General features: G+C 37.8%; 14 protein-coding genes and 1 long non-coding RNA gene across 33 annotated transcripts; 10 read left to right on the top strand and 5 right to left on the bottom strand.

The window, feature by feature from the left end:
• Positions 1–7,042: 7,042 nt before the first annotated feature.
• LOC105836566 (tyrosine-protein kinase Dnt) lies at positions 7,043–30,498 on the top strand. The gene is made up of 8 exons (XM_012680674.3): positions 7,043–7,702; positions 23,928–24,055; positions 26,918–27,324; positions 27,404–27,589; positions 27,803–27,941; positions 28,161–28,453; positions 28,870–29,029; positions 29,277–30,498. The coding sequence occupies exons 1-8, from the start codon at positions 7,603–7,605 to the stop codon at positions 29,523–29,525; spliced, it is 1,662 nt and encodes a 553-aa protein (XP_012536128.1). The 5' UTR covers positions 7,043–7,602; the 3' UTR covers positions 29,526–30,498.
• Positions 30,499–30,651: 153 nt separating this feature from the next.
• LOC105836564 lies at positions 30,652–34,714 on the top strand. Of its 2 annotated transcripts, XM_036290178.1 has the most exons (4): positions 30,652–33,090; positions 33,209–33,462; positions 33,572–33,889; positions 34,403–34,714. In XM_036290178.1, exons 2-4 carry the CDS (start codon positions 33,226–33,228, stop codon positions 34,598–34,600), a joined length of 753 nt encoding a protein of 250 aa, XP_036146071.1. In that variant the 5' UTR covers positions 30,652–33,090; positions 33,209–33,225; the 3' UTR covers positions 34,601–34,714. The 2 variants fall into 2 exon arrangements, with proteins under 2 accessions (XP_036146071.1, XP_012536126.1); XM_012680672.3 differs by having other exon boundaries at positions 30,652–33,462.
• LOC105836563 (nuclear pore complex protein DDB_G0274915) lies at positions 34,656–40,441 on the bottom strand. 2 transcript variants are annotated; one of them, XM_012680670.3, is made up of 5 exons: positions 40,189–40,440; positions 36,665–37,588; positions 36,006–36,132; positions 35,535–35,676; positions 34,656–35,377 (listed from the first exon to the last, which is right to left on the bottom strand). In XM_012680670.3, the coding sequence occupies exons 1-5, from the start codon at positions 40,277–40,279 to the stop codon at positions 35,189–35,191; spliced, it is 1,473 nt and encodes a 490-aa protein (XP_012536124.2). In that variant the 5' UTR covers positions 40,280–40,440; the 3' UTR covers positions 34,656–35,188. The 2 variants fall into 2 exon arrangements, with proteins under 2 accessions (XP_012536124.2, XP_012536125.2); XM_012680671.3 differs by having other exon boundaries at positions 35,239–35,441; positions 40,189–40,441.
• A 6,457-nt stretch (positions 40,442–46,898) lies between these two features.
• LOC105836557 lies at positions 46,899–49,431 on the top strand. The gene is made up of 4 exons (XM_012680666.3): positions 46,899–47,066; positions 47,551–47,788; positions 47,857–48,167; positions 48,281–49,431. Exons 1-4 carry the CDS (start codon positions 47,006–47,008, stop codon positions 48,595–48,597), a joined length of 927 nt encoding a protein of 308 aa, XP_012536120.1. The 5' UTR covers positions 46,899–47,005; the 3' UTR covers positions 48,598–49,431.
• Positions 49,432–52,364: 2,933 nt separating this feature from the next.
• On the top strand, positions 52,365–56,719 carry LOC105828453 (cold shock protein 2). Of its 2 annotated transcripts, none has more exons than XM_036289483.1 (6): positions 52,365–52,519; positions 53,374–53,559; positions 54,605–54,883; positions 56,089–56,134; positions 56,399–56,473; positions 56,550–56,719. In XM_036289483.1, the coding sequence occupies exons 1-6, from the start codon at positions 52,405–52,407 to the stop codon at positions 56,560–56,562; spliced, it is 714 nt and encodes a 237-aa protein (XP_036145376.1). In that variant the 5' UTR covers positions 52,365–52,404; the 3' UTR covers positions 56,563–56,719. The 2 variants fall into 2 exon arrangements, with proteins under 2 accessions (XP_036145376.1, XP_036145375.1); XM_036289482.1 differs by having other exon boundaries at positions 54,605–54,988.
• A 7,606-nt stretch (positions 56,720–64,325) lies between these two features.
• On the top strand, positions 64,326–67,984 carry LOC105828454. Of its 2 annotated transcripts, none has more exons than XM_012666781.3 (4): positions 64,326–64,448; positions 65,311–65,444; positions 65,642–65,908; positions 66,788–67,984. In XM_012666781.3, the coding sequence occupies exons 1-4, from the start codon at positions 64,370–64,372 to the stop codon at positions 67,409–67,411; spliced, it is 1,104 nt and encodes a 367-aa protein (XP_012522235.2). In that variant the 5' UTR covers positions 64,326–64,369; the 3' UTR covers positions 67,412–67,984. The 2 variants fall into 2 exon arrangements, with proteins under 2 accessions (XP_012522235.2, XP_012522234.2); XM_012666780.3 differs by having other exon boundaries at positions 64,327–64,448; positions 65,633–65,908.
• Positions 67,444–69,291, bottom strand: LOC114254592. The gene has a single exon (XM_028191167.2). The coding sequence runs from the start codon at positions 68,933–68,935 to the stop codon at positions 68,048–68,050; it is 888 nt and encodes a 295-aa protein (XP_028046968.2). The 5' UTR covers positions 68,936–69,291; the 3' UTR covers positions 67,444–68,047.
• Positions 69,292–70,324: 1,033 nt separating this feature from the next.
• On the top strand, positions 70,325–72,838 carry LOC105833790 (mediator of RNA polymerase II transcription subunit 30). Its single transcript, XM_012675782.3, has 5 exons — positions 70,325–70,638; positions 70,880–71,044; positions 71,837–72,244; positions 72,326–72,582; positions 72,665–72,838. The coding sequence occupies exons 2-5, from the start codon at positions 70,927–70,929 to the stop codon at positions 72,761–72,763; spliced, it is 882 nt and encodes a 293-aa protein (XP_012531236.1). The 5' UTR covers positions 70,325–70,638; positions 70,880–70,926; the 3' UTR covers positions 72,764–72,838.
• On the bottom strand, positions 72,606–73,594 carry LOC105833791 (gem-associated protein 7-like). Its single transcript, XM_012675783.3, has 2 exons — positions 73,375–73,594; positions 72,606–73,089 (listed from the first exon to the last, which is right to left on the bottom strand). The coding sequence occupies exons 1-2, from the start codon at positions 73,499–73,501 to the stop codon at positions 72,857–72,859; spliced, it is 360 nt and encodes a 119-aa protein (XP_012531237.1). The 5' UTR covers positions 73,502–73,594; the 3' UTR covers positions 72,606–72,856.
• An 89-nt stretch (positions 73,595–73,683) lies between these two features.
• LOC105833788 lies at positions 73,684–76,899 on the top strand. The gene is made up of 2 exons (XM_036289618.1): positions 73,684–75,709; positions 76,420–76,899. Exons 1-2 carry the CDS (start codon positions 75,038–75,040, stop codon positions 76,897–76,899), a joined length of 1,152 nt encoding a protein of 383 aa, XP_036145511.1. The 5' UTR covers positions 73,684–75,037.
• A 1,474-nt stretch (positions 76,900–78,373) lies between these two features.
• LOC105833789 (RNA-binding protein 38) lies at positions 78,374–113,718 on the top strand. Of its 5 annotated transcripts, none has more exons than XM_012675776.3 (6): positions 78,374–79,579; positions 91,007–91,417; positions 92,579–92,705; positions 94,901–94,961; positions 109,151–109,551; positions 110,602–113,718. In XM_012675776.3, exons 2-6 carry the CDS (start codon positions 91,139–91,141, stop codon positions 110,760–110,762), a joined length of 1,029 nt encoding a protein of 342 aa, XP_012531230.2. In that variant the 5' UTR covers positions 78,374–79,579; positions 91,007–91,138; the 3' UTR covers positions 110,763–113,718. The 5 variants fall into 5 exon arrangements, with proteins under 5 accessions (XP_012531230.2, XP_012531231.1, XP_012531233.1 ...); XM_012675777.3 differs by lacking the exon at positions 78,374–79,579 and adding an exon at positions 81,227–81,334; XM_012675779.3 differs by lacking the exon at positions 78,374–79,579 and adding an exon at positions 83,338–83,573.
• Positions 112,700–116,826, bottom strand: LOC118646468. The gene is made up of 2 exons (XR_004964042.1): positions 115,638–116,826; positions 112,700–114,237 (listed from the first exon to the last, which is right to left on the bottom strand). It is a non-coding gene; the product is annotated as an uncharacterized LOC118646468 (long non-coding RNA).
• A 736-nt stretch (positions 116,827–117,562) lies between these two features.
• LOC105829543 (solute carrier organic anion transporter family member 74D) lies at positions 117,563–125,487 on the top strand. Of its 2 annotated transcripts, XR_001138509.3 has the most exons (9): positions 117,563–117,719; positions 120,242–120,434; positions 121,797–122,222; positions 122,636–122,883; positions 123,286–123,571; positions 123,797–123,992; positions 124,099–124,706; positions 124,932–125,232; positions 125,324–125,487. XR_001138509.3 is itself a non-coding variant. In XM_012668489.3 (8 exons), the coding sequence occupies exons 2-8, from the start codon at positions 120,254–120,256 to the stop codon at positions 125,120–125,122; spliced, it is 2,136 nt and encodes a 711-aa protein (XP_012523943.1). In that variant the 5' UTR covers positions 117,563–117,719; positions 120,242–120,253; the 3' UTR covers positions 125,123–125,442. The 2 variants fall into 2 exon arrangements, 1 of the variants encoding a protein (XP_012523943.1); XM_012668489.3 differs by having other exon boundaries at positions 124,932–125,442.
• A 4,742-nt stretch (positions 125,488–130,229) lies between these two features.
• LOC105829541 (solute carrier organic anion transporter family member 74D) lies at positions 130,230–135,997 on the top strand. Of its 6 annotated transcripts, none has more exons than XM_012668488.3 (8): positions 130,230–130,350; positions 131,045–131,692; positions 132,144–132,253; positions 132,760–133,202; positions 133,348–134,026; positions 134,183–134,567; positions 134,920–135,021; positions 135,099–135,997. In XM_012668488.3, exons 2-8 carry the CDS (start codon positions 131,359–131,361, stop codon positions 135,218–135,220), a joined length of 2,175 nt encoding a protein of 724 aa, XP_012523942.1. In that variant the 5' UTR covers positions 130,230–130,350; positions 131,045–131,358; the 3' UTR covers positions 135,221–135,997. The 6 variants fall into 6 exon arrangements, with proteins under 6 accessions (XP_012523942.1, XP_012523939.1, XP_012523938.1 ...); XM_012668485.3 differs by lacking the exon at positions 130,230–130,350 and adding an exon at positions 130,379–130,483; XM_012668484.3 differs by lacking the exon at positions 130,230–130,350 and adding an exon at positions 130,381–130,598.
• Positions 135,998–136,024: 27 nt separating this feature from the next.
• Positions 136,025–141,630, bottom strand: LOC105829540 (solute carrier organic anion transporter family member 1A5). Of its 5 annotated transcripts, none has more exons than XM_012668480.3 (10): positions 141,383–141,630; positions 140,672–140,940; positions 140,095–140,304; positions 139,691–139,949; positions 139,416–139,557; positions 138,971–139,262; positions 138,489–138,678; positions 138,107–138,356; positions 137,512–137,935; positions 136,025–137,377 (listed from the first exon to the last, which is right to left on the bottom strand). In XM_012668480.3, exons 2-10 carry the CDS (start codon positions 140,934–140,936, stop codon positions 136,431–136,433), a joined length of 2,979 nt encoding a protein of 992 aa, XP_012523934.1. In that variant the 5' UTR covers positions 140,937–140,940; positions 141,383–141,630; the 3' UTR covers positions 136,025–136,430. The 5 variants fall into 5 exon arrangements, with proteins under 5 accessions (XP_012523934.1, XP_012523933.1, XP_012523935.1 ...); XM_012668479.3 differs by having other exon boundaries at positions 141,398–141,630; XM_012668481.3 differs by having other exon boundaries at positions 141,413–141,630.
• Positions 141,631–141,905: the final 275 nt, after the last annotated feature.

Raw genomic sequence — 141,905 nt, 5'->3', positions numbered from 1 at the left:
AGGATATGTCATCAGGGATGCATTGTGCATCGAGAGAAAGAGGAGTCGCGTGATCCCACGAATTGCCCCGCAAAAAAATATATGAACTTCTCTCTTACTTCTGACGAATGTGCAGGGATCGTATAAATGCTGACATGTATGTGACGTTAACAGAAACATAATAATAACATATTGATTAAACATATTGATTAAACATTTTCTTAAAGTTATATATACATATGTCAAGTGAGTTTCAAAAGTAAGAAAATATTCAATCTGGCAGAGATGCAAGATAAATTTAAAGGTCTATTGGATTATTTTTCAAATTCATACAGAATAAATTCACGCGAAAAAAATAAAATTAAGTAATTAGAAATTATTGATATGAAATAAATTATGCGCGTGTTTAAACAAGTTTAAAATTTGTTCTATAATTTGCCATTTATTTCAAACAAAACAAAAAGTTACATGTACGTGCTTACTACGTACATAAGATGGAAAGAAACTGAATTTTAAAAACATTATTTAACAAGTGCTAAATTTCTTAATCTCCTTTTTAATACTTTCTTTGTTCTTGAAACTTTCTTTGTTCCTTTTCGTTCTTCTCTTGTTTTACTCGCATGAGCCAAAAATTGGCGGATTCTCCCGACCCGAAGACTCGGGTTTCCGTATAATCGTCGCCATCGCTTGTAATAAATTAAAACGTGGTAGAATCTAAATCAAGATCTAGAGGCAAGGAATCTGCTAGCCGAGGGACCCCCTTCCGAATTTATCTCGTCGTTCTTCTGCTCTCGAGAACTTCTTTTACGCCTGAAATGAAGCAAGGAGGATGAGGGGGAGGGGAAGGGGACCGATGAGACGGAGGGCGGGAAGGGGGATGCATGATCGGGCTCACGGCGGCCAAATCTCAGCGTGGGCCCCACGGTACTTGAGGGGCACGGGCAGCGGGTCCCTAATAACAGGGTACACCGAGGCTAAACAAACATACACGCCCCTGGCATCTCTCGCTGAAAGAGTGTACGAGAAACAAATGGGAAAAAAATGCTCTTTCGACACACCGTGCAACAATTTGAGGATGAAGCATATTTGCTTATTTCGCATAATTTAAAGGAAAACAGATACTCTATCGCGCACCTGCCGGTTGCTTCTGACTTCTCGTCTCCGGTTTGAAGACGAGAATTCTCAAAGCGAGGATTCAAGCCAACCATATTTTGTAATACGATTGCATTTATAGTTAAAGTTAAAATAAATATAAACTTTCGGACTACTTAATGAGATTGTGATATACTTTATAATATTAAATTAAGGATTTAAATATTTCAAATTTAGGAAGAGAAGAAATGAGATATTACATAAACATATAATTCTCAAAAAAATATTTTTAAAGGTAAGAAATATTTTTAATAAAGTTAAAATTAATATATTTGGTTATATTTAATAACTTGCTAGGAAAAGATGAGGTATTCAAAGTAGGGCAGTAATTTAAGAATTCAAGTAGTGAAATCCAATTCAAATAGTGAAATCCAATTATGTTAATAACGAATCTTTCATACTTTAATTTGACACTTGTCAAATAATGTTTTTAAAATTACAAATTTATAATTTAAGTAATAGACATTAAGTGAAATAGAAAATGTTCTTTAATGGTTCTTCTTTGATATAAAAATGAAAGAACGTACAGAAGATAATTAAATTCTATTGTGCGATAAAAGGAATGCTCGATTCTGTGTTACATGTAGCTATAAATATTGATGAGTATCTCGATATAATAAGCATTACAATGTATCTTATTGTTGTGTAAGATGCTGACATAAAGGGTAACAATAGAAAAAAAAAAACGAAATTTTATTTAAAAAGAAAATATGCTCGTCTTTTCAAAATATCTCGTATCCTGTCATGACTAATACGGAGATAAAAAAAAAAGAGTGTGTTCTACTTGGTTTCCTTTTTAAGACCGGGAGAAACGAGTTGTTTGCGTTTCACCTCGGGGTGGTCCACGCCGAAGGATCCACATCATACATAGCTGAATTTAATAAGGAACGTTCGGAAGGCAGCCAACCGTCTGTAATTTCATCTAAATAATACATCCCGTATAATTAGTCTAAATAATTACTTATATTTCTTATTAACACTTTACGTTGAGTTACCCGTGTCATCTTAAAATATCACTGTTAAAAAATTGCGTATTTTCGCGTCGGAAAAAATTACTTGGAATATTTTCATAAAGACATACGTTATTAATTAATTAGGCTTTGCTTCATACGACCTGTTTCGTATCGTGAAAGATTTCTTTGTGCTGCATTGGACGGCATCGCATCGGATTATTCATCGTTTTCTTAATTTAGATGGAAATGTGGAACAAGGAGACCGGGCATGGAGGTCGTTTCATTTGTCTTCAGAGCATGTGAAACACCGTAAGGGTAAGGGACGCACGAAACGCGAGAGAACGGAGGTTAAAGAGCCGCGAAGAAGAAGAAATGCGCGCGGAGAAAGAAGTGCGGGGACGACGAGGAGGAAGAAGAAGAAGAAGAAGAAGAAGAAGAAGAAGACGCAGAAGAAGAAGAAGGGGAGGACGAAGGTAGATGAGACAAGAGGCATTCTGGTTTGTGGGCACAGCCGCTGCCTGCAGCCCACAATTATGATAATAGCCCCTGAGTCCCTGAGTCTTGTTAGGCCAACGTGCAGCCCCGGCTCTTTTATCTATATCTTCTTATTTTCAGGCTCTCCGTGCTCTCTCCCCCTTCCCCTCGTACCGGCAGTTTCTTCTACTTTCAACCCTTTGCGTCTTCGCGAGGTCAGATGGGTTCAAGCTGATCGATTCGCCGGCGAAAAACTAAATCCGATACACATCCCATTCTTTCACGAGGGGGCTCGCTGTTCCGCGCACCGTCGATACCCATCGCGAGGCTCCATTTCGAAAGGGTTCGAATAACCTACACGCTTCGTGTCTCCTCCACGAATGCTGCAGTGAATCGAATATCTCTCTTGATGTGCGTCGCATCGTTCAGGCGTCAAGCACCTGAAGTAAGAAATCCCTTCAGCGCCGTATACGTGCTCTTCCCTTGTCGCATTCGTAAATTTTTGCCACTTTGATATCTCGCGGCATCGTAAAATAGGTGGATCGAATAGAAAACGGCGGCGGGGAATTGCCGGCGACTGCTTACGTACGTACATACGTACGCTGCTACTGTTCTGCAAACGTTGTAAAAGGCGGTAGCAAACGGTGTGCGCTTTAATCCATTTTCAGTGCTACCGTCTGGTCTTTTGAGCGCCGCGGAAAGCGTTAATTGGAGGCTGCGCCGCGATCGACGTAAAGAAAGTCTTGTAAAGCGGAAACCGCATGATAATGCACGGAGTTCTCTCTCTCTCTCTCTCTCTCTCTCACTGGCTAGACGGGAACCTTCTTTTGGTATAACCAGTGCATGCGCGCGTGCACTTCATTGACTGCGACGTAAAAGCCGCGGTCCAAAAGTGCGCTACCTCATTTCTACTAAAAGCTGTTCCTTGTGAAGCACATAATCGCGTTCCCTTAATGATGTACTATTATGACGGCCTAGAGAATAAGATTCTCAGAAAAGATGTTCTTGCTAATATCTAAAGATACATTAAAATGGAGTATCATGGGGATTGATTTGATTACCTTCAGCGTAATATCTCGGCAATGAATAAATTCTCTCTCTAAGTAAATTGTCTAATTGCCATCGCAAAAAATGCAGCATAAATACATTGCACTCGAACGTACTCTCTCTCTTTGCCTTAATCAAATACGAAATCATATTTACGACATAAATTGCAGCGTACCTGTATTAAATTAAAAAAATATATAAAAACGGATATATATAGTAAATGTGACCCAAGTCTCGCGATATTTTTCAGAAGCTGCTACTAGGATAAATTTGGATAAAGTTTGGCCGACGACCGTTAGATATACGACTGTTTATACAGATTAGAACCGACAAAGGAGTCCGTTCTCTCTTCTTGACATTGCCTTGATTTAAACGATGCGCCCTGTATTTGCAGTAGATTAAACCACGCTTCGTGCCGCGCACTGTGGTGTCTTGTTTATGATATCAGCTGTACCGCTTTGGAAACCATTGTATATTGTGCTCACGCGCCGACTATAGGCAGATAGATATCTAAACTTTACTTAGACACAGCCACATCAGAATTGTTATAATTTACGTTTTCCTTCTAAGCAATACAATTTAGAACGTAGCATGCTTGTTTAAAAAAAGAAAAAGCGGAAATTTCTCTTATAAAATGGATATTTTCTCGTAAAGGTAATCTCTCTAATTAAAAGTAAGCATAATCATAGCCGTCGTTCAAATTAAAGAAAAATAATTTATAATACTAAGTCACTCTATAATCTGTTTAATGTAAAAAAAAATTAGAGATCATAAAATTTGATTACCGCACAGCTTTGATTTAGTTTTATCCGTTTATTACGTTTACGTGGACCCTCGTACTGATATATTAAAAAAAATTTTTTTTTTTAGTAACGCGTAATTCGTATCGACGTTGTAATATCGAGCGAACGAGCTCTCTACACCGACGATAAAATATTAAACGGTAACTCGTGTAACTGTATAATCGCCGAGATTAAGTTAATAGCCGTACGAGGCTGACGCCGGAACAAAAGGAGAAGATGCACGTAAGGATCTATCGTATACGCGCGAATTTACCCATCGTCGCATATCCGACCGACCACCAATGGTCAGATCGGGCCCGTTAACAGACAGAATCCCATGCTGGCCTGGACCATGCTATACGGTAAGAGAGTAATCATCCGGACTTTTTTCTCTCATTTTCGCCGTGGCAGTTATCTCCTGGTTTTTATACCGCACGAGCTTTTCAATCAACCGCGAATTTGCAAAACGAGTCCTGGCCATCCCCCCTCGCCCCCTCCCCTCCCTCGCTCGCTCGTGCATCGTTCGGTAATAACGGCGTTCAGTAATCAAGCACGTCCTGGTAGACAGGAAGAAGGAGAAGAAGGTGGACTCGTAAAGGCGATCGTGATTCGACGCGGCTACGTGGGCGTTCTCCCTATCCATCGTCGATCTCAAATTATGCAAATGAACGATGGATATTCCAATTGCCGCTGATATTCCTCCGGGATGAAATTCGAGAGCGCCTCGTCTTCCACATTTTGCGCGCTCGCACAGCATACTTTTGTCTTTTAGTGAAATAAGTCACCGATAATGATCGAAAGGGGTAAAAATGTAAGAACGTCGGCAAGTGTGATTGGATACGTAGTTCGGATCGTCAATAATTTGACATGTCGAGCGTACACCGTTCCACAGGCCGGAACGTATGATTTATAGTCCTGATTTCTGCGTAGTAATTTTGCGGGGACAGCAAGATAAAATATATGGAAACACGAGTTCGATTATATTAAATGGAAATTGATCAACAAGATTGGACCATGGAGATTAATCTCTTTCTTCTACGAATAATAAAAATAAAAAGCTATATTAATTGATGCTTCCAGTTGATATATACGTAGTTTTTGACAGAAAAAAAAAAAAATTTAATTTTGCGGTTACGTAATCAACAACATCGACATTCGAAACACTCGAAGCATTGGTACGATTCGGTTTATCTTAAGGAAGATTGAATTCGTATGAAGCAACATGTTGAAAGAATAAAAAAGAGGATAAAAGAAGTTTTCACTTTGTTTTCTTTAGCGATTGGCACCGGTTAATTGGATAGCAAGGTATTATACGCCTCTCGCGGAGGAAAAGAAGAAAACAAAGTGGCCTACCTGGCAGAATGAGGTGCGACTTTCAACTTCAGGTAACGTGACGAAGCCCGTTACCATGAATAAAGGTCCTGAAATTTATTGCTTGCGAGTGTGTTGTTATGCTTACGATTTTCTACGGTTAACAACGTCAATATTACAAGCCGAATGACCTTAAGAGACGTAATGTTGACAGGAGGAACATCAATTGGCCACATTACTTCTCATTTTGACGTATTGTCTTGGAAATGGGACTCCTTTGACATGTGTTTATACATTGAGAGAAGTGTCTAGTATTTGCAGCTATAATTGCATAGTAAAATAATTATAGTTGCAAATATCATTTTTATAGTTATTATTGCTATAATGTTAGTGTAAATAACCATATATGTATAGTTGTGCCAAACAGGGTAAAAATTTTACTATAAACTAAAAAGTTTACTATAAATTATAATAATTTCTACCATACATACATTACAATTATGGCACGTTTAACCATACATATGGTTGTATGAACATATAGCTATAGTAACAATAATATAGTGTTAAGTTAACTATAATTTATATTGTTAATTTAACTATAAAAATATTGTTACGGCCAAAAATAACTATAAATTGTGGTAAATGCAACTATTTTTTGCTCTCAGTGTAATATTTCAAGAATCAGATTTTATTCAGACCGTTTTCACTGAAGGTGAAAATGATCGGAAAAAAAATTAGAAACTTAATTTGAGTAAAAGAAACCTCAGTGAGACGGTTTTCTATTCCGGTCTTGAAGGTCTTTTTACTTACGTGTTTTGCTTCGATATTTAATTCCGCGTGTTGTTTTAGAATTCAGTTTTAACATTCGATCGAAAGATAGAAATCATGTTGATCAATACTTCATCAAAATTCAGAGCACGTTGCACGTGCTCTCACGTAGATTTAAATCGACGATGATTAAAGGTCGACAATTAACAATCGACAAATTACAAAACTGCAGCTGCAGTTAGCAGGTGATAGATGACACGCACGTTCCAAATTATAGTTCTAGGTGGACCCTCTCGCAAAATGACTTCGACTTTTTTTTTCGCTCGCTACTCTGAATTGAGCCACAAGTCGCGGACAACAATGGAAAGGGTTGCGTTTGGCTACCAGGCGACCATGCGATATTGCCGTCGGTGAATTTCAAATTCAATTCCGGTCTCGTTCGAGAGAGCGCGGCTGTTCGATCTTTCCTGGACCCACGGCCAAGCCAACGTTGGGCTCCCTCGTAGGTGGACCTCGGTAAGTCTCGGGCAGACTCGGCCGCACTCGGAGCAGACACAGGCCTGCTCCGACCCCAGACGCGACCCATGGCGATGGTAGCACACAACTGGTTGTGGCTTTCACGAGGCAGGTACGCCGTCGCGCGCTCTCGATGAGTCGTTCCGCTCCGCTCTCGCACCGCATTCCGTGTCGACGCGCCGTCCGGTCGATCCCGTCGTACGACGCCGCGCCTCTCTCACGTCGGAGCCCGTGGGACACCGGGACGCAGAACCTGGAAGCCCCGTCGGGTTTCTCGCCGCGTGTGGGAGTGCCCCTGCGTCGGATGTAAAACGTGCGCGACACCGCCGTGGCTGTGCGCGTACGGAGCGAGCTGTCAAACGCGGGAGCCGGCGCGCGTTTTCGCGCGGAGTTTTCGCAAGCGGCACGCGGGAAAAAAAAAAGAGGAGCACGTCACGTGCACACGCGGCGGAGCGATTCGCCGCCCACCACCCTCGTCGCGATCCGCGGATTTGCATCCGCGCGAAATATGAACGACTCATAACGAGTGTGCTGTGCTCTCGCGTGCGGACGTAAATACGCGTACACGCACTCACACACACACACATACGAGTTACGTCGAACGTCACGTGGCGGCCACGATGCTCTGTCGACTTGTGATACTGCTGTTCGTCGTCGCGCGGCCGGCAGCGAGCTACTTCAATCTCTTCCTCAGCCACGCGGAGGTTCACAAACTGCTGGGTAAGCTAACGTTTTTGCTTCATCTTTCTAAGACTCGTACGGCGAGGGAGAGAGAGAGAGAGAGAGAGTAGGAGCGTACGGTATTCGTTCAGCCGTTTCGCCAGTTATTGTCCTGCTACGCCGTTTAACGAAGACCCATGAATGCAGTGCCTCGATAATGAAGCAATCGTTGTTCTCGCTCTCTCCTTTGTTCCTACGTACGTTTTGATTAAGATAAATTACATTGATTTGTTAGGTGAAAGAGAGAAAGAGAGAGGGAGAAAAAGAGAGAGATTAAAAGATAACATAAGTATGTTTTTATGACATTAATTTTTCTTTCTTCAATTCAATTCGATCCTGAACATATTAGAATCATTTCGAAAAGAACTGTAAGATAAAGTTGCACTCATTAGTTGAACAACTGGCTAATCAGATATTCAAACGTTGTTTTTAACGTTTAGATTTAATTCAAAAAAGTTTAGTGACTGAGATAAGTAGAAGCATCACTGTAGGCAATAAGAGAAATTGCGCTGCGATATGGACATGCATTATTGTATGCAGTTTCCTTCGATGCATAACATTAAACTTCTCTCGTCTCCACGCAAGATAGTAGTATCTAATAAAAGAGCAAAAAGGACAATCGTGCCGCTGTCTGCGCAATAAAATGGAGTTCAATATACTTCAAAGTAATATAGGAATTGATGTCGCTAATAAATTTTCGAAACTTTAATCGCACGCAAGAGTCTACAAAGGGTATATTCATTTCAAAATAGCACTACGGGCATATATATGCGCACAATAAATTGCAATAATATACAAAAAGTCCTTATAAATCTTTTTTTACAGGCTTCTTTAAATATTAGCAGATGAAAGAAAGCAAGCAATTTATAAAGTCTACAAAAATGTTTAAAGATCTTTAAAGAGATTGCTTAATAAAATAAAACTGTTGTTTTTAGACAAAGAGACTGAACAAACTTCTAAAGTGTCGTTTAACAAAAATATAACCAATCGCAAACCAATGAACTATATATTTTATACATTATTATCTTCTTTCAAATATTTATGCATTGCTGCAGTTTATTTTCGAACGTCTAGATTGTTTCTTTTTTACATCCTTTGATTGCTGTTTCGAACACATTGTTTAATGTATCAGCGTACTTTCTTTACGCATCACGTGTCACAATAACGCAACGATTAAAAATACGTTTTATATTTTATAAAAAAGCTGCGAGAAAAACAGTATGTAAATGTTGTATAATCATGTCACCCCGAAGTATCTAATTTTATGGTCTGTGGCGCGATCCCTTCGTATAACGCGGCGTATAAAAAAATAGAGCTTTAAATAAAAATGCAAAAGATATTACATTCGACAAGCATCGACAAGTATCGACTATACCCTAACGAACTACAGAATTACATTTTCGTTGAAGTAGATAATAACATCAATTTCTGCCGAGGTTACGTGTTAATCGTATTCCTTCAACGAGAGCAAAATCTCGCACTTCATTCGTGTGCCTCATTTCTGTGCTGCACAGTAATAACTACGAAACCGGTATAATTTCAAGTATAAATCCGGTTAGGGACGACTTGAGAACAGGAAAATTGGCCGTCACGCATATCTCGTATCGGAATTCCCTTTTAAAGCGATCGTTTTCCACTTTGTGGTTATTCTCAACGTAGCACGCGCAATTATCGGATAGGGACTGTTAACGGCCCTATTATATCGGTAGTGATTTAATTCGAACGGGCAGCGTTGCGGCAAACAAGGCTGTTTGCGATGAAGTAACAGCGGATCCACGTTCCTTTTTTTTTTTAAAGCCCCGCACGTTTGTTATCAGAAATGAAGCAATCATCGAAAATCTATTTCGGATGCGAGAATAAACGCTTAGGGTGCATTGAGTATTGGACTTTAGATAATTGTCAGCTTGTGTTATCGTGCCAAGCTGCAAACTACTACGATAAATAATTGCCATCGTCGTACCCGCGTTTGTTTTGTTAACTACGTACCGTAATTGAAGCATACCGTGCGTCACGAAGCATAATCAACAAATGTCAATAGCGAAACGAGATACACACATTGAAACATTCGCCGCGATATTACGGACTCGTCGTATCAAACATTTGGAATTGCGTTGCGAGAGAATTCGAAGCTATCTATAGCCGCAAGCTATCTAACACCGACCAAGATATTTAAAAGATGAATAGAACCTTTCATTTATCGAGCATCAATCTGCTTTTCTGTTTACCGTCTCGTCTCCGCGAAGAAATTGATTTCACTGAGCTGTGCTAATTCTTCGCGCAATTGTATTTTTATAAATTGAGTTTAAATAGCTTGCTTGTTATCCTTGAAATTTATTTCGCGTTTCTTGAATATATTTTTGTAAAATAATTTGTGAAATAATTGTTCGAATTAAAAAGATTTTTAGAAATAAACGTTGCATTTATATTAACATCCCTTTTATGAGAAAAAAAAAATATTGGAATGTACGCGTAAAGAGTTTTCACGGATGGTTAAAAAACTTGGATTCTGTTTCAAGCCGCACGCACAAGCGAATTTTACACAATGCATTCTAAGAGGATACGTTTACAAAGAATAAATGTCGCACTTCGTTTTCCGCAATGTAATCTTACGTCGCCATCCATCGAGCGCGATAGAGCCATTTTCATTCCCCGATCTGCCCGACTGTTTTTCATTCTCACGCTTTCGATCCTCCTTATCGCCACCGCGCGCTCTCGTCGAATTTCATTCGTAGGCCACGCGTTAGTCAGAAATCGTTGCTCAGCCCGGCGCACACGAATTGTCGCGCCCGGAAACGAATAGGGGCCACTCGTGAGGCGAGTAACGGCGCGGGCTTTCCAATATTTCCTCGATAACTTCCACGACGGAGGGTAATTCGTTTTCGAGCCGTTGGACCGCGAAAAGCATTCGCCTCGTTGCCTCTTATCGTAGGGGTGAGGGGGGGGGAGGGCACGGACGCGGGGATACACACAGAGTGACGCACGAACCCTACGACACCTGAACCCGTTCAGGATAGCCCTCGGGGGGAAGTGCGTTCGCGCGTAGGATTGCACGTTTCGCCTCTCGATTGGCATCTCCAGCGCGTTTCGCACGCGTCGCGTCGGAGTTGTACGATGACGTGCCGACTGCGCCCAGAAACTCATTGTCATCAACAACGGGAATCTCGTCGCGTGCAAGCTGGATGAACGCACTACACACGATTCGAGTTGCAATACACGTACCGTGCTCCATATAGAAGGAACAAAATTTAACGAGCAAAATTTTAAAACTGGTAAACAATAAAAAAAGTCTTGAAAATCTATTATAAAAAAATATATGTAAAGATATCATTGTTAGGAGACGATTGATAATCGTCTTTAAAATGCTTTAATGCGGATTCAGCGATATATCGAGTAAAGCATAACTGCAATATTGCGAGAAAGAGAGAGAGAGAGAGAGAGAGAGAGAGAGAGAGAGAGAGAGAGAGAGAATGACGTAACGGTAATAATGCAAAACGAGCGGTTATGCGGCGAGTTATATTGTTTCCACTTCGATAATTTATTACAACGCGAGGGGCATCAGAGGCGCAATCGTCGAGCGTTTTAAATCACGCAAATGATGCGTTGTAATTAAAGATAAAGATTTATGACTAAAGCCATGAAATTGCGTGGTTGCAATTGGCCACACCGTTTATTGTAGCTCTGTGTATTAGTATCTGTCACAGCAATCTCATTGACCTCATTGCAGCACAAACGTTCGGCCAATAATGCAATATACCACTGTAAAATTAAATGAATTATTAAGATACTGCATTATTAAGATCACGCTGCAGTACTGTAGTTATTATGTATAATTTAAATAATCGTAATCTTTAAAATAGATAACGAAGAAATTTAGTCTTTAATTTTCGACAGTTTCAATTAATTAAAAAAATATTTATCTAACTTTTAGTTGTCAAAACGATAAGAATAATTAAGGGGCTATGCACGATGGCAAATATCTCCGTCGATATCTTTATATTCAAAGAGTTTATAAACTGATACTGGCAGATACGTGTCGAATGTATGAATAGCGAATAGCGTCACTTTGTAGTGACAGCGTTAATAGAATCGGCGAAGGAAACGCGACGCGACGTACCGATTTAATGTAAATAGATATTAATAGACGTTTCAAGCCGGGTGGAGTCGCATTCTTCGAGGCTCACGCGTGGCGGTGTCGGAAACTTGCACAGCCCGCTCGTTTGAGCCAGCGACTCGAAAGCGAAGATACACTCTCGTCAATACATGCGGATCCGACTCTGACAACGTGATAAGTCATTCTACCGGCGTTTTCAATCATGGGGCTCCTCGCTCCGATCAGAATGGGTCCCGTCGAAGTCGAAATGTATGGGTACCCAATTCCTTCTACGAAACACAGCAGTAAATTTCTACGGCTACACATGACTGCGCGAAAGCTACCTCCTCGACCTCGCCCGTCCGCAGGAAACCTCGGACACGGCGCAGCGTGGCATTATAATATACGAGAGGCGTAATAAAATATTATAACGAGGTCCTTGTTAAAGCGACGGCGGCGTGGGGCGCCGTACCGCGCCGCGCCGCGCCACGCCGCGCTTGTAGGACCGGCTCTAGTTTGTTTAGACACCGAATAATCGACAGTCACTCCTCTTCGTTTTGTTCTCTCGCCAGAGTCGCTTGTCTCTTTCTCTCATTCCCTCTTACCGTCTTCCCCTTTCCCCCCCTTTTCCTTTCCTCACCCCTCGATCCCCTCTCGGCTGCCTTTTTTCCATGCCTTCTCCTTTTTCTCGTTTAGTCCCGAGGTACCGAGGTAGAAGGCCAGCCCTCAGATGGACCCCCTGATACCGATTTCAAAACGGCTCTTGGCTTCGCAGTCCATATGGGCCTCGGGATTTCCAAACCCCGTGGAGCAAGGTGGTTTCCAGTTTCCGTGTTCGCTATAGAGTTTCCTGTTTCTTCCGTCCGTTCCTCACGATCGATCGCGGTCGAAGAAATCGATCTCGATCGGTTCCGAACGGTTACCCGCGCATAATCGACGACAAAAAGGAAGAACAACCGTCGGTGGTATTGAATATGAGAGAAGCGGCCAGTCCGCGGTATAAATTCCCGGTTCACGATGGCGGACAATAAATTGCACCGCGAGTGGTAAGCAGGTGGCAAAGACACGGTCTTAAAAATTTGGGACTTATCTGGGAAGCGCGGTGGGGCCCGCACGTACACCACCACCACCACCACCACCACCGTGTCCGTGGGATCGTATAGCGTTAAACTTGGATAAGATAAGTCGGGATTTCACCGGTACCAAGTTACATCCTTCCCTCTCCGATTTCACGCTGCTCAAGGCGCGAAGTAAATTACGTTTAATCGCCGATCGATACTCGCGATCGTGTTACCCGCCGTGTCCGTCGCCGTCATCGCGGGCGTTGGAAGAGGACGGATACTTTCGTTTCTCCATTTATTCCCCGTAAGATACAAATAATCATTTTATTTTACGCCGGCTCTCCGCCTTTTTCGTCGCTGTCGTTTTAATGCGTCGGTCATATTATTTTGTTGCGACATAATTTCGCTTCTCCGGACTCCGGCGACTGACTGTCCGTCCCCGGCTGTTTAATAATCGCCTTGTCGACCATAAATTCAATTCGATATTGCCGTTCTCGTCTTTCCATCGCGTCGTACCTGATTGCCATGTGTATAACGGATACAAATTAATACAGATAATTATTTCCCAACCTTCGAAATGTCCTTTTTTTTTTATAGTACAAGGGTTATCGCTTTTTGAGATCGATTTTAAATATTTCCAGTAATTTTTCAATGCACTATACTGTCAAAAACTTATTCTTGTCTAAAAATATATCATTAACTTATTAGGGTTTAAATTTATTCATTACGCAATGAAGCAGTGTAGTATTTGTTTACGGGATAAATAGCGCGACAAATACATTAAATACACCGATTTGAACGAGCGTCACCCGTCAGAAGGCCGTGTCAAAACACGAAAACAGCGTACAGCTCGGCCCGAGGCGTCTCTCTTCGTTCGTGTGAGTCCGGCTTGGGCTCGACCTTAGCTAGTTAGGGCCTGACAGGCCCATCTTGATGTTACCCGTGGAGCAGGGCCGCTTCAAAGGCCCCGACCGGGGCCCCGTGAAAACGTTTATGCTCGTACAATGGCGTAGAGATTGGTGTGGCCGTGCTCGCCGTCGATGCGTGCCCCGTGATAACGACGTGGCATTAATCGCGAACGAGTCGATGGGGCCACCGTTGAACGGTAGCGATAAATATCACGATGGTCGATGAGGCCCCGCATTCGCCGTTGCTGAGAGACGCGTGGGAGCGAGAACGCGAGACTACAGATTTATAATGATCAATGCGCTGTGCGAAGAGCGAAAAGAGGGATGGTGCAACGACGACGACGACGACGACGACGACCGACGCGCCGGCGATGCATCTATCTACCTATGCTGCGCGAATGACAGAGAGTGATGAGGTACGAGAGAGGGGTAGACAGGAAACGCGCGTGTACGATTTCAGGATGGACCGGGTCCGGGCGGATGCTGCGCCCGTGTCCGCATCAATCTTCGGCTCCTCGTTAAGATCCGCGCCTTAAGTTTTCACTTGTGTGTGTGTGTGTGTGTGCGCGCGCGCGGGCTCGTTCGCTCGTTCGGCGTCGTTCAATGTATGCGTCAGGGCCGCGTCCGTCGTTGTATGAGTGGGACATTTACATGAGACACCGTTGTGGGGTGAAGAAACGGAACCCCCCGTGGATTTTCTCCCGAGGTAGAAAAGAAGCCTGGAGTAAGAGAGAGATGGCAGAATGCCGGGCACTCTTTCTCTCTCTCTCTCTCTCTCTGGCTTTTGTTTGTTTTGGAGCGAAAGAAGAAAATCCTCGGGAAGAAAAAACAACCTGCACATGATTTGCCGATTCTCGATTCTTTGACATTTGTTATCTTTCTCACAAAGACGAGATGCAAGATGTTTAAAGGTGCTTTGACAAGTTGGATTTTATTCCCAAATAATATGTGCGGTCGTATTTTCCTGCGAACCAAAAAATACATGAATTCCGTTCAGAAATTCCGAAAAATCGCCTATAATTTTATTTCTTACTATCATACTTTATTTTAATTAAATTAATCGATTTACGTTTATTCTAAAACTCTTTTAAATTGTGTTTTAATAAATTATTTATCTTAAATCATTTTTCTACAATTTATTACTGTAGATTTTTGAATATATAATAACAAAAGTTGATGTTATCCAAAAGATATATTGCATATGAATATTTATTTCCAACACCACTTTCCAAATTGCAATTCTCGTATAGAGAAGTAGAATACAACTCGTAATCGTGTCAAGTTAGTATTATCAGTCGAATCATCGCATAATGGAATGGACTTTCGTTTGCCCCGAAGGTTTTCAGAGACGTGGGGTGAAACGAGTGCACCCCAATTCGCTGCCCTTAGAGAGAATCTTCTCTCTTGAGAATTATCACGGAAAGCACAAAGGTCCGCATTCGTGCAGGATATTCATCGCGAGAAAACTCTGTTGCTACCGACCCATTTTCTATTTCTCGAAATTAAATAGGATTCTTTGATCATCGTTACGGTGCGCAAAGCTAAAAGTATGCTGGAAATAATTAAAAACGCTGCACTTTTATATCACAATACGTTCGAAAAAAATTGAACGAAATTGCATTATGTATTGCGCATTCCCGCAATTAAAGCTTTCTATATTTAATTCAATATCACGTAATTCCTAAAGAAAGAATTTGCATTATTAAAATTAGGTACTTCTTTCAAGCTGCAAATGTCCAAAAGAAAAACAATAAATTTATTAAAGTTTAGAGTTCAAGAGGTTCGCATGCAAAATTTAATTTTCAACTAATTGAGAGTCGCCACGTTCGTTTCTTTATCTCTAGGTTGTCTATATATTTCGTTCATTGCTCCGTACCGACCAGCAATACCCATCAATTTCTCGCTGTTATCCTTGCGGGGAATCTTTTAATCCTCGTTCACGCGCGAGACCACTGCAGCCTCCATCCAAGCGAGTTCTGAGTGACAGGATCTTAACGAGCATCTGCTCCTCGGAGATGAGTCGCCGTCTCTCTCTCCTGGTCCTCCGTGGAAAACACTCGAAAGATCTGGTGGGTACATGGCCCCATCTCGAGTTCAATATATAAGAACGTGATTCCAGCATTTCGCTCCGTCGTCCTTTCGGACTATTCGTTCGTCCTCTCGCGCATTCGCTCCGGCACTAACGTCACAATCCTGCCGAGAGAAAATATTTTTCTAACGTCTATTCCACGGATCATCGGCCCTTATAGAGGGTGACTCGGCAAGTACGAACGCGAACCTGCTTTCTCGTACCCACAAACAGTTTTTGACAAATGGGTCCCTAAAGCGATAGCCGCTGTCGTTCAGGATCGTGAAAAAAAAAACTTCACAAAATATCTTTATTTTGTAGAAAGAGAAATGGTTTCCTCTTTCGTGTCTCATTTGAAACGACAAGTCTCCATTCAAAGTACGCCGTAGTATAAACATGGTGCACGATCTCGAAGTTCACGTTTACTCTTATCCGAATATCGCATCTTGACGTATACTTTAATAACAGCCGTGCCTGTAAGAGGATTATGATTTAGCGCAAACTGTTATCGGGGTCTCGAAGCTATATTTCGGTATTAACATTTCTTTTTTTTTTTTTCTCATCGAAGTCGCGTTGCGTCAAGCAATCCTCCAGATGACTTATCGTGACCGTCGCGCGTTACAATAAAAATAGACCACGTCGAGCAGCTCGTGCACTACCAGGGGTTTGCATTTCGAGTGTCCTGTCGTGTTCGATGTCATCGTCGTGACAGCAGACGAAATTCGAAGCGTGTTCCACGGACCTTATCGGGCCATCGGCGCCAGGAAGAGGAACATGCCGGTAGGTAAAATTTCGGCGTGCCTGTGGCCTAGGGATGCCATCACATTTGGAGTCCACTCCAGAATTCCCATCGGCTGCCACAGCGGGGGATAGAGAGTTTTTTACATCCATCGTTCTCTCCCTCCATCTTCTTCTCTCTCTCTCTCTTTCGTTTCTTCCTTTTCAAGACTCGCGTAGGAGTTGTCCCCTGACAGACTGCAGTGATAAATCGCGCTTGACAATCGCTCTACGCTGCCAGCGGAGAATCCTGCGGAAAGATTGATTCCTCCGGAGACGTCGCGGAGGGGGGGGGGAATGCTCGCGAAACACGTGTATCATTAGGTCAGTTTTTTTACAACTGTCAAAAACGCTCGTTTTTGATGCGAATTACGAAAAAAGAAAATGGAATATGTTTTAGAAAGTAATTTTGTAATTGTACGAGTAATTTATATCTTTGACTTATACATCACGATTTAAGAATAATATTGAATGTCAATATCATTCTACTTTGAAAAAAGACGTGCTACTGATTTTGTCATCGATTTTCTGCGATGCTGAAAAAAATAAAACGTTAAATAGCGCGCGCAAAGCGTCTATAGTTGTGTAAAATAAAAAATAAATTCAATTTTTTTTCGCTAATTATAGATATTGATTTAGATTTTAATTTAAGTCGCAACTTTTTTTACTTTTTGTGAGCGCAAAATATGTTTCGTATATTTGTATTTAATTTGTAAGACTCAAAATAACTTTTACGATAATAGCACAAATCATATTGCTCATGCAATCGTTCGCGTAATAGAACTTATATCGGAAGATTGTGACTTGAAAAATTAAAATGCAAACAATAAAATCGTATCGAAATGAAAAAAAGGATCTCAGAGAATTGAGAAACGTTTGCTATGTGCAATCAGAAAATGAATCCGAATAATTGTGCAACGTGATGCGGTCGACAATTCGAAGGATTTAAATCCGAAGAAAGCCGTATGAAACGGATCTAAAAGGCTCACGCTCGTTCAACTCAATGTCCTCGCGGATCTGGTCTCTTAACGAGCTTCTTCGATCTCGCGTCGCGCACAAACATGTTAACGGGAGAAAGAGAGAGAAGAGTAGAGGGTGAGTAGAGGAGGCTCGATCCTGCTGTCGTGATAAATCCAGTCGTCGCGTAATCCTCTTCATGTCCGAGTCCTGATTGCCAGCTAGCGCTGCCATATGTCGTAGCGCCGACGACATCTCAATCAACCCACCCATCTGTCAACCCCTGTTTAGTCGTCTCGACGATCGCGGCTGGTGTCCGATAACGATGTACTGTACAGTCGCGTCTCGAGTAATCGCCACAAGGGTGCCCGCTTCGCGAACAATATTATTTTAGCTCCCGATGTGCCAGAATCACGTCCTGACACGACGGACGTTTGCTTTTGGTTCCTGCCTCTCGCTACCATTCTCTCCCCTCTCGACAAATAAACCTAAACCGCAGTCGTTATGCATGATGCATCGCTCGCAGGATCCATTCGGAGTTTATTCCACACCGGGATGCGCTTTGTTCGGGGAATACTTGCCACTTCTGAATGTAACCACAGTAAGAATGGACTCCTGATCATAATGGATGACTCGCGGTTTGATGATAAATAACGTTTACAGAATGTGCATATATCTAAAACGTAAAAAATGTTATACCTCCGTACTTTTGCCATATTTCATATAGGTTATATGTATAAAATAAATACAAAATTGTGACAGACATTAGGATTGTTCTCCTGCAGGATGAATTTTTTTTTCATGCCGTTCAAAAATAATGTCGTAAAATAATAGAGATGTAGATAAATTTGTCATTGTGAAACATTCATGCGCCGTCCCATTTCTCTCACGTTACCTCGTAAATCCGTCGATGTATTACGATTGACGTGGGCCAGATTTCAAAGTAAAGGAATACGGCTGCCCGGCGACTTTTCCCTAATCCTTCCGGGGATCGTAAAGCAACGTTAGAATATCGTGAGGGTCCCTCGAGCGGTTCCAGAAACGGCAGCCTACCTATATGGATCGCTTCAATTTCCCTTTCTCATTCTCTCTCTCTCTCTCTCTTTCTCTCTGCCTATCTTTGCTCCTCTTTAACATTACTCCGGAGTGAATTATAACTGATGTCGCGTGAAGTTACGCCTTCCTGGATTTAACCTACGGCCCGAGGAGAAGAGCTGAGGGAGTAAGAGAAAGCGGATGGAGGAGACAGCAGGGAGCAGGCTGAAAGACAGAGGAGGACTCGACGTTGGCTGAGGAGGTAGGGAGGACAGCAGGAGAGAGAGTGTACAAACGACGCTCAGGGTTGTCCAGGACTTATGGGTTATTCAGGAGACCCCTGTCGGCACAGAGGGAGGGAGGCCGTTCGATATATGCTAAGCAGCCAGCCTCCTGCATTATATATATGCATTCGGCTTGCACGTGGATGAGGGAGCCTCGCGATATGTGGCCGCGAAATGCGTGGTGTGCGTGAGAGGTACCCGCGCGCGAGGATGTGTCAGAATTCATGTGTTTTCGCTGGAATGGATGAGCGCGGCAGGTGATTACTTCAGCATAAAAGTATCAGCAGTCGCACACCCGGATATACATACATACATATAATCCGATGTGGATGGGAATGCAATTTTGCCAGATGTAGCCGGATAATGAAGCGGGAGACTCGCTCTAATAAAAAATTCGATTGACTCGATCGCCGGGACGCTTAATGCGGAAAATCGATATATTTGATGAGGAGATTTATTCCCAAGCCGCGGATAAAAGGATCCGTAATCAGGAGGAAGGGCGTGGCATCTGAGTCACCCCGCGTTACTAGACGCCCACGTCGTCGTTTGCTGCACGGTGGCGAAAGTGAAAAATATCTCGCGCAGCGGCGGCACGTATACGGGGGCAACACGTACGCACTTTCGCCGGTGTGTACATGAAATTTGCGTGTACGCACGACGGCATGGCGCGCACGCATAGCCGGCGCGAGCGCGTTATTAGATCTCTCGGGAGGCGGCGGGCCGAGATATCGGCGGGTATATGCCAGCTGGCGCTGATCTGGTCGTTAACCTCGCTCGCGGATCATTTTTGGAGCACGTTAACACCGGACTTTCCGGAGAAAACCTCAGTCTTCTACGCGCGGGGCGGAATTTGCCGTAAATCACGACGCGCCTTCGCGCTCGTCGCGAAACGTGCGGCCGCAACCGGGATTCGGAATATCGGTGATTTATCGCGCTTTCCGTCACGACGCACGTGACGAATGCAATTCTGCGAGCCGTAATAGAATGGAAATGTCGCGAAACAGGCATTTCTCCGTGCGCGAAACGATACCTCAATCGATACCACAAAGTTAAAAACGAAGACGCGGTGACAAATGCGATTTCAAAAAAATAGCAACGATAATTCCTTTTCGATAGCATCGTCCCTTCGCGTAGAACGTGTCGCGTTTTATTTCGCTTTTACGAATAAATTCCTCTATAATCTCGTTACACTCGGTAGTAGATCTATTCGAGAGATCCTATACGCACAGAGGTACTCTCCATGCGAGCGACCTGTCGCTCATGCTATTGATGCACGAGACGCGACGGCATGGAACGGGAATCGACTGAAAATCGTGCGAGCGGCATTGTGAGTAGGCGTCGCGTGAATCCAATATTTCCTGTTCCTCCGACCTGCGCTGCCTCCATCTGCATTTCTCTCTTCTTCGTTCTCTCTTTCTCTCTTTCTCTTTCTCCCCCTTCAATATCTCGCCCGTCTGCTCCGGGTCTCCGGGCTTTTAAGAACCTCGCCACAGGAGGATCTCGTTATACTCGTACCGGATTTCATATTCGGAAGGTGTTGGGTTTCTGACCCAGAATCTCCCCCTCTCGGTTCTCCCCACCCCCCTTCCCCGGTCGGTGGCAGACCCCGTTAAAGGCAATTCCGCATGGGGCCCGCACTTCGAGGTTCAGCCTTTTATACGACCAGTCTCGAAACTGCGCCCGTCAACTTCATTCAATGCCATATTTTGACAGCAGAGGACACGTCGCACCGCAGAATTTCGCGGTTCGTTTCGCGCCTTCGCGCTACACGCCCTCGCTCGGGATTTATTTTCACATTTGCCTCGTGAACGCGTTCTATATTTACATTTCGAAAATTCTAGTTAAAAAATGTCGGACATATAAAACTTCTACTACTCTTAAATATTATTTTTTCAATGTATATACAAAAAAATCGTGTTACACATTTATTTTCTTTGCCTGATTTTCTAAATAATAAATTCTTTCTTTCTTAGATTTGATTTAGACGTTAATGTTATACATATTCTTGCACATGTTTAAAAAAACACGAGTACAAATGCAATCTGCAAACTACCATTCAATTTTACACATATTATAATAAAGTTTTATTAAGTCGCTGTTACTTCAAAGCATAATTTTCTATAGTCTTTTTGATCTTCACAGCTCGCATGGTCACTCCTGATAATACTTCACTGTTTTAAACGTCTTATTCTCACCCCTGGTATCCGGCTCTATTATTCGGCGACCTCATCAACGTGGCTCAATGCCATATTTTGACAGTGTAGAATACCGTGGCGTGTGAAATTTCTCCGGCTGCACTCGGCGTACCTGGCAGCATATTTTTCTTTTATAGAGCCTATTCGGCTCTTTTAAGAAGAGTAAAAAGTACTCCTTTAGAATTATTGCGTCTCCAGACAGTAGTTGAACGAGTTGGAGAATGCACCGCGGCGCAATGGGCTTCTTCAAATAGTTTGAAGTATTCAGGCTATCGTACTTCCATAAGTTTTGAAATAGCTTTTATTTACTATTTACCCGGTTCGCTTATTTTAATGTTTAATGTTACGAGCTCTTCCCATGTGATTGCGCGCTCGAGCAAGCCCTTGTTAGTTGAAATGATTACACAGATTTGCAATCTGATTAATAATAACCGTTATTAATCAATTCTTTCTTTCAATAGCTATTTTCTTTTGCCTGTTGGTGAAAAAGCCACCCAGGTATTAAGATATAAAGATTCTGTCGTTCCTTCTTCAAAATATACCAAAGAGATTCTAGATCTTTATCTGGTAGGAATGGACCGGCCAAATTCAACGGTGGTTGAAAAATTCTTTCTCCTTCTTATCTGCCATCGTGGCTCGTAAAAGTGGCAATAATTCCGTATTCCGAATCAACGGACACGGCTGACGGTCCGGCGGACGGTGGACGGGATGGTAGGTGCAAGTTGTGTGAAAAAAAGGTGCCTGTAGTTCCGTACAATTCCCTCGTGACAATTGTGCTTGGCAGCAGTTGCAAGGGTCGACGCCTTTACTGAAAGGGCTTTTTTCCTCTTTGAACCTCTCCTTATCCTTCCCCGCCATGGCTCGCACGTCCCTCTCGTCGCTTTCTGGCTCTCGCGCTCGCACGGTAGGCGCAGCAGACTTCAAAGGATCTTTGGTACATTATATGCGGCGACCTGCTTCCACCCGCTTACAAAGTTCCCGCATAATCGCGAGGGGAAGAGTGCCGAAGAGGCCGGCGGCACCCTTCTTGACTAGATAAGAGGCGGCGGCAAGCCGCGGTAACGAGGTCATACTCGGTGCGTCGTCGACGCGACGATGGGGGAGAGACGACGATGACGTGCTAAAGTTATCTTTGATGCCGGAAGGATTACACTTTACCTTCCAACGCGCGAGGAATGGAGTGGACTGCGCCGGATTAACGACCATATAAGACTCCCCGCAGCGAGTATAAGCGCGAGAATTGGATTATCCGGTAGAAACGTACCGAGGCGCAATTAATTATTATATCCGTTAGACCTTTATCCTTGTGAATCGAATCGTATATTATTCGTAAAGCAGCAAATTTCTAAAAGGAAATAACAACAAATGCCTCACGGCTGTTTGCCTATATTCGCCAACATTCGCTATTCAGAGGCATTAGTCGCACCTGCCTCTCTTGGCTTCCTTCTCTATGCCACTGTTGATATTCTCGACAGAGAGATCGATTTTTCGGAGGCAGGTAGTTCAAAACGTAGGATTCGTGAATTTTTCGGAACCAGGAGTAAACTTACTTTTTTCGAGGGGACGCTCGCGCGCGACGGGTCGTTTTTCGTTCGTTTTACGACAATCGGCCAAGACGGCCACCCGCGCGGGACGGAGCGAGAGAGTGGAACCTGGTCGCAAAAACGACCGGTACCGAGGTCGTAGGTATACGATATCTGATGCAGAAAACCGGTAAAGGCCGCGGGGCTACAGAAAGAGGCGAAGCAGGGAGACACCATGCGAGCGAGCCCACATGCAAACCGAAGGCAAAGACACGATCGTGGGGGCAGCGCGGCACATTGTCTTCGGGTGACTTAAAAATCCAACTCGTGCCTCGTTAAGCACGCTATCAGATACAACCGCAAAGGATAGGCCCTCGCTAAGGGAGAACACGATGTGTGCCCATGTCCCGGTCCCTTCCACGGCAGATTATTCTCCTTCTTTACTTCCCGATGCTCCACCTTCACTCGCCCACCTTCGTAACCTTGTAGCTCCTGCACGCCAACCTTCACGTCGGTAGCATAATATGTGTTAAGCGTGGGTCCGAGGTAGGACGGGTGAAAATTTAGCGAAGCGAATGCGCATCACGCGGTAATTTGTTGTTACGTCTGTATAGCAAAGTACGCAGGTGTTAATTTATGTTTAAAGGTAGCTTAGGTAAATATTTCGCTTTATTATATAAATTTTAAGTAGCTTAATATACATTTAATTAAAATTATTTAAATGAAGTTGTATTATATAATATACTCAGTGTAAACAAGTTGATTGAGTAGATTTATTACTTAAACATAAACTTACTATTCTCTCTGTCTTTATTTTTAAATTTTATTTTAAAATGTTTCTACTTTACTTTAATAAAAATTAATTTAAATTCTGCTATTGATAAAAATAATAATTTATACAGCACTCTATATAGCTTTACTTTCGAATATTTGTTAAATTTTCGTGACACTTGAAATATACAAGGAGACATTTTTAATGCTGGAGTCACACGATACGCATTGCTCTTGCAGATTTGTGAGCCAAACGCACGCTATGTTAATTGTAACACGAGTGGAACAGAGTGAGTCATCCACTCTGTATCAGATAATATTTTATGCACGAAGGGGAATAAAACCTACGAACAAATAAATATTCCGCTTCTTTTAAACGTAACAAGTCACGCTATTAATTGGATAAATTTCAAAGATTTACAAATATATTAAACATACTAATTCTTATAAAAAAATAATTTACACGTTTCAATTTATATAAACATGAGAAATTTAATAGAAATATTTTATAGAAATATATTTTTTTTTTAATGAAAGACAAATTTATGTATTTCAGGACTGGATGGAGAATTATTTTATGTGAGGGAAGGTGTTGTAAACGAGTACGCTATGAAGTTCGTCGTTCCTGTGCCAGCGTTGATTCACAAGCTCCATTTCACGTGGGAAAATATCGCCGGTAGACCGGTAAGTTCATATAATAAAATAATACGGACATTAATATTTTAACGCCAACGTATAATTGTACAGATACAGACCGCGTCGTAAAAATATATCACAGTGGTAAAGATATAGTGAAAATTTAAATGAAGATATATAACTATGCAATTGTTGAGCACCGAGTACTTTGAAAGTCCGACCAATTTAATTTGCATTAATTTTACCGGATGACTCTCGTAAAGCAGAAATTTGACTTTAAAACGAGTTAATCCATGGAAATATTTAGAGCAGAAGGCGCCTCCGACTTTCGTCGGAGGGAATCCCGGTGTTGTTAAGGTGTTACGCAAGAACAAGTGCAAAATGATTTTTGAAGAGATATAGAATTTAAAAGCGGATAATACGCGGCTGCGGCGTGGGGACGAGAATTATCCACGCGCAAGATATTTATGCGCACAATATTCTCGGCGGGCGCTTCTATGTCTCTTATTTACGTTCCACTGACTTTTCTTCCATTCCTCTCGCGTCTCTTTGCGCTTCTTCGCCGGGATTAAAGTCGCCCGCGGCTGAGAAATGCTGAAATTGCTCGTTAACGTAGGAATTCGCGTCACCGCACGTAAAACACTTCAGAAGACGACGGATCTCATTTGACGAACCCCCAGCGTTTTTCAGGGTTCAGCGATCACACCGTCCAAGCCCGTTTCGAGACCTTTAGCCGATCTTTATTCGCGTTTCTCCCGCGTCGTTATGGCGCGCCGTACTTATCGGGATTATCGAGGCATATCGTACCTCTCAGTTTTTCAAGTTCTCTCGGCGCGTCGGCAATGGCGTAGTCTTCCCAGTTCGAGAGAACAATTGCGCAACGTTTATGATCTTGGCGCGATGATAAAAATCACGATGCTCGTTTTATCAGAAAACAATTAACAGTCTCGGATTTCTTTCCGCGTTTTAATTAAAAGCCATTGGATCTAAGGTATCGATACTCTCCCTCATTTTCATCGCAAAGACATTAATATTATTAAAAAAATCGCCGTTCGACCTTTTGCCGCGAACAAACAACCAACGGGCGTCCTACCGTGCGAATTAATTTTATGTTACTCTTAATGTAACGACGCGGCAGACGCCGCGTGATAGTTACGACGGTGAGAATCGCGCAGCTGCATATTCATGCGAGATATAAAATCGAAACCAGACCGTCTCTCTCTCTCTCTCTCTCTCTCTCTCTCTCTTTCTCTCGTTCATGAGTCATCGGCGAAGCGACTCGCAAACCACTTCTGCCCGCTGCTCGCCGTCGACATCCGTGGTACATTGACAAAGTGGCGGCGAAAAGTGGGCAGAATGCGGCGGGGTGTCCGATTGACTCGTCGACGACGCGCGGAAAAAAAGGATGGATCCAGGAGCGGGACAAAGTGGTCCATCCACTTCTTCCAGTTGTCTCGGCGGCACAGGAGACAACTGGGGAAGGGAAGAGCGGAGCGGCTGAGGGAGAGGAGATGAGGAAGACTGACGAGCGACGCAAAGACATCCGTCACCTCCGCGGCAAAACCGAGCGGCTTGAATGGCACTTAAACCAGTCTGCCTGTCCGTCAAACCTACGGGAATTGTGTCTCGATAAAGCGGTTTTCGGACGCGCGACGCGTCGTACACGTATCGAATTATCAGGGGAATCCTCCAGCGCATTCAATTTCGCCGATCCTATACGTTCGCTGCGGTGGATATTTGTATAGCGCGGGTAGCAATTTTCCTTCCCTCGCGCATCACGCAACGTCGTTTGTATTGAGGATGAAGCATATGGCGGATTTGAAAATTAACGAGAGACTACGGCTACATTATGCGAGCCGCACGCGGTATATATGGGAATTTTTCCCAAAGTTATATATAAAAATCGACATCCTTTACAAAAGGACAAAGGTAGCCTTAACCGCGCATTTTTTCTTTTTTTTTTCAAATATGTTCCATTCATTGCGATGTCGTTGTCGTATCATCTGTCGTAAGCAATTGCACGGTACATTTATTGTTCAAGAACAGTGCAGATAATCGAGTATATTTTATTTTAATTGTCCGCGGTTATAATTATACGTTATAATTACATATATTCCTTTTACCCCGTTTACATCCTCTCAATTACTATTAAACATTTGTTCTCCTTTATTTTCAAATTTATATTCCAAGAAAGTTACCGGCTGAAAATAAATTGGGATTCCAATTGTCACAAAAAAATCTCATCTCTCGTCTATCTAGTTGCTTAACTGGAAATCCGCTAGTCCATTTGGAAGAAACTGCCTGGCTGGCCACATAGTGCGGCAACCGCGATCCTCGTGGCCGTAAAAGACCGCAGGAGAGCGTTAGACAGCAGTAGCGACAAGCCGGCAAGTTGACGAGGTACTCTCCTCGTGGCCAGCCGGGAACCGATCATCACTGCGAGCTATAGTAATCAGCCGCGAGCTCGCTGCTGTGCTCCTGCATCACCTAGCCCCGCTTCCTCCGACCGGCCTTTCCACCCCACGTCGCCCTCCTCCGTCGCCGTTTTCTTTCTACTCTTGTTCTCTCGCAAGTCCTCTGGACTCGCTTTACTCTCGCTGAGCACAAATTGTCTTCCGAGAATGGTACGTTCGAGATTATAGTTCAACGTTCTTGAGATTATGACGGAGCGGTAGCCGGCTAAACCTCACACCCTTCAAAACATTGTTCCGTCTGTTTTGCGTAGCCTTCGCGAGTTCACATCCGTGCTCGTACGATGCTCGCGAGTGCGCGCCTTTTCTTAAACCTTTCGCGATACAACTTTGTTCATTCGATTATGTTTATCTATTGGCCATAATCTTTTTTAAATTCTTCTGTTCGTCCAAATTTCAAACTTTTCCCAAATTAATGGAATACCTCGGCTTCTTTCAGCTGCCATACACGATGTCCGTGGATATCAGCAATCCTTCGGTGTTAAGCAGTTCGCTGAATGTCTCTCAGTTTGGCGAGATACCCGTCGGTGGTTTGCAAACGTGGGCCTTGTCATTGCATTGCGGACCCTACAATGTAGAAGTCGACCTCGTTCTTCGAATAAACGTCTCGCTATCGAGAAAGAACACCACCAGCTTGGAGTTCAAGCGAAAGAAGATCTGTATGAAGAAAGAGAGTTACACCGAGCCCGAGGAGGTCTTAGTCGCTGCTTCCGACTCCACTTCTGGCGGTCAGATTTTCTACGTAGCGATTGGCTGCGCGTGTGCGTTCATGGCGGCTGTTTTCGTCCTGATTATGGCTTACTATGTGCGCGACAAGAAGACTAGGAGACACCGAGATCCTCTTCAGTAAGCAAAACATCCCGCTAAAGCGAACCGGATAATTGACTGAGTTTTTGAATATGCATAAAAGATTTATGTATTGCAGGGAATCTAGAGGGCTAAGTTCAGCGTGCAGCATGGAAAGAGGCACTGGAGTGGGACCTGCGCAAACTTTTTTGTCACCGGAAACACCTCCACCCACCTCTGCAGCGTCAGGATCGTCTTATAGAAGATTGGATGAACGTCCTAACAGAGAACTTCATGAAAGAATCCAGGAAATCACTGTGCAAAGGTGATAATCGTATTTTCAAACAAAATTAAAACGAAATATCGTATAAAAACTGATTTGCAAATTATACATTTTCACAGATGGTTTATTTACTTAATAAGCGTCATAAAAAATAGATCTTTTTGATTTTTTTAAAATTAATTATTAAAAAAAAATGGCGCAGATATATGTTGAAAATTGCAGAATTGAGTAAAATAATTAATCTCCGCGTTACAGATGCAGGGTGCGTCTCCTCAGTATTGAATTAGAAGGAACATTTGGGCGCGTGTACAGGGGCAGTTATCATGAAGAAGGCGCTCTAACCCCGAAGGACGTACTAGTGAAAACTGCTGCTGAACACGCATCCCAATCACAAGTAGGTTAATTTGAAATGATTCTCAAATTACACTCTTAGGAATAATTAATCATTATAGAAATAAAATAGACATGTATATATATGTATATATTGACTATCTTATTTGTACTGTCTTTATGAAAAGAAAATATAGAATATCTTATTTATTTCAAAGAAATAATATTTTTCTTAAATGTCATCAAAACGATACGTTTAATATAATTTTTTCGTTTTGAAAAGGTGGCCCTGTTACTGCGAGAAGGTTTAGTTCTCTATGGACTCAGTCATCCAGCATTACTTCCGGTCCTCGGTGTTTCCATTGAGGACAGAAGCGCGCCTTTTCTATTGTATCCGCACACGGGCTACAGAAATATGAAGAGATTTTTATTGAGGTGCAAGTTTAGTAACGAAGGACCTCCGAGGGCCCTCACCACGCAAGAAGTTGTCGAAATGGCACTCCAAGCCGCCAAAGGTGCACAGTACCTTCATAGAAAGAGGATCGTTCATAGAGACTTGGCCGCCAGAAATTGCGTGTAAGTAATAACAATAAATCATTATAGGCCTTTCTAAGATAATACGACGTAAATCTCCACTAAAGCGTAAATATCTACTAAACATATCTTACATTACTTTCCCGATGACTTGTTTTTACGCGTTCTATAAATTTTGAGTAGCCTTAAAGCTTTTACTGCTAGATATATCGCTTTCAATATAATCTGGTCAGCTTCAGGTTTTATATGGCTGTACAAAGCTGTACTAAAGTCGTTACGTCTCCTTACCGAATTAATTGCGCGCGTAGACTTAATAACCGGTGTATTACTGTAAGGTTTTAATTGCTGCTATCTATCTGACTTCCATTTAGGGAAAGCGTTTATAACGATGCGGTAATGAAATCGCGTATCACTTCCCGACGATCATCGACTCAAGTTCATCGATTTTTATTTTTCAGGGTGGACGATGATTTGAGAGTACAGATTACAGACAACGCCTTGGCTAGAGATCTGTTCCCACAGGATTATCACTGCCTCGGCGATAACGAAAATCGCCCAATCAAATGGCTAGCGATAGAAAGTTTACTCAATAAGACTTTCACTACAGCCTCCGACGTGGTAAGTAGCGCATAGAAGAGTTAAAACAAAAAAATACTATAGAAAAATAAATATTAAATACAACCTAATTTATCTAATACTTTTTTCCTTGTTTCTTATTTTTTGAATCAAAGTTTTAATTAAAATCTTTATTCTACATTTACTACGGTTCATATAACGATTATGTACATTTTTTAATTATGTAAGACACGTAGAGGATAAATGTTATATCATGTCATTTTTATCACGTTATTTTATCTGGCTGTAGTGGGCGTTCGGCGTTTTATTGTGGGAGCTAACGACGTTGGCGCAACAGCCCTATGGAGAAGTGGATCCATTCGAGATGGCATCTTATCTCCGGGAGGGATACAGGTTGGCGCAACCGATAAACTGTCCAGACGAGCTGTTCGCAGTGATGGCGTATTGCTGGGCGATGTCAGCGGAAGAGAGGCCAACATTTAGTCAATTGATTATTTGTCTACAAGATTTTCACACTCAGTTAACGCGATACGTTTAATTGAGCGTGTTCACTGGCTGTAAGATAGGACTGAACTTTACTATTAAGAGCTTTATCTCCATTAAATTTCTAAAAACATATCGAAATTTTTATATTGAAGTCTCCTATTGAGATTTTAATATAAGAAAGCGTGTATATATTATTCTAGTACTTAGGTCCTCGTATAATGTAAGCGTTTTTATAGCAGTCATGTATGGCTGTAGTAGAGTCTAATAATAACAAGCATACATCACTTTTCTCTTCAAAATTATATAATTAAGAGTAAAATCGGTCAAAATATCGGTCAAAATTTAGGATAGAATCTTACTGTTGTGATTATTTTTGTATAAAACAATTCTAAAATTTCACTTTATTTAAATATATATGTATATTTTATATACATATATATATAAATTATATGTATACTGCGTGTATAGAAATATATATACATATGTAATATATAGTTCTATATTACATGTAGAATATATATTTCTAAAATAGCGATATGTTTTTAAGACATTTTTGTATAATGAATAAGGAGTGCATGTAAGAAATCGCGTGAATTATTCATATTGTAAAAGTTAAGACTGAATTCCTATTGTTGCGCCATGTATTTGGCGTATGTTCAACCTGTGTCATCCATGATTACCAAAACCGGCGAAAGTACGTCATCGTGTCGTACACTGCCAGTCCCATTTTTGGAAACCTGTACTGCCGGTGATGAAACGGAGAATCTGAGCCATGTGATACGCGCTTTGCTTGCCTACGTGAGTGTGTTTCGAGCGTGCCAATATCTATTCTCTTTTCTTTTCCCTTTTGTATTTTTGTACATAATATATTTTAATGCGCATACGCGTTATATCGATGAGTATACGAGTCGCGCTTAGACGAAAGGATCCTGTGTATATATAATTAACGTGTAGCGAGCGAGACTATAATTGTACATACTACAGGCGTTGCGAGTCTAATAAATTTCTATCTATACGATACAGAATGACAGCGTCGTTACTTTTGTGTGCGCCCACCCTCCCTCGTGACTGATTCGTCACTACGAAAACAGCCGTAAACGTCATTCTTTCTAGGACGCAGCACGGTTTTAAGCCATCCATCGGTTATTTCTGGCGAGTACTCCTCCGTGGTGAAAGGAAGGGTGCAAACGCCCCGCGGAAAGAGTTTCTGTTTTCTCGGAAACCGTTCGTCAAAGCCATGTGTCACATCCTAAACGAGTCTTGTGATTCGTATGGCAGCGGTGACGCTGTCGCGTGAGAAAGTTAACGGTCTTCGCTACATTTTTGTTCAGATTGATGATTACTAATATAAACGCATTTTTCTCTTATTTTTATATATATTACATATAATATAATGCATATATATTAAATTTGTATGCTATTAATATAGTTTCTTTAATAATAAGTGAATAAGTTATAGACACACTGAATTATAAAAATATTTTGAATCTATATATAATTTGGCTAACAAATAAAGGTTATTTTTTAATTACATCAAATGTACAAATAAGTAAAAAAATTGACCTACATTATACAGTTTTATCAATACAAAGGCCTTATTGGAATTTTATAGTTTTGCCACATTTTATGAATAATTAAATTCAATTGAATAAATATTTCAAAATTAATTGTAATGTTTAGCGTCATAATTTTATACGTACAGTTAATTTATAGATATGAAAATACAACATATAATAAGTGTAAATTCGATATTTCATAAGTTCTACAATATTAATTGTTTAATTAAAATGAAATTTATTCGCGCTTTATAAATTACATATTGTAATATTTCGTGTTGAGTAAATAATTCCATGAAAATGGCCATTATCGAAGCACACCGACGCGCTACATAATACCTTCGCTACATCAAGCCTCTCTTTCTTAGCTATAAATCGTTTTTATCTGGAATCTATGTTATTTATTTTCGCGTTCTCCGTTCGGCGTTCACGGATAACGACGCTTCGCGAAGCACGTTCCGTGGGAGCATGAACAGCCTTGGACCGTCAGAACATTAATTCGCAGCATATTTACACTGTTAAGATTACACGTCTCCGCGTATACCACCGGTGATTCCCCAATAATCCCGAGCCCGATTAGGCACGCTACATTAGGCACTCCGTTTTCTACGCTCCGTCGAAGGTAAAACGCTGCCTGGCTCGCAGGACTGCGGCCGAGGGTGCTTGGAAAGCCGGAAACTAGTAAAAACACGCGTGAAGAAAAAAGGCATATATTTATACAGTCGGCAGGCAAGCGCGAGGTTTAATTGTGCGAGAACGGCAGCTCAGTTAGATGCGTTTTTTACGATGCAGCCGTGTCGCGCGCGGCGGCCGTTTCCCGTCGAATGTTTCCCGAGAAAACGACGGACAATCTGGCGGAGCTCGGAGAATCGGTATCAAATTGGCGCCAGCGGCGCGTTTCGTTTCCTCAGAAATAGGCAATTCTTCGATCACAGCGGAATACTCCCGGGTCTTAATGAGGATTCTGCGTCATGGCGCGACCGTGATGCCCGAGTCTCGTAATCGCCTGATCTTACGAAGGGGATTTACGTAACGCGATATCCTGCGGTTGTCTGACGGCCCGCCACTGCATAATTGCACCTTTGGCACGAACGATTTAAGCGCGGTCGCGATATTCAGCGGCACGAAGGTTTGGCGCCTGCTATACGGAGTGAATCATTACTCCGTGAGGCACGAAAGGAAAGGATGACATCGTTAGAATTCCCTCTCCCTCTAATTTATTCACTGCACAATTGGTCTCGCGGCGTTTTTAACAAACAATTACATTAAATAGCGGAAGTAAATCTTTTAGCGTCGCGGTAATAAAGGACGCTCTAAAAACAAAGGTGACGGTCGAATGGAGGATCGCCATAGTTTTGTAGGGTTGAAAGGGGCAACGAGGGGTTTTAATGAATCTCAATGAGGCCCTTGCGCTCTTTGTTTGCGCTGGGATTTAGTCAAACGTTGAGGGTGACAGGATTCGAAATTACTTTAGCACTGACGTGCCGGCTGCAACGGGCCATAACGGGGTGCATTTTAAAGCGAACACTTCGCTCATCGTAACAGGCGCAAGATAATGTCATTCAAGGGCATTCATCGTACCCTCCGCGCTCAGCTATTCACAATGAATCATTATTACGGCGAACTTTGTTCAGCACGTAGGTAAATGTACTCTCCAAGAACAGCAGTAGTAAAGGTAATATACATATATTACCCTTCCGTTTCTATTTGTTAATCACGTATTTAAATCATTCGCGCACTTCAGAAATATATTAAAAGAGAAAATAGTAATTATTAATCTTTTTTTTTTTTCAAAAAGATATTCGATTAGCATATATAAATTTATTTGTTAAGATTTTTTACTAATGAATCTTATTTACATGTAATAGTCGTTCATCTATATTAGTACGAGCTTATTTATGGATGTTGCGATATCGATCTCAGGAAGCAATTAAAATCACTGGTCCGAATCCTTTGGGAAAGGTACTTGCTTCTTCGAGTCCATCTTTGTTACGCTTTACGAGTTGGAGGCCATTGCAATTTTCTACAATAATGATTGTCATCACTATATATCCGCTTTGAGTATTTATCCCTTCCTTCAAGTAACATGCACGGTGATACAAGTATTTTATGAAAAATCAGTGTCCCCAGTGTATTCACAAACGAACGATGAAAATGCAAACGAGAATAATTCTCGTAGGTTGCTTCGTGATCGCAATGTTGAATAATTTTGGGACAAGTGTGGAAGTTTCGTCGAAAATCGATTTGGATTCTAACGAAAATGAAGAAACATTAGGCAACTCGACCTTCGTCACAATCGTGAATCCAAAGAAATCTGCAAGTTTACCGGAATCAATCTTGCGTGCGTCTAAACCAGTAACATTCGTCTGGCATCGTGGAAGCGAGCTCGTAAAAGCAAATGAACCGAGAAAAAGAAGGCTCTATTCATCGCAAGTGAGTAACAACGATACGAACGAGACAAATACCGTAAAATTGTATCCATTTTTGATGCATTTACAGCATAAGATAATACAAAATTCAATTAATCATATTTTTTGTATAGGATGATTCAGAAAAGCAACCAAAAATTATCAATAATATTAAAATTGTTGTAAATAGTAACGATAGCATACCAAGTGAAAATTCTTGTGAACATGGTATATGTAATGTATCCGTGTCTTCGAAATCGGACGAAGAAGGAAATATCGTCACCGAAGTACATCTCAGCATTATCACAAAAGCAAAACCGAAGATCGATGATGTTCCGGTGATCAATGGTTTTCGAGGGATCAATGAGGGTTATGATAAGCGACCAATTTTTCATCCGATAAATTCGCCACGTTCAATGCATGCACATTTTCATCGTGATAATACCCCACAGGTGACAAAATTCGTTTGTTTTATTATATTTAATGCATAAAAGTTAATATTAATTAATGATTAAAGCTCACTTTCGATGGCCTATAATTTGCGTACACAGAAAAAAAATGTAATACAGGTAGTAACATGTGATTGCGGGCTGCCAATTAATTACATAAAATACTCAATACAATAATATTTGCTATTAATGCAAGTACAATGTTAATACTGCAATAGCATATATTATTGTATTGTATATCTGTAATTGGCAGCCCGCAATAACATCTCTTATTGAATATATTACTTTTTTTTTCAGTGTACAGATAAAATGTTACTTATAGTTTTATATATCGTATAAAAATATGTGTATATCTTGTATATATGTGTATTTTAATTTCGTAAATAATTAGTTTTATACAACACAAAATTATAAATAAAATTTTATTTTTTTAATAATTTGACATAAATTATTATCACTTAAAGTGAAATTAAAAATTTCTTGTGATATGTCAGTAAAAAGTTTATTTCATAACAGATTCAAACTAAAGGATATAGCGAGCCTTGGTATGGACGAACTTTTCGACGGCCGCAAGTATATTGGAATTATTATGTTGGAGATCATAATAACGTAGGATTTATGGATCAAACGTGGCGACGAGATAGACCCATAGTGGATGATAAGATTGAACCGCCGCTTAGCAAAACCAAACCCAGTGACGATATAAAATTTTAAAATAATTTATTAAATTTTAAAGCTATAGTGATGTAAATATTACTATACGGAATGATATTAAACCATTTTATTAAGAACAATTTAATTGTTACATAATAAAAAAATCATAAAAGCATCAAAAGTTTAATTTATGTATTACATAGAAGATACAACGACATTAATACACGTATTGAAGTAAGTAAATATAATTAAATGCAGAATAGTCGTCAGGTGTTTACTCGATATTGCTCGAGTAGAACATGACACTAGCGGAAGACAGCTTATTAAAATTTTGAAACATGTATCGCAAGCGATTTCTGCTTGCAAACAAATAAAAAATTCAAATTATTAACAATTATAGAAACAATTGTATAAAAGTCATAATTTTAATTTTATAGAAAGAACCTATTATAATTCTAAGAAACTTGAGTATTTATGAGATATAATCTTAAGGAAATATTTGAGCCTAAGTTTTGAGAATGATGTCAATCTTTCTTTTTAAAATTATAAAACTTTATCATATGATTATATATAGCACAAATAATTAATTAATGATTATAATAGGCACAATATTGAGGATGCAATTTAATTATTATAATATTAAATTAATTAATCGTGCACGGTGCGGAAAGAAATTTTTCCATTATCATTAACACCGGTAATAGACGACTTATGATTAATTGGTCTGCCATCCGGACCGGTAATGCTGGAAGAACTCGAGCCAGCAAATACTCCGTAGCTATTACCCGATGGCGGAGGCAGTTCATCAGCAAATCTGGATTCTATTCCTGGAGCAGCCTATGACGGAGAGATCGCCATATATAGATCGCCATAATAAAGACTATAGAAAGAAGCCTGGCATCTGATTGTGTGCAAAATGAAGCATATTAACTGGACAATTTCTGTATTGCCTTTTTTGTGCGATAACTCAGCAAAAAAAAAACGTAAAACTTACGGGACTGATTTGACCACTTTGGAAACCACCGTATGGACCTAAGCCAATGTTGGCAGTCGAATACTGCGGTACACCACCACCATAATTTCCGCCACCATACTTAGCAGCTTCGCTGGCCAAACGATTATGGAAGTCCATGTTACTGTATGTACAATACAATTATCTATTTACAATACACTGTAAAAATCTATATAAATAATAGTTTACAATTATATTGAAAAAAAAATAATTAAAGATATTGAATGCAAATGTTTCTCCTTGGTCTGCACGTTGAAAAATCATGGACAATTCTTAATTTTAATTATGTAACAAAATTGTAAAAAAGCTCTCTGATGTGTTGAAACTAGACTGAAAACAGGCAAATGATTTTATAAATATAATTTCAAGAAAATTTCATTTCCGGTCAAATTAACTTCATGCTCTGAAACGTAAAAAAGAGTCATTTTCAACTTCTATTACTCGAACACTTACGCTTGATGCTGCGCCTCGATCTGCGCCTGAATTTGTTTGATCATGTCAAAAGTGGGATCATTAAAAGGATTATTAGGAAACTGTCCTGGGTAAAAGAATCCGGGTCCTGGATTATTGTACAACGGATCTGCGAAAAATAGAGAATACGGTAAGATTCAAATAATGACATGTCGCGTAAAAATTACACACATGCATATACATACATGCGATTACATTTAACTATAAGTGTACATAAACTGTCTAAGTATAAGTACATCTAAATAAATAAATAAATAAATATCTAAATACACATACAAATAAATAAATATTTAAATAAATGTATATAAATGTACAAATGTACGCGCATTTAAATAAATAAATAAATAAACGTCGGAAACATTATCGTAACATTAGTCGCTTTGCATAAAATACAAATTCGACAGAGTATCATGCATTTTTAAAAGAACATCAGCACAGCATCTTCAAACAAAATTTGAGATACGTAATTCTGATGTCTCTTCTTTGCCTTTGATATCCAATTAGCTTCGTTTTTTTTTTGTCGATCTTTTACAAACACCAAGAAATGTCCAAACCACAGCATGCAACCCCAAGTCATTCATTATCCTTCAAAATCTTGAATATCAGCCTTTGTCCTCCGAATTTTGGGTGCATGCTCGTACCTCCGCCGAAATTGTATCCAATTTGGTTTGGTGAGCTATCCTTGTTTGGTGAATTATCCTTATTCGGTGAGTTATCTTGAAATCCTCCTCGACTTCCTAAAGACGGTGATCCCATCGGTGATGCCACCGTAGGATATAATTCTGTCGGTGACATCGTGGGATATGACGCTGTCGGTGACATCGTGGGATATGACCCTGTCGGTGACATGGTGGGATATGACCCTATCGGCGACATCGTAGGATATGATCCCATTGGATATCCCATTGACGGATATCCAAAACTTCCAGCGGACGCGCCTGCAGACGCATATCCTGGCCCATTGTTTGTACCCGTCCATGCATAATTCGGATTGTAACTTGGTATAGAATTGAAGCCAGGAGCAAAATAGGGATCAAAGTTTGGATAACCAAAGTTGGGATAACCGAATCCGGGAGCGCCAAAGAATGGTCCGGGAGTTGGCGCTTTATCGTTAGATGGTTCAGGTTTCTTTGTGGGATCTTCGGATTTAGGTTCATCGGGATTCGAACGTGACTGAATGTTCGGTTTCTCAGACGTCGGTGTCGTACTTTCTGGAGTTGTGCTAGGTGTAGGTGTCGTAGATGAAGTTGTTGGGGTAGTTACGGAAGTGGAAGTCGGAGTAGTCGTGGGAGACGTCGCCTCCGTGGTAGTAGTGGATGCAGTGGTTGATTCAGTGGACGGGATAGTTGTAGGTGTGGTTGATGATGGTGTAGTTGATGATGTGGTTGTGGAATCTGTTGTCGAGGAGGTCGTAGGATCTGTTGTCGAAGAGGTCGTAGGATCTGTCGTAGTTGTTTGACTGGTAGTAGATTTGGTGGTACTCTCACCATTCGAATCATCGATTTCTCGCCTCAACCTGGACACCGTAGCAAACCTGACCGATGGTCTGTCGTGTTGTCCTCCATCTTCGAGAAGAAACGAAAACAGAAGAGCAATTTTTTTATCGATTGTTGACTACTTGAGATAAAACTCATATGGTTGATGATTCTCGGCTATTAATTGAAACATTTGAAACAGCATTGTTAGTTGCAACATGTTTTGTGTAATATTTTAAATTCCATCACCAGAGACACGTAATAATATCGAAATGTTACTAATAACAATCATATAATTATAATAAGAATAACAATGCTTATAACAGATAATAGATTACATTTAATAAATGTTATTGATCATAATATTGCACAAATAATAATGTTTAATAAAAATAATGTGATGCTTAGATAAAATATTGTATAACATGTAATGTTTTATAAAGACATTAACATTCATGGAAAACATTTAAAAATCATTGATATAAAATATACGACAATTAAATTCCAATTTTAAATCAGAATCTTAAGCTACTTATAATATTTTAATCATCTATTAAATTATAAAATATTTAAATATAATTATTAAAACTTTTAACTTACCTTTTTGTTATTTAGTTATTTTATTATTACACTCACAGAAAAGATTTCTGGATCTAATGCTATTACTTTTCAATCTATCATAGATTCTATCAAAATAGAATCAGTATAGCGCCAATCATATCAAATAAAAAATATTTTATTCTTAAATGGAAAGTTCTTAAATCTAGAATAAAACTTTTGCTGCTATCTTATTAATTTTCTTAGATTGATTTAGCAAATTTGTGACAATCTTATGATATTCTAGATTTAAGAATAGACCGACCTGGAAGTAGAAATTTCTGATTTAATCTTAATCTTGTTTTATTTTTGTACTACACAAGGTTGTAATAAGATGAAATATGTCAAGAATATTTTTGTCTTGGTATTAGAAATTCTTTCTGAGAGGGTACAAATACACGTATATTATATAAATTTCCATTTTCTATTAGAAAATAGGTTTCACTTATAAATTTTTTCTATTTAAACAAAAGTAAGCATCTTGATAATTCAATTTTTCTTAGCGCCGTATATTTTATATATTTATCAATGCGACAGAAATAATCGTGTCATGTACGAGAGATTGTGAGAAGATATTGAAAAGAAAGTATCTTCTCATGGGTCAAGGTGAAGAACGAAATGAGGTCACGGTCTACGGGCGTCAAATTATCTTCATTTGGCTAGCAGTTGTGTGAGCAGTTACGCATGTGTTTATGCGCGTAGACGAGCATGCTGCATGGTTACACATGCGAACATCAATCTTGATTATCAAGATTAACATCGTTCACGTTTTAATCGCAATGATTTAATGATGCGTATATAACACTAATATAATAATTAATGCAGTAATCCTTTATACTTTTAGATACTCCATTATCACGGAGTAATTGGCATAATAATTTTGTCAATTACATGACACAAAATTACACAAAACACACATTGCATATTAGTATTTTGTTTCTGTAAATTATCATAAATTTATATTAAAACATTACAATTATTATGTGAATAAAACATGGAGAATGACATACACAAAGCGAATATATTCAATTTTTAATAAAAGCAAGTAATTGTGAATTAAATCTTATATTTTTTAAATAAACGATTAATATAATTGGATAACTAATTTGTTGGAAAAGAAAAAGAAACTAATTATATTTCAAATATATGCAAATCAATACAAATTATATTTTTCACAAACTATTTTAAATCATAAATTATCACAAATTATTACAAATAACTGAAAAAAGTTGATCTAATAATAAACCGTTGGAATATCGTTAAAAAGATTTTTGGCGAATATTAACAATTGTTTATAGCAAAAGAATTAATGTCATAAAAGATTGTCATCTCGCGCCGTTTGTATCTCTTCTACAATCGTACAATTTCTGAATGTTTACGTGTAGAAGGAGAATGCTAGTAGCTTGATAGCTACTAGACATCCTCCTCGGTGTTGATTAATATCAAGAAATCATTTATATATCCAGTATGTTATCGAATTCGTCGTGGAATTTTGCTGCGTTTGCTATCTCGCAATTATCCTGAAATTCCCGCGCACCGTCAGCTATTTCTACTTAAATGCACGACGTTGTTGTTATATAACTTAACATTGGCTTCAATTTTTAACCTTGATGTGTGCAGCAAAATGCAATTTCTTTCGAATAAATTTTATTTGGCTAACAATTTACATTGTAATAAAACTAGCTCGAATTCATTTACACATTGCGTCACACATCAATTGTACAAAACACTAAAAAGATTATCTGATAAAAAAAATATTAATGGGAGAAAAACAAAGTATCATTATGCAGTTTATGATTTCTTTTTAACTGCAATGAATATATTGCTTCTTAGTAATTTATATTTCCATCTCATTATAATAAATGTTAGTTTGCAGCTAATATTTATAAAACAATTAAAAAGATATTTTTACATAAAAATACTTCAATGCTGAAATTGTATATTTTGACACTTAATTGTGAGTTTTAATTGCGGAAAATAATTAATATTAAAATATTTCGGGTGTTTGAATGTATAGTATTATGTTAGTAAACAAGTAGAAAACTAAATTCATTCACGAATGGAAAAAATTGCAACTCTATCGCTGTACTTACTTCCGTAAGGATAACCAAAGGCGGTTCGGGCCTCCGTAAAGGATCCCAAGACAGCAACAAAAGCAACCAACGCAAAGATCCTAATATCCATCTTTCTGTTTGTATCAATCAATTGACGGACGCAAATCAACGCGGAAAAACCGAGAAATAATGATTTATATATTATTACTTGTTATTTAGATATCACCACTTTATCGCGTAAAGACCGAATGATCCTGATGTTGTCGCAGTCTGCGAAAGAATGACTGACTCAGCTGATGCCACGATCATCTTATATAGCATTCACTCGTATCGGCATTTTATTACTTTTTAACACTTCCTTGCGATAGTACGTTTGTGAAAATTTAAAAAGAAATTGCAATGTCACTGATAAGTATCGCGTGCGTTATTACCCAGACGTGTTTCCAAAAACTAACATTATCTACATTAGTTCCATGTATTACAATTTCATTCGTTATTATTTTGGTTCGCAAATAAAATTATTTATTAATTTTATCGTTATTAAATCAAATATAATTACACAAACATTAATAATTCTAAAATACTGAAATACATTGTTTTGTGTTCTCGATGTAGATTTGACCATTAAATGGATTACTGAAACTTATTTATAAAAAATAAAAGATTTTTCTCGTCTTGTAGCTTATATAATTATTTGTACAAAATTGTAAAGTATCATAAAATATGTACATACTCTTCTTAAATAAGATAATATTTTTTAATAATATGGTGAAATTTTAAATTACAAGTATATTTAACAAATAAAATGAATTAATAATATTTATATTTCTTTGTTTCTATGATTATTCTGCACTTCTTCAATTTATTCGGTTTACTGTAAAATCTACTGTGAATTTTTGTCTTAATAAAATAAAATCACTCAGAGATCTAAACAGTGATCTTACTCTAAGTTATATTTCAATTCTTGTTATACGGTTTTTATTTGGAAAAACACACAAGTTCAGTTCTTCTATAACTACCGCGATAACCCTAAGATAATAAGAGGAGATAAATGAAAGCATTTTCTTTTAGTTATCGATATCTAATTACAAGATACATTCAATATCAAAATGTTACATTAAATATCGAGATTGTAAAAAAATTTTCCATATGTGAAGACAAAGCATTAATTATATACCTAGTTTTTTATTCTTGTAAACTTCTAATAAGCACTTACATTTGTGAGACTCAAGTTATTGCCTCTATGTACAAAACATGACAAAGAATTAAAGAAACATTATTTTTCTCTGTACTGTTCAATTGATATATGTATGTAAATGTATATATTTATTTCAGCATTATATAGAATACACCAAAATACATGTTTGTTTCTTAATACTTATAAATTATTTAATCAAAAATAAAATTTATTTGTCTATAATTTGATTTTTCATAATTTCTTGGTTTTCATCTGTTCCAACAATTTTTTAAACATGTGCAACATGTTCCGCGACATAATATCTATCCCGGAAAGGTTTTAATTTCTAATTATGTACATATATCTCGGACGCTATTAATACTAATCAAAATTAATAATTAATATGTTTTTCAATTTATTCCTTAGTACTTATGATTGAAAGAAATCACAATAGATAGTATCGAGAGTTAGACATTAAGCATTGCTGCTTAAAATATCTCTAGTATGTATCTCTTTGAGATATAAGAATATTTCTCCGTGACCTATCATATTCTCTGTTTAATCTGATTACAAATAACTTTAACTTCCTTTAATTGCGAAATCCAACACCGTATACACATTTATCGACATCAATCATCATTTTTCTAGTGGTCGATATTTCACCCAGTATCTTCATTAATGCGACAATTTGCGCGTAATTGTTTATAAATAATAATAGCCTGTCACTGGGATGATCGTGGCCGGTTTCCACATCCTGTTAGATTGATAATCGATCCAGGATAATCGCCATTAATCCATCGTTCTCTCTGGCCCCTTTAAAACCCGCGCCCGAAGCTCGAACGTGTATTTTCCAATCAATCGATCAGAGTAATCCTACAAACGATTGATTATTGGCTAGCAGCTAACAAATTAGTACCCTCTCAGCTGCATTCGTGGAACTTCTATCCGCAATAATGTTTCATTCAAACGAATTATGATAAGCATGAGTAAAATGTCTTAACGTGATGCACCGCCTTTTTACCCACGGTATTGTTGCTCGTTTAGTCACGGCGCTACGTGACTCAGGTGCACGTATTTTTTAAACGAGTGATAAAAATATTCCATTCGGCTGTATTTGGGAAGATGATACAATGGAGAAATGTATTACACGTCATTTTTTGGCATGTTCTCTACATCATGATACTTCTGAGTTAACTTCTATTGTCTTTATAAATATAAAAAAATTTGTCAATTTAATTCTTACATATATCACAATATCAAGAGAAAATATTTATTTTATTTAATAGAAAAAATGTATATAAATGTTATAACTAATTACAGTACTCTTTTAAAAAATAAAGAACAAAATTGTCGAATCATATGAACAGAATACTAAAGAATCGACGTTAATGTTAATATAACGACAAACCAATATTATATTCGTTACGGGAAAGTGCATTTTTGTTTATATAATTGCATTGATGTATAGAAAGATTCATTGCGCAAATTTTTTCTATTTATTTTTTAATAAATGTAAAAATGTTAATTCTTCAATAAAAAATATGGTATCTGTATTGTGCAATTTTTATTTAATTGATTTTGTAAACGTTTGATAGTACTTCAAAAGTACAACTTCAAACAAAATTAAGTTTATCTTAAATAAATATTAAAAACTAACTGTTCTATCTTCGAATAAACCTTGTAGTAATTTATCCATTAGGGGTCTAATAAAATTAGATAAATTAATGAAGTTCTCAATAATAAAAACCAAGATGTCCAAAAATCTTTTGCAGTCTCAATCACTTGTAGTCTTGCTACGTAAACATTTTTCTTTTTCGAATAATAAAATGACGCGGTTGTTCGGGAAATACCCATTGCGGAACTTGATTGCCTTCTACGCAATAATCTGACAGCCGCTTTGCTCCTTCTTGACCGTCCCATTGTTTTTAAAAGTAAGATATCACGCTTTAACCAAAGCAAGTCTTAATCGCTATGGCTAAATGCGCATTTATATGACGATTGATTTTAATTTCTTCATAGTAAAATTTATGCCAAAATTATATGGTATATACAAAAAACTTTACAATTTTTATCTAATTAAACACTATCTTTTAATTAAAAGATATCAATGTATTTATTTATTTTCTAAACAAATCATAAAAAATTCCTAATCAATTATGACACAAGTTGAATAATCTGCACTTACAAATTATTAAAAAAAATTATTTAAAAAAAAGAAAAACGTCTTATATCAATTCGTAATGGATACTAAAATATAGGAAGTTATTAATAAAGAGTATATAAAAATACAGTAGACTTTTATCAATGACTTCCGTTAACTGTAATCCCCCCTCCCAAAAAAACAAGTTAAGAAATGCGCAATTCCATGATACAACTTTGCCTTTAATATTCACGTTTCAGGTTCACTGTCAAAACGAAGCATTTTTAATCTTGTTTAATCGTCTGACTCGGCAGATGTTACATGTAGCCTTCTAGACTTTATGACTTGTTAGGCATTATTAATGACTAAAAGATGCGACATTCCTTCTTTTAAAGACTCTTGACCTGAGCGTATTAAGTAATTAAGACAATGCTTGGTATTTAAATAAATATAACGCGTAACTGTTCCTTCGGATACAATCAATTACGAACAATCGATCTAAAAAACAAATTCGCATGTAATGCAATCGCGTGAAGACGCCAAAGAATTGAAATGCATTACGCTTCTTTTTCCTGGATATTTGCCAATGGCGATTCAGCGGCAGATAGTCACAAAAAGTGTGATTTTTGTTATGCGAAATGTTTCGTAACAGATTCATTATATACTTCTCACAAACAATATTATACGCATCACAAGGCGCGTTTATCTGCGGTACAGCACATAGATAAATATTGTACACTTGGTTTCCCATGTTTTTAGGAATCTTTTAAAAATTGAGATTCTTACAAGGGTTTAAGATTTCAGATAAAAGCACTTTTTGAACCATTAGTACAAAACACATCGTTTCTTTGTCAAATATTGACGTTACAATATTTTGTGTACATACATAAAAATAACGAGACCACTAGACTAAGTAATCTGTAACTGATATACATATATCTATACTAGCTTGATAATCATGAAGTTCACATTTTCGAGACCTTATATAAGCTGAGAGTACCTGAGAAAAATCAGTAAAATCTGTCTTGCTTATGTGCTTGCCTTTACTTACTTGTGGTTCAAAAAGTCTATCAAAAGAAATCATGAAGTATCTTGTACTATTGGTAATATTCACCATCGCTCAGTATCAAGGAGTAACAGGTATATAGTCTATATATTGTATTTTGTACTTTTATTATTAAATCAACTTTGTATAAGTTTTTTAAAATTCTTTTTTTCAAAACTATATTATAAAAAATATGCATGGCCAAATAATTACCTACTGTTCTGAAATAATAAAATAATTTGAAAATTACATAAGTGTTCAAAATGTATATTCATAGAATACTTGTTATAACATTGTAAACAGAACATAGAATGTATATGCATTTTTGATAAACTGCAAATGAAGAGAATGACGATAGATAAGTCATAATTAATTCTCGTAATTTATATTAACAAATACAAGTGTTTGTAACATATATATATATTTCCATTTTTATTTGCAAAAAAAAAATAAAAATTAATATAAATATAAATCGTAATGTATAGGTCTTCCTCAACGTTATTATGGCTACATTAGAAGAGGCAGCGTGACAGAAAAGGTTAGCAAAGAATTTCAGGAATTAGTCAAATGCTTAAATAATACGAAAGACGAAAATTTGCCAAAACGCGACGTTCCTCCTTTACGTCTTATTACAACCCCACGTGAATCTGCAGGAAAAACAATCAAAGAAATACAAGATTTAAGTGAAGGTTTCAACAATATGGCACACAGATTCGGAAACCTTTTAAAAGAACATTTCGATAGAATAATTAAAAAAATAGAAACTATTGTCAACGGTAAGTTTTTAAAGTATATACGCATTCCTATACAATAAAAATATATACACATTCATTATATGATAGAACACGTGATAATTAAACATTTATTTTATTGTAGATGTAAAAGATCTTTTTAATAAAAAAGACAAGGAGCAATTGCCCAATCAGGACAATACATTAAACAATAAAACAGAGATAAATGAATCTCAAACAACTTCAACACCGAACGAATCCTTAAGCAATCAGCAACCTACGCCAGTTAAAATTGACGACACGGAAGAAAAGGTCGATAACAAAGATTCATTGGCACCTGAAAATAATGATACGCAAGGTGTATCTCAAACGGTTTCTACACTGGACGAATCGACAGTCGATCAACAATCGCCAGTAAAAAATGACGACAACAAAGATAAGTCCAAAGATTCATTGACACCTGAGAATACTGCATCAAGCAACAATGCACAAAAAGATTCATCTTAACCAGCTTAAGTATCTGGATGAATCAGTAACCTATGCCATTTGAAAATAACGAAGGAGAAAAGTTTCTTAATGATATATGTCAAATTCACTAAATCTCAATTTAAAGAATAAGTTTATATTTAACGTGTAATCTTGTATTAATAAAATAATTCATACAATCATTATATTCATTTAGTTTTAATTTAATTAATTATATCCTGTAATGTCAATAATTCCATCAGTCTAATAGATACTTAATAAATTTTATTACGCATAAAATACAGGTAAACAAATGTTTATTAATGCATAATTAATATATATAATCAAAATATGTAACGTTAAAGATAATTTATGTTAAAAGATTTTATTTGATTTTGTGCTGTTATAGGTGATTTTAATAATTTATGTTAAAAGATTTTCGTTGAGTTTACGCTATTAAAATACGCTTATACCAAATAATGTATTCTTTTAATGAATAAATATTGTATGACTCACACTTGTAACATTATAAACACAACGTAGAATACACATGCATTTTTTGATAAGCCATAGAAGAAGAGGATGCTGTCAGATAAATGATCAATTATGCAAATGAATATAAATAATTCTTGTGATTTATACGATCATACTGATATGTAAATCAGAATAGTAATATATCCTCTAATATTTCGCGAGAAACGCAGGAATACCTTTATGATTAATCATTAATTCTTTCCTTTGTATTAAAAATATAAATAAGATGTGCGTAATATCAATTGTTTATGATATATTAAATGTTATTTATAATATAAATCTTACTAAAATTATAACAATCACTGTCCTACAAATGTATAATAGTGATATTATAGAAATCGCATATGCTTTCTTAACAAATTCCTTAAATTGTATTTTTATTATTTATTTTACTAAAGTTTAATAAGGACATGAACAATTATATTTATATTCTCTTTTTCAAAGAAATATATTCTCTTTTTCGAAGAAAATTAACATTAACATAAATATGTATCGTAATGTAGGTTTTTCACTTCCTAATAAAGTCAAAATGCAAAACAAAATATGTGTACAATAAATAATTCAAAAAATTTACTGGTTATTGGTATCTGTTGGCCACTGAGAATTATAATTCTGTATCGGGATTCGCGTCACCGCACAACAATTCATCTAAGGTGAATTGCTCAAATGAACGCGTCCTGCATCTTAATAATGTATCTAAGGTCGTGCGTGGTTATTAAAAAAGGGTAGGACGATAGCACGACCAAGTCAGAACGTATTCAGACATGGCGAGGAGCATTGGCAGCATTCTTTTACTAACGTTCGCACTGTCGTTTGTACGGGCAGGTGAGAGAAATATTTCTGGGAAGATGAAATCTGTCAGTGCACGTAAATATCGAAAATACCGATAAGAAAGCATTTTTGTGATAAGTGCGAGTATGTTACATCGAGAGTGCCTCTGAAAATATTTTTTTTATTTGTCGTGATATAACGATCGTTTTTATATTCATGGAATTTTTTAAACCTTTATGTCTCGAATAAGTGATAGTGGTGTTACCAAATTTCAAATTTTCTTTTCAGAATTCTTAAAAACAGAAAAGTTATTAATATCATCATTATTTTGTAATACCAGTTTAATATTCACAAATTTAAAATAAAACGCGCATTGGTAATGTTTACTGTAAAGGTGTTACGATCTAAAGATTTATGAGAATTTTGTACGTGTGTTTGACTTCAATTTGAATTTTCACGTAACTGATGCAAGTATAAAATTTAGTAAAATATAAGAATGGATATATGTGTTTAAAAACAAACGCTTTTCATTGAACAGACGAATACGAGCAACGATGGAACACGCCACCACAACTAACACCCGAATCAGTCATCAAGATGTTAGATAATAAGGAACCACAGACACGTCTCCTCTCTCTTATCCCCGTCACGGCGACTGTCAGTTTAAACGCAGGGAATAATAATGCGCACTCTGTCAGCCTGGGTGCGAATCTCGATGGTATTAGCCTTTCGGAAAGTAACAGTTACAATCATCCTACGGGGTACGGGATTGATGGGTGTGTATGAGACAATGTGCTTCAATTTAAAATTCGTTTGGCGTATATAAAAGGCAGTTGTTTTTCAGTTCTTCCGTTTCCGCAAGCAAATCGACGACTGTTTCTGCGGGATTATCAGGAATTTCTAGCGCAGCCGCGGGAGCTTATAGCAAAGGTAATAATGTCAAGACCGAAAGCCATTCGTTTAGCTTTGGTCAAGCAACTGCCGCTTCTTTCGGAGCGATCGAAAGTGGACAAGCAATTACCGGCGCTGCATCTTCCGCTGGTACCTCGCAATCCTCTACAACTGGTAGACAATTTTCACAAGCTGCGGCCGTTAATGCACGACATCCCTGTTGGCCGACATGGAGGAACGTTGATCCAAGCAATGGCTTCAGTGGCGAGTGCAATTATCAAATATACATTTAATTTTCTACCCTCCAAATTTATTAAGAAATTGTTTAAGGTTTATCGTATCAAAATGACGAGCGAAGGTTAAAATTATCATTTTAGATCAGCGTTTCAATCGACCAACAGTGACTATTACAAAACCGTGCGATGAAACACGGCCGACATTGAATATCTATGCACCTGGCACATCCAGACACGAACAAAAACCAACAATTCACATCTATAAATGGCAACCGAATCATAGGGTTTCCCGACCAGATTTTTTTATTGAACATCGGCTACGCGATTCTAAGAACAATCGAAATCATGGGTCGACGAGTCTTCAAATTGAAAGTAAAGATTCCAAACGAGAATATTCTGATAGAGATTTGATCTCTGATCTCGCGGAAACTGTCGGTGAACTGTTTGACATTGTATAATGACTTAAAGATAAAAATCGCATTACGTTTTCCTGTTATTGTTAAATTAAATTATCTGGTGTTCATTTTTTTTAATGTACATGGTATTATTGCTTGTAAAATGAATAAAAATAATTAAAATTTACGTAAATAATTCCGCAGTAGATTAAATTTAGATGTATTATTAAGTTTCAATAATTATAGATTAATCGTCCCTATAGGTCAAGATTCATATAATCTTAAACTCATCGCGACATCTTTGAAATAAGCAAACGGTCTAAATAACTTAGGGAATAAGCAAAGTCTGTCTTATCGACAATTTTTACCAATCATTTTTAGCAATAATATCAGCAGACGGTACGTGAGTTAGAATGAGAAGTGAATTAGATATAATAATATTAATTATTCAAATTGGTTTTTCTTTGTCATTTCAACAAAAAAATTAATATTCTTTCGAATAAGTCTTAAGTAAAAAAATAATTGTGATTATAATATATTACAAAAACTTTTCTAACTAGCAAGGATTTGTAACATTTATATTCAAGAAAGTCTTTAAATGCATAAGCTTTTTAAATAATAAATAAAAAAATATTTCTTATTTATTTCTCCAATTGTTCATTAATTAAGATAATTTTATGTTTAAGTTAACTTTTTGATAAATTACAATGACGTAGTAGCTGTTTCTTTACTCATATACGTCATCAAAATGAAGATATTATCAATTAATCATATACAGATATTAAAAATAGCTTACTTTTCCATTAATTCGATTTCTCGGAAATTTTGCGCGAAGAAAAAACGTTGTAATGCATGTAGATAGAAAGATTTGTAATAAATAAAAAACAAATCAAAGTAGAGTTTTATGTATCAGATAAATGTCCATTCATTAATCTAATTCATTGTCTAGTATCATACTATTGTCTATAAAAATTATGAATTAATTAATGGATCTGAAACAAATAGATCAAAGCTATCGGTGAAAGTAACATCAAATCTGGCATTTGTAAAGTCTGAAATACTCGCTGATGGGATTCAAGGTCTCAGCACTGACTCACCGATCGTCTCAGTTAGACTCATAAAAAGCTATGGTAAAAATAATTATCATAAAACCGGTCGAACATTATCCGCGAGAAATTCGATTATTTGTACTCTATAATTAACGAAGAGCGAACTAACATTTGTTAAGGGGCGTAAGGTTGAAGCTATCGCACATCAATAGATTCTTATTAAATAATTTATACCGATTAATAACACTGTAGCTTAATGCCAGACATAAAGATCACGTAATGACCGATAATTAATATCTTTCTTTCAAATTCACATAAGTTAGCAATAAACGACCGACTCGAATAACTAATTTGCTAACAGTAAAGAAAATCCCCGCGATATTTTAATTAATTTTTTTTAATCGTACAATAGTTATGCATAACTCGTTTACAGATTATTCTCGTGATTTGAACCGATATCTCGCTGACTAATTTACTAATTTATCGTGTAAAAAAGTTCTAATGTGAAAATCAGATAATTAACGTTACATATAGTAAGTTTTTGTTACTATTTTTTAATTTTTTCGGTGCAATCTTGTTTTCGAGATTCTTATGTTTTTATACGTATATCGTAAGCAACAATTATGTGGATTTACATATTTGCGATGTTGCATATGACTGCAACCTATGTCACATAAATCGTAGCTATAAATTAATGGTAATGATGACACATATGTTAGCGCTGTATTTCTTTTTTAGATTTAGAAATAGAATATATCGCATTATTAGACTATTGCGAAATAGTCTGTTAATTAATGGATCCTTCTTAGAATCGGCGTCTTCCTTCAAAGGGATTTTCGTCGCGACTCTCAATCATCATCGCGATTATAACTTCTAAATCTGATTTACCTTGATCTCAGCCAAGGCTAAACGAACTCCGCATTCTTTTGCAGTCAACAGGAAAGTGATTTGTGTTGTCGGCAGCTGATGCGGTTTTAGTTACGCACAATTCGAACAAACCGTATATAAAACACATAAAGATTGTTCTTAGTAACGATACACGTAAGTACAATTATGGACCATCCCAGAAAATCAAATCTGCAGCTATTGCATTTCTTAGAAAATCTAATTAATTCCGCTTGCAAATGAGTGATGACGTGAGTAGAAAGTATTAAAAATATATTCTAATTGACGTGCTGCAACACTCATATGACGTATGAAAACAGCAATAAAGTATTAAAATTAAGATTAACATTGTCTTAATCTTAACAAATTAAGAATAACCGCCCGTAACTTATTATCGTTGTTAAAAAACATCATTGTAAATTGCAAAAAAATGCGAGATTTAAGCCTTATAAAAAGTATGTATTAGAATAAATTTTTTGCTGTTCAATCTCGAAAAAATACGATGTTAGTTGCATGTCATTACATCACGCACCTGCTTAAGGTACTTGGAAACTTGTATCGCGTATTTTTATAAACAAGTTGATCCGTTCGTGATGGATGATAGGAATATGCGAAAATTTACACATAAGCAAAATTGACACGCAATAACACGATTGCAACGGGTTTAACCGCAACGAAGCAAACAGGAAATATTAACTGGATGGTTTGCAAATGTAATTTGATCGTTATTCTAACTACAGTGCTAATCACTATAAATAAATATTTTGTGTTAAATTAAAATAAAATAAAAACATAAAAATATATAAAATATAAGTTGATAGAAGTTAAATTGTCACTTCAAAATTAACGCAGCAATAGTTTTTTAGTTAAAGACGACTTAAAATTATAACGTTAGAAAAGATTATGAATTAATTTTTAAGTAAGACGTCACAGACACACATAAATTTCATTTCGTCATTTTTTTGTAACAAAATGTAAATTTACTGAGTACCGAGAAAAAAATGTTACAACGCTAATTATGAAAAAAATATGCTCGAGTTGGGAAATCCTAGCACAAACGTCATTCAATGTTTAATGTATGGGAACTATTTAATTACAATAATAGCTTGATGCCAGGGAAATCATTCCGCTATTAGTCGGGTACATGACGTTGCTACGATTACTGATGACTACGTACGTTAAAATATATGCAGTGAATAACCTAATGTGATAATAATGTGAACAAAAATCAATAATTAAAGAGTGTTACTAGATTAATAATGAGTTAACGAATAAATGAAAATGTCTATTCTGCATAAAACTCCGTTTAAAAAAGGTAATTACCAATTGATGCAAGTTCTCAGTAGTCATTTATCAATACGTCTTAGTAGCTCTTTGACGACAAGATTATTATTCTCATCATTTTAATTTTTGCGTTTAATTTTTTAATATTTCACATACCAGTTATTTTGGCTGTATTAACATTTCAATTATTTTTATAGTAACAATTCTGTTATTACAATATATCAAAAAGAAGAATTTTGTTTAATACATTTTCTTAACATTATCTGTCTCTCCTGTGACATAATCAACGAATGAAAAACCACAAGATATAATTATTCGCGCAGAGAAATTACAACAATACAGGTCATATATTAATTTATCGACTTTATTATCTCCTTTCGGTTTCTTTCTAAGTTCGTTTTAATAACGTTCTCATTGATTCACACGATTGCATCCTTATTTCGGAGAAAAGTGTCTCAGAACGCGCGCGCGTGCACACGCGCATTACGGGGGACTCCCTCGGAAAATCCAAAAATCCAGCATCGGCCGCTCGGCGCGGTGCGGCGCGTATCGCGTGAAGGAAAGCGGTGGAGGTGGCACGTTACATAATTACATCAGGATCAAATGCGTGTCGGATAGATGACTATAAAAGCGGCGAGATTAAAGAATTGGCATGCAGTGCATCCTGAGGATATCGAATCCCGTCACTATGGCAGCTCGCGCTCTTAGCCTAGTGCTTCTGTTTACATTTGCCACGGTCATCTTCGGATTACCGACTATTTTGCCAGGTGAGAGAACAGATTGCAATTATATTTGATAAAAATCTCTTCGTGCATAACGTACGTTCTATTTCCTCGGCATATGGTATTCTCTAAATTGTAGTGTATTATCATCTCTGATTTGCAATGATATACTTATAGCTGTGATAATTAGTGAGCATTCACTGTATTTTACTGATTTTTACTTCAAAATTCATGTATAATTACTGAAAGATCAATGTATTAATTTTACTGATTGACAAGAAAAGTATACCAGTGTATTTTCAATGATTATAATTTGAAGAGTATATTTGAATCGTTTAATTTATTTAAATTTTTCAATATTCATATTTTAATAATAGTTAAGCAAATTTAATAGGCATTCAATTTAATGTATTAACTTTAATTGTAATAATTTTTATAATATAAAATAATATTATTAAAGCTACAAAGAATAATAACGTAAACTTTTTCATTGAGTGACATTAATGTTTTAATAATTTTTCACGCAAATTTGTAGAATTATATTTCTGCGTTCTTTATATAGGTAATAATAATTTTATATACATTTAAAATATAATCTAAGTATTTTATTTTATCTTTATTACTTAATCTGTGTTATTGATATATTGCGCTGTATTTCATTTATCATAAATTTAAATGTTTCTTTAGAGAATTTGAAAAGCAATGAGCTTTGTAATCTATTCATATGCAGCAGGCGAGATCATGTTCGTCTTCGAGAATAATAATGATGTCAGGATGTTTGCGTTGGCACACAAATCTAATCGCCGATTTAAAATTCTTTTTACGTCAATTCATGTCATTCAATAGAAGTTTCCTATTTCTCTTCACGTAAATATCAATTGATTTTTTTTTGCGACCAGAATCAGGTGTAAATACTCACGAAGAACATACATTGTCGACCGAATTACAACCGCCACCCTTAGGACAAGAGGAACATCATGCTACAGTTTATATAATTAATCTGTATGCTGTAAAAAATGGTAGCAGCAACGCATCAGAGGAAATGTTCCAAAATGAGGTTGTAGATACGATTCCTGAGATATTGGGTGAGTGTGAATCAATAAAATATATGATGTCTCATACCTTATTATCTTTTGATAAATTCCACTTGACATTAATTATTTGTAAAATGATAAGGGCGAACAGAGTCGAAAGAATTCTTAGAAGAAATTTGAATAAAAAAAATGTATCGTGAACCAATCGTGAACCGCCGTCGACGTTGCTTCACTTCGAAGACTTTACGGGAACTAACACTTCGTGATAATCTGTAAACATTCGAAGGTTATGGATACATATTTATGGCTACATATGTGTGATAAGTTAATAATTATTGTTGAATTGTTTAAAGTATTGTTATAAAAACATGAAGCATATATAAGTAAAAAATTTATATAGGACATCTTCAGCAAAAAAATATATTCAGAGAGATTTATTTGAGAAAGTAATTGTAATTTGTGGTTATTTTTTTTAATTTTTACAAAAAGTTCGATATTTATATAAAACATTAAAAACTCCTATAAATTTTTACTTTTAATAAATATTTTTACATTCATAGAAATTTTTTCCGCCAGGAATCAATCGCATATATTGAAATTAAATTTACTGCAATTGATTATTTTTATTGAAATTTATCTTCAATTGATCGAAGGCTACTAAATGATGCAATACGTAATATTATTTGTTTCCTTGCCACTTAAATACATGATCAATACAATATGAAACTCGATGGTAGCCAAACAAGATAAACACAGTTTTCAGAGACAGCGGAGTAAAATTTTATGAACTGATCTTTAAGTATTCTTTAGCGTAAAAGAAAAATTTACAAGGAGCACGATAAAACTTAAGAAAACTTTTATATTTAATTATGACCAACCATTAATTTTTCGCCAAAATCAAGTAAAAATTGTTTTTCATATATATTTTACTGTACTAAATTAGAAATTTTAGTGATTTTTTTTAATTGATCCATTTATTTGAAATTGTCCATAACAAATAGTAATTTTCCTCATACATTTACATTACAAAACACGTTTGCACTAGAGTTATAGTCTCGAGCACGGTAATTTTTCTAGAATTTTTCTTTCCGTGTAGAACCGCTGGTCTCTGTTCTCCTAGTAGTAGAAGACGATGAAAACGAAGAGTTAGAAAAGCATCCACCCGTCGACCTCGACGAATTTGCGGAGGGATTGGAAGGCCAAGGTTTCAAGGTCGACAAGATCGATCTCAACAGCAAGGCGAAAGTGCTTAAGATGAAATTGGAAAAGGCAAAGGCCCAGAGTATGATAGACTCGGCTTTGAAGGGTGATGAAAATAGATACCGTCAAAAGAGAACCATCTGTTTTAAATGCGGAGGAGGAGGAGGTGGTTGGGGTGGGTATTCGAAAAAGGGTAAACATTACCCAAGTGGTGGCGGAGGGTATCCTAGCGGGGGTTATTGCTCCACCTGTGGAGGTTATTATCCTAGTGGTGGCGGAGGTAAGTTATGATTCTAACTGCAAAGAAGTAGGTACAACTAATCGATAAATACTTATCAACTTAGCATTAAAGCATGCCCCGAAACCGTATATTACTTTTTTACTATACACTTTGCCGATCCTTTTTGGACCAATTTTGTCTGATCTAAAATTAATAGTTTTAAATAAAAATATCCTTCCACTCTATGATTAAAATAACACAAATAATTCTAGATAAAGACTTTTGAAAAACTAAGTTTTAAGAAATAAATAGCAAAAATCATATATATTTTCATACATCATATGTACTTAATATAATTATTACATTTTTTAATTTTAACTTAACAAAAAATTCTTTCCAAATTTTAACATCTAGATATTCTAAATCAATCAAGATAGATGTATATACATAATTAAAATAATTATCAATTAATAATTAATAGGATTTCAAAACAATATATATCAAAATTATTGTTTAATGTACCTATATTAGGATATAATTATACCTACTTTATATATCAGTAATAATAGTTATTCAGGGTTCGCTTTAAAATATTGCATTAACTGTTTCAAAAGTGAATAGCTTACTATGCAGGTTTCTAAAAATTGAAACGCAAACCATTTGACCAAATCAACTTCAACCATTTTTTTAACTATGACAACCTGTTGTATAGCTTCTTCAATTTTTGCATTATCTTAAATAAAAAATTAATTATTAAATAAATTATTAATTACATACTCGTGCTTTATGCTTCAAAGGAGTTTGTTTAAAAATAATGCTTAGACATTAATAAAAATTAAAAACTTACATATTCTTATTTTTACTAAATTATAATATTAAGTAAAACCCTTATGCATATAAGAAAAGCAATTATAATTAAGATAATAATAACAGAGTAATAATCGATAACAGAAATTTTTTGCTCGCTTAGCTTTCTCCAGCTGAAATTTGCTCATAATAATACTAATAATTATAACTTCTAAAGGATTATGTTCTCTAATTATATATTAATACATTGCTGCCGCTGATCTCCATTATAATCGCGCCTAACAGGGGCAGGCTTTGTCTAGGGTATCTGACAGCAGTACTATAGTATAATAATACGCGTGTACTTATTACAGGACACAGGCCTCATTATGGAGGTGGCGGCGGTTGCCCTCGTTGCGGGTATTTATACTAATTTCTTTTTTAATTAGTCGCATATATAAAACCACATACTTAGAATCGTTCAATAATAATTTTAATAAATATAATTTTAATAAATTGTATTTTTAAGTAACTAAATTTTCAATAGCTAAAATTATTAATATTTTTTAATTAAAAAAAAAAGATTTCTTTAAATATCTTGTCTTATCAACCAGTCAATACTTGTATGTTATATATATACTACAGACCCGTCAGTTCTTTATTAAAATAATTTTGTTACTTTAGGGGTGGTGGATACGGAGGCGGTGGAGGTTCGTGGTCTCATTCCCAGGCGTCTGCCTCTTCTTCTTCTGGAAGCTGGTAAGTGTTTTACCAAAGATTTGTTTCATTATTGATAGTTTGCGTTTGCATCGATTAACATAATTTTCTTTTTCAGGGGAAAGAAATAAGCGGAGTACATATAATCATGTAAATCAAGTAAATGTATTGCCATTAAAGATTTATCCTGCCTTTATGTTTAATACACAAACATACAGTACAAAAAAAAAAGCGTGAATTCTTCAAGTACTATAAATCATCATAAATAAAAACTTTGTATTAACACAATGTTCGAAAATGGCCTTAAAATATTTTAACGTAAGAACATTTTCCCTTTCCATTCGTTTTGTACAACAGACACTTGTACTGCTGCACGGTGGCCGCGAATAAATAACAAAAACAGGTTTGGCTTTAACAAAAATGACGATTCACTGCGTTATTCGGACGTAAACGACTTCGTAGAAATAATTACGAGGTTCGTGATTAGTTTTTCATGGAGCTTCAGCGGAAGAAAACGCTGCGTGTTAACGAGACGTATTGCGTCTGCACTCCTCGCGTGGCTTTAATAGTCCATTAATTTCTACGCTTCTCGATAAAGCTACACTCATGATAATAAGACGATCCATCATCACTATTATCCTTTTTTTTTTTTTTTCGTTAACTCGCAAATATGTGAAATCGGAAAATTTTCCCGGAGAAGACCTTCATGTCCGGAAGAACGTTGATTTTTTTTCCCACAATTATGCAATTACATTTTTTTAACGTGGCCACGCCAGAGCCTCGAAGATATCTACGAGTAATTATCTTTTGAGTGAAATCAGAATCAAACCTGTAGAGGGGAAGCGTAAGTGCACGTAATACGTGTAAGACACGTGCGGAGGAGACTATAATTCGACGACAGGCGATAAAGTTCATCATCCCGGCGTCTCGTGAAGCGTAATGCATGCTCGAATCCGTTCCGCATCATATCACGTGGTACCCGTTCCGCATTATCAAACCGTTGTAATTCACGTGGTACCCGCAACCGGCGGCGCCATAATCTCAAGCGCTTCGGCGGTCTTTCCTCTCGCGTATAGCGTTCCGCGATCGGCGTCATAAGTATCTCACGCGCGTTTCTATGGGTGGGATTTAAACGCCGCGCGGCCGCGCGCACAACCAGACTCTCTATAAATACAACCGGGTACGAGAGCGACGGCACCGCAGCATCCGCGAGAATGATTTCAGCGATGCGCCGGCCGACTGTCCATAACTGCGGAGTGGCAACAGTAATTACGGCGCGAGTTGGATGAACGTAACGGTAAATTTCTTCCAATTCTTCTCTTCCGGGCAGGGAGAAAGGGAATAACCCGGCGTGGAACGAATTACTCACCGAAACGCGAAGCCTGATCGGGACACCGTCCGGGTGTCTACTCGAACGAGCATCGTATTCATCTCGCGATTCTCGCGCAGCGTCCGCCACGCTCGCACCTTCGTGCCCGACGGCATCCCTTCGGCAACCTTATCGGCACGATCAGCTGCTAAAAAACAAGAATATCGCGTCCAGAGCGCGAGGAGAGCGAAGGAACGTAATTCACTTCGTGCCGACCAAAGTGGCCTATTCGCTGGTCATTTACTATATGCGTCAGCAACTAGTTTTTTTTCCTGTTAATTTCACGGTCGTAACTACAACAATTACGGATTACGTCTTAAATTTCTTTAGAATTTCCTTTACCCACATCTCAATTATGATCAGCTCCAGTACTCGCGGTCTATCATTAAAATTAAGATCAAGAGATTCATCGCAAGAAAGATTTGACAGAGGGCAAAAAATAAAACGCGAAAATTAAGTAAAAAAAGAGAGAGAGAGAGAGAAATAAAGTAGAACAAAAGTAAAAATTATTTGTAATGTAATATGTGCAATTACACACGCATTTGTAAATTAAAAATTGATTATTTCGAAACTTCATATAATTAGAAGAAAAGTGTGATTTTCGTGTGACACAGACTGAATTTATACGGAAGGAGCGTCGAATTTTTTTTGTAAGACTCTCACGAGTTTGCAAACCTAATGTTTCCTCGAAAGTTCCGGGCAATAATAACTACGGACGGTTTTGTAAGAGCGACGGGATGCAACGGCCTGGAGAAAATGTGGGTCTGCGGGTCGTCAAATGCCCATTGACTCCGATCGATCGCGCCATCATAGGCAAGGACTCTTCTTCTACAATTCGCGCGTATTTTCTGGTCGTTGACCGTCGTCGGCCGGCGAACTCCGTGGTGCCCGCGACCGCGAGCCGCTCTACCACCAGGAAAAACTGGGCGAACCAGGGACAGATCGTAAAAACTTACACGAGCGAAGTAATTGTACGTTCGGCGGTCTTCCTTGACTTCTCTCTCGGGACACTCCGAAAGTGCCGGAAATTCGCAGGTGCGCGCCACTTTTAACATTCATCTTATTTTGTTAAAGTGTACATGTTGCATTCAAATAATGGCAGATGAACATTTTAGCTGTGCAGTACGTAATTATATTTCTAACACGTAACGTTAGCAATTCGTGCCTTGTCCTGTTTATGCAGATGAAAAAATTGAATAAAAAATGTTAGTACATCATAACTTTGTTTCTATATATTTTCATCGTTGCTTTCTTCGCGGTCTGTCGATTTATTATTTATTTGCTAACATTCAAATATCACATTTATTTTGTGAGATCATATGCTATAAACATTTTGAGTAACAAATATGGATTTTTAGTAATATTTACTAAAATTTAAATACATGTGTTTTTTAAAGTAGCATATAGTAAATTTGTTAACTAGATCTGTATAATAAAATGAGAATAAAGTTTGTATTAACAATTCATGCATCTTCAGATCGTTTCTATCCGTTATTAAAAGCCAAAGAATCATTAAATTATTATCATTAAAAATAATCATGACAGATTAATGATAGTCCCTACCCATAAGTCAATATATCAGCTAATCCTACGAGATTGATAAGCAAGTTTTATTCTAGCTAAAACCGGATTCGTACGACTAAAACTAATTAACGGTTTCTACAACGTATCATGTCAACGAACGACAAGGTATTAAACGGTAGGAAATAAAAAGGGTATAGATCATCAAGATTATAATCGAACTGTCGTCTAAAGATGCAGTGATAAAATAATCGTGAAATAACGTTTCCGCGAATCGAGTCGCAAATCATACGCGCAGGAATGCTGGCCTCATACGGGCAATACGTTTCACAAAGATATTGTAAATGAGGTATTTGCCCACAAGATTAGTTTAGTTTTTACATCATTCAACACACGGGCTCCAGAGTCGGAGAGCAAACACGCTCGGCCGTTTGAAACATTAATCAATGTCCGCTGTAGCACGCGACCTAATCATCTAATCCGCTACTTCATTATTTCACTTTTTATGACAGCATATATCAGCGCTATCGGTAAATTAATGACATTAGATTACGCCGGCAGGTGAAAATGGGCTCACATTCTAGACACATCCGCTGCCAGATGCGAGAGTAAGACGTCTAATCTTGTACGAAATGAGAGGTATCGTGTAATCGCTATTAACCTTTGCGCACGTGCGTTGAATTATGCTTGATACGCTCCGTCAGATCTCACTATGTATAATATCGAGTTTAATTTTACAGGCTCATCCTGTCGATTATATTTCAAGATCTAAAGATATTCAAAGGTAGACCCCGTGCAAAAAGCAGGTTTTTACTTCATGCGTCATCGTTGAAACAAGTATTTATTTACTTTTAATTAATCAATAAATCCGCGTTTACTCATTAGAGCCAAATTGCAATTTCTCAATATTTATTAAATGACCTGTAAATTTAATTATAGTGATTGAATATTGATAGCACAGTATGCAGTTGTATTAGGATGTAGTTTTGTTTTAATGCAACTTGAGACACGTCTACATAAAATATAAGATATGCGTGTCAAATGGCGTATACTTCACGAGAGTATTTCTCAGATTCATAAGCGTGATCACCTGTTGGCATCCGTCTAGTATCGGCAATAATCGTAATAACGATAAGATAGCGATTGAACAGGATGAAATATTATCGTTGGGCGTGGAGTTTCCGCACCTCGTTTTCCATGTCTCAATGCTGCACGACTCAAGATCGCCGGCGATTAGAGTACACGGCCAGGATTTAATTTAATCCTCCGGGTGTCTCGAGGGATCGTAAAGGGAACCGGTTGCACACGACTGGAATTTGCATAGGAAAGCGAGCCCGCGGCGCCGCGGTGCAACGCACGAGCGACGCCGAGCGTTTTCCTTTTTCACGTGTTCGCGTCGCGACAGACAGCGTTTTTCCTTTTTTTTCTTTTTTTTTTTTTGGTTTATTCGCGATTCGACAGACATCGCGAGACTCGCGCCGCGTAACATTTTCTTCTCCGGCAGCGAAACTCCGCGTCTAAACGGGAATTCCGTGCTAACTGACTTGGCATGCAATATAACCGCGTATTCGCGCGCTACTTTATTAGAAGGATCGAGGCCAGCGCGATTTTTTGAAGATAGACGCATCCACGGGAAAGCGAAAGAGCGGAAGCTCTCTCTCAGCGGGAACGTAATCGGGCGTATCGAAACTCGTATATCAGACAATACGAGATCTGGCGGACTTGGGGCACATAGAACCGGCGACCTTCGTCGATAATCCCATGATGGCCTAGATTGCAATAGAGCCATCCTGCTTGCGATTGATCTAGTCGCGTTCCACGTTCGACATAACACGCATGACTCGCATGAGGATCACGGGCTGGCACAGGGCGCGACGAGAGACTAGCAATTATTTATAAGTCGCTGCAACAACGCGTCGTGAATTAATCCCGAGGTGCAATTGCGTTTTAATCTTGGCACGCTTCTAACCATCGACGCGCTCTTTCCCCCAGCCGGTTGCAGCATCAATATTTTCATAAAACCGTTTGCTACGTACTTATTCTTACAGGAGGCCTACCTGCTGTTTTATTATTATAATCGCACGATACCTCTATACGATTCAACAGGTTTAGTCTGTAATGATGTGTAATAGGCGTGTTTTTATCGGCCGTTTATTCATAATTGTATATCTCTCGTGGCTAAGTGATACTAATGTCAAGTTCTCTCTCGAGAATTGTGTTGTAATACCGTGCACATTAAGATTCTAAAATCCAGAATCAAAAACCCCGTATGCTATTTCATTAAACGAGATCACGCACGCACGCACGTATCTGGCGAGAGATACACGTATACATGTGCACATGTCTATATTCGTTAGTTATCTTCCCTTGCTCGATTCAATCAAGCGGAAAAGGGGCGACGATTAACTGTGATACACTATGATTGAGCAACTATTACATACGAAATGAAAAGTGACATAGTTCGATTTTTTTTCCCCCATTATATTGCGCCCTGTCTTAAAAATTTTATATTGTACTATGTACATTTTATATTGTAATGTGTTTAGATAAAAATTTAATAGCGTGTCAAACAATCTTTGAGTGAGTCAGGAACTCCCAGTTGCAAATTAATTTATACGGATGTTGCGGCTAATGCTCACTTCGATCTAGTGGAAGAGCGGGTATAACTTGTTACCAGAGGCGACTCGTTTCACGAGCCTATCAAGGTAGACCAGTAGAAATGGCATAAAATGGAAAGTGACGTAATTTTAAATCTCCCTTGGGTGCTGTCACGCGAGCAAGCGAAGATGATAGCTGACTCTCGCACCTGTCATCACATCTGCAAAAGAAACGCATTGATGCGACGAACGCGCGAGACTGAGGGTCGAATAGTGATCCTGACCTTTCCCTCCCCCAAGATACATCAATATTACCAAGGTCTATTCGCATCATGATAAGATGGTAAAAAAGAGCGAGACAGAAAAAAAAATAAAAATCCTCTCATCTTCTTATAGGATATAATTATCTATAGAAAATTAGTTATTATCATAAAGCATAATTAAAGAATTATTTCATTATAACTACACCTTTCAAATAAAAAAAAAACATTTTTTATTTCAAATACAAATTTACCAGATTGATGGCAAAAGCAATATATTTGCTGTTAGATTTTTTGTAAAAAAAATCTTCCAAAAAATTTATTCACTTGTTTAGACCTTACTAAATTTATGATCGTAATATATTTTTTAAATTTTCAAAATATTTTTATAGCAAAAATAAGAAACTGTGCGATTTGATATTTTCACTTCGTATTGGAATTATGCTGCGGGGAAAATATGCAGTTAAGATTCCTAGCTTATAATAATATAAATAGCGGATCGTATTTCATATTAATTCCTTCGCGTACTGGTGTTATTATCTGAGTTATGCTCTTCCCAATAACGCATTTACACGGCAATGATTATATTCTCGTTTGAACTCGCGAACAATCATAGACAGATCTGAAATTTGCGGCTATAAAATTAAGTATTACCATTTACTTATTTATAATTTATTATTATAGAGATCCTTCTTTCATTGTAAAAAAATAACTTACACCTCAAAATATAATTCGCATCCAAATATTGCGTGCTTATTAATAAGCTTGTTTACATTTATGCTTAATTAAACAATTTTTTAAGACAAGATCAACAGGCAACATACCTGTATATATCAAGATATGTGTAAAATATAAATTGACTTTTATGAAATGCTTCTCACAACGACAAAAGTATATAGGAGAAAACGTTTCGGTAATAAAAAAAAATGCGAAAATTTAAATGTCAAAGTATCGCATTTACTATAAAAAATAGATAATATTGTCGTATTACGAAACGGAGCTGCGGTATCGATGTAGCATATTTATAATATTTTAGGGGATAAAGTTTAGTGAGAAAACGACGCTACAGTTAACGGTTATCTTGCCAAGTTGGCATGCTTGTAAATGTGAGCTTTAACAGTCTGAATTCTATCAAGACGAGTAAAGATTCACGGCATTTAATAGCAACACCTTGGTCAACATCGTCTACCATCGTTGCCACGGTCGTAATTCAGAGGACGTTCATTATTGCAAGGCGATTCTATCAAAACGCTTGCATTATCATTGCGAGAAGAAAAGGAAATCTGTCATCTGTCCGATGCCGTTTGTGTCGGTATTTTTTACAAGTCAGAGATTCGTCGTCAAGAATGGATGTTTGAGATAAAAAAATTTTGTCTACATTCAAAAGATGCAAATTTTTATATATGCGTTACGGTGAAGTAAATTGCTGGGTCATATAATAATTAAACAGATAATAATTAAACGTATGAGATATGCAAAACGGAAAAATGGCACATGCTACATGTTTCTACCAGTAAATTTACTATGTAGATAACTATCAGTGATTTATCGGATTTTATTGTACGTCGATCAACGGTCCTTCAATCTTTAAAATACATTGATCGATTGCATAATATCAATTAAGAAAAACTCAAAGCTTTAGATTTACGCACATTATGCATTAGGTTAAAAAGTGATTGTATTATAATTTATATAATATAAATATAATGTAAAATATAGTAAAAAATATAATACACGCTTCTAATCTTTATAAAATATTATTAATTATATATATAAAGTGTAAAATCATTACTGCATAATTATTTTGATGGTCCAACAAAATTATTTTCAGATCTGTAGCCGATTAAATTTTTTAGATACTTTAGCATAACCATTCTTCCCCTGTACTAAAAAAAGCATCCCTCGTAAAAGCGAATAAGATCTAGTCGATGTGTAAAATACAGTAATCGATCGCGCGAAACCTATTATCATTATCGGCGCGTAAAGGGAGGGAACCGCGATAAGTTGCCCTCGTTTGGCTCGATTGCCGAAAATAAAGGAGAACTCGACTTTTTGTTTCGATATTAACGGAACGGCGTTCCTGAATCGATGCAAACCCCGATGGGCCTCTTCGTAGCATTAGCTAGAGGGTAGGGGACCGTACATATAAAGGAGAGAGCCCCGTGCTCCGGGGGCCCAGTACCGTTCAAAGATGCAGGCTGCCGGGACGCTGCGTGGTACCAGGGCCATCTCCCTTCTGGTACTCCTGGTACCTCTCATTGGCTATGCCTGTGAGTAAATACGACGTTCAAGATTCCCGCCCGGACGAGCATTGATAATTCAACCGCATTGTGGAGGATCAGTGTTGTGCAGTGATCGCAATTCGGGATTATAACTAGTGCGCTACTTTGAAAATTTTAAGAATAATAAATATTAAGAGCATAATAAATTGGCAAAACATCTGGCAAGTTGTGTGTAATTTTTTTCAGTTACAAAATGAGCCAAAAAAATCGTTTAAATCCAAATGTATATACGAGTGAAAATAGTAATTTTAATGAATTAAATATTCATAAAGCAAGTATAATTTTTAATTTTCTAATTAAAAAAATTAAAATTTATCCTCCATTAAAGTGGAATAAATTTAAATAAATTTAAATTAAAAAATATAGAAAAAATATTAATAAATGAACATTTTAATTTCATAAAAAAGTTTTATTAAAAAATTAATGATTTCTAAGATGGCATATTAGAATCTGTAATTTAAAGTAAAAAATAAAAATAAATTTTTGAAGATAAAAAGAATATATTTTCATAAATTTGCCCGAAATAATTTTCTATTAAAATAAATGCAGTTAAAAAAGAAATTGCACATTGAAAATTTTTATTTTTATAATTTTTGACTTAAAAAAGATAATTTTAGAACAGAAAGCTATTTAGTCAAATTAGTGATTGCAGCTTATGATTCACAGATGGTGAGATTTAACTAAGCGCTTAAAGTCTAGCTAATCTCTATGCACGCGATTAAATATCCGCATTGCTATCATAGCCAATAAGCTCGCCTTGCCAAGTGAGCATTTCCAGCGCAATCATCCGTATTAAGCATACACCGTTCCTCATTGCCTAGTTTCAACTAGCGTGTTCGACTTCTTTTAGATTCGAGTCCCATTCAATATTTGCCCAGCATCCCGGGATACGTTCCCGTTTATATAAGATACGGAGACGAACCGTTGGCGGGAATAAATCCCGAGTTGGCCGAAGCTTTCGGAGAGACAACAAATTCGGTTAAGGTATTCAATATTCAAATAATTATGTGTTTAAATGCCAAAGATAAATACGAGAATAATTATTGGATATTACAATAACGAGAAAATAAATGTCGATTTATCTTTAGGATATCATAAATGCCATAAATTGAGATATATTTTATAAAGATATTGTGTATGTATGTGTGCGTTAATCTTGTACTATACAATAGAGTTTACAGAAAATAGACCACACACTTGTTCACGAGTCTGACAAAGATGACGACATAAACACTTTTCTGGATGAACCGAAGAGGGAGCACGATTATCCGCTGCATGTTCGAGCAGCGGAAAGTCGTTCATTTGCCTCTGCCAACGACCCACGAAACCCTAGTAAACCAAAGCTTTTAAACATTTATACATTACCTGATGATAATGACAACAGGCCGCGTAGACGTTACCGAGGAAGATCCAGGATAAAGAATTCTAGAAAACGGCCCGCGTTTAAGGTATAAATGTAAAAATAATTAATTATAATCGCGAAATTAATCAAACCCATACATTATAATAAATAATTTTCAAAAGAAATTTTAGAAACCACATAATTTGTATTAGTTTTGAAGGAATTTCAAATTAATACGCAAAAGACTGGCTTGATTTGTTCATAATGGATAAAATCTCATCGATGACTCAATGAGCATTTATCATCCTATCATACTTTTACTATTAAAAATAAAGATTGCTTCATGTGAATTGTATCCTCCACAAACAGCGTTTAATTCTAAGAAAAGGAATTACTAATTTGAATATAACGCATTTTCGATTTCTGCACATCCATCTCGTTTGACGTCCGCGTATAATCTAAAAAAAAAATCTCTTTGATTTACCTGATGTTGTTTGTCGCTTCATCAATACATGGCGACGCATTTAATGATCCTATCTACGCATGATAGAGTTCTATAAGCTGACTAAAATATTACAATAGTAAATGAGTAAACATCTTTAACTTAATATAACAATTAGGAAATATTATATATGTTCTTGTTTGGATTGATCGTTTCATTTATTCGCAATCCGACTCTTTAAATTATAAAAAATAATGCTAGTTTAAGAAATACATGTATGCGTGTTATGAGATTTTTCTTTGTTTAACAAATCTTATAACATGTAAATTTTTATTTCCTCTAAATAATATTGATTCTCGATTTTTAATTTTTTAATTCTTAATTTTTCTAATTTAAAAATAAATAAGTAATTAATATAAAAAGTTTAAGTAAGATTTTTAGATGCGTCACTATATATCGATAAAGCAACAAGGTATATTCAACAAATAATTATAAACATTTGTTATATGTAAAATAACAAATTTTGCGTAAAATATCCTATAGAATAATCCACTCTCCAACGAAGAAAAGGAAGAGCTGGAAAAACTGGCGATTGAAGTGGAAAAAGAGGAAACTAAACCGAATGAGCTTTACGCACCAAATCCCAGACATCCTGGCTCACCGTCCAAGAATACACACAGTCAACATGAAGCGTACGATTTTATTGCGCCGATAAAAGTGCAAGCTCCACTCGATGAAAGTTCGTTGACAAGCTTACCGAAAATTCATCAAATCGACGATTTTTCACAATCGGATCAAAATATTGCTATATTTGAAGAGCCGAAAGAGGAACCGCCAATTAAAGGACATCGGCCAGCTACAATGTGGTCCAATGTAAATAAACTATTGCCTATCGATTTGCCAAATGAAAATAAAACTAATAAGGATACTATATCTGGCGCTAAAGAAGTTAAAGAGGAACCGTTTACGAAAATAAATCTGTTAGAAATACCTCAAGACACAGATCTTTTGAAATCTTCGGACGAACACAATATTGCTACGGCTGAAGGTGATGAAGAACCACCTATTAAGGTGCAACTCCCATCAACAATTTTGTCGAATGTAGATAAACTGTCACCCATCGATTTGCCAAACGAAAGCGAAACTAACGCAAATAACAAAACGTAAGACTCGACACAGCCTACCGATGAAATCGCAACGAATTAGATATTAGATAATCAAAGCTCTTTAAAATAAATTATTTTCTAACTTATTTGTATCAGAGTAGTCCAAACGATATATTCTTTTTCAATCATCTAAATTGTTCCAATGCTAATATTTTTAATATTAAATAGTAATTAAAATAAAAATTATTTCTAAAAGTTAATTTTGTACAATTATCATAAAATTTGTCATAAAATCTTGATGTACATTAAGAAATTTATGATCAAAGAAAAAGTGTGATTGGTTGATAGACATTCTGTATATTATAAAAATAATAAGTTCGGAGCACATTGCCACTTGCGTGAATGAGAAACATTTCTAATTTTAGTTTGTATTATTTATGATACGACGATTTATATATTTATGTTGTCATAAAGAATGCATTACACTGCGGATATTACAGTCTTCTAAGTGCGAGTAACTGTTGTTGCTCCTAAGTTTGTAAAGTTTCTTTGCACATTGTAAATTATGTTAATGATACAATCATCGTGTAAGGTTATTTTAGAATGTTTCTAATAAAACCGCTTTCTAATAAAATCGCAGAACTATTCATAATAGTGTACAAAAATTTATATTTAAGTTTAATTAATGCTCAAGTTTTTATTTTACATGAGACGCACTCAAGTTGTATCTCCTAATTTTTTTTTCTCGTAAACGGGAACAGATTTCATTCGATATGTCTATTGCTCGTGTAAGATGATCCTTTGTTGTATGTATATCGTAGTTGTCGTGTCCAGGTTTTAAAATTAAGATGGCTGGAATAATGTTGAATCGGCCGTTTGTGAGAGCGACGGCAGGGTCGTTTAATTTACGAAGCGTGTCGTCGTCGATGCTGACGCGTAAATTATCTCTACGATCCTGCAAAAATCTCTTACTCGAGAGAATAAACGTTTTGCCTTCAGATGTGCACGCATACGAAGGAACGTTCTCCTTTATCTCCGGTACATAAACGTCTCGTATAGCTCGACAATTTTTTCGTCCAATTTTATTGCTTAACGGATTGACGGATAAAATACCGTTGGACAACAATTCCGAAGATATCTTTGCGTCAAGCGGTGTCAATGTTCCCATATTCTTTGCAGAAATTCCATTTTGTGCATACGCGGATTTATCTCGCACGGCATCGTACATTAAAGTTCGTTTGATTGAAACAGGATCCTCTTCAAACGATCGAACTTTAGCAATCTTCGACAAAGTAGCGATCAAATAATTCCTTTTCTCAGAAGACACTTTTTCATCTTCTTTATGCCGATGACTTTTTGTTCTTTGTTGATTCAAGAGGGTTGAACATTTCTGAGTTTGTATCGACGCTTCGGAATCATTAAAACTGGGTAACGAATCAGAACCTCCGTTTGGGCAATTAACATTTCCCGCATCAGTGCTTATCCATTTATCTTCTACGTCAACATTAATCATGGGTAGCCCATTGCTATCTATCAGAATAAAATTCGCTAACAGCAGGAAAATGGTTAACCAGCGTGTTGACATTGTTCTACAAAGCTAACGGGATTTTCTTCGAGTGCGACACGTGTGAATTAGTGCTCATTAAAAAGTGGCGCAAACAATCACGCAATTGCGACACGATTGCGGCTGTGTCACAACAGATACTGACGGAAAAAATGCAGCGCTCGCGTGAACGAACGAGGTTGTATGGAGAACGACAAATTGGACTCTTATGTTCCACGTTTTAGCTTCCTGTGCACTGACCCTATCTCCTCTTCGTATGTCGCTTTCCACGAAATCTGTTTTGTTCGACAAACAAGCGTATATTCAAGGAATTATATTATTCACATCGAATTTTTTTTATCAAAATCAAATAACAAATTTATTCAACTAGAACAACACAGGCGCGCGCTACGCGCGCGCTATTTAGTTTTTTACTTTTTAAAAATAACAATTGCAATAATAATTATATAAATAAATAATTATATACAAAAAGAAAGGAAAAAGAAAAAGAGAGAGAAAGAGAGAGAGAGAGAGAGAGAGAGAGAGAGGGAGAGAGAGAAAGTATACTTACATACATTAATTTATTATCTAATTTTTTTTCTTCTCTCTCCCGGTCTCTCCCCGTCTCTCCCCGTCTCTCCCCGTCCCGACCAGTCTCTCCCGATCCCTCCCCGTCTCTCCCGGTCTCTCCCGGTCTCTCCCCGTCTCTCCCGGTCTCTCCCCGTCTCTCCCGGTCTCTCCCGGTCTCTCCCCGTCTCTCCCGGTCTCTCCCCGTCTCTCCCAGTCTCTCCCGGTTTCTCCCGGTTTCTCCCCGTCTCTCCCCATCTCTCCCGTCTCTCCCCGTCTCTCTCTGTCTCTCCCCATCTCTTCCGGTATAGATAACCATTTATACAAATTTGACAGCTATCAAAATTCAATCGCAATGATTACTCTCGCAACACAAAGTAAGCGCAACGAGAGAACTAATCGGCATCGCGGAAAACACATACAGTGCAATTTTTCAAGTGCCTGATATAATTATAATTTGTATACATGCATTTAAGATTAATATGTATATGATCATGTATATTGGCAATTTTTCTCGTTTTTGCAAACTTAATTTTTTGTAAAAAAATATAAAAATAATTCTCTTAATTATTTTTATGGTTTTTCATTATTTATTAAACCAAACAAAAATTTTACAAAAAGAAAACGAAACATATATGAACATATATCGTATATAAATTATGCACATATTTCGTATATAAATTATATGTTAATTAACAACAATAATATTTGAGAAACAAATAAAATTTTATGTGTTTCATAAATTCCACAAACAAAATATTTGAATTAACGAAATCTGATCTACGCTACAGAAATATATTTTATCAATAGCAGGTAATGTTGCACGATAGCAGATATGTCTCTCGCGTCGATGAAATATCGACATATTAACATTCATAAATCTAGAACGTCTTATCAGTTTACATCGTATTGCTGAAACTTAGTTTGTTACTTGCAAAGGGAAAAGAAAGTAGCAACTGCATACAAGTTTAACGATAAAAATAACTGTGTTGTCTGCATAAATTCGAATGCATCGAGCGATGTCGATGCATTCAACAATTTCTTCACGTGACGTGAGGAGACAGGAGACGCGTTTGTCTGATGGCTTTTCGTACGCGTGTATCGAGGGAAAAAAGACTTCCACATGATTTTCTTGTAAATAACGTGACATCGCCGGACGAAGTAATATAATTAATCAGGTAATTCAACGATATTAAAAACTTAAGAAACTCACGGCATCATTGATGACTGATTAGATGATGCGAGAGGCTTTCTTTTGTTTTTCACGTGAAATATTCCGTAACATGGAATTGTAAAATTAATTGCAAACTATCCTTGACAGAAATAATATCTACAAGTAAAATCTACGCGTTGCCGGCACATGCAATGTGATATAACCTCAAAATGACAATTGACTGGTAATGTTGATTTCTGTTCTAGTGCATATATTAATCAATTAACAAGTATTTATTTAAAAATAAGACGATATGGCTGGCCAACAACATCCTTTCCTGTCTGGGTTTCCCAATGTGCAGCAATCGGCTATGCGTACACAGTTTGGTGGTGGACAAATGGTTTCTGGTTTGATAGGCCCACAGCAAGGGAGTAAGTACTTAATGATTTCTTTCTATTACTGTGTTTTCATTTGTATATGATGTGTGTACCTCATTATCTTGCTGTATATAACATATGAATAATATAAAATGAATATATATTTATTTTTGTATGTTTATCTTTGATTAACAGTAATATCTACATCTCAACGTTATGGAAAAATTAAAGAGTTTGAATGCCTGGGCTGCGTTCCGTTTCAACGCATGATGCGCATAATGCATTGTTCATCCTTGTTTAACGTTTGACAACAACAAGGATGAACAATGCATCATGCGTATCATGCGTGAAACGGAACGTACCCCTCGATTATAGCTTTATCTTCAAATTAAAATCTTATGTATTTTGATTCAATATTTCTGAATAATTTATAATTTATATTATAAGTAATGTAATATTTTTATTTAAAATTAATTTAGCTTATTCAAATGAGTATTAAATATATATTTTAACTTTCATTAATTGCTATAAAACAATAAATCATTCTTATTATGTGCAGACACTGTGGCGATTTAATGTTCTAGATAACTTTTCCACTTTGAAATATTCTGTAAATAGTAAATGAAAGAGATTAGCTTTTCTCCTTAAAAAATAGTCTCTTTGACAGTGAAGATTATTGGTCAAAAATGAATACTATGTTTTGTTAGGTGTGTTTTATAAAAGTGAAAATGTGTGTACCATCTGTAATGATGTCTGCGAAGGACTAATTCTAACATAATTCTTTGTTCACAATTTTGTAAATTGTGAACTGAAAATTAAGGAATCACATAATAATTGTTGTTTCAGATATGGTGAGCTCTCAACAATTTGGAATGGGGGTTGGTGTTGGAGTAGGTGTTGGCAATGTTGGATCTAATGCCATGGGGATGCCCAATTCCCAACAAGTTTTGGCACAGCAGCAACAACAGCAACAGTCCATGGCAATGCAACAACAAATGCAGCAGATGCAGCAGCAACAGTTACAATTACAACAGCAGCAACAGGCTGCGATGGTCCAACAAAATAATCAAGCCAATAATCAGGCCACAACACCACAGACTCCAGTACCACCCACACAGCCACCACCGCGACAGCAGCAGGCGAAGGAATTCAACACCGTTAGTTTATGTAGATTTGGACAAGAGACTATACAGGAAATCGTCAGTCGTACCTTGGAGCTCTTTCAAACTCTTAAGGTCCTTCAACCACCCAATGGTTATTTTCTTAAGTAATTCAAATATCAAATATATATATATATTTTTTGTATATGTATTATTCACAATTATTATATTATAGGTACTGCACAAGGAGCAACTATAGCGAGCGACAAAAAGAAGAAAGTCTATGAACAATTGGAAATGATCAAAATGATGTTTAAACGCCTGAGATTGATATACGAAAAGTGTAACGAGAACTGTCAATTACAGGGAATGGAATATACTCATATAGAAAGCTTAATTCCATTAAAGGAGGAATGGGACATGAAATCTGATGAGAAGAAGACTTCGGAAGCTTACAGGCTCACTTGCGAAGAAAGGAAGGAAGTTATGGAGGTGAGGCGAGTAAAATTATTCACTTTAACACATAATTCTTGTATTAAATCTCGATAAAATCTGGACTTTGTTTCTTTTTCAGCAAGTAATATTAAAAAATAGGCACATTAAGGAAATAATCGACCATTTAAGACGCATTATTTCCGAAATAAATACAATGTTAAATATGCGTCGATCGTAGGTTACCAAATATAGATAATTATGTTTACATATTATTCTTAAAAAACACATTAAAAAATAAATTTTTTTTACAATATGTTTGACGCTATAAACCTTACTTGCTTTCCATACATTCCTGTCCTTCATTTATAAATTCTTCATCAATTTTAATATCAATATTATCTATATCGAAACAAACAATGTCTTCGCTTCGGAGGATGGCTTCTGGTATCGGTCCCAGTGGTGTCTCTAGGTTTCTCACGAAAACTTTGGAACATTCTAAGTCGCAACCTTTAAATTCACCTGACACGCGTGTATTTTCATGTAAATAAAATTCTGCTGGTTTACCTATAATATTTATATCACTTAGTTAATAATCTGAGAAATTATTTACATTTACACGAAATAAGCATTGACTATAATTAATGTTTCATCTCTTTAATAATATCTTGAATTTTATGTGTACTATACAAAATTAAATAAATTTTACTTCAATTAGTGTAATACAGGAATTATAAGAGAGAGTGACGCTAAAATTACGTCAATTTCTCATTGACTTTATCGGCGGAAATCTATCTGGTTCTTTCGAGCTTGATTGAATGCGAAATGAAGATGAAACGCGGACTTTCTTACCGATAATGCCGGTAATGACACGCAGAAAACGTTCACGCAAAAACGCACGGGCCTTCTGTTTCTCCGGAGTTGCGAATGCCAAATCGGGTTTATTTGTACTTAAATTAATTTCGTCTTGTTCAGTCATCTTCTGTCCGAAAAATGTTTCATTCCGTTTCAAATGGTCTCAAGAATGCTTCGGACTGACGCTATGAGACTGAGAAAAAAACTAAGATATGGCGGAGCCTACATGAAGATTGCGTGCGCGTCGAAGAAAATTGGCGCTTTATTTGAATTTTCATAAAGAATTAGTTGATATATTTAAAATTCATATGACACTAGATAAACTGTTTGACCAAAATATTAAATCAAAGTTTGTTTAATATAATTCCGTTATAATCCATTGTTGGTATTATAGATACGGAAATACATTAAAGAAAGTGAAAGTTTAAACGGATGATTTACAATATGAGAAATACCTGATGTGGGCTTATTGAAAGTAACTTTAAAAGTAATCGGAGTAAATAAAAGAATTCTTAATTATACTTTCCCTTCAATAATCTAAATGAAAAATGTAACTCAATTTATTAAAATTAAATAGATAGTAGAATTTAATTTCATAAAAAATTTAAATAGAATATAATTACAAAAAAATTCTAGAGATAGTTACGTAACATATTAAGGTTCTTATTTAAATAATGTATTATCGTTTTAATTTATATAATTTAAAAAAAAATTGTGCAAGTAGAAACTTGCACATTGCTTCCTCATAGCTTTTAAGTGTAAAATTAGATTTGCATATTACTTTCTCATAATTTTTAAGTATACAATTTAGAAATTTGCAAATGTGACTTTTTCTTTTTGGCTTCCTCATAGAGGAAGCTTTATATATCAACAAACGTACATTTCTTTATCCAATTTTGTTTGCATTCTACATAATTTTGTTTGTATTAAAAACTCCTTTTTTTCAAGTCTCAATAATTAAGACTTCTTAAAATGATGTTTTTCAATTTAGAATTAATTAATGACCATTTTTCTAAATCTTTCAAAATCTTCAGTTTTTTCTACCCGTATTTCATATAAATTTCGTAAAGAAATGGTTAATCAGATCTGAAGTTATAGAAATTCAGTAAATTTGGCACATACATACATACATACACACATACCGACATTTTAGAAAATTGCGTTTTTACGACGTTTAAGAACATTCTGGACACATTGGCAAGAACAACTAAAGAAAGAAATTTTATACGAAAACAAAGCTTCCTCTATGAGGAAGCAAAACTGCCATCTCAATTTTTAACGTTTGCATACTGCGGATATCTCGCCGAATATGAAAGTTTTGAAAGCAATCGAGTACAATGGAATAATCTCAGGCGTCCTGCATCGATAGCCCACATTTTCTACGTGAAACGTAATCGTTACGGTTAAAGAGGAAGCTTAGATCGATGTTATTACCATACTTATAACGATATCTACCAAACTACACTTTCACGCGGTCAAATATGAGGGCGGCCCGCAGCTTTTTTTTTTTTATTTTGCCGGAGACCCTACCCGGTGTCACCTCATTTTCGTTCCGATCACGACGCGGTAACGATGGGCTCCCTCATCATTGTTTTAACAGCCTTCGCCGTATATTGCAGTGGTAAACAACTATTCGACGCTCGAGCGAGATATTTCGATTATGTGGTCACGTCGTCCAATTCATCTCCCCGATCTTCCAACGAATCTTTCTGTTGCAGAGGTGTACTGTGACACACTTCCGACTAAAGTCGCTAGATCAGAAGACACCGTGCTCCCGGAGAGAAACAACAGTCATGCGATTGAGAAGGAAAGCTTTTGGAAAAATCTCAATCTATCGAGACATAAACCGACGAAGGTGGAGGAATTGAGGAACCTGAGCAGCACGAACAGCAAGGCGGACAACAGGAAAGGGCGATTTCTAAGTAGCTTGGCCTTTCTAACTGGCCTCAGCTTCGGCGGATTAGCCACCGCGGCGTCCTCCACCGTGAAGAGTATCGCTAAGATGCCACAAGCATTCAGTATAAACCTAGGCTCTTCGAAAAGTTCACCGTACTTCGCCGCCTATTACAGTCAATATCCATATGCTCCCTTATTACCTTATCCGTTCTTTTATCCCGGCGCGCTCGCCCTCGCGTCGACGAGCGACGCCGCGAAACCCCAGACCCCGCAAGGCGATCTAATACCGCAAGTGATAAGCCTTTTTGACAATCGATCGATCGATCTCGTGGAGAACAACGAAGACTATACGGACCCGGAGAGGTTCAACGCGGGCAATGGGGCTGACGATCGCAAGAGGTTGCGAACCGAAGCCAATCGAAACGCGGAAGAGAAGGTAAGGATGCGATAGATCTCGGCTAGCGCCGCGATGGGCAAATAAAAATCAGAGCGGAAAGCCACGCGACGTTACTTTTATCTCGATGCGCATCTCACTCGGCAACGAGTGCTTTCCTCAAAATTCCAACGATTCGATTACTCGTATGGTCAATTAATTGCATGAAAGTATATCGGTGTACCGTAATACTTGTACTAAATCCTAATTATTCATCGCTCATTTACATTTACAGAATTTTACGTTCCGTAATAATATATTTATAGCGCGTAGCTTCTAATTTCCAAACAAAATTCTAAAGCGGGCTTTAAAGTTCTCAAGTTACTTACAAAATGTGACACGTATATTTCGAACTGAGACCACGGGTTGGGTCTATTTATGCGAGAACAGGTCATTTTATCTCGCGTATGCTCGAATAATAGCGTAGTTGTGCGACAGGTGTTCATATGGCTAAGGCTTCATGGTATCTATTGTCACTCTTTCATAGCTTCCATGTGAATGACTAGATGTGCGAGGCCGTATCTTCATTTGGACAATGCGTACGTGTCAAGATAACGCGTTAAAGTATTGGCTCTTAAACGGAGCGATATCTTATATAAAGTCGTGCGTGTCTAGTCACGTGTCTAATCACGTCGTAACAGAAATATTTCTTTATTTTACGTTGCTTCTATTTTTGTGGTGCACTAATTCGTGTTATTAACAAATTTCATTAGGGCACGATAGGCAAGTGCAAGGAGTTCCAACGGAAGCATAGCAACGCCTTGAAAGAAACGGCCAGAGAGCGTGAATATCTCCAAACGAATGCCGCCGATTTTCAAACAATCTTGAATTTTCGAGTTGCGAATCAGACCGTACTAGATAATGCAACTACGATAGCACCTGAAAATAGAACTCATCACCATCATCACCACCATCACCACCATCATGGTCAGTATGGTCAATATGGTCATCCTCATAAGGAACATCCGCACTTCTCAGGATACTATGGTGGGTATCCACAGAATATACATCATGTAGAACTCACAACATCGCAACCGTACAGTCAGGTCAGCTACAACGTTCCGCCATATGAACAACCCGCTAATTTTTATCCCGACGATAAATACAATGCTTATCCGAGCATTAATCACCCAAATAACCCGGTAAAGCTGGGAGAAGGAATTCCGGACTATGAACGAAAGGCCCTCAAGTGAGTGGACGGTCTTTTTTTTTACTTTCTTTCTTTCTTCTCATCTCTCTCTCTTCATCTTTTCTCCTTTCTTCTCTCTCTTTTCTATCTTCTTTCTTTCTCTTTTTTTTTCTCTTTCTCTTCCCTTCTTTCCTTTTTCCTCTCTTTCTTCCTCTTTTCTTCCCTTCTCCCTCTCTCCTTTTTTCTCTGTCTTTCTTCTTTTCTCTTTCTTTTCTTCCTCTTCTCTCTCTCTTTTCCTCTTTCTCTTTTTCTTCTTCTTTTCTCGTCTCGCTTCTTCGTCTCTTTCTCTTTTTCTTCTTCTCTTTTCCTTTCTCCCGTTTCTTCTTTCTTCCTATTCTTCTTCTTTTCTCTTTCTTTCTTCTCTCTCTCTTCTCTCTTCTTCTCTCTTCTTCTTCTTCTTCTCCTTGTATTTCCTTTTCCTTCTTTTCTTTTTCTTTCTTCTTCTCCTAACTAATCCCCCCTTGGACCTAATATAACAAGAACCGAAAGACACCGGGTTCAAAACGTCCCCCTCTCAAACAGTTAGGGGGGGGAGGCATCGATGTGAACTGAAAAAAAGGAAAGGTGTCTTCTTTTTCCTCTCTTTTTTTCTTTCTTTCTCTCTCTCCTCTCGTCTTTTCTTTCCTCTTATCTTTTTTCTTCTCTTCTCATTCTCTTCTTCTCTTCTTCTTCTTCTTTGTCTTTTCCTCTCTCCTCTTCTGCTTTCTTTTTCTTCGCTCTTCTCTTCTTTCTCCTTCCTCTCCTTTCTTCTTCTCTCTCTTTTCCTTCTTCTCTTCTTCTTCTGTTTCTTTTCCTTCTCTTTTTCTCCTACCTTCTTCTTTTTCTTTTTTCTTCTTTTCTCTCCTTCCTTTCTTCTCCTTCTTCCTTCTTTCTTGCTTCTTTCTTTCTTTCTTCTTTCTCTTTCTTTTTTTCTTTTTTCTTCTATTCTCGCTTCTTTCTTCTCGAGCCCGTGTTTAATCAATTTACCCGGTTTTCACAAACCGCCAAATATTAGCAATGGTTTCAAACCCGTGTGATATGAGTCATTTATATAAACCTCATTAAGTTTCATCAAACTGTGAAACATGACTTGTGTAAAAATTAAAAATCACTTATTATACGAACATATCTAAATATCTAAAGATATGTACAAGATAAATAGAAGAGAAAAGACCTTGATATAAAATTTAATAGAGTGTTTAAAATTACGATTTATCATATACTTATTATGATGCATTATAGTTAATTTTCAAGTCAGTTGTACTATAATAATAGAATTATGAAAATTACAGAAAAGGTAATTATACAAGAAACATTTGTAGCATTAGTCTCAATAGACAGCAGAAATATATATTGTTATACTGTCAATTATGAAAATATATTGTCTGCCAATTTTATCTAGTTGCATTTTGATTTATGGCATATCCTTACTAGTTAAAATATAATTATTTGAAGAGTTTATATATTTTATTTTTGAAAAATATATATAATTTCTTATAAATTAGCTATATATAATATTATATAACAATAATTAGTATGTAATTCTATTACGTAAGTATTTATAGTTATGACGTGAAAAAATTATTTAAAGTTAATGACATGTATTTCGAAAGAAAATACGTATACTCTGGATGCAATAAGAATGAAAGTTACAATAACTAGTGACCCATATGTTCTTGTATGTAATAACCAAAAGTTTAATGCGCATAAATCTCACTTTCCTACTCTTTAGTAATTATTTACATTCTGTTACAAAAATCCTTCGACAAGTGTATCAATTCAAAAATATTTAAATCACACTGCGGGTACATTACTTTGCGATAAAATTCAACTACTGAAAACATTTGGAGTTAATCGCGACACGTTATTAAAAGTATTACTTCACGGGAATATCACTATGAGAAATTTGTATCCTTGATAACACGAGTTTCCATACCGTACGGTAACTTGTTTGAACAATTGCTCACGGGATTGCACAGTTGTACAGAATTGATTGCAAGCCAATCAATAAAATGCTAATCCGTTAAATGGTATTCGGGTTTCGTCGATCGGCGTGAGTAGTAGAACAACGACGACGACAACAACGACGACTACCATCGGAAATAAACGTCGGATAATAAATAAATGACTGTTCCGCCGGAGTCTCGACCAATTGAACGTCGCTACTCGTAAGGAAGAAACCTGTTTTATTTTCGGACGAGTTTGGAGGGCTGGGCTCCTCGTCTATTTCGAGAAGGCCGCCAACCGCTGGTATTGTGTCTCTAAAGACGTCGGTACTTTGCAGCTTTCGCGCGTAATTTTTCAGCCGGCAGATTTTCAAAATCTAAATCGCTTATCGCTATTCGCGTTCGCATAAGCAAGGTGTTAATTGAAAGTCCGAAGAACGTAGGTACAGAAAAATACACCTTAATATATGTTACCGTTGTTCTCCAAGTAATATCGAATGTTACGTCATAGTTAAAGAAATACTATTAAGTTCGAGACACAAATTAACGCGTAAGCGTACAAGTTGCGGAATAAGCGTGGAAAGTGTATGGATACGATATGTAAATGCGTGCACCTGGACAGTTAATTACTGTCGTCGTTGCGCTTTCGCTCTTAATACGTCCGGGCGACGAGCGGAGTTTCAACAAGTCGCGCGTGCCCATCTGCCCCGAAGTGCGTGAGGGAGAGAGAGAGAGAGAGACAGTCAGCTTTACAGACGGGTGAGTCAATCGCGAAACTCCTGACACGCCGCCGATTACAGTAATTTCCCTCGAGCATTACACTCTCGGCGTGACGAGTATATACACGATACGCGGAGTGGCGAATCACTCGCCCGGCGATTCCGTGAGTTCGCGGCGCGGTTATGTGGGTGAACCGGTGGTGATCGCGTGCACGATTGTGCAATAAACACGGGGATAGGAAATGATCGGCTTCCTTCACGGAAGTGCCAAGTTTTCTTTAAAAACGACGATGCCTATCGAGCGCCACGTGGCCGGGCCAATTTGACGCGTGCCCATTTTCTCTCGGGTATGTCGTAAATAAATTTCGTTTCAAACACATGGCTCTCGCGTAATAAGCTCCGTTTGGGACGATATCTGCGAAACGTTTCTCGAGCGTGTTACCGTAGGCGACCGATTAAGAAACGGCCTGCCTGCCAGGCGACGCGACGTGTCCTCTTCGCGTGTCGCCTTGTTGCAAACCTCGCAAGCACGATTTTATTCCCTCGCATTTTTCAACGTGTTCCCGCGCACCGCGAGTAGTCCGGCGCGGTTCTGATAATTTTAACGATGCGACTTAACGATTGTTCGTGATCTCACTTTTTTTTTGTAGCAGCAAAGTCTCAGACATAACATTTAGTTTTCAGATTATGACGACTATAAATACACAAAACCTTTTGCTTTTAAGCGACGGAAAACGATTCTAGCCGAAACGACGAATACGTTGTACAAGATTCAGTGTTGCTTTACTAGACCAAGGTTGACGATTAATCGCGCCATGCACGTATCTACGAAATCAGTCTCTTTAAATCTAAATATATACCGGGTGTCAGAGTTGAACGCCCTGGGATTTCCGGTTCTTCGCGTGTGCACTTCGCTTCCCCTCCCCCCCTTCACGGTCCTTTTTATTTTTCGTGCGAGCACTTACGTGCTCCTCCTCTCATACCCACTTTGTGCTGCCGGCGATCTCGTTTTTTTTTTCCACGCGAAACCCAATAGCCCTGTATCCTCTAGGATACTCCAGGACTATTTCCTGCGAGACTGCGCCGGTCGGGCCGGATGAGAAACCGCAAATGTAAAGCCCCGTGCACAGCCGCACCTCTCGGTGACACCGTACATGCAATTTCGTTTCGTATGGGAAATAACAGCCATTGAACTTTTTCGTATGCAATTCTTTACTTGAATTTCAGAGACTTAGATACGTATTTTTTTAAATAAGAATTCTTCGCGCTAAATGTTATACTTTCGTTCCGTACATTTCATTTAAAAGATATTATTATCCAAAGTACAATAACATTTATAAAAACGTAGTTGGATTCGGAAATTCTGAAAGTCGCGAATTAAACGCTATACATTTAATAATTACGATAATAATAAAGGCGTTAATAATGAGTTTATGGTATTGAATTGGCCAATTTCGCGAAATTGTTCAGAATATTTTGACTGGGCTTTTTCGGATCAGGTATTTCTCGAGATTCGTTTCTTAGGAGGGCTTGAAAGGGTGCTTCACTCGTCGCGACGTACATGCTAATAAAATATTGCCGAGTCGTATGCACGTGCGTCGTGCACACAGAGGCGAAACGGCTCGTTCGGTGTGGTAAATGCACCACGGTTGGGTAAGAACCCTGGCCTCGCGTATGGGGGACGACAGAGGCGAGACAGCTGTGGGGCAGCTGGCAGCGCGTGCCACGAACCTATGGGGTCTCTCTCCTTCGAGCGCGGACGCGACGGACGATGATATCCTATATTCCATCGCACGTAAGTAACGGCAGGTTTCGAACAATGCGACGTTCCCGAGCCTCGTCTATCCTTGATATCAAAGGGAAACGTAGCCGGGCAGCTACGAATTATCGCTGCCTGGTTGCCTGCCCCCGGAAGATCCCATATAATAAAAATCCTTACGCGTATCTTACGCCTATGATTTGTTTGCATAACGCGTGTAAGAAGCATCGTGGAGACTACTTCATATAAATTTTCGTAAAAATATAATCGTAACTCGGCTGGATCTTTACTGATGAGATCTAAAATTAATCTACGGAAGATGAATATTAAAATTCATGCTAGACTCAAGACGTTACGCCTGTGCTTAAATAAATTTGCTTGAAATGAACTCAATGCTAACAACAATTTCTATATTTTCAACATGAAAAGTTTAGTATTTTTATAACACGACAAAATTCCTTTATTATTATTAATAAACGTAAATAATAATGAGCAAAGCGTAAAACTATATAGAAAAATTACGGAAAAGTTATCCTAATTCAACAAAATTTCAATAACAAATTGACACTCTTCCGAAGCCATAAATTAATAAATAGTCTCTGTGTAGATTTACTAAGAATATATTATAATCTATTTAACATTTTATTGTGCATTAGATTATATGTGTACTCTTTAAGTGCACAAAGGTAATAATTAACGCGGCGTTAAGATTATATAGTCGTGATATAATTTTAAAAGGATCATTATACAATGCGGGATGCCGGATATCCTGCATTCTAATAATTCAAGATAATATGCAATCATTTTCTGGGCGCGTTGCATTTGCACTGTCCGTGCAAGACGTCGAAAAGGTGCGCTTTCCTCGTGAAGTTTTTCACCGGCTCGAAAGAAAAAGGATCAGCGAGTTCAAAGCTTTCGGGGGAGAACGTTTCAGCCCAGTGAACATCTGCCGTCGTCTGCAGCGATAATAATTCGAACAGCTGATGCTCTTCCGCGGACCACCGCCTCGCCTCGTAGATCCCACAGAATCGTTTCGCTTTGTTATGCACTTTTATGTAGGAGAAATTCTTGCGGAATAAAAGAAAGACGTATTTACGGTTTTCCACTCTAATAAAATTCTTTCAGCAATTATTTTCACGATAAATGCTACATAAATGTACTCTCGTTTGTTGATGTATTTGTTAAGATGTATTTTCATCTATATTTTATTTATATTTTTTGAACAAAAATAAAAAATTTAGTTGTAATTGGTTAAACAATATTGGAATATTATTTTCTTATAAACATATTCTAGATACATTTATGTAATAATTCTAATTGTCATTTTACAAGTATAATTTAAAACTTGTATGATTTTATACCATTTATGTGGCCTCTTGTAAACTCCGTAAATCTATGATCTATATTTGTCCAATAATCAATAAATCATAATTGAAAATTTTGTGTCAAACTTTCGGTCGATACAAAGAAAAAGACAAAGAATATAAATTAAGGTAGGCTACAATTGCGTCCACTGGAGCGAGGAAAAATCTATAGAAAGTACAAAAACACCCTGATAAAGAAAAGATCGACAACTTGCCCGCGATTATGCAGGGTTCCCTGCTGCGCACACGTGCTTCTCGGGGACAATCGATCACCCGGCAACAAGTCATTACCCCGGCCTGTATCCGCGAGAAACATCTCGCCGTGGAACCAGCGATGTCGAATGCGCCGCGTGAAAAACATCGGTCCGGGCTTTTTGAATTTCAGCGCTCTTGTTTCCTGGGCATGGGGGCCGCCTGCGTGCGCACGTGCACGGGAGTGGGGGAACAAGCGCCGGCCAATCCGGAGGCCCCGATCGGGAGCCAACTGGCGAGAGGAAGTTGGCGCACCGAAGCGCCGCGCAGTAGCCGCGACAACTCAAACGGGAGGTTCGGGTACTCGCACGTGGGCTTTCGTCGGCGTTGGTTGCGTTTTGCACGCGCTCACGTTCGCAAGGAACCGAGCACCGTTCGCAGCGCGTGGTGACTCGTTAACGTGCTCTCGTAGCCGAATACGAAATTATTCTTCATGTAAAAAGAAAGGTGCCTATTCGCGAGTACATCTTGAACTTTGAGTTGAGAACCGTCTTTCCAAAAGTGTATCGTGCTTCACACAGATCGCGTGGATTCCACACGCGGAAGATCGTCCTTCCTAACCTTGGTGTTATACGTAATACTGTTTGTGTACCGTCATATATTGGGATTATCACGGTAGCTGTAGCACAACGGACGTACGTACGCGGTGCGACGTAAACGTAAGTGTGATTGTTAACGCTGATTGTTAATTAAAAATTTCTCGGAAGAAACAGACTTTCGAAAAATGTATATATATTACGTTATGGCGTAACGGGAACGGAAATGTAGCGGCTAAAACTTATGCCGATCCGAAATGATTTTCTAATTGCCCTCAGGAGAGGTACGATTGAACAACGGCATACTCCACATTTCTCTTCGATCGATCTATTTTCGATCGGCGCTCCGTTCGCTGTTATTTCTTTTGAAAATAGCACACTTGGCTACAAGATAACGCGTAGAAAAGTCGTCATCGGTCTTGCGTGTTAGCACGCGTCATATTTAATGCATAATCCACACAAAATTGCGGTCGTGCATGAATTTTGGAATCGCGCGGTTCATTTAGCGTTGATAGCTAACATTAATGACAATTAACATTAGTTAATTACTATCATTATGGTGTATCGGCCAACACGCTTTCATATTACGACCTTAATTGTAAGAATGCACGGCGACTTCGATTATAGATTAGTTTATTTTTTAATACATAACTGTTTTGTTTGTGGAATTATATACTAGATTACCGCATACCATTTCCTGTATAATGGAGATATCATTTATAAGAAATTACTTTATTTGAATTTCATATTCGCAAGAGACTCGTGAGACCTCTTGCTGATTCAATATCGAGGGGTCATCGATTAAAAGACAATAAAAAGTAAAAAGAGAGCATAACGCGAACAGGCACAAGTAAAATTAAAATAATCAATCATTTAAATGAACGACGAGCCAACAATGGTCGTAGCCATTGTACGTGCGGCTGGTTTTATCCTTGGAAGATATGAGAGGCATTACCAGTTATGAGGGAAACACTGTACGTCACACTGCTCACTCATTTGCCTCCGCATATATCGCGACATTGAGATGCACCGATAAAACTGGATGCATCGCCTCACGGGGGACAACTAGCGTGTGCCTCTCTCTGGATCAACGATGGCGATCTACACGATCAGTTGGCACGAAACGGACGGCGAGCGTCTCGACCGAAATCCGATTTTACTGTGCGAGCGTGGCGTGTGAGATCGCGCGGCACGCAAATTTGTGTGCGCGCAGGAGGAAATTCTGTTTATCCGCGGAACTGCGCGGTGGCGCGTGGCCATCTTGCGCGTACGTGAAATGGTCTGCTTCTTCTCTCAGCTGTCCCCTCTCAACCCCCGTTCAACGGCCTGGCCGTCGCGACAAAGGGCGACCGGGCACGTGTTCCCCGATGTTTATTAATAAACCCCGACGGGTCGTGCCCGACAATTTTGCCGAGCCGGGACGTCTGGAAGCGGACGCAGGTGATAGCGCTTCTGACCAAAAAAAAAAAAGAACTACTCGAAATGACACCCGTAGTTACTGCACGCGCGCGGATAATCCATCATTCGTTGCACATTTGTTTAAAGATATTTTGGATATTTAAATAAATCGGTACTGCAATTTATGGCTTTTAGAACTATCTATAAAAAAACGTATCTATAATAAAAAAGATATTCAAATTTCAAGTCTGAATTAAGACGACAATCTAAAAATTTGCGTTTTTATTCTCAAATTAAGATATATCTTCTTCAATCATTGAATATTTATTTATTTATTTAATATATAATTTATTAAATATATTTTGATGATTGAAGGTAATTCAATCACGGTGATGTTCTGCAAGCATTACAATCGGAATCACGTCCGATTGTTTTTCTTTTCCGTGGAAAGCGCGCGAAAGAAACTTCGCAAGTTTGTATAAGAACCTGGAAGTTATTTACTCGCGAAAGTTCTTTGCGATTTTTTTAATGCCCGTCTTATCTCGAGAGGTAACGGGACTGGTCTAAGTCGAGTTATGTTAATGCTCGATGTTCTTTCGGAAGTTCGCTAAGTTTTGTGAATTTTATGAATGTCGTAAAAACTGAATACAGAATGCATTTCATGTTATATCCATGTAAATATCTCGTCTCTTTTCCGCTCGTCTCTACTGAAATAGTATTGAGAAAATTCAAGTAACATTGATTGCTTTAATTTTTATTCTTCGAGTAAAACTTTCTTTCTTGAAGACACGAATGTCTGGACTTGAACTTCCATTGACTGTGTAATGAAATAATAACTTAAAAAATAATAAATTGTACGTTTTATACATAAAATAAAAAATTTATATGATATAGATATTGCTTTACCGTATTTTTATTGCGAAGAGTTCTATGCGATAATAACGTAGGATTTCGAGCGAAGTTCAATGTCGTTAATCTCACTAATAGCACGGAACGAGGGTGTTCTTTCGTCTCGGCATTCTAACGTGCAACTAACAAACCTACTGTTTTCTACACGGTCGGTATCTGTGATACAGAAAAATATGAGCCACGCAATTTTCACGCCATCGACGGGCAAGTAGCGCATGACGCTTCTTCTTCTTCTTCAGCCGGCCCGCGCGAATCATCGACGCCGACGTATAAACTTTCAGCGGTACAACGCTTATTGTCAATCATGCTTCAACAAGTGTTCCTGCACGAGATGCAAACAATTTGATAATGCCGTTATCGGTCGCGTTGCGTGGCTCGCCGCGTACAAACGTGTAAACTTGCCGGGACGAATTTTTTTGCAGAAAGACGCGAACGCACGCCAATTGATTCTTCCGAAAGAGAGGAGTTTCGGAATTTATTCGACAGCCGCAGCATCGAACACACGTAAATTCTGCGGAAGAGTCTTGAAACGGATGACGGGTACACTTCAAAGTTAATTAAATTCTACAGACATGCGCGAGGCAGAATGATTAAAGATAGATACTTTCAAATATGAGCGATAAAAAGTTATATAAGCTGCGTTACTCCAAGTTTAAAAATAATTAAGAGCAATTTTACTTTTCTCTCACATATCTTAATTACAGTGCTTCTACGTAGAAAGACGCAACGCGCGTGAAGATTTTCAAAGCCGCGTGTTTGTTTTTAACGCGCTTTTCCGTCACGCTTCTGCAATTAACTCTCGCATATCCCGACACCTTTTCGCGAAACTCGACGAAAGCCGACGGCGTCGCACGTGTTTTTCGAAAGACTGGCCTTTGCGACTTTGGCCCAGAGGATATTTCCGCGGGTGCTCTCGCGAAGCACATCATGGCAATCGGCCAGTGCCGAATAATGCACGCCGCACGCTTGCAACGCGACGCGACCAAACGACGACAACAACGACGACGACGTCCCGACGTTACGCGTCGCGTCGGGAACTTGTCGCCTGAGTGCACGGCGCGTCCGAGAGGTACATTCTTCTCTTGCACCACGGGGTATCCGCGTGGTCCACGTGTGAGCTATTAAAAGTCAGTGCTTCTCAACTGAGCGCTCTTTAAACGGCCTTCCATTGCGCGCGAAACGCCGATCCCGCCGATCTCTCGTTCATTTCCGATGGAAGTGGATCCTATCGCGCGCGAACAGCGCACCTCGCCGGAACGACGCACCACGGACGCACGGTCAGTGAATACAGCTGGAAATTCGTCGAAACTCACGTGATCGCCAAGGATCCCGATTGCCGTCGCGCGCCGTATGCTTCCGCTGGGTTACGAGCCAGCCGGCGCGGTACGGCCATTGTTTCTACCCTCCGCAAGCCGTGCTTCTTAGTACTCGAAGGGTTAAAGCTGCTTTCACCGACGTTAATACTGGGCCGACGCGACGGTGCGTTTTCACAGCGTGATCACGAAACTCGAGAAAATGTGAACTGAAGAAGTATTTTCTCTCTCACGCTTGAAGCGAAAAGAAATTCACTTTGTACGTTGTGATCTATGAGAGATCTCAAAAGTTAATATTTGCTTAAGATGTTTAATATTACATTTCTAGAGCTTTTTTTTTTGTTAACAATGCGATTTTTATATGGGTTCGTCGAAACCAAGGTCTGATAAATGTGAAATCATTTGTGCTATTTTATTATATTAACATTTCAGAGATTAAATATCACACATTCACCCGACTCAACGATCTAGAATTATTTACTCGTTCCGAAAGAAAATTGCACGATGCCAAAGGGACATAATTTCATTTTAAACACAATTGTATTCGAGATTTCGAAATTTATTGTTGGTCGTTGATTCGCGTAAATAGTAGTCAAAGAAGAAATCGAGTTAACTGTTGCAAATTTTAGGGCATAATACTACTTTATACTTTAGACTTAATTTTTGATGATTTACGAGCCCAGTTTTTGAATTTCAACACGAGATAATCATGTTTAATGCTGCAGTATATTTGAATAACGTTGGAAAGTACATATTTCACGCCGTGGTTTGTTAAGTCGTATCGTTAAGAAAAGCGATTTTTCGTGCAAATGTTTCGAACGGCCCAGCGTGAGCTAGGACGTCTAGGACAGAGCGAAAGATGGTGAAGGAGGAGAGGGCGGCGATGGCAATACAACAATATGATTATACGGCGTGCTGCACCGGTTTTCTGCAGCAGCTGCCGTAGTTTTGGGGGATCTCGACCGGGAACCGACGGTCGTTCCGTCGAAGTACCGGTAGGAAAGGGCAAAAGGAGGGATAGGCAAGGCGATCGGGCCGGGGAACCGTAGAGGCCCCTCTGCCCTCGCCGTAGGGCCCGGCGCGCACAATATGTTCGGGCAAGAAGAAGCGAGAGTGTGTTGAAAATGCCGAGCGAGAGGAAAAGGGACGTGACGGGGGGGGGAAAAGGGCCCTTTCTCCCTCTTCTTCTATCGCGGCACTGAACACGTTGCAGAAACTCGAAAGACGAGCCGCACGAAAAATGCCCTACTACCTGGTTCCCTCGACCGTTTTCGTTCTCTATGCGAGGAGCAAAACTGGCTCTCTTTTCAGGTTTCTTTAAAGAAGAGTGCGAGAGAGGAAAAGAGAGAGAGAGAGTGAGAGCCTGGGATGGAGGTCATGGTCCTTCCTCCTTGCCCTTTCTTCTCCGCCCGTATAGCCCTCTTTATCGCTTAGGGTAAAGCCCTCTCGCTTCTTCGTCGTCCTTGTCGACCCGTCGGATTTTCCCCGATGCAGGGGTTCAGTTTCTACGCAAAAGGGGCCTTTTATCTGTTCCCTTTGTGTCCGGAGGAGTCATCGATTCGAGCATGCTAGAGAGGAACGGTAGACGAAAGTAATGAACGCGTCAGACGAAGCTGGAAGATTCGTTTTCGTCACCCTTCGGCTCTCGCGTTTCTTGAGGTTTCGATGCGCAGATGTATACGTGTTTGCGTACTGTGTTGCATATTATTTGTAAACGGTATTTTTTTTAATCGTTATTCTCGCGATGCTGGCTATTTTTCCGTTCATTAGAGTGCTTAATTCCTTACGCGAGAATATCGTTTCTCATAGCGTCAAAATAAAGCTGTGACGTTTAAATCCAAGCTATAGATTGCTTATAAATATTTCATATTATTCCATATTTTTTAATGGATACATCGGAAACGTTTATTAAATATTTGTACATAAAAAGTGCACACGATATCATGAAATCTTTTCCAATATCTTTATACGCTGTTCGTTATTTTACCGTTGAATCCATATCGTAAAGTGATTTATTAGAGAAAGTTATTTTGGGCATGTTATTTACATGCACGCGATTTTATTTTCGTAAATATTTATAAAATTTCGCTACTTAACACGGAACCCTTGTAAGATACAGCGTAAAATAATTTTATAAAATAATTTTGTACACTGAGAAAAATGATTTGATTATATCAACAAGTCATGTACAATTGAGTGTGTTTTGGTGGAACCAAACAGAATTTCTGGTTATTATAATGTTCCTCTAACAAAAATTCCCAAATAACATTAATTTCAACGCACCTTAGCAGTGTATTATGTCAAGAGTGCATGAATCGAGCATATTTTGTTTCTTTGTGAGTCTTTCGTCAAACGTACTAAGCATGTGCGTGATGTCTTTCGCATTTCGTATCGACAATTTTTCATTGTTTGTCTAAGATCTTTTGTGCTGAATCGCCCCTGTAAAATTATGTAAGTGAAGTGTATGTTGTATAAGTGTATGTTGTATTAATCGCACATTTTAATTATATCAAAAAAAAAATCTCTTAATTGAATAAAAAAAAAGTCACTTTTTTCAAGTGTAAAAAGTTTCTATCTCGATATTAGACAAAATAAATATATTCTACGCTGTAATTTTTAATAAAAAATATATGCTTGAGAAATTGATTTGATGCGTCAAATTAATTGATTAGATGTACATCAGTTGCTCATTAATTATATTTTGTCTCTAAGCGTAATTAATGTGATTTCCACGTCGTTGCGGTAATTGCTTTTTGAAGTTCTGCTTGGCGTCTAAGTAGCAGCAATATCTCTTTTTTATACGAGGATTTCCGCATCCATTTCACTCAATTATGATTCCCCTTTCACTGGAGTCAACGTGAGCGAGCTGCATGTACTTTGATAAATCAGCGGAATAAAAAATTCTTCAGGAGAAAAGTGAATAGCGCATTCGTTTATCGTCGTTAGAATTGCGCTGTACATACACTGGCGCGTACGTATCAAAACATGTACGTCATTATAGCGTACGCGTGTCGGTTTGGTTGCATGCTCAAAACCTAATTGTCACGAAGCTTGCACACGTATACGTACATATGCATGACGATGTGCAACGGTTCTTTCACCCTCACCTAGGGGCGCGAGAATTGGATCTTTTCAAAGCTTCTAAAACCGCACGCGTGCGGCCCCCTTAATTGGACGCGGCTGAATTAGACAGTAACGCGACACACAAATTAATCCTCCCGTAACAAACATACTACTTGGTAGAGCACAATGTAGACCAGGCATCATTAAAACGAATGAGACTGTCCGATCATTTATACCGATTTTAAAGAGGCTTAATGCCTTACGCGATGTGCGGTTATTTTTCTCGAAACATTCAATGTGCATCGAAAACGAAATATTCCAATAATAAATGAGATTTGTTCAATTAAATGTTAATCTAAGTTTCCTTATTGCTTTCTCCCAAGGTAAAATAACGGAATGTTAATATTATTCTTTATAAGAGAGACTGAGATAAGTGCTATTCTGTTATGTCTATTTTACACGAGTAGAAATGAAGGAAAGTGGATGTGGTTGGATATGCAAGTTTCACTCATCGTTCTCTTGCAACATTTAAATCTGGAGTATTCGCGTAGAGACAGAAATAAATGCATATCGATTTCGTTCAAAATATCTTTAAAATAACTTTCTACTACTGCATGAATTTTATAAAATAATAACTTTTTAAGTTCACGAAATTAAAGGTCAGTTTGTTTTTAATAAAGAAATTTAAAAAATTGAACATCAAAATAAAAATAAAATTTTATTACTGTTTAGAAATACTTTACGTTTAAAAAATATCAATCTTGTCAATCAGTCCAAATCAAATTACTTCTCGATTTCTTAATTCATTATTTCCTTTCTTCATCTTTTTTTTCTTTCGAATTTTTTTGAATGTGACTTTCTTTCTGTTTTTAGAACAGGAAGTGTTCCGTGTCTAAATGCTGCACGGCTTGTGGCGTTATTAACGTTGACCAGGGTACCAAAGAACGTGTCAAGATTGAGCAAGTCGTTGTCCCGTCCGGCGGTGATCTCGCCAAAATTTGGAGGATGTTGATGCCGGGTGCCGCGGGTCTCGGTGTAGGCGCGGTTGGCGCGGTGGGGGCCGTGAGTGCACCAGCGCCCGACGAATTGGTGCAAGGATTGGGGGCCCTCGCCGGTACCACGCCGCAACAAAAGGACACGACATGGACAAAACTATTTGTCGGTGGTTTGCCTTATCACACCACCGATAAGAGTCTCAGGGAACACTTCAACGTTTATGGGGATATCGAGGAGGCTGTTGTGATCACGGACAGACAGACCGGCAAAAGTAGAGGTTATGGTTTCGTAAGTAATCGTGTATCGGTAGATTTGCATATATTCAATTCAGATAGCAAATCGAAGTTATAGAGGTTCAATTTGCTTTCCATTTGGCAGCTACTGTAATTTTTTTTGTCGAGTTAATAGCGAAAACTGACTGTTAGTTGATATGATTAGCTGTTACAGTCAAGGATAACCTTATGAAAAATCATAAGTTTTCTATTTTTACGTATGTACACAAGTCTTTCCGAGATAACGCCTTTTTTTGTTCACTGAGGAAAAAAAATTGATTCAACAAAACGTTTAGTTGCGGGTTGTCAATAAAAGGTACTTAATATAACAATATTTGCTGTTAATGCAAGTGTGCAATGATGTTGATTGAACTATGTATTTATATTGCAATACCATATATTGTTGTATTGAATATATCTTTTGTTGGCAGCCTGCAACAAAAAATTTTGTTAAATCAATTACTTTTTTTCTCAGTGTATTATCTATATTATATAAGCTCTGATATCTATTTCTCTATGTTGTGAACATACATTGATAACAATAAATTTTACTAGACCTTTTTTGTTATTCCTGGACAAATTTATATTAAATATTGTGTCTTTAATTTTTATGATTGAATAAAATTATTTAATTTATTAATTTTAGAAAATTTTTATGTATATTCAATAAACGGTGTGATGATTGTCATTCAAATGTACATGATATAACAAATTAAAAATAACATTTTATTGGAGCTTTGAAGTATAAATATTGCTAGTCTCTATAGCAATAAATTTCAGCTTAGCAAAAAATTATACTCATTTGAAAATAAGTTAGGATGAATAAGATAAAATATCCCAAGGTCCGACTTTATTTTGTTAAAATTTCTGTTTATATACGTCCATATCTTTCGTTTACTTGAAAATTTAATAACATTGTATTGTATGATACTTCGATATCTGCTGCTTTTTTGTACCTGTAATTAATCTTTACTGTACTCTTTTTAAGAGAGAAATTCGATCCGTTATGTAAGTAAGAATGAGGCCAATAGTCGTTTTGTATTTCGAAACATTCGTCGATTAAAAAATGAGAATCAAAAAATAACTACAAATGATTTCAATTATGTGAGCGATCTAGTGTAGAACGCGTATCCGAGCTTATTTTCGATTAATCAGGCCGAATCTAATCTATGCGTAGGTAATTATGGGAGACAGACCTGCAGCGGAGAGAGCATGCAAAGATCCCAATCCTATTATCGATGGTCGTAAGGCAAACGTTAATTTAGCCATTCTCGGAGCTAAGCCGAGAGGTAACTTGCAAACGAGTAAGTATATTTTATTCTATATTTTATTTACGGGTGTGTTCGCTAATTAATGATTCCTACGCTGCATAATATTTGCTTTCCATGAATTATCATAATTCACCTTAATTTTTGTGTAATACCTAACTACTTTAAAAATGGTCAGAGCTCGATTCTCATTTACGAATTCGGTATGTTACTATTAAGAGTGAATTATTTTGATAGAAAAAACTTTATATTTCACTTCATATACTTTACTTAATATTATGTTTAATAATTTAACTTCTGAATTGGAATGTAGATTAATTATGCAAAACGAATTTAGTGCCATCTTAATTCACATTAAATTCTTAATGAGAACCACAAATATTGGCAAGACAGCATTTTACACATATCACATTTAATTTTTAGCTGTATTTGTGCGAAATTTGGTTAAATTATTCAAATTTTAATTAAACTTACGACTTGAATAACTACATCTGTGGCTTTCTAGTGGATTAAAGATAATTTCTATCTAGATGTTGTACTTCCCATTTCGACGCCGTATTTTTGATATTTACGTGGTACAGTCACGAGTTTTACGTTGTTGATACACTGCCAGATCTCCGAAAACTTGTTTGTCTCAACAATACGCGATGCGTATCTTGAGCACATAGGATCAGAATTCTGTCACATTATTTAGTAATCATATATATCCAAGTCTGAGAAAATATTTAATCAACGTAATTTTTTTACGATTAGTTAGCTGCGACAGATAGAAAATATCGTTTAAAATAAAAATGATTCGACATGCCCGAAATTTCACTTAATTAAACAATAATGTGTAACATTTCATGTGTAAATAAATTACGCTACATAGATGCAAAATAAAAAGAATGATCAGGCAAATGGTGTCCCCTGAGTCATTCTCTCGAACTTTCTCGATGGCTTTGAGCCAGCACGGCTTTGAGACCCAAGTCTAAATTTGCGTTAACCGGAGTACCGATCTTGTCTGGCTTTCTTTTTCTCCGATACAAGAACTATCTCTAATTTAGACGCCGAGTGAGAATCTCATTTTAAAACTAGTTCCCGTTACTTATTGTACGTTATTATTGCAATTGTCTTCAACAATGCAGATTACTTTCTGTATTCGTATCCATTTCCAGTTTTTTTAGAATTCCAATATAATTGAAAAAATTCTGATACTTTGAAGTAAACATATTAAAATATATTTTGTGTAGAAAACAGTTATATTGCCGCAACGGGAAGGACATATTCTTGATAGGACGGCGATTGTGATATATTTGTTGCATGGCCATTTCAAGTTTATTACATGCCATAATGCATTCTCAGATAGCGAACATGCCATTGAAGTATTATACGTACACAACGTTCACGTGCACGATTCACATACGTACACATGTATGTCTGCTCCTATGCACGTATTTATTCGCGTTTAACAGCGCTGCAATAGCGCAGGACATAATTATTAAATAATCGCTGACAGAAATTTTCGCGATGAGACGCTCAAAAAATAATGCCAACAGCATACAAATATTTGAATCGATTGTGATGTCTTTATAACCGGACAATTTGCTCAGTCATCAACGCGGATAGATTTTTAGTTTACGATGAATCATGTGAATTTTCGTTCGCTCGATTATCTCTTTGAAAGCTAATACGTCCGCTATTTTTGCTATAATAATAATTTCATACCACATATCGATCCGACAAGATTTAAAGGGATACTAGCTCTATATTGATTATACTGATGAATGAAACATGACATGGAAGATATGGCACAGAATTTTGGCTAAAAATATAAATAATTACATTTCTTCCTCTAACTTATAATGAAATTTTATGGGATTGTATGAATTATCAATAACAATATAATTATTAATAACAATTTTCACATTCAAGATCGAAGTAACTAAAATGGAAGATGTTATTAAGTCGTACATTTTTAATTGAAGAATGAAGAATTCTTTGATTAATTTGTATTATTCTTCAAAAAAAGAATCAAATATATATTTATAAGACTAGAATAACATAATTTGTTTCTACATTTAGTAAAACTGCATTACTTCAGGCAAAATTTTCTTCGAAAAAAGATAAATGTTTCTAGGCATAATATAAAAACGGAATTGTTAAGATAAAGTGTGTCAAGTATATATTTTTAATTAGAATAATAAAAGTCTAAAATTATTAATAACTTAGATTGATAATTGTGATTCCAGCATTCCCGTTCACTACAGGCATCCGGGCTGGTTACCCAGCAGTACTTCCCGGACAATACGGGTGAGTCTACATTCATGTGCTTTGTCGAGGGATATTAAGAACGTATATGTCGTAACTGTAGCTAGATCAAAATAGTTTAAGCCGGGAAAAGTCTTCGTAATGGTACATAATCGACGACTACCAAATTAATCCGCTGCAATATTAAATGTGAAATTTTTCGCGCGCGATTTTTAATTTTCTTGAGCGCTCGTTGTTCAATTATCATACAGACAAATTAAATTGCAAAACAATTGATTATTTGTACAACGGTTTCTAAATTTCCTAATCGAAATCTTTGAAATGGAAAATAAAAGAGCGAGAATTTTTTTATGTTTTGCGCGATGGAAATTTTTCGAAGTTTTTGAAATCCATACTTGCAGCGAGCACACACGAGTCGTTCAATTTTGCACAAGAATTTCTCGGGAATATCGGAGAAGCAACGGCAATTAATAGTCGGTGATACAACGTTTAAAAGCCAAGAAGGCATTCGCTTAACGGAGTCGCACGGTCGAGTAATTTTACGAGCTTTTTTTAAAGACACCATATATATGACGTTTCAGCATCCTGACGCGCGCGCGTAAGGAGACGAGCAGAGAGTTCTCTTTCCGAGATCCTTGAGACGGCCAAGGGCCATTCTAAGGACCCCATATTAACGCGAAAGAGAGACAAAGATACGAAAAAGAAAGAGAAAGAAAAGGGCAAACGTATTAGCGATCGGTGAAAGAGAGAGAGAGAAAGAAAGAAAGAGAGAGAGAGAGAGAAAGGGAATGAGAGAGAAAGCGGCACACGCACACGTATCAGAAATCTACACGTATGAGTACCTACGAATTTCTTTCCATGAAGTACATAGCGAAGATCTTCCGGGGATCGGCCTGTTCTTCTTCTCCTAACGTACTTTTTTGACTGTGTTTTTTTTCTTGTTTCTTTCTTAGTGAAACTGACGTGAAGTGATGATAATGATTGCGGTTGCTGAGAGATTTGCGATTGTTTGTTATTTGGTGTTAGTTTTTTTTTTTTAATTTTATATCTTTACACTTTCACACTCTTTTTTTTTTCTTAATAAGCATAATATTAATAATTATAATCGTAGCAATAATAATCACAGTAAGACAGCTGTTACCTCTTCGATTCGACGTTAACGCTCGTATAAAATGAAATCAAAATGTTCTAGTCCGTTATTTAATCTGATCGGCGAAATTTGTCTTCATTATAAATAGCCACAGAAAAGAAAGACTAAGCTATCAAAAAAAGCTATCTAAGCTATCTAAAAAACATGTTACCTCAAATATTAAATAATTTCGAGAAATCATTTATCATTTTTAAAATTTCTAAAAATTATTTGTCTCTAAACCGAAACTGCAAATTTTCTATAACAAATTTTTCTCTTTTATTCGTCGATGTATTATGAAAAATAAACTTAAAAAAAAACCTGATGCATCTAATCTATATTGAGAATTGCACCGTTGGTTAATTGAAATAAAAATAACTGACTTTCATAACGTCATCAGTCAATTAACGGTTTTTAATAATTAAAATTAGTAAAATTAGTTTGCAACTGGAAATTAACGAGAACGTTATTCGTTTGTTCTATCGATGAGCGGTTTTTTTCTTATGCCATCTTTTAAATCATACATAATCTCTTTCTTTGACATATTTCCAAAAATCATGTCTTTTGACAGTTAGTTTTTTTCTTCAATTTTTATTCTTATGTGTATATTGTATTCCGTTTATTACAATTCTTTTGGTTTGCCTATGGTGGCGGGAATATTAAAACGAAGCGAGAGCAAAGCGTCTTCCAATTTTAGATGCGGATTTTCGCAGTGTTTCCTTTCGCGTTGGGTTATTTGTTTTTTAGTCGAAACGAACGAGGTACTTTATTAGACACTTTAACGAGTCTTGTAGCTAAGCTGATGCCTAAACGTATTTCATCAATCCGGCTACGTTGTTTCCTCTTTAGAATTAAAGAACCATGATATGAAATATGAATGCGAGTGGCAGTAAAGAGCCGTATAAAATTACGAAATAGAAGATTTCTTCGTTAAATTAACGCAAGCCAAGGAAGAAGCGTATCTGATCCGCCAACGAACCGTCCGGCCATTGCTTATAAATATTTAGTCTTTCGGCGTACGTAGACCATGCAGACTTCTCTGCGTGCTTCTCTCGTTCGCTCGGTTAAAGCGCCGTTCGCGATTTCGCGAGAACGAAAAACGGACAGATAGAAGCCGAGCGCAGCCGCGAGCCGAAGAAGACATTCGAACTTGGTTGAACAAAGAGAAAGAAAACCGCGGCCGCGATTTCGCGAACTGCGAAGATTCTCTTCTTCTGGGCTATCCGCTGGAAATCGACCGGCACCCGAGACACGAGCGGCGCGTATTAATTTTTGATCGCGCGACTATCGATTCTATCGCGGTTTCACCTCGTTTGGCCCGACGGATCTTCCCTCAATACCGCACGAAAATTTCGTCGAAATATGGAGAACGCATAAAACGTACTCGACTCGTGTCAACGGAGGTAAACCGTGAAGCCTGTCGCTTAATAACTCGCGTTATCTCTTCCCATTTACGATATAAAACAATATAAACAAAAAAGAAATTAAATTGTGTAACATACTGTGACACACTGCGGCGTGTGGTCAGGAGAAAAACTTCACACGCTCGAAATGGACGAGAGGATCGGATCTCGCGAAATTATTTCTGTAAAGCTAAAACACCAGTTTAGAATTCGACGAGATAGATATACTCCTCCTTGGAATGCGATAAAAAGGGGTGGCTCGAAGTGTCCTTTTCACGAAGTACGGGTGCCCATCAAGACTTTAAGCGTGCAGGATCCTCTAACCACTATAATATTAATAACCTTGTGTGTGTGGTGAAGGCTTACACTACACTTGGTGTCGCTATTGGTGTTGTATTTTTTGGTGTTGTACGTGGGTGGTTTTTTGAACTTTTAAATAACATGGTATACATATATACATACAGCTCTACGTCACGAGATAGCGAAACGGAACGTGGCGGAAGTGTCCTTTTTTTTTTTAATTTACTGCAGTATTACAATTATCGGATGCAGCATGTGCCAATTGTAGGGACGTCACGTTGTTGCAACAAACTTCTCGAGATTTTCCCAGGTACCTATTACTTTCGCGGGTCTGTGGGAAAAGGTGCATATGTACGCACAGAAAGCAGAAACGTAGTTCGATTCGTTATCGCTCTTTACGGTGATTTTTTTGCGGCGTAATCTGAGACTCCCTTTTTTCTAGTCTGTTAACGAAAGCTCACGAGAGAGCTTTTCTCATCTCGCGGAGTCTTTAAAAAAGTATATTAGTCTTGACCCTTCGTTCTACTTGAAAGATCACGTTATCGATGTGTTTAGAGAGTAAAAAATATCCAACTGCGTAAAACGTGCAAAACGTATCACAATAAAATAAAAATTATTACGCGGAGAGAATTTTGTTTTAAAATTTATTCTCAAAATCTGATAACTGGGGAATAATGTATAACTTCAAGGAATTTTGCTGTCATTTTTAGTAAAATTCCTCGAGGTCATACATTATTCCACAATTGCCAGATTTTAAGAGAAAATTCTCTCCATGATAGATGGATTTGAAAACTGCTTTTTTTCCTCCCATTACCGAAATTATCCCCATCGAGACCTTATCGACGTCACGCAGCGCTGTTGCTCGTGAACAACGGTGGGATTTTTCGTCACGGGAGAACATTCGCGGGTCTACAACGCTCGAAAATTCGCATTTAGCACGTCGACACGCGTTATTGGCAAAAACGTCGTCGTCGGCGTCACGCATAGGCGTAGGTTCACGACGCGCGCGTCCTCAAATTAGCAAAAGTAGTAGGAGGAAAAGTGAAATCCAACACCGGTCCGGACGTCGCGGTAGACGTCAGAGACGATTCCGTCCGACGGTGCGGCTGGTAAATTTGTGTCGTAAGCGAAAGCCGCTGCCGTTGCCGCCGCCGCCGCCGACGACGACGACGACGACGACGACAACGACCACGACGAGAACGACGACGCCGAACGTCTCGACCGGCCATCTTGGAGCCGCGCTGGCGACGGTCCAGTCTTTATTTAGCACCACCTGTCCCTCATGTCAGCTTCTCTCTAACTGTAAGCCGCCTGAAGGCCCTATCGAGAGGATTCTAGCGCGATTTAAAGCCGTCCTTACGGAGGCGAGGTGGCGTCGGGACGCGTTAAAAAATCCACGCTTATTTATGCTCTCGGACATCATTTCCGCCCGCTGCTGCCCATTCGTTATATACATATACATATGTACATATCCCGAAAATCGAGACCGAATTAAGCGAGAGATGGCTCAAATTTCTGAACGAGCGTTTCCCGGCTTCGATTTTTCTGCCTCGCGAGAACGGTCGTTTCCAAACTAATCGTTAAAAATTAATTATCTGCGAAAAATAACAAGTTTTATCGCATACGCGGACTCTTACGCCACTTCTCTCTAATTTGATCTATTCAGCGGTGTGTTTGTCATATCAAAGCAAACATGGAACCGCTTCAAAAATATGCCACCGCGTTACCATAGCTGCCTATGTATCTTTTATACGGCCTCGCACACAATGCTGTCTCTCTCTCGTAGGAAAAAGCATATACACTACTCTTTCTGACTCATTCGTAAAAACGTCGACTCATGTCCTCTGAAACAGTCGATTCTAATGTCGCGGAATAATATCGCTCGGGTATTTCATTTCCGTCCCACTCTCGCCGTTAAGGGGAAATAAGATCTACGCTCATTTCTTTCTCGGAGAGATGAAACGGCGCGGAGTGTTAAAGGTCCATTTCTATTTTCATTGCCGCGGCTCCCATCCACCTGTCGTCGTCGCTCTTCTGACGCAAGCCGTAACATCGCGCCGCGCGGGCAACGCAGCAACGAACGACGTTCCCGTATGTATTTGCATTTACATAAATACATTCGGGCTGCATTTAAACTCTTGCATCTCGAATTTTAGAACGGCGCGATTCCGGATGAACCCCCGAGATTTTAGAACTGTCACGCACTTCGGAATAGACGTAAACTATATTTTACGAGATGAACGCCTGGAAAATAAATTTCCCGACGTCCGCTGTTCATCCGTCATCTCCACACTTTTCTGTGTGTGTGTACATGAGAGAGAGAAAGAGAGAGAGAGAAATGCAGTAAAAAGTAAAGTATGCGCGTATGCGTCGTTTTTAACTTTGGAAAAATTTCGATTTCAGTCGAGAGCAATTTATAGTCTTTAATTTGAATTGACGAGAATTGTAATTTAATTTATGGCTTTGATTTGAATTAATACGTATTGTTCCTAGTTTAAAAAAAAAAGCCAACGGATAATCGACTTGCAATACGAGCAGCGGCATAAATCTTTACAATTACTTCGTGTTACTTTGGCCGGCGCGCGTGAAAATTCAAACGTCTTTCCTGTTTTCGTCCTCCAAGTGGAAACGAACAACCTTTCTTCTTGCCCCCGAGGCATGCGTGCCGCTTGATTCTTAATTCGTACGTTTGCCGAATGCGTATTCTTGGCGGACCTGCCGACCTACGCGCGCGGATCGGGAACAATTAAGTCGCCGTGGCACCACCCTACGCAGCCACCATTGGTCCGATCCGCTTTCCAAGGATTGGCAGATGATCCCATTGGATTATCCACGGCGCCGGCGCCCGCACAATCCGTGCACTGCGCATCGGCCCGTCATGCATATATACATTTGCACCCGTGCACACATGCGCGTACGGAGTGCGCAGGTGACTTTACGTGACCGCACACATACACATCGTATAAACCGGGCGCGCGCACATGCACGCACACACACACGCGCGCGTAAATATCTATATGCACTCGCACGCGATGCACGCGGAAATGCATAGACGCGCGCGTCCACCACGTGTCGCCGATGCACATTTGAGCGCGCGCGCGCGCGTGCACGTTTAACCGTGTCGCATTCCGTGTATGCTGTGACACACTTAATCGTGCGCGAGTGTGCGTATGGAAGGAGATGATAGTGAGATTACGCGTTGACCGATGTACCTTGTCCTATGTAAATGTTGCTCGAGACAGCGAAATAGGAATGCCGTTAATTCGAATGTCTACGAAGCGCATGTCCTTAAGCATCGCTTCCACTGTTCAGCTGTCCTCTCTGTTCAACCGTTTTCTTAATTACCTTAATTAGTGACCGAGGGCTAACAAAATTGACTTTATGTTTGCGCAGGATTCAAAATATCCTCTAAAAACATTGAAGGAAAGATTTCATCCGTGACAAAGATTCCTAGCTTTATCAGAAATTATATGTAAAATATATAAGATTTCACTTATTCAAATTTAAGGAGGATTTTTCATTGAAAAGTTCAGTTTTTGGATAACGTAGATTCCTTCGTTAACCTTACACTTTCTTACAAATGTAAAGAGAGAGAAGAGGAATATCGGTTACTGGATCATAGATCCTTCGTGTCGTGACGTATCATGCAAGGTGTCTCAGTGGTTTCCGCTTGGCTAACGGGCGTTTCCGCTTCATCGTCCGCTTGGCTCCATCGTTAACGATCGCCCCCGGGGTAGCCACGGGGTAGCCGTAGCGGCCCGCACGAATTAATGGGGTTGATTGAGCAACCCCTGCCGCTACTATTCACCCCCTCCCCCCTCGTACACCGCTACATCAGTAAGTTGCGTGGTAATGCACGTAGGGAAAAGTCGGGAGATCCTAATCGCGGCGCGCTGCCACTTTGCGTCGGAAATCGAGGGTGGTCACTTAGATCCGTCACGAAGGGACGATACGGGGCCTCTTCGTGACTGCGGGACGATTTTGTGTCCCTCACCACGCCGGCCTTTCTGCTTAGCGTTTTACAAAGAAACCCGGGAATTCCAGGACGTGACACGATTTTATTGTATGTCGCGGAAAAAAACAATATTCGGGAGAAATTATCGCGTATCCTTCCTACATGCGTAACGTTCCGTGATTGAAAATTTGATATTACAGTTTGATTATACACAAACGGCGAATAATTTGCTGTTCACTACTCAGTTAAAAGTAATTATTTCTGTTTCGAAGTTACTCCGATGGACAATTTTCTAGAGCTTATTGGCTTTACTCAACACTCTTTTGTAAATTTGTGACAGTAACTTTTTGACGGTAGTTCTTTCTGGAACTATTATTTTTATCGATCCCGCCATTTTTTCTAAATTACTGCGAGACGACAAGCATGCGCCTCCATTCTCGCGGGAGTCGCCATAATGCGGCATATGTACGGTTTTTTGTCTGTTCGTATGTTACATCGATCGTATAAAAAGGTCGTACATCGCATCGCGATTCTTCATTGTGTAAATTATGCGTCTGTAAAAACCGACCGCCCTGTTTCCACACGAAGGTTTCAAGGACGAAAAGTACGAACCAAAGGATGATGTTTCACGGATATTATTTCACCTCCGTTAAATGAGCAATTTTTTTTTCTAAAAAAAATTCTTGTTTCCTAAATTTCTTAACAAAATGGAAGTTTTTATTATACCTAACTTTGGTAAAGTTTTGCCTCAATTATGAATATAAATGTTTCAACATTAGAGTTGAAGCTTTTCTCTGGAAGATTTAATTTACGTTAAGTATTAAAACATTTCTTTTTATTAAGAATATTCGTCAGACTTTATTTGACAAAAGTGTTTAGCTCTTAATATTAAATAATTAACAAATAATTATTAAAGTTTATATTGAGAAAAAATCAATATTTTTTGTAATTTGATTTCTAACGTTTGCGACTATACGCGTCATACATAAACCGATGATGTGAATGCAATTAGCGTGCTTGCTACCCGCCTCCGTTGTTTTTCTTATCGCTGATGTGATGAAATCGATCGGCGCGCTTCTCGCGATCAATTAGCGGTCTATCTTTTATTACTAGACCTATATACACGAATATGGATTCCACTGAAATTCGTCGGAACAATTGTTGATTCGCTATAAAATCTGATTAAATGCGCAGATACATTTAGGAGAAATGTTGTAATCTACACGGCTATTCAAACAGAAATAAATCCTGGCATAAATGTCACGATATTTTAATAACGATTAATTCGAAATTTAACTTTTGTCATAGCACATGGTAAACACTTGTATAAATCATATTAAGAATATATGATGAAAGATATATTTTCGAATATCCTCGATAAAACTTACATATCTTATTACACTTTACACGTTTTTATTAATTATATCGATTCCCGCGAGAATGTATGACGTGAGAGGATATTTTCTCGTCCATGTGGATGACACGTTAGTAATTCCTAAACGTTCCCTCGATACTTATTGTTATGTAGTTGTACATCCTAATCTTGTACATTATGCAAATTATATCAAACATGAAAAATCGTTATTCGTTGTAACAATAAAAGTAAAACAACAGTAAAGTAAAAGCAATAAGCCCACGATCGTCCGTTTGACTTTTTTACTTTTTTTTTTTATGTCTTTGGCGATAATTTTTCGGTAATTCTGTGTTCGGTGAGATTTCCTCGTGCTCGTCGAGTTCAGTACGAGGAAAGTAACGAAGGGGGCAATTGAGATTGGAAATTGCCACCTGGACGGGGATAAACGAGCCGGTCTGGAAACACGTGGAGAACGAGGAGGAGAGCAGAATGAGACACACGTAGAATGGAAAAAGAGGGGTTGAGGACACGCGAGCCATCCATAATGCACGTACCTCGGCCGAGATGCGACCGACAGATAAATTCGATGGAAAATGTAAAAAGTAAAAAGGCGATGGAAAAGCGAGACTGTACGAAGGAGGGAACGTTGTTCGCGCGCCGTGTCGTTCTTTGTGTCGCGGCTTTGTTTTCAGACCACGCGAAATATCGAATGTTGATGCAACTTGATAATTGTGGAGCAATAACAAAACAAAAATGTTCCTTTCTCTCATAGAAAGTTAATACATGACTTTATATTTTTCTCAAACGTTTGAAGATATTCCTAAATGTAATAATGATCTGCTAAAATGATGATAAAATTTCGTTTTTTAATCTTGAAAAAATATAGTTATATATTTTAGGTATTTTCATTTTTCTTTAAGCAAGTTTTGCTAGAATATCTTTTTCTCTGTCTTTGTTCGTGAATGCTTCTGAATTAGCTGGAATAAATATGAGTCGACGAAAAGAGAAAGAAAGAAAAGACAAAGAGATATTGTTACAACGCTCATTCATCAATTGATCTTTATTATTATATCTGCGTGTATGCGTGTATGAGACATTGAAAAGTCGAGCAGGTGACCGACAGTTCTCGATGTCAATAAAATTGGCAGTGCTACTCCTATTAATTTCCATGCGTTTGTTTGTACAGATAGATCGATTACCGAACGTGTCGAGTTTCATGTATCGTGGCACGCTTTTGTTATTTTTATTTTTCTCTTTTCCTACGAATCTTTCTCGGTTAAATAATGGCATATCGATGATATCGCGGATAATTTGCTCAGTATTTTAGACTGAGCCAATATTTAAAAATCGGAATCAATATAAAATAAAAAGTGTACAACGTCAGCACAGAAAAGAAGGATATTGTTATTTTGACAATACCTTAAGTTCCAAAATGAAAATCTTGAAATAAGATTATAAGCTTGCGTTAAATAAAAAAAATTATTTGAATCAAGATTTATTTTAAATTTTTATATAGTTTAATCAAGAAAATTATATTCTTGTTATTTAAGAATAATTTTCTCGAATGGAAATGAAAAAATGTTGGATAGAAAATACTGTATGTTCAAATCGAAGATTATAATTTTTTTAGAATAAAATTATCAAAATAATAATGTTATATTTTTAAAATAATTATAGTATTGAAGGCTATAATATTGTTGAAATTCAAGATTTTCAAATTCTAAGAAGATATATGCTTCTTTTCTGTGAGTGCATAAATTTTCTATGCTCCTCGATCTGCTGCACGCGTCAAGGCCACCGATCTTATCATTCTTTTGTATACGCATAGTTGCTCGACTTTCTCTTAAATCATATACGAATAAATATTTTATTACAAGAAAATTATAATTAATTATAGCAAACATAAAGAGGGGGAGAGGAAGAGGGAGATCAGTCTCTTAAAGTGTGAAGACGATTTGTAAATTTCCCAAGGATGTTCACCTAGAACAATCATCTTTGTTACGTGCTTGAATCCCGCGGATGACGCAGTTTATCTTGCAGATCGACGAAATTAAAAATTGCATTTTTGCTCGCTCATCAAGTGGTGCAGATAAAAACGCTCGTCCGCAATGCGACATTACAGCGCAACGACATGTCCCTCCTCTTTTTTTTTTGCCTCTATTATTAATTTCGCCTTTCTCGCGTCATGTAATGCTCATCGACCGCGTAGTCATCCATCCTGAATGACAGCTCCAATTCAAGGTCGCCGATTCTACGGCCATTGTTCGATTCTTTCCCTCCCCCGTTGCAGCACGCGACTTGACATGCCTATACGAATTAAGCTACGTACGACACGCGTGTCGAAGCATTCTCGATTGTTTGCGATTGTGTGATAATGATCATCGGGCACCAATCCGACGTAACGGAGGAGCTCTGGCCATGTTCGGAGCCACAGGACGACATATTGATTTTCTTAGTAGACTGGACACTGGCTATTATCGATCCGCTAAAAAGTTCAGGGCTGTCTCCGGGAAAGAGGCCGGGCTCCTCCTTCGGTGTATCGAAACTCTACGGAATTGCTCTTTACCGTTTAAACAGTTATCGAATAGCTGTTAGCCCTCAATTCATAATTGATTATGCACGATATGCGTTTATAAGTACGGCTTATTGAAATCGCGTGTCGAAACTGGGTTTATTCCAATACCAATGGCAATCAGGTTGTATGAGATAAAATTATAATCCCAAGTTTGATTTCGCAAAATAGGATCGAATTCGAAACTTTCATCAACCTGTCGTCTATCCACCGTTTATGGGATGACAACGCTCTTATTATTTTTAGATAAACCCGTTAGATAATCTTTACTTTTTAAATAATGCTCTTTGGTTTTTGTTTCATAAATTTACGTTTACTTTTTTGCCAACATTTGCTTAGTTAATTTGTCAAAATGATTAAATTGAACATTAAAAACTACGTTTTTCATTAGCATATCTAAAAGACTTGAAATATATTGATATCAGGTATATAATAAATTGATTTTAAAAAGCACTATGATACGCACGAATGTGGACAATAAATTTATCTATTCTATATATTTTATGTATTCGCAGAGTATACATCGATCGATAAGAAACAATTGCGAATCGGTGAACAAATTTCGGGTGATCGAAGAACGCTCGCCAACAGTCGGGATCTTCCGCGCGTTGTTATTTGAGGAGAATAAAGAAAAGCAAAGAGAATAAAAGATAAAGTGTAAGGGAGACAGAGGCACTGCCGTGAGATGTACTTTTTTTTTTCTTCCTTTCGTACGAGGATACGTTTCGAGACGTTTAGCGATTCGATTTTTCTAAAGTTTGGATATACTTTGGAGTAATCAAAATTAAGTGACGTCTTATATCTTTCTAAATTGTGCCTTGCCGCAGATTTAGAGGATGCAACCTGTGACAGCGTAATGTAATTTCGACGACTCGGCACGTTTTATAAGAATCGAACATAACTGATCCAAATATTACATAATGCGTAACAAATGCGATGCACACATGCATGAATGCATGCAGTCAAAACAAATGCTTGTACTCGTCGTTGCAATGACGTGCGAAACGTAACGAGCAAAGTTAGCGGATAGTAATAGTGCATAAATGTAACGTAAAAAAAGTTATTCAGTTTGACATTACTCATTTTTCTATTTAAATAAAATTTGAACCTTTGTAAAAAATGTTTAACGTACTAGTATATTTCAATATAAATTCAATATAATATAAAATAGTGTTTTTATTATACTGCCATTAAATATTACAAATATTAAAAAATTAATTGCAATTTTATGTTTTCCACATTCTATATTTTAAACGATAATGAATAAAAATATCGAGTCTCCCCTAAATCTGCACAGAAAGTATAAAGTATTCATACAAATATTTGTCTATATTATATTTTTTAGTTACTCTGTAGCATATCCAAAGATTGTAAAAATCGGAGAGTAGCGAACTCGAGACGTTTCCCTAGATCTGTGAACTTAGGTACTAACGTTGGTGTTAGATAATCGTGTGCCGTGTGCCGAGAAGTATTTATATTTCGTGCAGTCACCTACATACACGTTTGTCGTTGGTTTGCTGTTGTTTTGCCAACACGTGAAAGATTTTTTCTTGGATTGTTACGTTTTTCGCCTTATTATTGATACCACAGTGAGAGCAACGTTACCGTTTTCACGTCGACTTGCTTCCTTCCGCTTTCCCGTCTTTCTTTCCTTTTCCAATGAAATTTTCCGTCGAACGTAAGCACGCACGCACATACTTACATATCTACTGTGCATCCTGATGTTAGTCGATTTTTTTTAACGAAATAATTTTCCCCTTTTGAAAGTGAAATACAGATGTATGTTTTCTGTATTAAAACTGTCGAATACTTTGGATTACATACATAAATTCTCCAAATAAGCGATAAATGAAATTTTTTTAATGTTTTGACGAGTAAAATAGAAATAAATATTCTAAAAACGATACAAATGCAATTTTTTCTAATGGCTGCTTTTCTATGTAAAATTGTAACTGGTACATCATCAGAATGCATTGGACATGCACATATGAACACACATGTACAGTATATTAGAAGACGCGAGTTTCTCTCAGTTATCGATGAATTCGTCAATAAATACGAAGTTGATTTTTTTCTTAATAACAATGAAATGAATTAGATGGATTAGAAAAATCTCTGTATTATCAAAACTTAATAAAATTAATGAATTTTAATAAATTATATTTTGAAAGAAATAAAATATAATTTCTTCAACTAATTTCAAGTAAAATTACTTCAACAGAATTTTAATTATTAAAACATTTAATTTAAATACAAATTAAGAAATTGTTGATTTTTTAATAAGCTTGCACTGAAAAAAAAATCGATTTGATTTGGCAGGAATTTATAGCTGAGAGAAAGCGTGCTACTTTGCATATTTGTACACAAAACACTTAATCGCAGTTGCAAGATCGCATATCTGAAAGCAGATAGGAAAAAATAAAAGAAGAAGATAATTTGGTCTCAAATAAGAATACAATAAAAAAATCAATCTTTCGAAGATATGCAACTTTGGAATCTGAGATAAAACACTTGTTTTTTTACACTTAATATTTTTGCTCACACATATTACATCCGCGTCGATCGATCGACATCGAATTCGGTACAGAAGCGCATTTTGATCCGATCGTTCGTATGTTACGTACGCGCGAAGATCGGTTGAAGAGAACTCGGTCCCTCGCTCGCTCTGCCGTTTGGTGTTGCGTGCTTTTTGGTGTTGGTAGAGAGCTGCTCGAGAGCGAAAGACCGTCGAGCCGAGAATCTTCTTGTAACGCGAAACGCGGTAAAGAAAGTTTGTGTTTTTCACCGCGCGCGTGCTCCTCGCGCTGACGAATCCGACGAACTGTGCATACAACACGCGGATACTCGTCTTTGCCATATCGATTCTTGGGACATTCAATGCGACCGTCGTCTTTATCTAGAGTTATTAAAACAACCTGGAGGCAAACGAGTTTTCAAATATTTATCCCGATCGACGGATTCGTAATAGACATCTCGAAACATATATTGAAATACGCGTTACACAAAATTTGTCTACACACTTTAATCATGACACGAATAATAACATTTGCTATACGTTATCTTTCCTTCCTAACTCCCGTGGTAACTCCCATAAAACGAGAGAAGTATTCAATTGAAGTGAACGAAAGATATCGGATTTGTTCGTTGCATCTTTTTCGTAAGTTCGAAGCATCGAACTTTGTCCGATGGCTTTCGATCGCTTTAAGATAGGTGTACTTGTTTGTAAATTATTGTTTCACGGACTAGACGGCGTTTTCTTCAAATCTTTCACCAGTATCATGTTATATCTACAACCAATAATTTTTAGACTTGACAAAAATTATCAACATTCAAATTTACAGAATCTGGTTTTGCTTCTTTTAGTTCTTTCTTTCCTACAAAAAAAAATAATAAAAATCTCGCCGTTAGTGCGCGTTGCAATTAATTCGCAAACATCCGCCGCCTTGGACCTTCGAGTGTCGCTGCGTCCGATTGATCGCATCATCGCCCACAGCTAACAGTCATTTTCGATTTTGCAGGGTACCGCCGGGCTACGTGTACCAGTCGCCCTACCTAGCGGCCGCGGCGCCAGGTGGCCTGGTGCCGCTCCCGACGACGCAGTTGAGCCACGCAGCCGCCGTCGCCGCGGCATCGCAGTTCTACGAGTACCAGAACGCGGCGGCGGCCGCCGCGAGCTACCCGGGCACCTCGTACAACTTCGCCGAGGCGTACCCGTACACCACCGCGGCCGCGGCTGGTACGTGTTTGAATAGTGTCCAGAGCAAGGGTAGCAACTACCCGATACACCACCACCACCACCACCAACACCACCAGCAGCAGCAACAGCAGCAAAACGGATCCGGTGCGACGTTGGCGCATCAGCAACGGTTGGAGAAAGCTCTCCTACCGCAATTTCTGCCGTCCGTGCTGCGTGATTACGGTAGAAGATCTTGAAGATAGGGAGGGGGAAGATAGGGAGGGTTGCGCCGCACTTTCCTCGGGGGCTGTGCCGCCGTAGTGCTTGTACTCTCGCAAGCGGGATTCTCACAGGATCTGGTTTTCGTTTTCGATAGGGTGGCTCGCAGGGGGGATAAAGGGGGGCAGAGGGAGGGATAAAATGCAAAGGGAATTGAATTGGGGAAACGCGTAACCTGATGTGTGTGTGCGCAGCCCTTGCTACGCCATCAAATTATGCATGGTTAGGGGAATAAATAATTCCGATCCGTCGTCGCGAAGCGGATGCAATGAAGTATCGCTTATTCTATACACATGTGCCTTGCGTTTTCCAAAAGCCTTGAGCACTTCCGGACGGATCCTCCGTGGGAATTCTGCACGTCTCTTTTATGTTACACGTTTCGCTTTCTTTCGAGTTCGATAATGGAATGTTTTCTTTTTTACCATATATTCCTCATATCAGTATCAGCAATTTCACAGAAACATTCTCAGAAATTCTCAAGCTACCTAATAGAATCTCACTTTTCTTGTAATTTTACCCTTTTTTTTTTTAAATCATGTGCAATATATTTCTTGCGTTGACATCATGGTTGTATGTCCGCTTACGAAATCCCTACTCGATGCTCAGAAACAACAGGTGAACAGAATAAGTAAGATGTAATCTTGCATGTGCTTCACTGAACTATAAAATTGTCGCATAATATACTGTCAGTCTGTCTGCGCTGTCTGTGGTGATGGTGGCGGTGTTCTCGCGGTGAGTGATGATGGTGGTCAGTAAGAGAAAGCACTATCCGCTTTATGTATCACAAGCGAATAGCACCGTAAGGAAAAAGCTGAGGCGCACAACGAGATTTACAACGCGCACAAAATCGCTTGCGTATGCTTTTTCTGCGATCTGTTATCAAGTTACGATATCTTACATTACATTTGATTGTCTCTCAAAGTAAAAATTTTGTGATAAAAGTTCCATTCAAGAATTATGAGATTATATTTGTCGAGTATATAATGTTCATGAGGAATAATTTTCTCTTTGCAGCTAATGCAGCTGCGGCGGGTTATGTGGCGCCGTACACGTATGCGACTTTGCCAGGTGCCGCAGGACTGCCAGCAGCGGCAGCGGCGGCGGCAACGGCAGCTGGAGCGGCTTTCCCGGGCTTACCGTATCAGACAACACCTCAGGAGGCCAGATTGCAATAAAAGTTTAAAACATTAGACCGTCACGAGACAATTGCAGCTAGGCTGTGTCTTTTACGAGACGGAAACGAGGCGAGAAAGAGAGAGAGAGAGAGAGAGAGAGAGAGAGAGAGAGAGAGAGAGAGAGAGAGAGAGAGAGAGAGAGAGAGAGAGAGAGAGAGAGCTGCACATAATATTCGATCCTCGATTGTTGTCTTCGGGGATTAGCTCATCATCTTCCTCATTATTAGTTATTCTCCGAGATTTCTATATGTTCCTGATCACTTCTCGCAAATGTATGTCGGAGTATCAGCCGCGAGAAACCGCAAGAGGCGAAGAGGATAAGGAGCTTTGGCGAAGCAACCCGTCAAAGAATCAACGACATCGCCCGTTATTCTTCTGGCTAAGTCTACGATCTGTACTCTTCCCTTTTCGCCTCCCCGATCTAATCTTCCTCTCCCTTCTCCCCGATACAGAGCCGACCCTGGCGTGCTCGATCAACATATCGAAGCGGAATTTTAGAAAAGACGCAACAACTTTTAGAATTACGATTATAATTTATAACGAGCTGGCGGATCGCTCGTTTTAATCCTCGATCTGGGAGCGATTCGAAACTTCGAGAGCCGAAAAAGAGGCTTCATGTAATCTAATTCATATTCAAACGCTATGTACGCGAACAGTCTATTATTGGCTATTGAACGTAACGCTATTTCAATATTTAATTTGTATTTCAAAATATTACATTTCAAAATATTATAGAGCGATGCATGTAGCTGCACTTTGCGACTTTTAAAACATGTTATAATTTTACATTGAAATTCATCGAATAATATTATGTACTCTTATGTATTTTCATCAATGGTTCCTAAATCAAACGCAATGACTTCTGTAAGCAATCTTAATGCGTTGTTTGAGAAATCTCTCTTCAAAGAATACTTTGACACACGATATGTGTTTTTGACAGAGTTAATTAAATGCGCTAAAAATATCGATGAAGATTAATGTGAGAATTCCGTAATGATTTTAGAATCAGTTACGTGATTTCAGAGATGCACGTTTTTGAAGGGGATATGTTTAAATTTTAGTTAAATTTTAAGTAGATTCTAAAAAACTTAATGATAAAACGAAATGTCTAGCGCTATAAGAATTGTTAAGTTGTATTTTCATGCGTTTTCCAACGAAGAAAGAGATTGCGTATGTCTGTAATCATCTTTTAGGATAACGCCTAGGGAAAGCGAGAGACGGAATTTATAGCTCCTTGATGAATAAGAATTTTCCCATTGATATACATGCATATTGATATTGTGCACACATACGTATGTACTTAACTTTTAAAATTTATGTACATATGTGCGTGTGTGTAATAAAAATTATAATTTTATAGAAAAAAGATTTATTATAATTATTATAGGTATGTTATATTGTAATAATTATAACAAATCTTTTTCCTCGAGGACCGATTATAGATACCGTCTATATATTTATTACCGTTACTACGTATTTAATATCGTTTATACATAGAATATGTTGTAATAACGCGGCGTAATCTTCCAAAGTCTACCGATATATTAATTCGTGCGCACTGCTTGTTTCGGCTCTCTGTTGCTTATAAGAACTTATTTTAGTTATATATATATATATATATATATATATATATATATATATATATATTTATATACATATATACATATATACCGATATTTATTACAAGCTATAAAATATTACGCGTATTACTAGTTGAGATGTTAACTGATTTTACCGAGATGGAATCATAATGTGACTTATATGTAAAAAGGAAGGGAAAGTAGAAAAGTGGTTGAAACGTATATGATTATCGAGAATGTCTAATTCAGTGGTGGCCTTAAAATCGCACATTAACGAGCAACAAAGTGTCTTACTTTCGAGGCCTTGTTGTGTTAATTAATCAATTATATGTACTAAATGAAGATAACATCGACCAATTTTATAGCGACGCAAACTCGCAACGGATCAAGGAGTAAATCAATTTTATTGATACAAATTTTATTGATACGAGCCTAACACTTCTTAACGCTATTAAAGAAAAAAATTAATTTTTGCAATGATTAGTAATTTTTGTTGAGAACACCGATTTAAACGTGAGCGTTTACGTTTTAAATATTCATATCTGACAGCAGTCAGCAATAATTTTTTACTTGATCTGAATCAATTTTTCGTAAAATTCAGAAGGAAATGTACATTCGTCTACTCTTAGTGATTCAGTGCCTTAATTAGCACAGTCGAGTAGTCGTAATGATTAGAAACTAGTCAGCGATTCGTTAGTGCAACGCTCGACGCGCTAACTCGTGTACAAGAGTGACGCTCAACGAAAGGGTGAGGAGAGCTCACGGAATATCAAAAACGTAATCAACTAGGATCGGGTTATGAGGAACGTTACTGTCTAGTCCCAAACCCTTTCAAACCTTATAAACGAGGTTAACTCGGTTTGTTAGATTTGTAAGTAGAAGTTAATGGACTCGGAAAAAACCAAAAGCGAAACTTTTTGTAAAAAGTTAGAAGGAGGAAACACGTTAGGAGGAGATTTAATGTTAAGTATTATTAATAACATAATAGAAAAATAAATTATATTATTTCATTATTATTGATATTACGTTTTATTATTATTATTATTATTATATTATTATTATTACTGTCATTATTAATTATATGACATTGTTCATGTACTTAATGAACGAACGGAATATATACGTGAAGAATTTGTTAAAAACACGCAAAGATTTCCGGAAGAAGATGGTAATAGAAAATCTGCATCGAAGATACAAGGGAATCTTTTCTTTTTACGCGGATATGATCATTTTTTGAATATCCCATACTCCCATTGTATATATAGACTTAATTATATAAATAGGTTGTAATATATTGCCTGTTATCTTCAATAATATTAATATGCGCTCTATTAATAAATCCACGAAAATCGAAAACAAATATATTGTCATTAAGAGAAAAATTCTATATGTTTTTATCAATTATACATGTCCCTTAATGTGTGTGTGTGTGTGTGTGTGTATCAATTTGATACATAGCAGTAGACTAGAATACAAGAATTATAAGAAATTTAACATTTTCATACAAGTTTAATAGTGACCATTCAACAATGATCATAAGATATCTTTCATTTTACCCATTTTTTTCAAGTATTTCCATTCTACAATAATTACCGTATATTCGTGTTACTTGTATAAAACAGGACTTTCAAGTCACTCTACATTTGCTTTGTTCGATAAAAAAATCTTTGTTTATCATTGTTTATCTTTGCTCATTTGCATCATAATTTTGATGGCTAAAAATAAGTCTTATAGATTCGCAAAATCTGTACCTTGCAATACTTTTCATAAACAAGCAAGATGAAAAATCGTCCTTGCTGATGTATAAGATATTCAATTACTCACTTTTGCCGTTGCCTGATGCTATTCCGGACTTCAATGCTTCCCCTCTCTCGCTTCGCCGTTGCTTCCGATTCCTGCATAGCATACAAATATACGTTACTTGATAGAAAAGTTTGATTATTAATTATAATTACATTTATAATGTTTTGATTTTATTCTAATATTTAGCACAGTCCAATTTATGTTATTTGAAATAAAATAACATGAAAAAGAAAAAACCATCAAAGATAATATTTTGTTGTAGCGTAATAAGAAAATTTTTATTTGGTTTATTAATTCAAAAAACTAATAAAGTCATACTAGAAATACTTAAAGGTTTTTTTCAATGTATCACAAGGTTGAAAAATAAACCAAAATTATTTTGTAATTATTTATTAAAATATTCATCAATAATGATATATTAATTTCTTTAAAAAGGCTTGATCATTAATTATATTTATAATCCACTGATTTTATTGTAATCGGAAAAATAGCTCGATAACCCAGATTTATTATGAAAAAAAAAAATGTACTGAAAAACAATATTTTTTAATTTTAATAAACTATATGTTTACGTATAACAATGAACACATTTTTTAAAATAAGAGATTGTATTTATTTGTTTGAAGAATGTTTTAATTCATTCATTTACTGACTATAAAAACTATTGTAATACAATACTTTTATTGAAGTATGCACTTTATTTTCTTTTATAAATTAGCAATTATTCAATAATAATTTAATTTTAAAATAATAAATTAAAAAATAATTTTTCTATTAAGTAAATCCTTATTTGTAAAAAGTATTTACTATAATATAATCAATTTACTTAAGGCCTTAGAATTATTATTTATTGAAAATTATAGAAATCGTATCACAGTTATCTTAAATTAGATATTTAAATTAATTTAATATTGTATATATCGTTTTGAAAAAAAGATTCTATCCTAGCAAGGAATTCGAATCCTGGACTTCGGATCATATATATTATAATGCACGTCGAACACGTTACATTTTATTTCCTCGCAAATACGTGTAAGGATCAGGACACTCGTACAGCACAGACCTCCAAGGGATATCAACTAAAGACGATCAATTGAAGAACGTGCTCTAAACATGTAACCAGGACGTCTCTGAAATAAAGCATGCTACAGTTAGGCCTGGTCTACAATAGCTGGAGTAAGCATGGAGTAAGAATTCAGTAAGAGTAAGGTAATTTCCTTCTGCGCTCTGATTAACCGAGCGTTAAGAAAAGCAGGAATAGGAGTAAGACGAAATGAAAATTAATTTATTTCGCTTACGCCCTTACGCCAGCATTCTCACACTGGATTAACCTTCTTACGCCTAGCCTTACCTCTTCCTCCATGCTCACTCCAGCTATTGTAGATCAAGAGTCCTTACTGAATGAGCATGCATGTGTACCGAGCGCCAACGGAATTCGAATCCAAGCTCCGGCGAAACTACGACTCTAACCCTCGACTACCGAGATGCTCACCGGCGGTTATTCCTCGCGTCGCCTGATGCCACCCTGGCTCCCCTCTTGCTCCTCCTCCGCCTCTCGCTCCGCTGCACCGTTGCTCCCGACTCCTGGCAGGAGTGCACAGCCACACAGCACACGCGCACGCACACGCAACTTCGCGAATGCAGGGTTAGCCTGCGTTATCGCTCGACGACGCGCTGGTGTAACGATACTCCACACGGCACGACTCCCGCGTCGATCGTGCACGACCGCTAATCGCGGTCGATGGGGGCCAACTCGTTAAACCTCGCGGGAATATCGCGCGGCGAGCTCGCTCTCGATCGCGCGCGAACCGACTATTAGTAATGCAACGGAAAAATTCGAAATGACGGTGGCGGAGATTCGTAGTTAACGCGCGGCCAACTTCGCGCTACACCTGTTGCTCTCCCGCCTGGGCTCTCGTCCCCTCCGAATTTCGCGACCACTGCAAGCCGAAAACGCGAACTTAGTTCAAGACCAGAGATCTTCCGGGAGGCGGATCGAAGCGTACGCTGGAATGTCGCGAACATTCGCGACGTACAGTGTCCAGTGGTCAGAGGGGGGGGGGGGGCGCCGCCGTCTCGTCGCCGTCTCGTCGCCGCTCGCGACACACAGATATTCGGGGTTTCAATCCATGGAATCTCGCGTCGTACGCGTCTGACGCGATCACCGATTCGCACCGGCGCGACCGACGAGCGTCGGAGCCGCGGGATCGACGGTACTCACAAAACGGTAGGCGTCCTGACGAGGGCTCTCCTCCCGGAGACGAAGCCGATCCGCCCGCGCTCGCGCTCGCGTTTCGCCAACGGCGACTTGAGGGAAGTGACGTCACCTTCGCGTCAGCTTCACCCTCGTACCGCGCGAGTCAGTTGCGACTTTAACGGTTAATTACGCACCGTGAATTAGGACCGCTCGGTACTCGGCGTTGCGCGCACCGTGAATTCTTCGAGGACGCGGATTCACCGGCGGGGTCGACGACGCGCGGATACGGCTTCCTGGGGAGCGGGATCAGTAGACGATACTCACGTATTACGCGCTCGCGGATGGCGCGCAAGAGTCGCGTTCGAACGGAATTCCCAGAAAGTTCGAGCACGATCGAGGAAAGTGGATTGATACCTCGCTTGTGATACTTTGGTTTCAATTAATGCGCGTCCGGCGCGCGTCCTGCCGCGTTCGCGTCCCGAAGGATAACGTCTGCGGCGCGCGGAGTGCGCGCGCTACGCCCGCTCGCCCCGCCCGCCCCCTCACCGCGGTCCAGCCCGAGCTCGCCGCGCGACTGACGACTGGAGGTCGTTGCGGACGTCGCGTTTGTACACGGGAACGGCGTACGCGGGAAAAAAGTGCGTCGAGCGCCGTGAAAAACGGACGACGGGAAAAAAATTAAACGCATCACCAAAAGAAGATTGCAAATAAAATGTTTCTGTCTTTTCTCATCTCTCTCCCTCTTTCTTTTTTCACGACAACTGAATTATTGAAAGCTAAGATAAGGACGTCTCGAATAAATTTTAACTTTGCATGTACGGTGACTTTTTAGGACGGAGATGTACAGGAGATTAGATACTTTGGTGTTCGCGAAAGAAGATTTCTTACTCTCGCATATGCAATCATTCCAGTCGATGGTAATATTAATCACGCTGTTTTCATAGCGACATTGATTACCGTTACGTCTTCGCTCCATCGACGACGGTACGTTATTATTATCACGTCTCGTTATGCACCTTAGCATGGACCGCAACCAGGATAGATGCGCTTGCTATCTTACGGTCGCAGCGACGCGGACGTAGGCGTCGGATCGCTTGGGTGCCGATAATAAGATGTCAGCACCGGTGTATCCTCATTGGCGGCGTACCCTTTGAATGTGACGTTCCTGCTTATCATTCGATTTGATAGAGAAATAGTAGGGGAGCGTTGCCATTGACATACGAATAAGCTCAGTTATCCCGCGTTTATCCGTGCTAACTAGAGCGCTCGCAGCGCGTGGCGATTTCCGAGTTACCCGGTAGACGAGACCCGAGGATCGCGATCCAGTAGGAATCGCGGCCCGGAAGTCCCTTCTGTGTCCACGAATCGAAGGTCAAGGTGAGAAACCATCCTCGATTCGAACCTTAATCCCTCTTCGGTATTCGGAGAAAGGTATCCTCGTGTATTTTACGTGTATGCGCCTCCGCGGCAATTGTTGTAGACATTAAAGGTGCGAGGAAACAGGAGACGGAGATTTAGAATTCAATTTTTTTTTGCACGCAACTCTTTATCCTGCGAGATAATAAATAATACCGAAGAATCCTCATTTGTTTCTAAAATTTAGAGATAACGATAATTTGCATAAGAAATTTATGCACCGTCAACAAATGATAACATTATATTCTCTGTTAAAAGATACGCTGCACAAATCAGACTAATGTACATATTAAATAAATATATACATATATGCACAGAAGTAATTTTATAAAAAATATTAATAACTTGATGAGAAGTATTAAGAACTAATATAAATAACGCACACATTAAAATAATTTTAATATAAATAGCATTTTAAGTAAATAACTCATTAATTTGATTTCATAAATAAATGACTAATGTATTATTTATTTATAATATATAATTTTCTCCCAAATAAATTAGCCAAAGAATTTAAAATAAATGTATTAACTTGCTTTAATGCATTTTTTTTTTTACAAGAAATCTTTATTAGTAGAAGGCAAAAGCGGAAGTACTAACCGATTAAGACTATGAAATAGTGCTTATGACTGATTGAAATTATAATTACGTAAGCTTGTATCTCAGGTAAATAGAGAGGAAACTGGAAAAACAGTGAATAGATCTCAACTGACGAATGAAATAAAATAAAAATCTATTACTGCAAGTTGTATTAACAAAATTATGCATCTTTGCAATATAAAAATTTCTAATTTATAACATTTCCAAAATGTTTAATTAAACATTAACAAAATGTTTTATAAATAAAGAAACTTAGGGAAAAAATAGCCTACAAATAAAAGATTCATACATTTCTTATAATTTAATTTTTATCATAAAAAATAAAGGACTATAGAAGAAATATAAATTCCTTATATAATTTTCTCTTTCTTCGAAATCTTAAAAGCAAATAAAGTTTTTTAACGTATACGTGTTAATCTTGTTATATTAAAAGTCAATATGATGAGTATTTCATTGAGGAATTTTGATAAACAGAGAACCTACGTGTCGGATTTGTTTGAGTGATTTATTGGTGTGATAAGCTTAATTAGATTTGTAGATTAGATTGCTACCGTAAATATTAATCAGCGTTATTGCGAGCATAAAAAGTTCCCTAACTTTATTTTCTTCGGTTTTTCCAGTCGAGTCAGCAAATAAGTATGCACTCTATTACATAAACTCAGTTATTAAATTTATTAAACTTACATATGTGGATTCGAGTAATTGATAGAATAACATGTGAACTACACATCTATCTTACAAGGATACAGAAGTGTTTACAATTTTAATAGTATGCATTATTACTAAAATTACCATTACGATAAACAGGATGAATTAAATTTGAAATTTTACGATACGCATTATCATTTATCATTTCCCTCGCTTTCCGTTTACGGATACTTGCATTGTAAACGCTCGCGAGATTAGGTCGGTGTCTTCTGGTTCGGAAAGTGAGTTGCATAACGGATACGTTCGCATACATTGACAAAGACGTCATTGTTATTACCATTACATTACGCCGAGGTATCTTCCAAGTGCAAGCAACGTGCTGAGATTTATTATCTCTATTAACGTACTAATAATTATGCGACTTAAAAAAAAAGATAACGGCCGTATCGCGTCTTGTGTTGCACGCACGTGTCTCATGTTCATCAAACTCTCACGCCGCAATGTAGGAGCACTAGAAATTGAATGCCCCACTGCAGTCATCGACCACGAGCAACTTGAAAGCACCGCGGGCGTTTGCGGCCTCGTAATCCCCTTTTCTTCGTATGGCATTTGATATATGTAATATCGTCGTCTGGACCATACGTGATTGAGAATGCAAGTCACCGTCATCGACTCTCACTATCACAATGACAACGCGTTATTTTCCCGCTTAAGCGGTTGTATTTCACATAGCGCATTGACTTAATTACTATCATCACCACCAGGCCATTATCGCTGAACTTAATTCTCTGGAGTGTTTCTTGTCGAAGTAGTATGCAAAACATTGCTGATTCAGCAAAGCCAATCGTTTGAAATAAAAACGATTGGGAATTTCAATATGAATCGATTATCAACGTTGTAATCGTGTATTTTATATGAACTCTGCCGCACCTCTATTATCACAAATAAATCTTTGCGTTCTGTTTCAACATTACACGCTTATAACATTAAAGGTTCTCAACTTATTGAATCATATCATGTCTGAGGTCTGAAGATATCAGTAGCAAAAAAAAAGAGATAATAAATATAAAAAGATATAAATGAGACATACAGGTTTGCAAACATTATAAAACTGATGGTCTTATAAGTCAATATTGTAATTATGTTTGTGTTCTGAAGTTTGTGGATTTTAATGAGACAAACATAATTCTGATTTAAGAAAAGAACAAAAAATACGCTAATCGATCTTCTTAAAGGCTACCGGAGGTATGGGTAAAGACTGTGGAATATGTGGGATTTATCCGAGGTGGCTGCGAAATCGAGCCACCCCGAGAACTTTCATCGTGGTGTACGGTTTGCTGGGCACCGTCCAGGCGATGGCCTTCATCTACATTGTCGTCACCCTGACGACTTTGGAGAAGAGATTCAAGATACCCAGTCGTACGACTGGTAAGTTCCACTCCCGCCATCATATATATGATAAAACTTCACGACGAGGCGGCTGTACTCTCTTCATTTTATAAAATATTGACCGAGATACACATTCGGTTTACGGAAACGAATTTACGCGGCTTTACGATTGGGACTCTGTATGGTGAACAATCAGTTTCGGCGTGTTTTAAAATGTCCGTTTAGAGAAAAACTTAGACGTGAAGTAAATTATCCGATACTTGACAGCGCGCTTTAATTGTCTCGAGCAGAACTTTGAACGTCATCTCATCTTAATCGTTTTCAACCTCGGATTCCATTGCCGGCAAAGCCGGAGCAGTCGAGCGTCCGCGGGTATACTTGCGTTTAAGTACTCGTACTTGCACACTCACGAATCACGTTTCCGTGTGCGTCTATCTAGTAGGTAAGTAGTGTGTCGCAATCATAGAAGTGACAAATCTGTCGTACAACGAGCACTATATTATGCATTGAAGAGCGAAGACACGCGGACGTGCATTACACAATTTTGTAGTTGGCCGCAATACTCGAAATATTAACGCGATTTCGTGTGTATTTATATTAAATTAGTTTGATATATAAAGTGAGGCGATTTATGTTTTTTATTTTAGAAATTTAATACGCCTGAGAAAAAAAAATTGATTCAACAAAGCGTTTAGTTGCGAGCTGCCAACGAAAGATATACTTAATACAACAATATTTGCTGTTAATGCAAGTGCAATGATGTTGATTGAACTATGTACTTATATTGCACTACCATATATTGTTGTATTGAATATATCTTTTGTTGGCAGTTCGCAACAAAAAGATTTTGTTGAATCAATTACTTTTTTTCTCAGTGTACGTATATGCACGCACAAGATTTTAATATTTCTCCATGAAAGGGATTAAAAGTAAGAGATTGGTAGAAAATTATCTATGAATGACATTTACATACTGAAGTAAAATGATAAGGTAATCCTTTGTTTACCATATCGCACTCGATAAACAGAAATAAGTAAGCCACTTGTGTAGCCACTGTCTCATAAATTTTTGCCTAATTATTTTGCTTAATTTAATAAAAATTATTTTTCTCTCTGAAATCTTTGTTTTTTAGGAATTAATTAGCTTTAAATATTAATCACATATAGTGATTTTTAGATTGTTAAACAGATAGCTATAACAAGTTCTTTAAGTTCGGCATAGAATTAATTAAATACATTAATAAAAATATTATTTTATGTCAAAAAACTTTTATGTAATAAAATTCAATTCAGTTGCATAGATGAAAACTGCTAAAATGCGAAAGAAATTCAAACTGCAACTGCATCAAAAAGCTAAGTGAGTTCATTGCTTGTCGATGTAACATTCTTACTACTATCACAGGGTTGATCCTTTCGGGTAACGAGATCTCTGAGATCTTGTCCCTGGTTTTAACCTATTACGGTGGGTCCAGCCATCGGCCAAGATGGATCGCAGTTGGAGTCGGCTTGAGCTCATTGTCCTGTCTCGTTTTGGCACTGCCGCACTTCATATACGGTCCTGGAAAGGACGCCTTGGCATTGACGAAGGAATATCTAGACCAGACCTTGTTGAACATGACAACTCTCCCGAATGACCTCGCGATCTGCCCGCGTATGGATCAGCCGGAACTCTGCGACGCCGAAACCAAGTTGAGCTTTAGTTATCTCCCTCGACTATTAGTTTTTTTATCTCAATTTATCCTTGGTATCGGAACTACTCTTTATTACTGTTTGGGACAGACGTATTTAGACGACAACACGAAGAAGAAAAATACACCTATGCTATTAGGTGAGTCTTGCAAATTCTGTTAACGGATTTTTAACTAGCAAAATTTGTATCGCGACCAAGATCCAAATTCATCTTTACTTATAAACATGAAAAGTAAACGTATATCTTGCTAACGCGTTATTATAGCTAATCATTTCTCTTGGAAAATCTGATAAGTAAGTAATGCGGTATCTTAAGAGCATGAATTCAAGATAAATTCTTGTTAAACGTCTGATTTACTTCAAATGGAATATTTTGATAAGGATAAAGGTTATCTGACTTTTATAAATTGTGATTTTATTGTGGACATTTATAATTATGTTTCTAATAATAATAATGTATTCAAAACTTTTTATTTTTTTACAATATAGTAATTGCCATATTACTGACGTGAATAGGATTTAATAGCAATAAATTCCAATTTTATTTGTAAGGTTTTACGTTCGCTTTACGTACCGTGGGTCCGACGATCGGATTTCTATTGGGCTATGGTTGTCTGAGTTTATACATAGACCCAAACCTTCATCCTGTTATTTCGAAGAAAGACCCGCGATGGTTAGGCGCATGGTGGCTCGGATGGATCATTCTTGGCTTTATAATGGGTGTGTTCGCTATTTTGATTGCTTTGTTTCCACGTGAGCTTCCAAAATCGAAAGATACTTCTAAACAGACTCCTAAACAGGTAACTTAAATGTATGGATATTATATAACATTATTAGATTTGAGAAAATTACATTAAATATTAGTCTATCGTATGATTGAAAATTGATATAAAAAGCATTAAATTTTTTTTTAAACAAGCCTAAAAATATATATTAATTAATATATCTGAGTTCTTAATAATTACAAAATTAATATAAACGTTATTTTTATTTATTGTTATAAAAAAAATATTATTTTATCTATTTATTTTGTTATCTATATACGAAAAAAAATAATTATCTATTAAAAAAACTAGTTTTTTTTTTTAAAAAACGTCGATAATCAATTTATAAACTTGTAAAAAACTAATGTAGACGGAGGAAACTCCCAGAGGATTTACAAGTCCCTGTATAAATTAATTAACGAAAACATTCCGCTTCAGGATGGCGAAATACCTTTGAAGTTAGATTTAGTGCTGCAGCAGAAGCCTCCGATACAGATGGACCGTACCAGCAGTGCCAACCCAATACCCTTGGAAACTGAGTACATACCGACAATCCGTGAATTTCCGAAAGCCATGAAACGGCTGTTAACGAACTGGCTGTTGACCTGCAACAATTTAAGCGGCGTATTTTACGTGCTCGGCGCTTCTGCCTATATCACATTCATAGCGAAGTATCTTGAAGTTCAATATGGTACGTCCGCGGCTGGCGGTACTGTAATAGCAGGTACGTACATTAATTTTATAAGAATGCATCTTAATTACTTTACAAATTTAATTGTCATTAGGAACGTTTCTAAGATTTATTTCTAAGATTTTTTCGAGATAATTTTTAGTACTAAGTAATTTCCTTCTGCTAAGAAATAAAATCGATTTTTTGCGACTTGCAAAAATACTTTTAACAATTATTATATATTTGTATCTCTAATTGTTGTTTCGTTCTAATTCACAGGTCCCATATCGCTGTTTGGTATGATATTAGGATTTCTGCTATCGGGATTAATAATTACCAAATTTAAACCGGGCCCCAGGCCGCTTCTCGCGTGGAATGTACTCGTTGGTATTTGCTTCGTCTTGGGACAAATAGTGTTTATATTTCTTGGTTGCACGGGTTCTGGGATACGCGGTATAGACTTGGAGACTTTGCAGTGAGTATCTTTACAATTCAGAAGACACTTAATGAAGATCACAAATCATCACCTCGCTTAAAATCATTGATATAATAATTCTATGTATATTTTTGTCTATTCGCAGAATGAATTTGACAGCTGGTTGCAATGCCGATTGCAACTGCGTAGGTGTCAAATATTCACCGGTCTGCCACGAGGCGTCGAAGACGACTTTCTTCTCTGCCTGTCACGCGGGATGCCGAACGATGCTGGACGACAAACAGTTTGGAAACTGCAGTTGTCTACCGTTGAACGAATCGAGCTATGTCGGAGACTACTCCGATTACTTTGGCGGCTCCGGCAGAGCCGTCACTTTGGAACAGCAGATGTTCGACTCGCAAGCACTCCCGCCGCTCTTCGACAAAGTTAAAGCCGGCCCGTGCACCACCGATTGCAACCGGCCGTATTTGCTCTTCATGGTGATCACTTGCGTGATCCAACTGTTGGGCTGTTCCGGGAGAATCGGTAATGTTCTAGTGAACTACAGATGCGTCGACAAGAAGGACAAGAGCTTCGCTCAGGGTATCACGCTTATGATCATCTCGCTACTGGCTCTAATTCCGGGACCGATTATCTACGGAGCTATCATCGATTCGACTTGTTTGATATGGGAGGAATCCTGCGGAACTAGAGGAAACTGCTGGTTTTATCACCGAGACAACTTCCGATACTTGGTGAACATTTCAGCGGCCGGTGGGTATCGTCAAGTTTAACGACCTATATATTTTACCGACTACAAGTGTTTGTCTGCTAGCTGATTAGATAAAAAGGAAACGAAAAAAAAAAAAAATCGCAACGGATAAGAATGGTTATCAATGGACAAAATGATGCTATTGATTGATTACTCATTCGAATACCGTTTCATCATTCAATTTTCAGTCAGCTTGATCATAAAGAAGTTATTTCGTCATGTTACAGGATTTACCATAATAGGGGTACTATTTGATGCTATGGTTTGTTATCTCGGCAAAAATTTGGATCTATACGGCGACATGGAGAGCGACAAGAGGCGCGAGTTCGTGAAAGAAGACGTTGCGATGGATAATGTAGACAGGAAGAAGGAAGTTAATGGGACTTTAAATCAGAGGACAGAGCAGAGTCGTCTATAACGCTCGCTGTCGCCCGATAGTGGACAAATCCGATGAGATTTGTGAAATTGCTCTAGGTACCTGAAAAATTTCGGGGCTTTTGTGACTGACGCCGAACATTCCGATGATTAGTAGGTAGTGCAATAATTTTATTAGTGATAGAAACTATAATCGTGTAAATAACGTTATTGCATTTTAATTGTTAAACTCTCAACCTTCTAGATACTTGGAACGGAAAGCTGCGAGCTATTCGTTGTTACAATTTTGTTGTTAAATCTTTATTTTTCGAATCATACTCATTTCTATTTCTTTGTAAATAAATCACGTTTATTTTTTATTAACATGTTATTACTCACACGCTTTATTGCGCTCTTTTCTGCACTTTTGAAAAATGTCAATTTTTATTCTCTATCAGCAAAATAGTGATAAAGAGATTTTATCGAAGTCTTTTGCAAAAATTATTTGCACGTAAATTATTATTTTTATTTCCTTAACTTTCCAGTAAAATTAAACGATTTCTTCTTTCGATAAGATATTCACCCTTCATTGCTTTATCGCTTTCTCTCTCTCTCTCTCTCTCTCTCATTCCCTACCAAATCTCCCGCAAGCAGAATATAACGCGCCACGAAACGAAAGGGTTTATTCGAAAAACTACGTTATGGATCGGTGAATCCGTGCTCGCTCCTCGTCTATAGAATGAGCGAGGAAGAGACGGTCGAAAGAAGGAGGCAAAGTCTCAGGGCTTGTCTTCAAGCCACCGAAATTCGGGGGTTCGGCGGGGTATACGGGCTACCACCGGACGGAGGGATTACATCCCACGAGGCTGAAGGTAAAAAGGGAGTTTTTGTTTGAGAGCCTTTTAATTTTTAAGCCCACCCAACTAAACCGGGCGGCTTGGCCCGTGTAATGAATTCCGCGACGTTCCCGTGACGTCAGGTCGTCTCTATCGATCGCATCCTTCGGAACACCATTAGAGGATGCGCTTCGGCATTACGATTAAGCGTTCTACCTTATTCCGTCGCAAATAAGGAAAAATGAGCTCTGCAAGAGGGGGTAGCAACGTCTGCACACTGACAAGAATGAGAATTCGTTGCTACGTTGTTGATGAAGTAAAGTGTCGTGAATTTCAGGATTTATGAAAAATTCTCTATCAATCTTACTTTGTTACTAAAGTAACTAATTAAAGGAAAATGCGTGTTTTAGAAAAAAAAAATGAATGCATATTTTACATAATGTACGTATAATTTTATAAAAATTAAAATTTTTTTGTAATAATTATCTTATATTTTTAAGATGTATTTTAAGATAAATTTGTTTATATGTAAAGTATTGTTCTCATTATTTTTAGCGTGATAACATCTAAAACCTCAACCACTTAAAATATGAAAAATATATTTAATACATGTATTTAATACACGTAAGTTTTTATTATAAGAACATTGTTAAAAAAAAATGGAAGCTTCTTCGCGCCTCGACCTGGTATTGGGAGATTTTGCTGTTGTGTGTACACGGTTGCATTGTGCATGACCCTGACCCATCTTTCATATAAACCTCATCAACGTCTTCTAAGTCGAGGTACAGTCCGATCAGACTAGAAACGAGACCGTCTGATAAAGAAGGACAGACGCATGTGATATAGATGACCGGAAGCAATCGGTTTACTCACCTTCCACCACTTCTAAGCTTAAGAATCGCGGCGCTTTTATTATCGATTATACTTGACCCACCTCGAGATTTTCTTTTCCTTTGAAGAAAACACACGGTTCACATGATGTAACGTAACGCTCGACACAGCATCACTTTCTTTTAGCAAAAAGAAATTACATTTTATTTTGCGGAAAATCGGCGGATTAATATGCAACGAGTAAAATTGGGCAGACAGGTAACGTAAAAAATTAATCGCGAGTAAAGGTCTCAAAGTCAGCTTGCGAAAAATACTTGACTATTACCTCTGTGCTGTAATAATAATGATACTAATGCAGCTCATCCGGCGTTCCTTCTGCCATTCTACGAATGCTGCGTAATTTACAAACGCAAGTGGGTTGTGCCATTTAAAGTGCCTGACGAAATTTGCCCATGTGCCAGTGAAGTAACCTTGTACTTTGCAAGTTAACTTGTCATATGTGCAGTTTAGCGGGATATCATCACAAAGAGAAGGAATTGATATGTGATATCGTACAAGAGACACGTGTCTTCGAGCGTAAATACTTATTTAATAGGTTATTGACAACGTCTGAACGAGAACAGTTCAACGTAATCATTCTTACTTAATCTAACTTAATTGTCGAATACAGTAGCATATCTCGCAAGATAGAGATCGTGCGCTAAAAATAGTTTTGTTATCTAGTTTTACGTTGACGAATTTTTCACTTATTTAATTTTATATTTTTATCTATTTAATATTTTCAGTATATGTAAAAAAATTCAAATAATTATTACTATCTTTTGAATATTTAACGTTTAATTTCTTATTGTCTTTTAATGTAAATCGTTAATAATTTATAAAACATTAGTATACGAAATGAAAATGCACTCAAAAGCGGTATAATTAACGCGACTATTAATAACACATTAGATATTCGTGGATTCGAAATCTCGTAAAAAAGTGTTACTTCAATTTCCACGTCTCGATTCGAAAAGATGGCAGCCTTCGAGTGATATACACGTTTTAGGTTGCGCAAACATCTTGCTGAGAGTCATGCAAATATAGAGTTTATAAATCACAATGGCTTTTGAATTTTTTTTTCAGCAATAGGAGGCGTCTCGCCATTCTTAAACCTGGTCAACGTCACGCGCTTCAAACTGTCGTAAATCTGACGATTACAGTACATTGTGAAAAATGTCACTTGATCTAAGTATTATGTAGTAATGCGTTACAAGTAACAAAAGAAATTACTATTATTTTTATTTATTTTTATAATAATCAATTTATAGTTATGACGTTACAATTTTTCGTAACGGTAAAGACCACGGTTGAATAGTTATCTTTAACAAGTAACTTGTTACTTCGCATACCCTAGTTTTATGTATTAACATTTACATTTATTAAAAAAATATTTAATAGTTATATTAAACAAAGACATCAGAAGATGGAAGTTTCCATGAGGAGTGGCAGAATGTGTTCGTTGATTTGATGATAATCGAAGAATTCATTCTGCAATTGCGTGAAAGCTATATGAATAAAGATAAAAAATGATATATAATTTATAACAAATTCAATTTATGTGCGAATCACTACGAATTGTAAAGTGTAAAATGAACTTTGTACAGCAATAGCTTTTAACGTGTCAGCAAATTGATATCGAGTACTTCTGCGATGTTTTATTTGCGTGCATCAAACGGCAGATCGAAGTTTCCAAGAAATTTATGTACACTCGTGTATTCCTCGGTGTATTTATGATGTTCTTATCATAGATGTAAATTTTCATTTGTCTCGGCAGGTTTGTGAGCAGGCAAATACCGCCAGGAAGACATTTCTTGCAAATCATGACGAATGATGGTTTGCGAAACGAAATCACCATTAATTCGACTAAATTATTTGACTGACAACTCAATTTCACATATAAAACAATTGATTGTCGTGACTTCAAACTTCTTGTTTTATGGATATTAAAAAAATTCTTATTTCCTATAAATAAAAATTGTGCAAAGTTATTTGTTTCAATTGAGACGTATGCATACAGGAGTTTGGGTAGTCATTTAGGCATACAGATTACCGCCATGATAAGAAAATTTGTATTAAACGTCATTTTATATTATCGCTTCTCCTTGCGCGCAAGGTGATAGTCAGATATTTATTCAAGATTACTTCGAATAACAGGAAAGCAAATTCTTCTTTTCTCTCTCCTTTTTTTTTTTCAAATTCATCGTGCGATAACAGTATCTTACCTTAGGGCGAATAAACTGAATGCTACTGAGACAAAGAGACGAATATTAGACGTAGACGAACTTGAAGGTCGAAATCGTTCATCTCTAATTATTGACGACCTTCCGAAAAATAGCCGATCGAAATGATCGGTGCTGTCGGGAGTCCTAACGTGGTCCTAAAGCTCGCCCGCTTGAAGAACTCGTCCTCGGCGAGTATAAAAATTAAACTTTGGCAATTACCCGTCAGCTATTAGCGACATAGCTGTTTGATGTATGCTATTAGCAATACGGGAATAGACGGAAGAGTTTACCGAGTGTCTATGTGTGCGCGCGTGTGTACATCACGTCGGCTCTATTAAATCATAATGGGTCCACAATGTGAAGCCTCTGCTCCCGGAGGTTGACTAGAAACGAGCTTAGACAACACCGTACCGAAAGCCAAGACCTCGTACAAGTCGCGGTCCGTACGTCGCGAATAACCCCCCGATTCACCAGCGCCAGAATTTACAGGGTTGAACAGCAGGTTGTTTCCTATGTACGCACATACACGCGCACTCACGTATGCACTTCTTTTCCATTTCGACAATTTTCCTTCTGTCGTGCTATCAAGAGTCAGACGTTGTGAGATAACGCGCGTGTTACTTGAAAGTCGTATCATTAATAAAATAATAATAAATATTCGTGTAATTCACTTCTTCCCTCAACATTACGTAAACGATAATAAATTAACGCGTAGGTACAGGAGTATTTTTTGCCAGTGATACACTTAAAAATTAGATAACCATTAAAAAATTAGAAGCAATTGGAAAAATTACTTCTCGAGGATGAACGAAGCTTGATTTCGGTGTTGGCGATTGGTTTATCAACTCACAGGTAACGATTATAAGAACTGCTCGAAATTAAATCTCCAGATCGCAGTGACAGCAATAGATCGTAAGGCATGCTTTACGGATTCGCCATCTGCTTCAGTACATTCAATTTTGCAATAGTACAGGGCGCTTACCCCGTTAATTGCTCTTTTTCGGCGTAGGAGTCAGCCGCAGCATCCCTACTCCTATTCGGTTCATCATTCGTACAGGTGTACGTTATCAGATAGATAGACCGAGATAGATCGAGCCGGCGGCACTCGTGGATGACGAGGACGGCTAGTTTCTAGTCGCAGAAGGAGGGATCGGGAGAATCGCGACCGGTCTAGAGGGGAGAAGAAGAGAACGACAGTCAGAAGGAAAAAGAGAGAGCGACAGGGAAGAGGGGATGAAGGAATAGGCTGATTGCGAGAGACAGAATTTACCCGCTTGATAACGACACGGTGGACAGTAGATAGATATGTGTAAGAAGATCGTGGCTCTCTCTCGTACGATCGGCTCCTTGGGGGGCGGAAGGTGGGGATCCTTAGGCATAGAACACGGTCTACACTCTGTTGCGTTTAGGCGCCTCAGTTGCGGAAGAATATCGCTCGTTTTCGGACGCGAATCTATATTTCGCGAGGAAACATTAACTCGCGGTCGCAGATTGGTAATCGATTGACGAATTTTTTTTTTTTTTTTAAGAAATCGCCGCTATGTATTAATATTTCGTTACCGAAGCAATCGATCGTTCGAATTAACCCCGGAACCATCCTCCATCAGCGGTAGGCTGCAGTTCGTGAATTTTTTGTATTTCTCGCTCGCGATCATTTACGATTCCAATTATGTAATTCAATTTTTAATATATAATAGAAGTTCGTAATTTTTCATAATAATTTTGTATAACTAACAACTTATTGTAACGCTCATTATATTTAGATAAAAATTACTCGGTTGATGTACTCGAAGCAGAATCATATCTTTACGCTCTCGTTATTTATTTAGCAATATTGTTCAAATATATTCAGATAAAATTGTTCATTCAACAATACGAATACTCAGAGTCCGATAATATTGTCTGGCGCAGTGAGATTGTTGTACAAATATATTATCTTCGGTCCGACTCAAGACTCTTAACTCTTTTTCATCGACATACTTTCATTGTCATCCCCATAAATCATCAAGTTGTACGCGCGACAGTCGCAGTCAACTTCGAGATTTTCTGGCGTAGGTGTTGCCCGGGCGAGACCAAGTCGAAACATGGAGAACACGTGACCGCGTAATAAAGTGACGGGACACGGGGAACAGTGCCAGAGGAAAAGGAAGAAGAGGAAAAAGAAGAGGAAGTAGAGTAGATTCCGTGAGTGCGAACCCGAGGACAGGTCCGGACCGAACGAAAAAGCGATGCCAAGAGCCGCGAGGACAATCAAGTCACATCGGTATCGTGTGACCCGCGATTGAGGTCACTGAATTCGCTCGAAGCCAGCCTGGTGTTAGGCGCTTGCCAGTTGCACGGGTAATCGTGACGATTAGGCCGAGGCGAAGATGAAGAATAACTCGAGCAACTCGAATCACGAGAAGAACGGGCCGGAGAACTTGAAGCTACTACAGGTGCCGACGACGCCGTCCGTGACACCGTCGTCACCCACGACGCCAACCAGAGGGCTCGATGATGTCTTCAAGGAGTTACCGATCACCGACGACACCTCGTGCGGCATATGGTGCTTCAAGGGTCCGACCCTGCAGAAGTTTGCCAATAAGAAGGCTTACGTGTTTCTTTATGGTGTGCTCGGCTGCATATTTTCCGCCAGTTACGCCTATTTCAATGGCACCATCACTACCATCGAGAAGAGATTTAAAATACCCTCGAAAACCACGGGTACGTATGATACGTTTTATTACACTTAAATACTGTGTGACCGTTGTATCATAAAGGTAGGTTTAATCCATGGACATTAGAAAACTGGAAAGATTTTTACACAATCTTGCCGCTTGTAGAAAAAAAGAATTAAACAAATTTTGCGAATAAATAAACAATTAAAATAGAGGAAATCGAAAAATATTATAAATTAATATTATTTTATTTAAATAATAAATATTGACTTTATATTTTTATTAATTTAATTAAAATATGTATTAATAACTTATTACTTTATATAAAAAATATTTCATAAAAGTTGCTAGCTCGAACGGCGTAAAATGCTGTCGGGACGGCTTGTAATAAAGTTAAAATTTTAATAGCAATGTGGAATTGGCGTTCGCGCGAGGGACGTCATTAAATGAATTGCTACGGCATGGCAATTTACGCCACGTACTTTCTTCTCATGCAGGTCTCATCACAGTGGGTAACGACATCTCGCAGCTTTTCGTATCCGTCGCTCTGTCGTATTACGCAGGGAGAAGTCACAGGCCCCGATGGATCGCTTTCGGTATTTACACCGTAAGTTTTGCCACATGCATCCTCGATTGCGTTTATCATTGTTGCAACGGTGCATCGCGCGCCGTACTTTCGCGTCGACGAGAAACGAAATCAGCTGTCAGCACACGCCCCGAGGAACGAGCCCGGTAGACGTCATAACTCACCGATTGGTCGGTTCTTAATTAAATTAGGAAGCGTTAGAATCGTAGCTACGCTCATTCATGCCTCTTGCCATCGTACTCCCGTCGTCGTGTGCTTAGCTAAGCGATCCATTCTTCGAACAGAGTAAAGAGGCGCTTGCGGCAATGCTCTAGATATCGAACAGACAGTTGAGCGTGCTACGATTATTTATGTGGTACGATAAATAAATTATGAAAAAAAAAAATAACATAAATGGAAAACGAGAATAATAAAATTAAAATTAATAAAATGTATCGATATGCAGATACTATAAAGCTCTTAGTGACTTAGGCGAATTAAATCGTTTCTGAATATTGATAAAACGTCGCCGTTGTTTATTTCATTAGGTTGTACTTTTCTGTTGTCTTACGATGCTACCGCACTTTCTCTACGGGCCCGGCGAAGACGCCCTATCCCTGACCAAAGAATACGGCACGAAACCGCGAAGCACGCTGAACACAAGCGTGATTCCCGAAAAGCATCGGAAATTTCTATGTTTGGGCAAAGAAACTCGCGGGCTTGACTGCGAGGTCGAGGACGGAAACTTTGCGCCGCAAGTGATCCTCTTCATAGCCCAGCTGGTGTCCGGGGTGGGTGGTTCACTTTATTACACCCTCGGCGTGTCTTACATGGACGACAACATACAAAAGTCGAAAACGCCGGCGCTGATCAGCTTCTCGTATTTCTTACGAATGCTCGGGCCCGCCATTGGTTACGGGCTGGCCTCATTCTCCTTGAAGTTCTACATCAGCCCGACTCTAACTCCCACTATTACGATGCAAGACCCGAGGTATGTAGGACTAGTGGTGCCATTACAATTAAACAGTATGGTTTATTGATTTAGCGATAGATTATTCATTTAAACAAATTGTTTTTGTCACGAGTGTTTTGCAAAAATTTTTATTAATTGTATTTAATAAATTTATATTTTTAAGGTGGTTAGGTGCTTGGTGGCTAGGATGGATCATCTTGGCCATTCTCCTCATCATTTTCGCAAGCATGATCGCTCTCTTCCCGAAGACACTGCCGAGGGCGGCCGCTCGCAAGGTCCTGGCTCTGGAACGCAACAAGTCGGCCGCGAGCATCAAGGGGGGCGAGCAAGAATCTGAGCTACCAGCGTCAATCTCGGACATGTTGAGAACGTTTAAACGCCTGTTGACGAACACGACTTTGATGTGCAACAATTTGGCGACGGTCTTCTATTTCATGGGCTACATGCCCTATTGGATCTTCATGCCGAAGTACATTGAGACTCAGTACAAGCAATCGGCGTCCGTCTCATCGTTGATCACCGGCACGGTCGGCTTGGTATTCAGTGCCTTCGGGATACTGCTGTCCGGTTTAGTCATCTCCAAGTACAAGCCAAAGGCTAGATACCTGGCGGCGTGGAACGTCATGATTGGCGTTATATCGGTACTGGGAATGATCTCTTACGCCTTTCTCGGCTGCTCGGCGAACGACAATCAGATCGCTATTCAGCCGAACGGCGAATTGAAAACGCAGTTACCCTGCAACGAGCAGTGCCACTGCGACTACGTCACCTACAATCCTGTGTGCTCCGAACATGGACAAACGTTTATATCCGCGTGTCACGCCGGCTGCCGCAACATGAAGGTTTGATATGATTTTACGCAATCTTTACGAAAGGTAATTTTGCCTTAGAAAAAAGAAACGAAATCTTTGTTAAGTTGTTTTTCCATACTAGAATATTTTCAATTTACTGTAATACATCTCTGTTAAATATATTTATCTCTTCTTTTTTTCTTTTAGCATTATAATAACGGTAGTAAAGTTTATACGGACTGCAGCTGCGTGAAACCAAAATTGGCTCGTTCCCTGGCGCATCCATTTGCCAACAGCACATCCTTCTCATTCTCTACCGAGGTCCCATTAGAAACTACCGAGCCCACTGTAGACGCTTTGGGAACGGCTGTTCCAGGTTCCTGTCCGGTAGACTGTATGCAAAAGTTCTACATCTTTCTCGCAGTGGTGTGTTTCTTGAAGTTTAGCGGCGCAACCGGAAGAGCGTCGAATTTCTTAGTTTCCGTAAGATGCGTCGACGAGAAAGACAAGGCGGTCGCCATGGGCTTTGGATTAATGATACTGAGCCTCTTTGCCTTTATACCGTCGCCTATTTTATTCGGATTCATATTAGGTTAGTGATAAGTTCATGTACACACATTATTGATATAGACAGATTTTTTAATAGTATGACTAAGGTTCACGCTACAAACATTTCGAAGCGTTCTTTAATTAGTCACTTTTTCAGTATAATTTTTTATTCCGATTGGTCAATAAAATGCTTCGAAGCGTTTGTAGCGTCAAGTGGATCTTAGCCTATGTTATCAGAAGATAAATAAAGCCCTTGAGGTCTTTATTTACTTCTTTCGGTAGCACGTCGTAATTTTGTTAGTTCAAGTCATTATTGAAAACGTAACTCTATATTTATACATTCGCTAATTACACGCTTTAAATTTGACAATTAATTAATATTTTATTTTTTTTAGATAAAACTTGTCTTGTATGGGGTAAGACTTGTTCAGGGACGGGAAATTGCTGGCTGTACAACGGCGAAGTATTGAGGTATTTGCTGAACTTCACTGCAGCCAGTGAGTATCCTGCAAATCGTATCTAAGGAATGAAGAGTTCTCGTTGTTCGTGTATCATAGTCCCTTTGTCATTTTAGGTTTTGTAACGATCGGTACGCTGTTTGACGTGGGCGTTTGGTATTTCGTCAAAGACGTGAAGATCTTTGACGAGGAGATCGAACTGGAAGATATAGCCGAGGAGCCTGGTGATACGCTTTAAAGAATAATTAATGATCGAGTTCAATCACCCTTTTGGCGTATGCGTTACGCGCGTGAAGAGAGAGACTTCGATCGAAGATCTTCAAGAAAGATCGAACGACGAACGCGGAGCGAGCGAGAACCGACAAATAAAGACTTTACAAGTACCTTAAGCACCTCCTTAGCTATTTAAAGCTCATAGTAACCTAGATAGAACCGACTCCATTGGTAGAACACCTATGGCGTTCGCAAGAGAAATGCGACCACCGATCTTTTATTAATTTTAATTTACTGCGATTAATTGTTTTTATTGTTGTAACGGATGAATTCGTAATTCGTTGTAGGTTTGATATGAATCTTTGCTTTATTTCGAACTCGTGTTTCCACAGAAAATGACGGGAATGCCAAATTAATGCATATATAGAGCATATACGTGTATTCCGCATATATTGCTTACTCTTGTCGATGAAAAAAAAAACAATGATTCATGTTAGTGAATCATCTATAAAATTAATTAATTGTACATATAACAATTATATTTTGAATTAATAGAAAATGTATCGTAATTTATCTACTCGCGATGAAATATAGTGTACCCGCTGTTATCGACACATTAGAAGGTATTCTAATCTATATATAAGGTGGTACTACAAAACAACAAGAAGTCATTAATAACAGGTAGGCGAAATAATCAAAAATAAGGATACGATAGATTTTAATTGTGTAATAAATATTAAAAGAATTATTATGAAAGTCGTTATACACATGTTACGTTTTACAAAGAATAATTATGAATATGGAAGTATGTCATGAAATACAGCACACGTTTTATTAGCCGGTTATCCTTTATTAGAAATATTTGGAGTACTCACAGATCGAGGTATCTTTATCGATTGCACACCATCAATTCTGCATAATAATTAAAGCATATTGATATTACGATTTGTAATTAAAAAGGATGTACATACATGAAATTTTACTGTTCATCTATCAAAACATGAAATTGAATCAGAGGGGTTTTATATTTTAAAGGCGACAGGTGTCAGAGATAGTATTGTGTAGTATTGTGTACTTTGGCAGTTAGAGCCTCTTATCGCTCGTAGATAGTATAAATTTATCGTGATAGCGCTTCTATTCCACTACGGATTACTCGTTCTACCATAAATATCCGCAGAATTGCGTATCGTTCTTACGCGTCACACGTCACCTATGACTTAAACGCGATCTCAATGTTAAAGATCGGTTTGATGCGTTGCTTTGCTGTCTTTAGCGACATTCTTCGGACTGGGAGTCCCAGGTCCCTCCGAACGCGAGTCAGGGTTCTTGTCCTGTACATCTGGCAAACTGCCGAAGCCTGAAGAGGATTGTCCTCGAGAAGATGACCTACCAGGAACCATAGCTATCAGAGGTATACCTATCTTGCTCTCCGGCCGACTTCTCGTATCCTCTGTCGACTTCACCGATAACCGATCTTCGTCCAAAGTTTCCTGACTCGCGTTCTGCTCGTATCGATCGATCAGCGATTTCACGTCCTTCAAATGCGCCGCGTTGGTACTGCCCGAGTTGTCTTTCTTGTCTGGAAACGGATCCACTATTGGTATGCCAACTTCGTTGAAGTCGCCTTGTTTGGGAACGTTACTCTCTTGACTCTCCTTTGCAAACTTCGAGCTGCTTGCCTTCGAAGAATCGTAACCAATTGGATCCTTGACTTTAGAATTTCGGCCTTTTTGTGGATCCTCGTAGTGATCGGGATTCGGGAATCGGCGTTTCAGAGACGCGTTCTTTGAAGAGGGGCGATCGGTCTCGTCGTAATCCTTGCTCGGAACACGCTTTCTTGATCTAGGCCCGACGCTGCTAAGGTCGCTCTCGACATCAGAGTCAAGTCCTAACGGCGTGTAAGCGACTTGTGTACTCGATAGTCTTTTACTCTCGTCGCTCGAACTGTCTAGTTCGTCCTCGGAATCGAGATTTCGAATCGTCGATTGCGAATTGCGATTTGTCTCAGGATTCGAATTCGACAGATACTTGGGTGGGACCATCATACCGTTAAGAATAATGGGTTTATGAGACGCGCTCTTTTGAGTACCTTCTTCTTCTATTGGTGAAATTTCTTGCAGATTTGCTGTCTCCGGCATTGCCCTTGGCTCTTCAACAACTGCCTCCACTTGCCTCATTTCATCTGCAAATATTGTCACATTTTACGGTAAAGATTTTACACAGAAGAAAATTTTAAATTAAATTTATTTTATTAAAAAAAAACTATAGCTTTTTCACGGAAAAATTGAATTTTGTATTAAAAAAATATATATTTACTATTGTTATTCAATGCTTCAAGTTGCTCGGTTATTGCTGGTTCGAATAACTCTTGTAGCTCAACACTTTCTTGATCTTTAGTTTCAACTTCATACAGCTGTAAATTCTTGCAAAAAAACCAAACAATAACTTTTAACAGAAGAGAAATTGATAATAATAATATTGTCAGGTAACACAAGTAATTCCCGAGCTTCTCGGAATCGTGTAAATGACAAATTTTCTTTTGATTGCCCCAATATTGACACGTCTGACGCGCAATCAATTCATAAAGAATTTTGCCAAGAACATAAACGAATGCTGCAATCCACATCATCCAGAAACCTATGCTGATAGCTTTGTCTTGCTTGAAGACGGATCTTATATTGACCAATAAATCTCCTACGAAAGTGGATGCAATTAGCATGTACACCACTAAAGTTCCAAACTAAAACAAAAATAATATAAAAATGTTTCAACCGTAATTGATTAGATTTTATTAGATTGCAAAATTTGATTACATAATATAGAAAATATAATCAATTATAATTATATTATAATTGTAATTAATTAATTAATTATTTAAAATATATTTAAGAACAAAACAAAATGTAATCACCTCAAAAAACATCCAGCCGGCTTGGCATTTAGTTGAATTGCATGGGCCATCTTTTGCTTGGTCATTACCCCATTCGGTCACGCAGGTGCAATCGCTATAGATCTTCACATTATCGACGTAAATGATTGAGGAGCAGCCAGCATAGCAAGGATTATAATGTGTGAACTTTCCCGAGATATCGCAAACAGGTCGGAAATCGGCGTCCTTAGAGCACTGACAGTCTTTGTTGCAATAATCCCATAATTCGTCGCTACAAAAATGTTGATCAGTAAACACTTATCTGAGAATACCGCGAAATAAAATGAGGTACATTGTCTCTTCATTTTTAACGATATTATTGCTACTCAATAAATATTAATTTTAAGTAATAACTTTTACTTACAAGCCTTTTTCTAAACCGATGATGGATGGTTTCTCGCAGGTGGCAAAGATTAATGCGATGATAATTGCCAGTATCAAAAGCACGATAACAAAACTGTAACCAATAATATATCTAGCGCGTGGTTTTGCCTTGGCTAATACTAGGCCACTGATGATTATAATTAATCCAATCAGAACGGGTCTCACAATATCTAGAATAAAAGTGATTATTGCACTTATTTTATATATAAATTATTTCCATTATTTCAATTCTTATTACATTTTAACTTTTTATAACAACTTGAAAATTACATATATTTATATTTTTCAAATTTCAGTAATTTAGAGAATAAATTTAGTTCTCTTTCGTTTCTATACAAAAAATAATTGTTGATAATTTCATGGCAACAATTCCAAGAATTAATTTAAACTGATATCGCTCTAGATTAGTTTTTTACTTTTTCTATCTGAACGCGCGTTAATAGAGATATCAATTAATCTTACTGGTAGCTAGCCTAGAAGGCAGAGGATCGCTGAATCCACGGAGCATTCCTGTCGGTCGGGCTATATAAAATCTAGACTCCAAAAAGATATTCTCCTGTGCCATAAAATTTAAAAGCGCCATGGCGCTGAACACCGTAGCCAGAATGTTGCACATTAAAATCTTATTGGTGATCAATCTGCATAATGACGGGAAAAAATCGGGACTGCCGACCTTGGAATTAATCGTTCTATGAGGTGCTCGGTTACGTATCGAAGCTCCATTGAGAAGTGAAGCTGCGGCTTGTTCGACAACCTACAACAGAGTAATTATAATTAAGTCAAAAGAGCTTTTTCTATAAGAATATAGTATATAGAGAAAGATGGACTATTAATTTGAAAAACTTATGTTATAAAATTTACAAAATTATTAAATTACAAATTTGTATTATAAAGTGTGAATGTATACCTCTGAGGGTAATCTTCTGGGGAACCACGAAAGCAATAAGCCAGGAATCACCAATAATATAGAGAGAATTGGGAATCCAAGCCACCAGGCTCCCATTTGATCCCGATATGATGTTATAATGCTGAAATTTTCCGCGTCTATCCTGGGACGCGAGTTGATAAGTTTAGAAATAAGTATATTAGCGTCAGTTTCATAATGTGTAATCAGTTCGTAAAAAATTGCAGACGCAATGCAATAATTACTTAATATTAAAAAAAACATTTTGCAGTATTTACCAAAGGCATCCCCAACCCAAGAAGTATCCGAAAAGAATTCCAACGATCCTTACAGCGATTATTACACCGATGAAAGCGGTCACGTTCTTCGTTTTTGTATTATCGTCTAAATAAGAAATTCCTAGCGCGTAGTATGCAATATTTGCTATCCCGCTTACGATTAGCACTAGAATTATGATGACCATAGTAAAGTAGCAGGTGTCGTCCTCCTCTGCGATGATTCTCGATAATCCGAGAGTACATAATTCTGGACTGTCATCTGAAATTTAAAACGTCTCTTTAATCCCCAAAAAATTATTTTTTACGTCAAATCAAATGCTAACATAATTTAAGTGACTAATATTTATATATAAATTCAATACAAATAAGGATCATTTTGGAGTATTTATGTTTTGGCCACTAACCAGCGTATAATGACATATGAGTGACGTTTTGCGTTTCCTCGATGACACGAACGCGATGTGTTAAATGGGGTATTATCAAAGTGAAATACGAGACACTTTGTAAAAGGGTTAAAGCTCCTATCCATGAAGCCCTGTGTACTCTGTCGCCCCAATAAGCTACTATTAATCCTAGTAGAATAGGTGTTAATTCTGCCACAACAAGAATCCAATCTGTAAAAAAAAATAAGTTTCTTATCATAAGAAATAATATACAAATGTTACATTTTGCATTAAAAGCATGTTAAATTCATTTAAATGATATATAGAAACTTTAAAGATATTTACATTATCGAAGCAATCGTAAAAGAAAAAAGTTGCTGAGAAATACCAAATTTTGCACATGCATTAGAAATAATGCAAGAGAAAACAATTTGTGTTAAAATATATTTTAAGGAATATAATAACTAAAATATTTTTTTGTAAATAATGTTTCTAGCTAATTATACTGTATTATACAATATTTGCGACTTCTTGCAGGATGTCATTATAAAATATTTCATCAATAAAATATTTTTATAGCACCGTTTATGAAGCGCACCCATTACATAAGGATCGATTTGAAATCTTCTGGCTATCGTGGATCCTGTCACGTGAAAATAAGCGTACGATGCAGCCTGCACTACACCGATCCAGCAAATTAATCCCACGAAGAGTCTTCGCGTTGCAAATTTCGCTAGTTTTGGGCATTGCAATTGTCCGCAGCCACAATCGATTGATTGACTAGGTATTGGATTTGCCGGTCCCGTCAAACTTCCCTCCACCTCCGATCCGCTTCTTATCACTTCCGGAAAACGAACTGTCATTTTTCTGAAAAAAGTGCGTTTTTTAATTAAGGTCATATGTCAAAGTCTAAGTCAAATATGTTAACGCTTTCTCATTCGCGCACGTGTAGACATGCACTTCTCGTTTAGTTAATTATCATGCATATATATATATATATATATATATATATACATAAAAAATCTACTACTTTTAATATAAAATGCGACTTTTGATATAAATCTTATATCAAATTATATAAATCTTATATCACAATTAAGACTGTCCGATGGAATCAGTGTTATGAGAAAATTGCGTCAACGATATGGGTCTGATATCGACTCATGTGTCATCATGAGTCATTGGACTCCTAGATACCGGATCCATAGAGGTTCCAACAAAATATATTTGCAACGTTGAACGTGAATTTTTAATACAGTTAAATAACAGAGAACACATTGACATAAAATTATGATGTAAAGTCACACACAGCACAGGCGCCTACTTATGTTTATTCAACCTCGTTTTGTCTTTAAAATGGATGACAAAAGCCGTTACTCTTTTCGTTAATCTTTCATTTTTGGGGCAGAGTCACACGGCGACAACATCTCGCGTAAAATTTCACCCCTTGGGAGGCACGTTTTTTCCGTCTTTTCACCCAGTCGTTGCGAGAAAGAAACGTAATAAGAGTTTAACGTGGGCGCACAGGCGCGGCACTATCCGACGATGAATACGCACGTTATCTTCTTGTAGATATGCCGCCGAGATATCTTCCGATAAAGTTAGAGTGTAATACGTGCCGGGATGGGGATAACATTACCGACATCAACGTATCGCGGAGGTGTACATAGCTCGTCGGTGCTATTTGCGTGAGTGCAAAAGGGACAGTCGTACGGCGTTCATTCTTTATCGCCATGCTATTGGCATTCGAATTAAATACTACACTTTTAAATTTACTTCAACATTTACTCGTGTCCTTTGAGAATTAATTTTAAGAGCCAATCCTCTCGAGC

The sequence above is a fragment of the Monomorium pharaonis genome, chromosome 7 (genome assembly GCF_013373865.1).
Source record: "Monomorium pharaonis isolate MP-MQ-018 chromosome 7, ASM1337386v2, whole genome shotgun sequence".
NCBI lineage: Eukaryota > Metazoa > Arthropoda > Insecta > Hymenoptera > Formicidae > Monomorium > Monomorium pharaonis.
This window is presented reverse-complemented; position numbering and strand designations above follow the sequence as displayed.

Coding starts and splice junctions, on each gene's coding strand:
- LOC105833789 (XM_012675777.3), top strand. CDS start 81,311: ATGATATCCTATATTCCATCGCAC. Junction 81,335..91,006: donor TATCCTATATTCCATCGCAC/GTAAGTAACGGC, acceptor TTCTGTTTTTAG/AACAGGAAGTGTTCCGTGTC. Junction 94,962..109,150: donor GTACTTCCCGGACAATACGG/GTGAGTCTACAT, acceptor TCGATTTTGCAG/GGTACCGCCGGGCTACGTGT.
- LOC105829541 (XM_012668488.3), top strand. CDS start 131,359: ATGAAGAATAACTCGAGCAACTCGAATCACGAGAAGAACGGGCCGGAG. Junction 133,203..133,347: donor ATTACGATGCAAGACCCGAG/GTATGTAGGACT, acceptor TATATTTTTAAG/GTGGTTAGGTGCTTGGTGGC. Junction 134,568..134,919: donor TTTATTCGGATTCATATTAG/GTTAGTGATAAG, acceptor TATTTTTTTTAG/ATAAAACTTGTCTTGTATGG.
- LOC105833791 (XM_012675783.3), bottom strand. CDS start 73,501: ATGACTGAACAAGACGAAATTAATTTAAGTACAAATAAACCCGATTTG. Junction 73,090..73,374: donor TGTCATTACCGGCATTATCG/GTAAGAAAGTCC, acceptor TAAATATTATAG/GTAAACCAGCAGAATTTTAT.
- LOC114254592 (XM_028191167.2), bottom strand. CDS start 68,935: ATGTCAACACGCTGGTTAACCATTTTCCTGCTGTTAGCGAATTTTATT.
- LOC105829543 (XM_012668489.3), top strand. CDS start 120,254: ATGGGTAAAGACTGTGGAATATGTGGGATTTATCCGAGGTGGCTGCGA. Junction 123,572..123,796: donor TGGCGGTACTGTAATAGCAG/GTACGTACATTA, acceptor TCTAATTCACAG/GTCCCATATCGCTGTTTGGT. Junction 124,707..124,931: donor GGTGAACATTTCAGCGGCCG/GTGGGTATCGTC, acceptor GTCATGTTACAG/GATTTACCATAATAGGGGTA.
- LOC105836566 (XM_012680674.3), top strand. CDS start 7,603: ATGCTCTGTCGACTTGTGATACTGCTGTTCGTCGTCGCGCGGCCGGCA. Junction 27,325..27,403: donor AGACACCGAGATCCTCTTCA/GTAAGCAAAACA, acceptor TATGTATTGCAG/GGAATCTAGAGGGCTAAGTT. Junction 27,942..28,160: donor AACACGCATCCCAATCACAA/GTAGGTTAATTT, acceptor CGTTTTGAAAAG/GTGGCCCTGTTACTGCGAGA.
- LOC105833790 (XM_012675782.3), top strand. CDS start 70,927: ATGGCTGGCCAACAACATCCTTTCCTGTCTGGGTTTCCCAATGTGCAG. Junction 71,045..71,836: donor GATAGGCCCACAGCAAGGGA/GTAAGTACTTAA, acceptor TTGTTGTTTCAG/ATATGGTGAGCTCTCAACAA. Junction 72,245..72,325: donor GGTCCTTCAACCACCCAATG/GTTATTTTCTTA, acceptor ATTATATTATAG/GTACTGCACAAGGAGCAACT.
- LOC105828453 (XM_036289482.1), top strand. CDS start 52,405: ATGCAGTGCATCCTGAGGATATCGAATCCCGTCACTATGGCAGCTCGC. Junction 53,560..54,604: donor TACGATTCCTGAGATATTGG/GTGAGTGTGAAT, acceptor CTTTCCGTGTAG/AACCGCTGGTCTCTGTTCTC. Junction 54,989..56,088: donor TTATCCTAGTGGTGGCGGAG/GTAAGTTATGAT, acceptor TACTTATTACAG/GACACAGGCCTCATTATGGA.
- LOC105828454 (XM_012666780.3), top strand. CDS start 64,370: ATGCAGGCTGCCGGGACGCTGCGTGGTACCAGGGCCATCTCCCTTCTG. Junction 64,449..65,310: donor ACCTCTCATTGGCTATGCCT/GTGAGTAAATAC, acceptor GACTTCTTTTAG/ATTCGAGTCCCATTCAATAT. Junction 65,909..66,787: donor GAAAACGGCCCGCGTTTAAG/GTATAAATGTAA, acceptor AATATCCTATAG/AATAATCCACTCTCCAACGA.
- LOC105833788 (XM_036289618.1), top strand. CDS start 75,038: ATGTGGTCACGTCGTCCAATTCATCTCCCCGATCTTCCAACGAATCTT. Junction 75,710..76,419: donor ATCGAAACGCGGAAGAGAAG/GTAAGGATGCGA, acceptor AAATTTCATTAG/GGCACGATAGGCAAGTGCAA.
- LOC105836563 (XM_012680670.3), bottom strand. CDS start 40,279: ATGGATATTAGGATCTTTGCGTTGGTTGCTTTTGTTGCTGTCTTGGGA. Junction 36,133..36,664: donor TGGATACAATTTCGGCGGAG/GTACGAGCATGC, acceptor TATTTTTCGCAG/ATCCGTTGTACAATAATCCA. Junction 35,677..36,005: donor ATCGAGGCGCAGCATCAAGC/GTAAGTGTTCGA, acceptor TTGTACATACAG/TAACATGGACTTCCATAATC.
- LOC105836564 (XM_012680672.3), top strand. CDS start 33,139: ATGAAAAATCAGTGTCCCCAGTGTATTCACAAACGAACGATGAAAATG. Junction 33,463..33,571: donor GAAGGCTCTATTCATCGCAA/GTGAGTAACAAC, acceptor TTTTTTGTATAG/GATGATTCAGAAAAGCAACC. Junction 33,890..34,402: donor ATCGTGATAATACCCCACAG/GTGACAAAATTC, acceptor ATTTCATAACAG/ATTCAAACTAAAGGATATAG.
- LOC105836557 (XM_012680666.3), top strand. CDS start 47,006: ATGGCGAGGAGCATTGGCAGCATTCTTTTACTAACGTTCGCACTGTCG. Junction 47,067..47,550: donor ACTGTCGTTTGTACGGGCAG/GTGAGAGAAATA, acceptor TTCATTGAACAG/ACGAATACGAGCAACGATGG. Junction 47,789..47,856: donor ACGGGGTACGGGATTGATGG/GTGTGTATGAGA, acceptor GTTGTTTTTCAG/TTCTTCCGTTTCCGCAAGCA.
- LOC105829540 (XM_012668480.3), bottom strand. CDS start 140,936: ATGACAGTTCGTTTTCCGGAAGTGATAAGAAGCGGATCGGAGGTGGAG. Junction 139,950..140,094: donor TCATATGTCATTATACGCTG/GTTAGTGGCCAA, acceptor TTTAAATTTCAG/ATGACAGTCCAGAATTATGT. Junction 139,263..139,415: donor CCAGAAGATTACCCTCAGAG/GTATACATTCAC, acceptor ACTCTGTTGTAG/GTTGTCGAACAAGCCGCAGC.